This window comes from Hemiscyllium ocellatum, chromosome 12 (assembly GCF_020745735.1).
Source record: "Hemiscyllium ocellatum isolate sHemOce1 chromosome 12, sHemOce1.pat.X.cur, whole genome shotgun sequence".
Lineage (NCBI taxonomy): Eukaryota > Metazoa > Chordata > Chondrichthyes > Orectolobiformes > Hemiscylliidae > Hemiscyllium > Hemiscyllium ocellatum.
In genome coordinates this window covers 22,720,566-22,860,239 of record NC_083412.1, presented here as the reverse complement: position 1 = coordinate 22,860,239, position 139,674 = coordinate 22,720,566, and the positions used below count along the sequence as shown (strand labels likewise).

General features: G+C 41.5%; 3 protein-coding genes across 4 annotated transcripts; 1 reads left to right on the top strand and 2 right to left on the bottom strand.

The window, feature by feature from the left end:
- Positions 1 to 21,222: 21,222 nt before the first annotated feature.
- On the bottom strand, positions 21,223 to 39,515 carry LOC132820900 (putative potassium channel regulatory protein). Its single transcript, XM_060833257.1, has 2 exons — positions 38,944 to 39,515; positions 21,223 to 21,475 (listed from the first exon to the last, which is right to left on the bottom strand). Exons 1-2 carry the CDS (start codon positions 39,513 to 39,515, stop codon positions 21,223 to 21,225), a joined length of 825 nt encoding a protein of 274 aa, XP_060689240.1.
- A 15,984-nt stretch (positions 39,516 to 55,499) lies between these two features.
- Positions 55,500 to 78,565, bottom strand: trim13 (tripartite motif containing 13). 2 transcript variants are annotated; one of them, XM_060832938.1, is made up of 4 exons: positions 78,468 to 78,565; positions 77,282 to 77,378; positions 66,464 to 66,571; positions 55,500 to 57,345 (listed from the first exon to the last, which is right to left on the bottom strand). In XM_060832938.1, the coding sequence occupies exon 4, from the start codon at positions 57,337 to 57,339 to the stop codon at positions 56,182 to 56,184; it is 1,158 nt and encodes a 385-aa protein (XP_060688921.1). In that variant the 5' UTR covers positions 57,340 to 57,345; positions 66,464 to 66,571; positions 77,282 to 77,378; positions 78,468 to 78,565; the 3' UTR covers positions 55,500 to 56,181. The 2 variants fall into 2 exon arrangements, with proteins under 2 accessions (XP_060688921.1, XP_060688919.1); XM_060832936.1 differs by lacking the exon at positions 77,282 to 77,378.
- A 27,679-nt stretch (positions 78,566 to 106,244) lies between these two features.
- spryd7b (SPRY domain containing 7b) lies at positions 106,245 to 126,765 on the top strand. The gene is made up of 5 exons (XM_060832935.1): positions 106,245 to 106,386; positions 118,241 to 118,357; positions 119,833 to 119,999; positions 122,087 to 122,189; positions 123,535 to 126,765. The coding sequence occupies exons 1-5, from the start codon at positions 106,281 to 106,283 to the stop codon at positions 123,630 to 123,632; spliced, it is 591 nt and encodes a 196-aa protein (XP_060688918.1). The 5' UTR covers positions 106,245 to 106,280; the 3' UTR covers positions 123,633 to 126,765.
- Positions 126,766 to 139,674: the final 12,909 nt, after the last annotated feature.

Here is a 139,674-nt window from a genome sequence, read left to right as displayed (position 1 = left end):
TTCCATGTTCCCCTCCATCCCCCTGTTTGTGAAGTACATTTTTAAAGTCACATTTGAGAAGGTCTTTCAGATTAAAATAAAAGTATGATTGATTTTGTGCATTCAAACCTTAGGGTTGATTGTTGACACACATTTTTAGTGTAATCATGTCAGTATGTTTTCTGAAGTGCAATTTTAAAAAGTCAGGTTCAAGTAAGGTTCACTTCTGTAGGTGTTGAAAATTCAGATTCCTTCGAAAGCTGACAAAGGCTAAGCAAAATGACATTGGTGTACAGTCTTAATTTACATTGTTAGAAAAATTAACTAAGGCACAATGATCATTTGATGTGTAGCTTAAACAGGTTCTGTCATAAATTGGAGACAAAACTGCAAACACTGGTGCATCAGAGGAAGAATAATCAGGATACTTTAATCCAGGAAACAGTTATAACCTTTTGGATCAGGGTTTTTTGATTTGGTCACTGGCTAGAGAAACCAGGATGTGACGGCAAGGAGGTGCCAAGGGGGCAGGAGTCTCCTGCTTTGAAATTCTCCAACAGATCTGAGGTTCTTGCAGCTTGTTTGGATGCTCAATCAGCTCATCTGTGGCAGAAAGCCAGTGGATGCAAAAAGAAATGCTGTGGTAAAGGAAATAATATGTTGCAGTATGAGGGGGTAGTTCCAGTCATCATGGTCCATGTTAGTGTTAATGACACAGGCAAGGCAAAAACCTCCGTTCTGCATATTCAGAGTTGCTAGGCAAAATCAAAGATGACCTCTGGATTTTTCTTTTCGTTCATGGGATGTAGGTTTTGTAGACTCTCCAAGTGTTTATTGCTTATCCTGAGTTGTCCTGAAGGTAGAGATTAGGGTTACAGCCTTGAGCCACTAGCCATTGATATAATGCTATTAGGAAGGAAGTTGCAGGATATTGGCAGTGACTCTGGAGGAGCAGAAATTGCATTTCCAAATTGGAATGAGTGGCTCAGAGGGGAACTTCCTAAAAGTGTTCCCACGTATCTGTTACCCTTGGTTTGTTTTGGTAGTGATTGCAATTTGGAAGATGCTATCTGAAGAGCATTGGTAAAATTTTGTAGGTGCTTCACCATGATGTAACTATGCATTGGTGAAGGGAATGAGTGGCTCTGTATCCACAAAGTCAAGCCACTTGCATTATCCTGGTTGGTAGGTAAAAGTGAGGACTGCAGATGCTGGAAACTAGAGTTTAGAGTGGTGCTGGAAAAGCACAGCAGGGCAGGCAGCATCTGAGGAGCAGGAAAATCGACGTTTCGGTCAAAAGCCCTTCATCAGTTATCCTGATTGGTGTCAAGCTTTGTGAATTTTTTTCATTTTTCCTTTAAATTTTGTCTTTTTTTTTCTTTATCTGTTTTTTTTTACTTTACCCCCACACTACCGCCTAACTGAGGTAGTGCTTATTTTTCCCCAGTACCCATGTGTGTGCAGGTGTCAGACACCGTGAAAGACATAAGGTGTACATTCGTGAATGTTTCTTTTTAAGAGCTGCATTTAACCAGGCACGTGAGGAGTGTTCTATCATCCACTTGATTTGTGCATCGTTGATGGGAAGACCCAAGTCACATTACCCACACAGGATTTCTAGACCCTGACCTGCTCCATTATGCACATTACAACAAACTTTTAACCAGCATGTTCTGAACTAGAGCACTTGATAATAAACTGGCAAAAATTATAAACCCCATACTGTGAAGTTTCTGGCAATGTTATGTCCAATTATTATAGTTTTAATTTACTTACCTCCATTTTAAATATGCTTATTGCTCAATCAAATGGCCACACAAAATATCAACTATTGATTCAATGTATTCTCCAATACTGTAATGTTGAAATAGTCATGTTGAGGGTGCAAGCAAGAAGGATCTCTGCTGGCAATTTTTTTTTATTATTTAAGGCAAAGTTACATTTTTATTTGTGATTTACACTGAATAAAGTATATAATGCCCGTGCATTGCATATCTATTTTAGTGTGTTTTGCCATTGATTTATGTGGACCTCCTTGATGGTTTGGAACATCTGATTAACCAGATTTAAGTAGTAGTTTGCTGTGTTTATACGGCTAGCCCAACTTGGTTTCTGGTCAGCGGAAAGCCCCAGGATGTTAGTGGTAGATTCAGTGGTGTTAATGCATTGGATGTCAATTAGTACATGAGCTACAAAAATAAAAATGGCATAGGGCAAATTTGAGTAGAGAGAGACTGAGCAGCCCAAAGACAGGTGGTAGAAGTGGATTCAAGTTTGGGGCCAGCACACCCCACATCTGGTCAAAGTGGGGTTGATTAGGATGATCTCTATTTGAACCATACTGGCGCTGGTGTTCCATCAAGCTGCATAAATAGAATGTCAAGAGCATTTTAAATTGAATGTTTGGGGGTTAGTGATTAAGTTGGGAAGATGTGATAGAGGAGAGTAAAAGATAATGGTATTAATCTGGAACATGCTGTAATAGATTTGTATTTTATATGCCTTCCTATCTGGCTTCAAGGTTATTTTTTTAAAAAAACAGACACTATCTGAATGCACATACTATTCAAAACAACACAATATGAATATGCTGGCTATCTGACCAATGTTGTGGCTGTCTGAGAGAGATTGGGACCCAAATATTTAAGGACCTGTGATATTTTAGATGGAAAGGAATCTAGGAAAAACTAGAGGTTAATGGATGATGGCAAAAGCACAATCGAGAGGGAAGACCTAAATTTGCAAAGCCAGGATATTAAACCAGGTTTGGTTGAACTGCAAAATGAAGGCAAGAAGTAATTTGTAAGAGTAGCATCCTAGAACTCTTAAGATTGTTGATCAAGAATCTATCTGAAGTGGAAGGTTAATAGGGATATGTAAACTAGTCAAACCAACCATGCTCTGACATTCATAAGATCAGGCCCATTCCTTCTAATTCTTGTATGAGCTAGCTGAACACTGGATTTGAGGCAGGCTACCTGGTGAGAGTGTTGAAGGTAGTGATGTTAACAGTAGGTTATTTTGTTTTATCAGACACAAGTAATGGTGTCAGAGGATGGGGATTATATTGGTCATGAGTTCCTGAATGAGTCAGGTTTTAAAACAATTGGTTTTAATCTCTCTAGCCAGAGGTCCAATATTCGCACTGGGAGATAAATGGGAATATTACCACTCCTCAAGCATAAGAGGGCTATGCTTCTATGCTCCTGGTCAAAAACCCATTCTTCTGAGATATGCCTTGGGCCATTTGTGCCACTAATAACTCCATGTTCAGACCTTGCTGAAGAAAAATTAATATTCAATGTTGATTTTACTTGTTAGAATGCAAAGGTACGAAAGTCCTGGAGGGTGGTCTAAGCTCCATCCTGGTTAGAACTTTTCAGAATGTGATAAAATAAAAAAACTGGATGCTGAGGATCTGAAACAGAAACAGCCATTGCTGAAGAAACTCGGCAGATCTGGCAGCATCTATGGATAGAAAGCAGACTTAATGTTTTGACTCCAGTACAGAAGGTTCATGGACTCCATAGTAAATGTGCTATCTCTCCTCCGATTCTGTTGAACTTATTGAATGTCTCCAACAACTTCTGCTTGAGTGTGATGTGATTGCTAGCCTAAAATAGTCACCAATAAAGGTAATCTCAAATCTAGCATTAAAACAAGATGACCTTTCCTTTTATACATATGACACTAACAATAAACATTTTACAGAAAAGATTTACCAGGATGTTGCTGGGAATGGAGGATTTGAGTTATCAAATGGGGCTGGATAGACCTGGGACTAGACTGTAAAGATTGTGGAGTAACCTTTTTTTAAATTTAGGTTTATAAAATCATAATGTGAATGGCAGGTGTCTTTTCCCTAGGGTAAGGGATTTCAAGATTATGGGGCATATTTTTACGGTGAAAGGAGAGTGGGTTTTTTTTTTAAAAAAAGACGAGGGGCTTTTTTTTAAAGTGGTACATCTGTGGAATAAACTTTCGGAAGTGGTGAAGGTAACTGGGACAGTTAGTGTTTAAAAGACATTTGGATATGACCATTAATAAGAGCAGTTTGAAAGGATAAGGGCAGGTGGGATGAGCTTAGTTTGGGATTTATGGTCAGCATGGACTGGTTGAACTGAAGGGTCTATTTCTGTGTTGGGTAACTCTATTTACTGTAGAATACAATACAGTAAATTGAGAATATTTATTCATGTTAATTGTATTCTGGAGTGGATTTAAACTGGAGACAAATCAAACTGTTGTAATGTGTAATAGTTAGAACTTTTTTAGTTTATGCAGTTATGTTTAGTTTCTAAGGTCTTTTAAAAATTGAGAATATTATCTTTGCTATTTTAGACTGGACAACCAGTTACTGTTCATATTATATTGTAGTTCTTTTCTACTCCCAGAAGTTTGCAATAAACAGTTTAACTACAAATGTATTTCTGATCGCAACCATTCATTATTAAGATAATTAATTGTTTTGCACAACTGATTTTGGTACATTTTTCTTTCCTTGATAAAGAAGAGCTGCATAAAAGTTTGAGAAGAAAAACATTTATATATGGTGATCCTGTAGTGAACTAGCAGCACATAATGGTTTGTGAGTTGTACGGAGATGCAGGCCATATTGTGCTGCCACATGAAGACAGGAGAATAATCTGATTTCATTACAATGTCTTTTCATCTTCAAAATCAAATTGCTACCTGGTGCTTTAGTCATGCTAAACACTGAAAGCAAAACGCCACCATTCTGATGTCAGCAGTGCCTTAGCAGCACGTAAATATTGGAGTTAAGCTCCTGTGAATGTCCCCAATATTGATTGTGCTGCTGGAGCAAGGCTGACTGCTTCTGCCACTACCAGGAGTTGCACAATCATTTGTGATGAGTAAGGTAATGGTTATTTTTTGCTCTGAGAAATCTTAACATTGCTTTGTAATCTGCCACTGAGCGGATATCTTTTCGTATCTCTTTGTAACTGATCTGTAATTTGATACAATTTACAAAATGATGTAATTTTAAAATGCTCATGTTAACATATGATTCTAAGTCTCCAAACATGACACAAACTTAACCTGGATACTCATCAGTTCATCCTATAAAGCAGAGAGCAACTGATATTACTACCAATACAATTCTTGTATCCCATACTCTTGTATTAGTTTAAAAGAATCCAATTTGTGTATTATTTCTTATGGTAACTGTATTTTATCTTGTTTTAATTATGAAATAAACAATTAAAATTCAATTAACTACTGCAGCTCACAGATTTATTGTTTTTATTTTGTACAAATGTTGCCATTTATAGTTGAGTAGTGGTCAATCTTGAGTAAAAGTTGACTCCTCACTTTGCTGAGAAATCCAAACTCTACATAGAATCATAGAATCCCTACAAGGCAAGCAGAGGCCATTTAGCCCATTAAATCTGCACCAACACTCCAAAGAACATCCCATGCATGTACATGCTATTCCTGTAACCCCACATGGAGTTTTGACCATGACCAATCCACCTTGCACAACTTTTGGACTGAAAAGAAACCGGAGCACTCAGGGCTCCCACGCAGACAACTAGAAAAATGCAAACTCCACACCGTCACCCAAGACTGGAATCAAACCTGGGTCCCTAGGAATGCGAGGCAGCAATGCCATCTGCATTTACCACACATTGCTGAAGTCAAACCAGCCTTTATCCAAATGCAATTAATTGATCGGATCATGGAATAGCATGTTTAGCGAAGGCAACTGTTCAGCTCGTGTGCACAAGTTAAGGTTCCTTTTATACAAATTTGGGAGTAGGATTGGCAGGAACAGTCTCCAATCTGACAATTTGGACAGTGAGTCAATGGGAGGAAGTGGATTTCAACTCCACTATTACTTGTGTAAATATTGACCCCCTATTTTTTTGGATAAAGAAAATTAGCCTCAACCGTGTGCACAAGTCAATGTATGAGATAATCTAACTTCCTTTTTTGTAACAAGTTTATATTTTGTGAAGGTTGTCACACAATTTAAATGTAACAATCACTTTTAATAAAACATCTGTGCACAATGTTGCTCGTAATGTTTAAAAGGATGGGGGGGGAATAAAAAGAGGGGGAAAAAACATTGATCAGAGACTTGGAGATTATAACATTTACAATTGACCTCAGCAAAAACACATTCTAGTTTTACCAGTTTTTTTTTTGTATTTATCAGAACATGTTGATTAGAAAATCTGCTGTTATTGTACACCTCTGAAGCAGGTGGGACTTAAACCTGGTCTGCAGTGGGGCACTTACCCTGCCAGAGGAGGGTCACCATCTCGCCAAAAAGCACTGCTAGAGTTGCATATGGCAGTCGACAATTTATTTCTATCTGCATGTGTTGTAACCAACTAGCTGTCCTAGCAAATGATCCTATTTCCCAGAGAATGGTTGTCGAAATAACTCCATGCTTTATTTGCTGCATTTAACTGTCACACAAATGGGAATGTCATCCACCACCTTGCAGAAAAATCCTCTATGCATCAACAGTGCTCTGTTTAGAAATTTTTCTAAACTTTCCTCAACTGTGTTTGAGTTCATTGCAACTTGCAGTCCAATCGTACCCTTCTATCAAAACTTCATAGTTTTATAAATTATCTGATTTCCTCTTGCTCTTCACTGACTGCATTTCAAATAGTTCCAGTATCTCTAGTTTATCTTAACTGTACTTTTCAAATTCCTTACAACTGGGTATACACTGATTTGTGCCTTTTAATATTTTTACAATTTAACAGATCACTCAAAATTGCATTAGTGATTGCACTTATGAAGATGTGGGTGTACTGTACCTTTTTTAAGAAAGTTAAAAGCTAAGTAGAACTACATGACAGTACCAGTGTTCTCAATAAGATACAATGTAACATGTGGTCCAGCAGTTAGAGTAGCTAGTTGCTTGGTGACAAACCAATTTGAATTTTGCCAATCAGTTTAAATTATATTTAAGTTGTGAAATTATATAATAGTCTAGCTCTGTTTAAAGGTGCATTTTATCGATCAGTAATCTGTGAAGCTAAAATCCCAAAGAAGAAAAGATGATTCGAAACCTGAGTGGCTTTGAAATTTTGAATGTTTTCAGTAAATCCTAAACCCCCCCCAACCAATTATTGGCCTGTTCTCATAGAAGGGAAAGTAAAAGATAGGTTAGAGGAAAGGGTTGTAAATAGCTATTACTTAATTATTCTCTAATATACTTTAAGAAATAATGTTGTAGCTTTTACTTGAACTTGGCGCCTCAACTTTTCACAGATAACTGCATGGGATAAAGTTTGTGTTGCTGGCCTAAATTAAACAGGACGATTTACCCCATGTCATAACATTTTTCATATACTGTCTTAATGTAGCATTACTGATTTTAACACTACATAATGTTTCTTGATGTAGCCTAGAATTTGGGGTTTTTTTATTTTATTGTCCCTTCAATGATTTTGTGTTTTAACCCTTTGATTTTCTTCTGCTCATCCAGGCTGACAATGTTCCCAAACTAAACTAGTCCACCTATCTATGTTTTGGCCCATATTCCTCCAACCTTTCCTTATTGAACATTTTGTAACTGTACCTGCAACCACCAATCCCACTGGCAGTTCATTCCATAGACAAGACACTTTTTTTTTTCAAAAATAAGTTGCCCCTTGTGTCCTCTTTTAAGTCTTCTTCTCACTTGAAAAATATTCTCCTAGTTTTGAACTCGTCCATTCCAAGCACTTGCTATTCGTGTTTTACAGGCCCCTCATGGTTTTATAAACCTCCTATAAGGTAACCCCTCAAATCCTTCAGTCCAATGAAAAAAGGCCTAGCCAGTCCACTAATTTTTATAACTCAAACCCTCTTTTTTTTTTTCCCTAGCAACATCCTGGTAAATCTTTTCTGAATCCCCTCTAATTTAATAATATCCTTCCTATCAGAGTGACCAGAACTGTATACAATACTCCAGAGGAGGCTCACTGCCAATCTTTATAACTTCAGCATGATGTTCTGACTTAAATCTGAGCACTGAAGGCAAGCATTAAATGCCTTCTTACCCAGCCTACTATATGTGATATAATTTTCAAAGAATTATGTCTCTGTTCTAGAATACTATCCAAGGCCCTACTTTTAACTGTGTAAATCCTGCCCTTGTTTGTTTATCAAAATGCAATCCCTCACATTATCCGAATCAAACTTCATCTGCTACTCCTCAGCTCGTTGACCCAATTGATCAATATCTCTTTGTAATCTTAACTAACCTTCACTGTGCACTATACCACTAATTTTGGTGTCATCTGTAAACTTACTAACTACGCCTCCTATATTCTTATCCAATCGCTTATAAATGACAGACAAAAGCAGACCCAGTACCGATCCTCATGGAACACCACTGGTCACAGTCCTGCAGTCCGTCAAACAACCCTTGTCCACCTACCTCTGTCTCCTAACATCAAGCCAATCTCTTATCCAATTGGCAAGCTCATCCTAAATCCCATCTAATTTTAACTTTACTAATTCATCTTGCATGCGGCACCTCCAAAGGCTTTGGTAAAGTCCAAGTAAACAATGTCAACTGCTCTACATCCTATTTGGTTACTTATTCAAATAAGCTCCATCAAGTTTGAGACTCTTTCCTTCACGTAAAGCCATGCTGATTAATCATTCCTTGCCTCTCCAAATGCACATGAATTCATCTTTTCAGAATTACCCACCACCAATGTTGGACTTGTAGGTCTAAAGGTCCAAGATTTCTCCTTACCACCTTTCTTAAACAAAGGCACAACATTAACCATCCTCCAGTGGTTATAACGCATGGTTATAGATACAAATAGTTCTATAACCACAATTTTCTCCCTAACTTCATAACATCCTGGGATACATTTGATCAGTTCTGGGAGATTTATCTTTCTTAGACCTCATTACTTCCTGTTCTGTAATGTGAGCTGTTTTCAAAACATCAGTATTTGCTGGAGTTCTCTAAACTTCATTTTTTTTTCTCCACAGTAAAAACTGACATGACATATTCATTTAATATCTCCCCCATCTCCTGAGGTTCAACACTAAGATGACCTCATTTGATCTTTAAGAGGCCCTACTCTCTCCAGTTGTTTTTTGCTCTTAGTGAACTTGTAAAATGTCTTTGGATTATCCTTTTCTGCCAAGGCTATCTCATTTCCTTTCTCCCTTCCCCCCCCCCCCCCCCCCCCCCCCCCCCAACTTGCCTTCCTGATTTTCTTCTTAAGAATGCTCTATTTTATTCTATATGCTTCCAGAGATTAATTTGATTCCAGTTATCTCTGTTTTTATCCTTGGCTAGAACTTCAGTATCTTTTCATCCATTGTACACTCATCCTACCAGCTGTCTTTGACTCTTCAGAGGCATTGTGTTCCTGTTTCTTTAGTTTTCACACTTTTGACAGCCTCCCATTTGTCAGCCAACCCTGTACCTGCAAACAGTCAACTTTTGAAAGTTCTTGTCCCCTATCATTAAAATTTGCCTTACTCCAATTAAAATTTTAACTTTTATAGAAGGCTTATCCTTTTCAATAACAATTTTTTAAAAGAAAATTGATTACTAATCCCAAAGTAACACTTTCCCCGACTAACACTTCCGTCTCAAGAAAGGTCAAGTCTTGCTCTTTCTCTAGTAGAAGCATTTATATATTGATAAAGAAAATTTTGTTCAATGTACTTACCAAATTTCTCCCGGTCTTTGACTAGGACTGACAGTGTTAAAGTTTATGCTTGGGAAATTAAAATCCTCTACTACTACAATGCTGTTATTCTTGCATCCATCTGATATCTCTACATGTTTGCTCCTCAATTTCCCTCTGACTATATTGATGGGCCTTTAGGTACACTCTCATCAAAACAATCATCCATTTCTTCTTTTCTAATTTCAACCCATGTATTTTCACTGGATGACCCCTGATAATATCCTTTCTCATTACAGTAGCAATGTTTGTCTTTCCATTCAAATACGCACCCATTCCATGTGGCTTTTTTCCCCAAATGGATGAACTCCTTGATCAACAAGAAATTGTACCTGCCACTTGTCTGTCTTCACTTTGGCTTCCTCATTTGCAAAATAGTCAATGTCATAGTCTCTGCCACCACATCATCCCAGTTCTTGTTTGATATAAAGCCTTGGAAACTCTGGACAATTCTTCATTTTAGTATGGATGATTTTTGACAGCTATTCACTTTGGAAGATTATGGACTGTACTATTTTGTACCTGTAGAGACCAAATTGTGTGGCAGTTCCTTCAGAAGAGTAGCTTTGGCTGGATTGACCATTTCCCCTTTTCTACCACTTTTTACCTGTTGTTTTTAATTCCCCCTCCCGCAACAAGTCCTTACTGACTGCTTGTCTCCCATGCATTCCAGTCAGCAGTGAAGATTTCCCATGTATCAGATTTGTCTCAGTTAATCCTAGGTCTCACCTATAGACATTCTAAGTTTAAGTGAACTTAAGAACAGTTTGGTTAACTTTTTTTCAATTGCACATTAGCCTGGTTGTTATAAGACATTGGCCTAATTTCTGCTCCTATCAGCCCATCGAGTCTGCTCTGTCTTTCAATCGTGGATTAAGTTTCTCAACCCCATTCTCCTGTTTTCTCCCCGTAGCCCTTGTGAAAGGGATCAATCTGGCTATCCGTCTCCATCTTAAATGTACCCTGACCTGGTCTTCCGTGGCAGTGAATTCCATAGATTTACCACTCTGGCTGAAAATGTTTCCCTTATCTCTGTTCTAAAAGGCCTTGCATTTACTTTAAGGCTGTGCCCTCTGGTCCTAGTTTCTCTCAACAGTGGAAACATCTTCCCAACATCCACTGTCCAGACTGCTATTCTGTAAGAATCAATTAGATTCTTCCCTCTCCAAGTATAAACCCAGAGTCCTTGAATGTTCCTCCTTAACCTTTTCGTTCTTGGGATCATTCACGCTAACTGCCTCTGAACATGCTCAAAGGCTAATACATCCTTCCTCAGATAAGGGGCCCAAAACCATGCACAATGCTCCAAATGTGGCCTGACCAGAGCCTTAGAGATTCAGAAGTACATCCCTGCTTTTATATTCAAGTCTCTGGCATTAATTTTGCAATGTTGCATTTGCCTTCTTAACTACTGACCCAACCTGCAAGTTTACCTTGAGAATCCTGGATTAGAACTCTCAAGTCTCTGCATTTCTGACTACTTAATTTTCTCTGATTTAGAAAATAATCCATGCTGTATTCTTACCAAAGTGCATGACCTCACACTTTTTTCCCCAATGTTGTATTCCATCTGCCGCTTCTTTGCCCACTCTCCTAACCTGTCTAAATCCTTCTACAGCCTCCCTGCCGCCTCAGTACGAAGTGTCCCTCTAAATATCTTCGTATTGTCTGCAAACTTAGCCAAAATGCCCTCCGTTCCTTCATTTAGATTATTAATATATGAAGTGAAAACACTGACCCTTGTGGAACACCACTTGCTGGGTGCCATCTTGAAAAAGGTCCTTTTATTCACACACTGCTTTTTGCCAGACAGCCAAGTTTCTATCCATGCTCGCATCTTGCCTCTCACATCTTATCTTGCTTGGCAGCCTCTTGTACGTCACATTATCAAAGGCCTCCTTGTAGTCCAGGTAGGTAATATCTGTTGGCTCTTCTTAGTCTAACCTGCTCATTAGTTCCTCGAGGAATGCTAGTAGGTTTGTCAGACATGACCTCCCCTTGATGAAACCATGCTGACTTTGCCTATTTTACCATGCATTTCCAAGTATTCAGAAATCTCATCCTTCACAATGGACACCTAAATCTTACCCATGAATGAGGTTAGGCTAATCGGCCTGTAATTTTTCTTCTTTTGCCCTACTCCCTTTTTAAATAGGGGTGTCATGTTAACAATTAATTGTTTTTATTGCAAGCTGTTTAAATTATTGTAAATAATAGAATATTAACATGTTGTTATCTAATAACTCAACTTTTCAGATTGTTGATAAATAACTAACAATATTTCTAGAATCCTGATCGTGTGAAAACAGGTCTGTCAGCCCAACAAGTCCACACTGGCACTCTACAAAGAGTAATCCATTCCCCCAGCCTACATTTATCCTTGCCTAAGGTACCTAACCTACACTTCCTGAACACAAGGGCAATTTAGCACAACCAATTCATATAACCTGCATCTCTTTGGACTGTGGGAGGAAACCCATGCAGACACTGGGAGAATATGTGCAAACTCCACGTAATCACCTGAGGTTGGAATTGAACCCAGGTCCCTGGTGCTGTGAGGCAGCAGTGTTAACCATTGAGCCACCATGCTGCCCTTTTATTGTACTTGTTTCTTCAAGCTTCATTGAGTAGGAGTCTAAACTGGGCAAAGCATGTCTTCGGAGATAGTGGACACTTGGTTTCATATTAAAATAATTTCAACTATTAATTTGTTTCTTTAATGTTAAATTGTAACCGCTTCTAAATCTGCAGTTTCACCATCCCATCCATACTAAGGAACAGAGCCAATAAAATTGGAAGAAAATTGAAAAGGATTGAGAAGGTTTTATTCCTAATCCAGTAACATTATGAATGTTATTTCAATTGGAGCATAGAGTAAATTAATTTGTTTAACTTATTCATTAGCTATTTTTGAAAAACAACTCTGAAAGTTCAATATTAGATATTATTAAATATGAATTTACTTTGGGGTTTTCAAAACATTCTCTTTTAGATTTACAAGTTAGATTTACAAAGAGACAAAGGCACATAAAAATCATAAATTGTGGTAACAGTGAAAAGTATTGTGCCCACTAGAGTTTCTATGGTGATATAAGTAATGGTGTAACCCAGATAAGTTTAAACCTGCTTGCCAGATTTTCTCATTAAACTGTGACAAATGATTCCATGTAGCATGATTACTTCTAGAGTTAAACAAAATAATAACTGACCCTCAAATCTGCTGTATAACACACTGGGCTATTTTAATTAACCTTGTCATGAATGTTTATGCAGTCTATCTTCCTACAGCAAGCCATAAACTCCCTGTTTATTTAGACCCTATTATCCCTTTTCTTGCATGTACAGCTTATAATTTCTTTATTCCCTAAAAGTCAAAAGGTGACCATCCTTTATTTGAACTTTAAGGAATTGATGCCGAATTCAAAGTATTTGTTTAAGTTATTGAATCCTTATGAGGAAGTAAGAATAAGCAATTCAACCTAAGCTTTCATTTCGAAGTCCTGAATCCACACAGTTTGCTCACCTTTAGTCCATGTCCCTCCTTGCTATTCCTAAGAAGTTATTGATCTGAAGAATTTAAATTAAAATAGGATTCATTGCCTTTTCAGGAAACATTTTAGAAACTTTGACTGTTGTGTTGTATGGTTAATGCGCTTCTGGGTTTAAATACTTGCAGTCTGTTTTGTACGAAGGATTATCCCTTTGTTTTTAAATTTCCTCTTAGTTTATATAGTTCCACTTAATTACTCTTCAGTCCTCTAAATTCAAGGGAATGCAAATAAATGCCATAGATTTTTCAACAGATTTAGTAGTTCAAGACGGAGCCTTTGAGGTGCTAGTGTGTACCACCACCACCAACAGAATGGTATTCCTAATGCAAGCTATATCTCTACTGTATCTTTACTATTAAGCCTTATTCAATGAAGAGAACAGGGACTACAGTAGGACAGCACCAGGTATGCCTAAAACAGATGTTAACCTGATGAAGCTGCAACATTTAGTCAGTACTTGCTGGCCGAGCACACAATACAGCAGGTGGTAAAGGTCTAAGCAATTATACAACCAACAGGCCTGCTGTAAGTTCTGCAGTCCTTCTGATCCATACATGAATGGTGCTGGACAATTAAATGACTCACTGGCGGAAGAGACTCCACAACGATTGACAACCTCCTTCCTAGGAGAACCCAGAATATAGCTCAAAAGGTGAGGCTGAAGTATTTGTAACAATTTTCAGTCAGAAGAGCCAATGTTGCTGTTGTCTGGTTTATCTCATGAACTGTGAATTTTCACTCAAGTTTTGTGCAGTACTGTGTCAAATGCCTTCTGAAAATCTGCATATGCCACATAAGCAGTGGTTCAGCTGTGTGCAAAGATCAGTTGGTTACACCACTCTACCTCAACAAATCAGCACAGAAGTGAAGGGAAGCCCTTATGAAGTCTTCATTCTTTATTTTGCATGCACATCATCTAGTGGCTGAAACACGCAGCTACAAGGAAAGCAGCAGGAACAGCCAAAAATAACAGAGACAGCAAAGGTGGAAAAAATAGGAGAGACGCAATACCAGTGAAAGAAATTAACAAACACTGAGTACGCTGAGATCTTTCTTGGATTTTCCTGGAAAACACAGATGCATTCATTCTCAAAGCTCCACACTTTACTCCAAGAATAAAACAAGGACCTCCAAAGGTAAAAAGATACAATCATTTAATTATGGACTGGACAATCAATGATACCAACAGTGCCTGCAGTTCTACTTTCAGATCCAACAATAAATGATCCACAGATGGGTACTGAAAATCTTATTTGTGGTTGATAAGGGGCTTCACAGAATTAATATTTAAAGGATTTAAATTCTTTGATCACTGGAGTATGTTTTGTGGTAAGCATAAATTATACAAGAGAGACGGTTTGCACCTTAATAGGTTGGGGACCAGCATTCTGGCAGGCAGGTTTGTTACTGCAACACAGCTGCATTTAAACTAAGTAGTGGGGGGGGGGGGGGGGGGGGGAGAGACTGGATGTTTAAGATGGGAATTGAAGGGAAAGTTAGAACAAGGGAAGTCAAGAAAGACAACTGTATCAATGAAGCACAAAACTCAAAAAGGGATCATGCGGTAAGGTTGAGTGAAATGGGAGCTGATGGGAAGGGTGAGGGCAGTAACAAATTAAAAATGCTAGATATGAATGCACGAAGCATTAGAAATAAGATGGATGAGTTTGAGGCTGTTTTGGAAATTGGCAGATATGATATTGTGGGGATAACAGATGTGGCTTCAAGTGGACAGGACCTGGCAAATGAATATTCAAAGCTATAGATGCTATCGTAAGGACAGACTGACGGGCAGAGGGGATGGGGTGGCCATGTTGGTAAGGGATGATATTCAGTCCCTTGTGTGGTTGGGGGGGGGCTAGAATCAGGGGATGTAGAGTCAATATGAATAGAGCTGAGAAGTTCTAAAGGTAAAAAGACCCTCTTGGGAGTTATCTACAGGCCCCAAACAGAAGTCTGGATGTCGGATGTAAGTTGAATCAGGAGTTGAAATTGGCCTGTCGCAAAGATATTACTACAGTTGTTATGGGGGATTTCAAAATGCAGGTAGACTGGGAGAATCAGGATGGTATTGGACCTCCAAGGAAGAGACTTCGTGGAGTGCCTCCGAGATGGATTCTTAGAGCAGCTGGTGCTGGAGCCTACCAGGGAGAAGGCAATTCTGGATCTGGTATTGTGCAACGAACCAGAATTGATCAGGGACCTCGCAGTGAAGGAGACACTAGGAGGTAGTGACCATAATACAATAAGCTTCAATCTGCAGTTTGAGAGGGAGAGGGTACAATCGGAAGTGACAATATTTCTGTTGAATAAAAGGAACTATGGAGCTATGAGGGAGGAGCTGGCCAAAGTTCAATGGTGCAATACATTAGCAGGGATGACAGTGAAGGAACAATGGCAGATATTTCTGTGTATAGTGCAGAAGATGCAGGATCAGTTCATTCCAAAAAGGAAGAAAGATCTTAGGTGGAGGCATGGGTGGCCGTGGCTGACGAGGGAAGTTAAGAAACATATACTTTTTCTCTCTTAACTTTATAACAGAGCAAAGATAAGTGGGAAAACGGAGGACTGGGAAGCTTTTAAAATACAACAGGGGATACTAAGAAGGAAATACGCAGAGAGAAAATGAGGTACGAAGGTAAACTGGCCAAAAATATAGAGGATAGTAAAAGCTTTTTTAGGTATGTGAAAGGGCAAAAAAATGGTTAAGACTAAAATTGGGCCCTTGAAGACAGAAACAGGGGACTATATTATGGGGAACAAAGAAATGGCAGAAGAATTGAATTGATATTTCAGATCTGTGTTCGCTGGGGAAGACACCAGCAATCTCCCTGAGGTAACAGTGGCTGAAGGACCTGAACTTAAGGGAATTTATATTTGCCAGGAATTGGTGTTGGAGAGACAGTTAGGTTTGAAGGTTGATAAGTCCCGGGGCCTGATGGTCTACATCCCAGGGTACTGAAGGAGGTGGCTCGAGAAATCGTGGATGCATTGGTGATTTTTTCCAGAGTTCAATAGATTCGGGAGCAGTTCCTACGGATTGGAGGGTGGCTAATGTTGTACCACTTTTTAAGAAAGGTGGGAGAGAGAAAGCAGGAAATTATAGACCAGTTAGTCTGACCTCAGTGGTGGGAAAGATGCTGGAGTCTACTATAAAGGATGAAATTATGACACATCTGGATAGTAGTAACAGTATAGGTCAGAGTCAGCATGGATTTTTGAAAGGGAAATCATGCTTGACTAATCTTATGGAATTTTTTGAGGATGTAACTCTGAAGATGGACGAGGGAGATCCAGTAGATGTATTGTACCTGGACTTTATCAAAAGCTTTCTGAAAGTCCCACATAGGAGGTTAGTGAGCAAAATTAGGGCGCATGGTACTGGGGGCAAAGTACTGACTTGGATTGAAAGTTGGTTGGCTGACAGGAAACAAAGAGTAGTGATAAATGGCTCCATTTCGGAATGGCAGGCAGTGACCAGTGGGGTACCGCAGGGATCAGTGCTGGTACCGCAGCTTTTTACAATATATATTAATGTTTTGGAGATGGTATTAGTAATAATATTAGCAAATTTGCTGATGATACTAAGGGGGAAATGTGAGGAGGATGTTAGGAGATTACAAGGTGACCTGGACAGGTTAGGTGAGTGGTCTGATGCATATTAGATGCAGTTTAATGTGGATAAATGTATGGTTATCCACTTTGGTGGCAAGAACAGGAAGGCAGATTACTACCTAAATGGAATCAATTTAGGTAAAGGGGCAGTACAACAAGATCTGGGTGTTCTTGTACACCAGTCAATGAAGGTAAGCATGTAGGTACTGCAGGTAGTGAAGAAGGCTAATAGCATTCTGGCCTTCATAACAAGAGGGATTGAGTATAGAAACAAAGAGGTTCTTCTGCAGCTGTACAGGGCCCTGGTGAGACCACACCTCGAGTACTGTGTGCAGTTCTGGTCTCCAAATTTGAGGAAAGACATTCTGGCTATTGAGAGAGTGCAGCGTAGGTTCACAAGGTCAATTCCTGGAATGGCAGGACTACCTTGCGCTGAAAGTCTGGAGCAACTGGGCTTGTATACCCTTGAGGAGAAAGTGAGGACTGCAGATCAGAACTGAAAATGTGTTGCTGGAAAAGCACAGCAGGTCAGGCAGCATCTAAGGAGCAGGAGAATCGACGTTTCGGGCATGAGCCCTTTAGGAATGAGGAGAGTGTGCCAGCAGGCTAAGATATAAGGTAGGAAGGAGGGACTTGGGGAAGGGGTGTTGGAAATATGTTAGGTGGAAGGAGGTTAAGGTGAGGGTGATAGGCCGGAGTGGGGGTGGGGGCGGAGAGGTCAGGAAGAAGATTGCAGGTTATGAAGGTGATGCTGAGTTCGAGGGTTGGGGTTGGAGCGTTCCTAGGCGAAAGATGAGGCCTCATTCCTGAAGAAGGGCTCATGCCCGAAACGTTGATTCTCCTGCTCTTTGGATGCTGTCTGACCTGCTGCGCTTTTCCAGCAACACATTTTCAGCTTGTATACCCTTGAGTTTAGAAGATTGAGAGGGGATCTGATTGAGACATATAAGATTATTAAAGGATTGGACACGCTGGAGGCAGGAAACATGCTTCTGCTGATGGGTGTGTGCCGAACCAGAGGACACAGCTTAAAAATACGGGGTTGACCATTTAGGACAGAGATGAGGAGAAACTTCTTCACCCAGAGAATGGTGGCTGTGTGGAATGCTCTGCCCCAGAGGGCAGTGGAGGTCCAGTCTCTGGATTTATTTAAGAAAGAGTTGGATAGAGCTGTCAAGGATAGTGGAATCAAGGGTTATGGAGATAAGGCAGGAACAGGATACTGATTAAGGATGATCAGCCGTGATCATATTGAATGGTAGTGCAGGCTCGAAGGGCAGAATGGCCTACTCCTGCACCTATTGTCTATTATCTTGTCTTTCTGTGGTGGTCTTTGAGAACTGGAAGATTGTCGAGGATCAGCTCAATGTAAAAATTAGCTTCAGGAATAATAGATTCCATATTGTCATATACACGGCAAGCCTAAAAGCCAATGACCAGTTTGTCAGATGATACTGCAGCAAAGAAAATGAATGTAAATTTTCCAACATGGAACTCATAAAGAATCAATGAGATAGTTATTGACTCTACATCACTTAAAAGCTTCAGGTAGAATCTTCTGGACAAGACAAAAGGCTATTGCACTGATGTACTAATTTAAGGTGAATGCAAGTATGAAGCCATGATGGCAGGCCAACAATTATTACATCCATTAGTGCAACCAACACTATAGCCACAGTCAGCAAAGTATACCAAGCAAACAGGATCTCTAACGGATATGACTTGTCACACATAGCCAAAAACTGTGCAGTTTTTCTTCATATCAAAGGACCTTGGGCATGCACACACTGAAAATATGGTGTAAAAGGCTAATCCTGACCCCAGAACAGAATACAAGTGACCAACGGGACATTCAATCCATAACTCTCATGGCATTAAAAGTATTAAGAACACACACAAATACATTGAAGTATACAGTCCGCTGAGCAAAAGGCAAAATTCAAAAGAGGATCAAGCATTCTATATTGTTGATGATGTATTATATCTCACGATTAATGTGCAGTATAGTTTTAAGGGGCATAATTATGATATCATCAAGATGTCATAAGTATGTGACCTGAAAATATTCAAGTTTCAGACTCCATCTTAGCTGGGGCCACTCGAAACATGACACACATTCATGGAAGTATGGCAATGATTGTAAATGAATACCTTAACATTAGCTGAGACATAGATGTACCTATTACTGTATGTATGTATGTATCAAGAACTGTTCGTGTTGAATTTTTCAATAGCACATTTCTCCTGTCTGGTTCTTACATTACAAGAGCTCACATAAGCATTGTCACATCAGGTACGATAACCTGCTGGAATTAAAGCCCACATTATTGTGACACATCATGGTGAGCAACAATAGCTCTTCATAAGAAGTTCCAAGTTAACAAAGTTAGAAGTAAACAGAAAGCCATAGGCATAAATTTGGAGCTTTCCTAAACAAAGTGCAGCCTTTGAAATTCTTAAAGAGTTTTCTAATTTAACCACGCCTACCTTTGTGGTTGCACAAGTGCCATCCAGTAATAGAACGATACCATCCTCTTTCTTAAGAAAGCAATCTTAAAGTTCAGTAAAGGAGCACCAAAGTGAAACAGAAGCAGGAATGAGAAAAATAAAAGGAGAGAAGCTAAAACATATATGAAAAGTAAAATCAAAATTCAAAGCTCTTCAATGAGAAATGGAAAGTAGACATAATTGGCTGTCCAATCATAATTATACTTTCATTGAATTAAAGATATTCAAGCAATATATGTAGCTTTGCTTAACAGATCAAATAATAAATGATCATGGAAAAAGATCTCTTGAAGTCTTGCTTGCCATTGGCAAGGAGGTGCTTTGAGAATGAATGCATCTGTGTTTTCCAGGAAAATCCAGATAAGATCTCAGAGTACTCTAAAACAAGTGAAAGGTACAAATTATCTTCATGATTATTAGATTCCAACTCTTACCATATAGACAGCAACTGCAAGAGCCTATTAACTAATTTGTCAGAAAATGCCTATTTCCTATGCTTAATGCATTCAGGCAATATGGCACGAGCACCTGACCCATGGCAAGCAAATCAATAGCTTTGCTAAGCACCTCCGCTGTGGGTTCAGCATTTAGTTCTACCAAAATGAGCAGGATTTCCATGGTGTCTAGTACTTCCTCTTAAACATAATTATAAATTTTATTAAAGAGCAATGGAAAATTATCAATTACCTTACATGTTGTAAGGGTATTGTGTAAGTGGCTTGCATACCTTCAAGCCATTTAAACAATAATATGACAATAGACAATAGATGCGGGAGTAGGCCATTCAGCCCTTCGAGCCTGCACCGCCATTCAGTATAATCATGGCTGATCATTCCTAATTAGTATCCTCTTCCTGCCTTATCTCCATAACCATTGATTCCACTATCTTTGATAGCTCTATCCAACTCTTTCTTAAATGAATCCAGAGACTGGGCCTCCATTGCCCTCTGGGGCAGAGCATTCCACACAGCCACCACTCTCTGGGTGAAGAAGTTTCTCCTCATCTCTATCCTAAATGGTCTACCCCATATTTTTAAGCTGTGTTCTCTGGTTCGGCACTCACCCATCAACGGAAACATGTTTCCTGCTGCCAGAGTGTCCAATCCTTTCATAATCTTATATGTCTCAATCAGATCCCCTCTCAGTCTTCTAAACTAATATGTTTGTTTAGAATATTCTGTATTTGCGGATGAGCCAAACATCTTTTGCCTTTCCATCAAAAAACTGAATGGTCTGACAAAGTTATGATTTCTGACTGCTTTCTTAATTATTAAAATCAAGCTGTCCAAGTACTTAAAGTTGTTTGCACTGTATATGTTCTGCTTAAGGATAGGAAACATAATTGTGCTTCTTAGACTTGCAAGTGATGCTAGAGAGTTTATACCACGTAGAAGTTTGATATACCACTACACCCATTTAGATGTTCTCTGTTGAAACAACAGAGTGTGGACTGCTATAAGTCAAAATCACATTTTATCCAGATTTCTTTCTCCTCAAATTTTCCATACTTAGTGATTCAAAACATGAAAAACATTCTCAGCACAAAGTTATTTGGTATTGGGCACATTGAATCCATCATTCCATGTGTTAACTGGAGAGAAGCTAACAAAGGAGCTCCACAGTTATGATGGGGCATGTTTACATAATACAAATACAGAAGTATCTTCTACTGTTGTTGATTTTTTTCAGGAGCTTTGAATTATGTTGGTTTGACTAAGGCCGCCTAAGCTAGCCATGTCAGCAAGTTACATGTGAATCATGACCACGACGATAGATTGCTACCGGTTGTCCATATATTTTCCAACTCATTCACTCAAATTAAGTCATCCTTGGTCTCAAGGAAAAGTTGATTAAGAAGACGAGTTCTTATATTGTGGAATCTGTTACTTCCTTTTGGATTGTGATTTTTCTGCCTTGAATTGTGTTACATTTCGATTTGCTCCTTGCTCTACTGACATGTTGAGAAGTTCAGTTCTCCTGGTTCGTTCAAATGTGTAACACTCAATCTTCTCTTTGGGAGAAACTGTCCGAGTACTTACAAGACGAAACCCTTCTCTTAATAAAGTATCAACAAGTAATCCCAGTACATTGCTGCCATTGATAAGCTTTCTTTGATCAGGCTGAATGGACACATATCTGAAATAAATTATATCATGATTTATTAATTATTGTTGAAGGACTTAATAGTCAGTAATCATACATTTATCAATTGAATTCAAAACAAAACTGCTTAAGAAGATGACAAACAGGAAAAGATGGAGACATTCAGCCCTTAATGCCCATTCTGCAGTTCAACAAGATCATGACTTATCATCAACTTCAGCAAATCTTTTTACACATCCTGATAGATTTCTATATATTAAAAATATCAGTCACAATCTGAAACATTGTCAATTACTGAGTCTTCACAGCCTTCTGGGGTAGAGAAATCCAAATATTCAGCAATCTCTAAGTGTAGACATACCTCCTATTTTCAGACATAAATGGCCTGCCCCTTTCGTGAGAGTGTATGTTCCAGATCTAAACCAAGAGCGAAAGTATTCGTCTTGTACCTAACCTGTCAAGCTCTGTAAGACTATTTTATGTTTGAATGAGATCAGTTCTTAACTCTTGTAGAAAATATGGACCCAGTCTGTTTAATATTTCCTCATATGACAGCCCCTCAATCCCAGAATTTAGTTTGATGAATCTTTGTTACTCTGTCTCCACGGTAAGTGCATCTTTCTTCACAGAAACCAAAGTTGCACATAATCCTCAATATGTTTTCACTAAGGCACTGTATAATTGCATTAAAACATCTTTATTCTAATGCTGAAATTTCTTCAAATAAATGGCAGTCTTAGTAATTGCTTTCTGTACCTGCATGTTGACTTTCAGTGACTCATGAACAAGGATACCCACGTTCCTTTGAAGTTCAACTCTTCCCAGACTCCAACTTTTTAAGAAAGATTATGTGTTTCCATTTCTCTCGCTGAAATGGATAATCTCACATTTCTCCACATTGCAATCCATCTGCCAAGGTTTTTGCTTCTTCAGAGTATTGAAAGAGATGGCTGTAGGGACAGGAGGTGCATCTGTGTTCACCTTCCAAAATTGTCTTGCATTCCCACAAGAAAACCTATAAATCTGCCTGTGCTCAAGATCTCATCACAAAGATTTGCATAAGAAGGATCACTAAAAACAGTAAGTTTCATGTTCTTGGCAACTCCCAATGATGGAAATTTCAAAAAAGTATTACAATTTAAATTTTTCCTATGTTTTATTTGAATAATGTCCTCTACCTTCGAATTTTTCATAGTTGTGCTGAACTGTAATATTTCAAATGTCACATCTGGCCTTGTTTTGGTGCCCAGCCAATTCAGATGTCTAATTAGGCTTAGCAAGTCCTCTATGTCAGCTTTGGAAGCAACTGCATCTTCTTCTGACTATGACTTCGACCAACAACAATGAGACCAACCTTTTCCAAATAAGATTGCTGATGCACAATAACAATCAATTCATTCTGCCTGATTTCCAATCCACTGTATTCAAAACGCCCAGAAACCTGACTTCTGATTTGAATTCTCTTTAAGCCCGTTTCTGGCAATGTTCTAAATTTCATACTCTCATGACACAAAAAAAAATCCACATGCAGTATAATGATGCCTGAAAGCTGCCCCTTATGATGCCAGTAAAACATGGTAGGGTCAGCTTTTAACAACACAATTTTAATAAGACAAACCTTACTGAGAAGTACCAAATTATAGAGGCATCATTTAGGCCATGAACATGTTTTTTTGTAAAAAAAAAACACTGTACCCACTGTATTTGGTGCTTTTAGTGGATAAAGAAACACATCCCTCTTAATTTGATCTCCCTGCATAAATGCATCTTCAATATAAATTGGTCTACACTTGCAAGCATTTGTTGCTACCAAAGCCAAAATTAATTGTAAAATTGCTTTGTCTGCTGTCAGTTAGTCTATTCATATCATTGTCTCCCATCCCTTCTAGTCCCTATTTTTCTGGAAGCAAGTTAATGTCAAATAAAGCAGCAAGGGTCCATGGAATGGAGCTCTGGGAGAAACAGTGAGGGTGTAGTGATTGTAATGAGGTCAGCCAGGCTGGACATCACAGAATTTCAGTTCCTTAATTGCAGCTGTTAACCTGGTCCAATCAGGGAGATGTGGCTGACATAAAATGATGAATATCAGGAATATTGAGCCCTGAATACCTGACTCAGTGAAGAGGCAATGCTATTGTCAAAGTCTATTTCATTTGTAAATAAAGGGTAATTGATGATGGGATGCTGGACTGTGAAGATATATTTCAGTGGTGATGAGAGTGAAATACAATCCTAAAGAAACTCACTTGCAGCAGTTTTGAAGTTGGGAGAAAGCGTCTTCTTAATCAAGCCTCTGTTTGGGAAGCATTGACTCATTCGATCCTGCTGTCAATGCCTGAATTCAGTATATGGAAAAATGCATTCTTTTTTCTGTGCAAACAACATTTTGGCAGATGAAAAATGACAAATAATTCTGACAGCCTGTGGAGCTTCAGCTTTTTCAGTCATTGGGAGTCTTTTCATGAGGCACCAGATAATAAAATGTTTCAAGAATTAATTGACATAGTTAAGGAATATTATGACCCCAGCCTCCTTACATCCTGAGATGCTTTTACTTTTATTTGCAATTTGAGAACAGGGAATCTGTATTGGGGTTTTTGATTAGGTTAGGACGACTGGCAGAGGCCTGCAAATTTGGTTTAAACCTAAATGAGATACTTAGAAACCATCTAGTATGCAGGATTAATCATGTGACTGTGCAAAACACCTACTAGCTGAAGTTCAATTGGACTTAAAGCCAGTCGTAGTATCTGTTTTATCAGTGGAAAATGTGGCAAGTGGAATACATGAGTTGCAAGGTATTCAAATGGAAGTGAATACCTTCACCAGTCTCCCTGTGCTTGGGAAACACCGCTCGAGTGCAGGCATCAGCATAGGATGCATAGGAAATATCCTGATAAGAGTAACTCGGTTGGCCCACCGCAAACAATGGGTCAATTCACCTTTGTGGGGGTTTTAAACAAACATAAACTGTCACTGCCTTTTTTACCCCAACCTGCTCCCATAAATGGAGCAGTTTAGAACAACAGATAGGGCTACACTTCCGGCTTAGTGAGGCAGCATGCTAGTGGATATGGTACTGAGGACTAGTCCAGGCCTGAAGCCTGCCTTGTGCTGAAAGAACTGAATTTAGCTGGGGCATGGATTGAGATTAGGACAGGCTAAGGGAGAGTAGTGTCCTCCAGGTTCTCGGATCTATCTAATGTGGAGACCTTGTTTGTGCTTGTTACGGTTAATGGCAGTGTTGTGATGTAGCCACTTTGCTCTCAGCATCATCCAACATTACCCAACACTAAGGATAATGACTAGATTATCTGTTTTCAGTGATGTTCCTTGATAGATGTATTTTATCTTGGACTTCAAGAGATCTCCCCTATTTTCCTTGGAATATCCAAGAGGACAAATGCAAATTTTAACCTCTTCTGTGAAAGGTGGTATTGGAGGCCGTGCAGCCCTCCCTCAATATTGTGCTGACACTGTCAGTGCGGATGTAATTTTCAGCTCCCGGGAGTCTTGACCTATCTTGTTCATAGACAGGGGTGTTACCAATTTAGCTACAGCCGACACTTGAACAGAGGCAGCTGAGGCGTGCCATGTGTGAGAGAGTGATTTCAGAGCAGCCAATTCTGGAACTGCCCGAGGATGACAGCTGAGTGAAGCTTTGCAAGCGGACAGCAAATAGCCACCAAGTGGATGAAGTGAATTCCTCTGTGAACAGCCAGTGGTAACAAGGCTACAAATTGAGAAAGAATGAGATAAGACTTGAGAAGGTGTCAGTGGGAGTCCCAGTGGTTACTTTCAAGTGCCTTGATGTTGCTAAACAGCATTGGGCTTTTAGTTTTGTTCTGTGCACCAGCTGTTCTCTCGCATGTTAAAAGTGAAGGGCAGCTCACATTTTTCTGTACACAGGCTGGCCTCCCGCACATTAAAAGACAAGGATAGCTCACCAGGATAAGTGAGGACTGGATCGGTTACATGGAGCAGGAGCTTGTGCAGATGGTGTTTGGAGTGATCGGAGGGAGGGATTGAGGATTTATATTCCCCCTTCCCTGGATGGAACATGACCTATTGCAGCCCATGGGTCAGCTTGTGATCGCATTGATTTGGAAAGCAGCTATTGTCATGGTTTGACAAAGAGGTGGAGCAGAGTGTTGGTTGGAGGTGGAAAAGACAAGTACTTACTGTGTTTACAAAGCAGCTTTGTGTGACCTTGCTAGGTCAGCACTTTTAATTTCTGTTAATCTATGCATAAGTATGAGCTGAGCCCCTGACCCAGAGGCTGTTGCAGAGATCTTTCTTCACTCAGAGGTCATACTTCACCCCTTCTGTTTACAGAAATGCCTCAGCTTGTGTTCAGATTGCAGTCTTAGAAAGTATCTGAGAGGACTGGCGTGGTGCCCTAGTGGTTAGCACTGCTGCCTCACAGTGCCAGAGTCCTGGGTTTGATTCCAGCCTTGAGTGACTTTCTGTGTGGAATTTGCACATTCTCACCATTTCTGTGAGGGTTTTCTCCAGGTGCTCTGGTTTCCTCCCACAGTCCAATGATCTGCAAGTTAGGTGGATTAGCCATGAGAAATGCAGGGTTACAGGAATAGGGTGGAGTGCTGTTCAGAGGTTGGGTGCAGACTTGATGGGCTGAATGGCCTTTTCTCACACTGTTGGGATTGTATGATTCTATGAACCAGAGCAAAAGATTTCTGTGATGTTGACACTGTCACATTGTTTGTAGAGAGAATGACTTGCATTTGTCTTGCACCCTCTGCAATCTCAGGTCATTACATTCCATAGCAAGTGAGATACTTTCTGAAGCATAGACTCTGTTGTAAGGTAAAAAAATGCAGCAGCCCATATGGATACAGCAAATAAGTTTGAGACAGTCTCTTCTAGGTGTTTTGAGAAGTAGAAATATTCACCAGGGGAACAAGTTTGGTTTTAGAATTAGTGCCTTGGAATCTTTTCTATTACCTTGGTTTAAACTTTCATCCAAAAGCTGGCACCTCCTACAGTGCAGCATGTAGCTTGCAACTATGTTCTCATCTCTGACCTACTGCCTATTACCAAATGACAAACTGCAAGACTTCTAAGAGAGTGGTATTGATAGTCTTGTGATCCAACAATAGTGGCAAGTTGAATAGTGTTTCACCCAACTTTGTGCATTGTAGTCATTGAATACTCCAGTGCACCTGCAATGACAGACAACACATTCTGGTCTGACAGTTCGATAATTTTTTCGATGCACGTTGCTGGAAGAGAGCCTTCGATCATGGAAAAAGGGGTGGAAAATAGGGAGCTACCCCAGTCATTCTCTCCTCTAACCTAATAATAAGACCAATTGTGACTAGCGGGTAAGTGCTGCATTTTCCTTGTTTGTTTCTTTAGATTTAGTTGGTTTTTGTTTTTTTTTAAGGAAAGCTTACTTTTAGAGGGATGGCAGTGCAGAGAGGGCAATGTTCCTCTTGCAACATGTATGAGGTGAGGGAAGCCATCAGCGTCCCTGCTGAGTACACTTGCAAGAAGTGCACCCATCTCCAGCTCCTCCAAACCCGTGTTAGGGAACTGGAGCTGGAGTTGGATGAACTGCGGATCATTCGGGAGGCAGAGGAGGTCATAGATCGGAGCTATAGGCAAGTAGTTACTCCGAAAGTTCAAGATAGATGGGTGACAGTGAGGGGGAGTGGGAGGAGGAAGCCAGTGCAGGGACCCCCTGCGGTCATTCCCCTCAAGAACAAGTATACCGTTTTGGATACTTGTGGGGGGGATGACTTACCAGGGGCAAGCAACGAGGTTCAGGCCTCTGGCACGGAGCCTGGCCCCGTTGCTCAGAAGGGTAGGGTGGAGAAAGGTAGAGCAATTGTTCTTGGGGACTCGATAGTGAGGGGTACAGACAGACGGTTTTGTGGGGGCGACAGGGACTCACGTTTGGTATGTTGCCTCCCAGGTGCAAGGGTACGTGATGTCGCTGATCGTGTTTTCCGGGTCCTTAAGGGGGAGGGGGAGCAGCCCCAGATCGTGGTCCACGTTGGCACCAACGATATAGGTAGGAAGAAGGGTGAGGATGTAAGGCAGGCTTTCAGGGAGCTAGGTTGGAAGCTCAGAGTTAGAACAAACAGAGTTGTAGTCTCTGGTTTGTTACCCGTGCCACGTGATAGAGAGTCGAGGAACAGGGAGAGAGAGCAGTTAAATGCGTGGCTACAGGGATGGTGCAGGAGGGAGGGATTCCGGTTTCTGGATAACTGGGGTCCTTTCTGGGGAAGGTGGGACCTCTATAAAAAGGATGGTCTACACTTGAACCTGAGGGGCACCAGTATCCTTGGGGGGAGGTTTGCTAGTGCTCTTTGGGAGGGTTTAAACTAACTCCGCGGGGGCATGGGAACCAGGACTGTAGCTTTAGGGTACAGGACCTTGAGTGTAGGGAGGTTAGGAATAATGCAGCGATCTCTAAGGAGGGTGCCTGTAACCAGAAAGGTGGATTGAAGTGTGTATACTTCAATGCCAGAAGTATAAGGAATAAGGTAGGTGAACTTGCAGCGTGGGTTGGTACCTGGGACTTCGATGTTGTGGCCATTACAGAGACGTGGGTAGAACAGGGACAAGAATGGCTGTTGCACGTTCCAGGGTTCAAATGTTTTAGTAGGATCAGACATGGGGGTAAAAAAGGGGGAGGCGTGGCATTACTTGTCAAAGACAGTATCACAGCAGTGGAATGGACGATGGAAGAGGACTTGCCATCTGAGGTAGTTTGGGCTGAGGTTAGAAATAGGAAAGGTGAGGTCACCCTGTTAGGTGTTTTCTACAGGCCTCCTAATAGTCCTAGAGAAGTAGAGGATAATATTGCGAGGATGATTCAGGAAAAGAGTGAAGGTAGCAGGGTGGTTGTTATGGGGGACTTTAACTTCCCAGATATTGACTGGGAGAGCTATAGCTCGAGTTCATTAGATGGGTCGGTGTTTGTACAATGTGTGCAGGAGGGTTTCCTGACACAATATGTCGACAGGCCAACAAGAGGGGAGGCTATATTGGATTTGGTTCTAGGTAATGAACCAGGCCAGGTGTTAGACTTGGAGGTAGGTGAGCACTTCGGGGACAGTGACCACAACTCGGTGACTTTTACTTTAGTGATGGAGAGGGATAATCGTGTGCCGCAGGGCAAGAGCTATAGCTGGGGGCAGGGAAATTATGATGCAGTGAGGCATGACTTAGGATGTGTGGATTGGAAAAACAGGCTTCAAGAGAAGAACACTAATGAGATGTGGGGAGTGTTCAAGGAGCAGCTACTGCGTGTCCTCGATAGGTATGTACCAGTCAGGCATGGTGTAAAGGGCCTTGTGAGGCAGCCGTGGTTTAGTAAGGAATTGGAGTCCCTTGTGAAAGGGAAGAAGGCGGCATATGTAAAGATGAGGCGTGAAGGTTCAGTAGGGGCGATTGAGAGTTATAAGGTAGCCAGGAAGGAGCTAAAGAGGGAGCTAAGAGAAGCGAGAAGGGGACATGAAAAGTCTTTAGCTGGTAGGATTAGGGAAAACCCAAAGGCTTTCTATAGGTATGTCAAGAATAAAAGGATGACTAGGGTAGGTATCGGTCCAGTCAAGGATAGTAGTGGGAAGTTGTGTGTGGAGGCGGAGGAGATTGGAGAGACATTAAATCAGTACTTTTCATCAGTATTCACTCAGGAACAGGACACTGTTGCTGATGTGAATATGGAATCACAAATAATTAGAATGGATGCCCTGGAAATATGCAGGGAAGAGGTTTTGGGAATATTGGAAAGGATGAATATAGATAAGTCTCCTGGGCCTGATGGCATTTACCCCAGGATCCTATGGGAAGCTAGGGAGGAGATAGCAGAGCCATTGGCCTGGATTTTTATGTCGTCGTTGTCAACAGGAATAGTACCAGAGGACTGGAGGATAGCGAATGTGGTCCCATTGTTCAAGAAAGGGAGTAGGGATAGCCCTAGCAACTATAGGCCAGTGAGTCTGACTTCAGTGGTGGGCAAAGTCTTAGAGAGAATGGTAAGGGATAAGATTTATGAACATCTGGGTAGGAATAACGTGATCAGGGATAGCCAGCATGGTTTTGTGAAGGGCAGGTCGTGCCTCACAAACCTTATTGAGTTCTTTGAGAAGGTGACCAAGGAAGTGGATGAGGGTAAAGCAGTAGATGTTGTGTATATGGATTTTAGTAAGGCGTTCGATAAGGTTCCCCATGGTAGGCTAATGCTAAAACTTCGGAGGTATGGCATTGAGGATACATTAGAGGTTTGGATTAGGAATTGGCTGGCTGGAAGGAGACAGAGGGTAGTAGTTGATGGATTATGTTCATCTTGGAGCGCAGTTACTAGCGGTGTACCACAAGGATCTGTTTTGGGACCATTGCTTTTTGTTATCTTTATAAATGATCTAGAGGAAGGACTTGAAAGCTGGGTAAGCAAGTTTGCGGATGACACAAAAGTCGGTGGAGTTGTGGATAGTGAGGAAGGAAGTGGTAGGTTACAGCGGGATATAGATAAGTTGCAGAGCTGGGCGGAAATGTGGCAAATGGAATTCAATGTAGCTAAGTGCGAAGTCGTTCACTTTGGTAGGAATAACAAGATGATGGATTACTGGGCTAATGGTAGGCTACTTGGTAGTGTGGATGAGCAGAGGGATCTTGGTGTCCATGTACACAGATCTCTGAAAGTTGCCACCCAGGTAAATAGTGCTGTGAGGAAGGCATATGGTGTACTGGGCTTTATTGGCAGAGGAATTGAGTTCCGGAGTCCTGAGGTCATGTTGCAGTTGTATAAGACTCTGGTGCGGCCTCATCTGGAGTATTGTGTGCAGTTTTGGTCGCCATACTATAGGAAGAATGTGGAAGCTTTAGAACGAGTGCAGAGGAGGTTTACCAGGATGTTGCCTGGAATGGTAGGAAAATCTTATGAGGAAAGGCTGAGGCACTTGGGGCTGTTCTCATTGGAGAAGAGAAGGTTTAGGGGAGATCTGATAGAAGTGTATAAGATGATTAGGGGTTTAGATAGGGTAGATACTAAGAACCTTTTACCGCTAATGGAGTCAGGTGTTACTAGGGGACATAGCTTTAAATTAAGGGGTGGTAGGTATAGGACAGATGTTAGGGGTAGATTCTTCACACAGCGGGTTGTGAGTTCATGGAATGCCCTGCCCGTATCAGTGGTGAACTTTCCTTCTTTATGGTCATTTAAGCGGGCATTGGATAGGCATTTGGAAGTTATTGGGCTAGTATAGGTTAGGTAGGATTCGGTCGGCGCAACATCGAGGGCCGAAGGGCCTGTACTGCGCTGTATCCTTCTATGTTCTATGTTCTATGTTCATCAGCCAGTCAATATTCTGTCAATTTCCCGACGATAAGATGGAGAGATCGAATACAATTTTTTTAAGAAATATAATCACTTGTTAGTGGTCCTTGACAGGATGCTTTTAACAAATGTTTAAACTAATAGATTTAACTAATAAAGATAAGCAAGAATAATGCTGTAGTGCAGTACTGAGGGAGTGCTGCACTGACAGAGATAACAGGTCCTTCAGTGGGATGTTCAGCTGATACCATGTCTGCTCTTTCAAGTTGACCTGCAAAATGTGAAGCAAGAGGCTGTCTCTTAATGTCTAAAACTGAACATTCAAAGGAAAGCTGGGTTTCCCCCACTTCATCTCACAGTTGGGAAAGACACTGCTTCCAGTTTGTGGAAGGGTGAGGTGGAGCCCTCTGGAAGAAGTAAACACGGCGAGGGAGCACTTACTGAAAGACAGGACATGAAGAAGCTCAGAGGAAGAGAAGGATCATGCGATGCTTGTCCACAAATCCCTGAAGGACAGGTTAATAGGGTGGTTAGGAAAACAGATGGAGCCTTTATCAGTCAATGCGTAGATTGTATGAACAGAGAGGTCATATTTGAGCTGTGCAGAATTTTGGTTAGGCCACAGCTAGAGTATTGTGTGCAGATCTGGTCCCCACACTATAAGAAGGATTTGACTGTATGCAGTGGGTGCAAAGGAGCTTCACCAGGATGTTGCCAGAGTGGAGCCTTTCAACGATGAAGAGAGGTTGGATAAGCTCAGACTGTTTTCCTTGGAGCAGGGAAGGTTGGAGGTGAACCTGATAGATGTGGATAAGATTACAAGGAGCGGGTGAATAGAAAGCAGCTGTTCCTCTTAGTTGAAGGGTCAGCAACAAGGAGCCATGATTATAAAGTGAACAGCAGGAGGTTTAGAGGGTATTTCAGGAGAAGAAATTTCACCCAGAGGGTGGTATGAATCTGGAAGGTACTACCCAAGAGGGAAAGTGAGTACTTGGATGGGCACTTGACCAGGGGAACAACTTGGGTTTTAGAATTAGTGCCTTGGAATCTTGTATAGTAGCTTGGTTTAAAATTTCATCCAAAATCTGGCACCTCCTACAGTGCAGCACGTCAGCTTGGAGATAGCTCCCCCTAGAAGAGACTGTTTCAAGGTTATTTGCTGTATATGTATGAATGGCTGCATTTTGTACCTTACAACAGAGTCCATGCTTCAGAAAGTATCTCATTGGCAATGGAATATAACGGTCTGAGATTGCAGAGGGTGCTAGACATATGCAAGTCATTCTCTCTTCAAACAATGGGATAATATTCAAGGCTGAGGGCAATGAATGTTAATTTCGTGTAGTTTTGGAGGTATAGACTCAATGGTACAAAGGGACTCTTCTATACTGTGTAATTCTAAATGCAAAGAAATTCTCCCAGCATCACTAAGAGATTACCCCTGCCCTCTTAAAAAAATTCAAAGACTGCCTCCACTGCTTCTTGAGGAAGAGAGTTTCAAAGATTTGTAATCCCCTCCAAAAGTAATTCTCCTTGTCTCTGTCCTAATTGGACAAACTGCTGATTTTTAAATAATGATTGCTCAGTGTCCCATCAAAGAGAATGCCCTCTCCACATCTATCCCATCAAGGTAACTCTTATACTTCAAAACTCCAGCCAACATAAGCCTAAGAGCGTCAACTATTTCTCGTAAGATAGCCATCCAGCTCAGGAATTAGCCTGCTAGAGCTTTTCAGAACGGTCTCTGACATCTTCTCAAATAAGTTGACCAATCCTGAATAACTGAAGCATAACCTCCTAACTTTTACACTACTCATTGCCCCTCTGATAAACCATGTATTCCTTCAGCTTTCCCAGTTACTTACATTTCCAGCCTTTTGTGACTCATGCAGTAGGACCAAAATTGGAAGTATAGTGGACACCTTAGAGCACAACGGGATCTTGATCAGATGGGCTAATGGGTCAAGGAGTGGCAGATGGAGTTGAATTTAGATAAATGTGAGGTGCTGCATTTTGGAAAGGCCAAATCAGGGCAGGACTTGTAGACTTAATGGTAAGGTCCTAGGGAGTGTTGCTGAACAAGGAGAACTTGAAGTGCAGGTTCATAGTTCCTTTCAAGTAGAGTCATAGGTAGATAGGATAGTGAAGGAGGAGTTTGGTATGATTTCCCTTATTGATCAGTGCATTGAATATAGGAGATGGGAAGTCATGTTGAGGCTGTACAGGACATTGGTTGGGCCACTTTTGGAATACTGTGTTCAATTCTGGTCTCCTGCTATAAAACTTGAAAGTGTTCAGAAAAGATTTACAAAGACGTCGCCAGGGTTGGAGAGGCTGAATAAACTGGAGCTATTTTCCATGGAGTGTCGGAGGCTAAGGGAGGACCTTTTAGAGGTTCATAAAATCATGAGGGGCATGGATAGGGTGGTTGGCAAGGTCTTTTCCCCAGGGTAGGGGAGTCCAAAACTAGAAGGCATAGGTTTAAGGTGAGAGGGGAAAGATTTAAAAGGAACCTAAAGGAGAACTCTTTCATGCAGAGGGCGGGACAGCAAAGAAGGTTACCTCAGAGTACAAAGGGATCTTGATCAGAGGGCTAATGGGCCGAGGACTGGCAGATGGAGTTTAGTTTAGATAACTTTGGGGTGCTGCACTTTCGAAAGGCAAATCAGGGCAGGACATATACACTTAATGGTAAGGTCCTGGGGAGTGTTGCTGAACAAAGACACACTGGGATGCAGGTTCATCCACTCCTTGAAAGTGGAGTGATTGATAGGATAGTGAAGAAGGCTTTAGGTATGCTTTCCTTTGTTGGTCAGACAATTGAGTATGGGAGTTGGGAGATCATGTTATGGCTGTACAGGACATGGGTTAGGCCCTTTCTGGAATATTTTGTGCAATTCTGGTCTCCCTCCTATAGAGTTGTGAAACTTGAAAGGGTTTAGAAAAAATTTACAAGGATGTTGCTAGGATTGGAGGATTTGAGCTCTTGGGAGAGACTAAATAGGATGGGGCTATTTTCCTTGAAGTGTTGGAGAGGAGAAAGATTTTAAAGGGACCCAATGGGCAACTTTTTCATGCAGTGGGTAATGCATGTATGCAATGAACTGCCAGAGGAAATGGTAGAGGCTGGTACAATTACAACATTTAACAGACATCTGGATGGGTGTATGAATAGGAAGGGATTAGAGGGATATGGGCCAGGTGCTGGCAAATGGCATTAGATTAATGTAGGATACGAGTTGGACCGAAGGGTCTGTTTCCATGCTGTTCATCTGTATGATGCCCAGATCCTTCTGACTGTCAGAGATCTGCATTCTCTCCCCATTTGGATTATTTATTTTATTCTTTCTATTAAAATTAATAATTCTACACTTTCCGACATTACATTCCATTTGTTGCATATTTGTTCACTCACTTAATACAAGTCGGTCCTCGTATAATGCACGTTTCTTCAGTGGGAATTGGCTTAAATGTGATTGAAGAATTTCAGCTGTTATTTGTAGAATGCAAGCTTTCCTTACCTGTATTCTCTATAATGTGTTTCTGACCCCACTTGTTTAAATGGCGTGGATATAGTGCAATTTTCTTATAACTCGAGGTTGCACAAGAACGGAACAATCACATTATATCAGAACCGACTATATATCAGTATCCCTTTGTAGCCTCCTTATGTCATCACCACAGCTTACTTCCCTATCTACCTTTGCATCATAAACGGATTTACTCGCCATACTTTTGGTCTCTTCATCCAAATCATTTATATAAACTGGAAACAGTTGAGGTTCCAGCACAGACCCCCCGTGGCACACCTTTTGTTACCTCATTCCAATCAGAAGATGACCCACGCCAATATACTGCCCTTGAAATGTAAACTGTGCGATGTCTGTCTTAATTTGTGAACATTCTTTATCGCAAGTTTAGGTTTTGTTGTTTCTGAACTAGTAACTGGTAAGTTTTCTATGTGCTGAATGTGGAAATGTTTCTGCAGCCATGGTGATTTCTTGTAAATTGACTTTTGAGACCTGGCTTTAGAGTAACAGGGTTTCTATGTGTTACTAATGGACTTGTAATTATTCTTGATTGTTTTGTGGTTCGGTAAGATAAATAATGGGGTCTCAAGGTTTGTTAGTCTTCAGAAATGTCTTTCTAACCCTAAGGTATACTGCAAAGCTTAGACAGGGTAACTTTTGCACTAGAATTTTTACTTTAAGGTTTGGGCATTCTTTGAATTAGGACAGGTGTACGGAGCAGTGCTCCTGAGAAGGGAAAACTATTGAAAGACTAGATTTTCTTGTATTGAGAAGTTACTGTTAGTCCAAGACCAGAATTGTTGGGTTAACACGCTGAAAAGGTTACTTAAAGCAGATCACATTTAAGCAGATGTATAATAGCTCCAGTGAGAAGCTATCTACAGTTCTAGTCTAAAAGTTGAAGTCACAGGCGACTTAAATCTCAATAAGGTGACAGATATAACAATTCTGATGTGAGTATTGTATGAGTGGTGTTTCAGTGTACTGTACCAGGGGTGTATTTTGTGTTTTGTTTTAATTTATGAAAGAGCACTTTGAGATTAATGAGATTATACTTTTCTGCTGCAATCAAAATCTTTGCATCTGTATTATAATTAGATGGTTTGGTTTATTGTTCTTCACCTTTGTTTCTCTTGTTAAACTTCTTTTATTGTTAACAATATCTGCAGCATTACATGCTTAAGCTTCAGTGAGAGACCCACTTTGTTAAAACCAAAACAAATGAATATATGATCTGACTTGTCCAGAACTAACATTAGCTGGGATCCATCATGAGCTTTTATTATCTGTAATAACCTTTGGATGTAGCAGATTTCAGATGCGATAATACATGAAGGTCCCATCTGCCCTCTCTAGTGGATGTCATTCCCCAACTCAAAAGGGGGGCTGTTAACAGAGCAGTTTTTAATTATTCATTATAGATGAGGGCATTGCTAGTTGTGTCTGCATTTATTGCTCATCTCTAGTTGCCCTTGAAGAGGTAGTGAATAGCTGCAGTCCTTGTGCGATGGGTAGACCCACAATAATGCTACAGAAGGAGCTCCAGGATTTTGACTCAGAGACACCGCAATATGTTTGCAAGTCAGGATTGTGATTGGTTAGAGGAGAATTTAAGAGTGGTAGTGTTCCCATGTGTCTGCTGCCCTTGACCTTCTGAAGAAAAATGGTGATCTGTTGGAAAGCAGTATCTAAGAAATCTTGTGATTTTCTGTAGCGCATTTTGAAGATGGTAACATTGCTACTGTTGAGCATTATTGCAGAAGGAGTGGACATTTGTAGATGTAGTGCCAATTAAGCATGTTCGATAATATTAAGCTTCTAAAGTATTGTTGGAGCTGCATTCATCCAGGGAAATGAAAAGTATTCCCTCATACTCCTTGTGCCTCTTAGATGGCAAACAGGCTATGGGAAGTCAGAAGGTGAGTTACTGTCTGCAGGATTCCTAGACTCTGACCTGCTCCTGTAGACTCTACACTTACATGGTTAATGTCATTCCATTTCTCAACAAACTCCTGGTCCCATCCTTATGACTTTGAAACAACTAATCTCTGAATCATGGCAAGAAGACCCATCATGCCTGCACATATGGCTCAGCATCCCTCCTCAGGCTCTTCAAATAAACCATATGTCGATCTTCTGCTTTATCCCCATACGTTTGCACAGTATTTTTATCCAAATAGTCATCTAGTATCTTGTTGATTGCCTCAGTTGAACCTGCTTGCATCACACCTCCAGATAATAGGTTCTATACCCTAACTAAATTAAAAATGTTTCTTTTTCTCATGTTCCCTTCTTTAGAAAATTGCCTTAAAGCTATCCTTTTCATTTTTGTTTGGTTTACAATTGGGAACAATTTCTCCCTATCTATTCTGTACAGCCCTCCAGAGATGATTGTGAACAGGAGTATCCTTTAGTTGGAAGGAACCTTTATTATAAGGAACCGACATCATCCTCACCAGTGTGCCTGCCACAGATACATCTGACCGTGACAGAATTTGTCAAAGTGTCCGCAACACTATCCTTTCAGAGAAGAAGCTCCACCCTCATACTGAGAATATTTTACATCATGGTGTGTGGCAGTATCCATGTTGTAAAGTATCTGGTCAATGATGATCCCCAGTGATGATAATGCTATTGCATGTTAAGGGATGATGGTTAGACTCCCTCTTGTTACAGATTGCCATATGTGTGGTGTAAATGTTGGGAGACACTATGTTTATGTTGACTCTGTGCAGAGCATCCCAAACTGTACTGCAGCTAAATTATTACTTTTGAAACACTCTTGGTATGACAAGTTAACCTATAGAAGAGGAAGTCACCTCCCTGAACCTAGCAGAAGTCTATGAATTAAAACTGGTTTAACATTTTATGCCAATTAGCTTGAAGAAGCTCAAAAGACAAAGCATAAGATATCAAAACTATGAATTTTAATTTTGATGTGTACTCAAAATTAGCTTGCATAAGTTTGTACTTAACAGTTTAATTGCATTGAACTGAAATCCAGAAGAAAAATGATGTGCATTTATGTGGCACATCTCGTGTAGATAAAAACTGGATCAGTTAGCTGACACCTCATGAGATACTATATTTGATGTAGGGGATGGGCAAATTAAAAACAATGGAGAATTTCTTTGTCCATTTGTATTGTATTATCACTGATTTTGATCACGTACAAAACTAACAGAAATGGACCTAATTGCTATTGAAACCAATTGGAAGTAGATTTGAACATCCTTAAGCTTTCATTAATATAATGTGGCCTACAACAAGGTAGCTAAAGCTAATCTACACTATATACACCAAATATTATTGTCATGCATTCCTCAAAATCAAGTCTCAACCCGAACCAAAGGCACAAAAGAAATTTGCCAATGAATTGCTAACTTAGAATTCTACAACTTTAACTTCAAAAAATTCCCATACATATGCAAGAGGATACAGAAAGAGACAAGAAACAAATATTTCAGGTGGGAAGGAGCAATCAGGACAGTGCAGCACAGTTCTTGCACCACTCTGGATTACAGGCACTGATTAGTTGTTTTCTTCCAATTCCTTTGGAGTCTGATGAGGACACAAAGTTGTGCACACACTGATTCCCAATCTTTAATTTACTAAAAGTCCCTAAAGATCGTTTCCCCTTTTAATTTCAAGAAGGGAATTTGCTGAGTGGCCAGCTGTTCAGTACTTTATTGTATTTCTCCACTCATAGAAGGTGTAAAGATGGGGTTACCCTTTCACAAGCTGAATGTTTAAGTTCTGTTTTTTATTCACTAGGGTGCATGAGCGTAACTGGCTGGTCTAGCTTTTACTGCCCTCCTCTTGTTGCCCTTGAGAAGGTGGTGGTGAGTTGCCTTCTTGAACTGCTGCAGTACACGTAGGTACCCCACAATGCTGCCCTGAAGACACACTCATGGAGCCGAGGTGCCTAGCATATTCCGCCACTGCTTGAATACGGCAAGCTTGTTGACAGAGCGCAAAATCAATACCGGTAGCTATTGTTTTAAAGAAATTGTAACATCCTCTACAGTCCCTTGGTTTAAAGTCACATCTTTCCCAATTGTTCAGAGCACAGTCTAAACAATTGAAGTGGTCTTTATCAGATCATATTTGGGTAAGACCGCACTGCGTTTTGCTGGAGGTAACCCTCAAACATAACCGTCAAACATAAATTTCAAAATTAAAAATCAGATGCACAGCTGGTTTCTTAGGAACAATAACTAAATTCGTCTATGAAATGTTACACCTGCCCCGTAATGTACTACTTTAAGCATTTTTTTTTTCCGAAGTGCCCTGGCCAACATATTGAACGCTCCATCAATGTCAGCTTTCAAATTAAAGTCTTATGAGCTGGTGTGGCACAGTGGTAGTGTCCCTTCATCTGAGCTAGAAGGTCCGGGTTCAAGTTCTACCTGTTCCAGGGGTGTGCAATTACATGTCTGAACTGGTTGATTAAAAAAAAACTAGTACCATTACCACATATCTTTTCGTGACAACTTGCAGCGTAAAGAAATACTTCCTATAAACATTAATTCATTTCAAAATAACTTAATTGGGGGTAAATTGCTTTGGGATTAAATGAGGTAGTGAAAGATATGAACAGCTGTTCTTTCCCGCGTGATCCGGAATATTGGAAGGGGGTGTTTGGGGGACTGGGTCTTTACCTTGTCGAGAACTCGTCCCCAGCCGAATAGTCGGTTCCACATTGGAAGACCAGGTCGTGGTGGGAAGGTCTCTGCAATGGAATCGAAACCAAGGATCTGTGACCTGAGAAGGAGGGGTTCCAGTTCTGACTGGGCTGCTCAGCAGACACGGTAATGCGACCGGCTAATGTCTCAATGGTCCCGTTGCAAGAGCAGAAGACTCGGAAATAGGAGTAGGTTTCCTGGAGGGAGAACCTCACCTCCAGAATCTCAAGCCTCTGCTTCAGCCGATCCTGGTGGATGAGATCAATCAGGGAGGGCAGGTCGTAGAAATCCGCCTCCCTCACCAGCCTGTCATGGTCCGAGAATCCGGGAGGAAGAATGAGCTGGCGGGTCCGCAGGAAGTCCAGGATGTATCGAAATAAACTACCGTCCCTGTCTACGAAGAGATGTCCGTTGACCAATCGGAAGTCAGGGTCGCCTCCTTCCAGCACGCGTGCCAATTTCGAGTCCTGGTATCTCTTAAGCGTGGCAGCAAAGGTCGTAAACTTCATGCCACCAACGCTCAGAAAGACTACCTCTCCTTTACTCATGGTTGTGGCTTTTTGGCTATTTCAACCCTATTCCCGATGGCCCTATTTCTCCCTCCCGAGTGCACGGTTTTGACACCCCAGCACTGAAAGTCACAATCTTCGTGACTGGATTCGTTTCCAAGCAACTCGACTGTATACATATCCGGCAATGGTGCCCAGGAAATGTTACTGCGAGGTATCCCAACAAACAGGAACAATGAAGGGCGTAGGGGACTCGCTCGAAACGTTATTTCTGTTTCTCTCGCCACACCTCTTTTCATGGATCAGTGGTGCTGGAAGAGCACAGCAGTTCAGGCAGCATTCAAAGTGCAGCGAAATCGACGTTTCGGGCAAAAGCCCTTCATCAGGAATAAAGGCAGTGAGCCTGAAGCGTGGAGAGATAAGCTAGAGGAGGGTAGCGGTGGGGAGAAAGTAGCATAGAGTACAATGGGTGAGTGGGGAAGGGGATGAAGGTGATAGGTCAGGGAGGAGAGGGTGGAGTGGATAGGTGGAAAAGGAGCTAGGCAGGTAGGACAAGTCATGGGGAGAGTGCTGAGCTGGAAGTTTGGAACTGGGGTGAGGTGGGGGAAGGGGAAATGAGGAAACTGGTGAAGTCCACATTGATGCCCTGGGGTTGGAATGTTCCAAGGCGGAAGATGAGACGTTCTTCCTCCAGGCGTCTGGTGGTGACGGAGCGGCGGTGAAGGAGGCCTAGGACCTCCTTGTCCTCGGCAGAGTGGGAGGGGGAGTTGAAATGTTGGGTCACGGGGCGGTGTGGTTGATTGGTGCGGGTGTCCCGGAGATGTTCCCTAAAGCGCTCTGCTAGGAGGCGCCCAGTCTCCCCAATGTAGAGGAGACCGCATCGGGAGCAACGGATACAATAAATGATATTACACCTCTTTTCATATTGACTAATATCACCTCTCCTCGGCTTTCATGATTGATTTGTTTAAGTAAGATGTGACACACCCAACCCTTACAAAACTGTGTCCTTCAGCAATATATTTTATAGCTAGAAGAATGCAAAGATTAGGATATCAACCAGGGAAAAGTTCAATGACTGGACAACAGTTTTTTTTTCTTGTGTATTTTTGGTTAATTGAAAATCACACACCAGGTTATAGTCCAACAGGTTTATTTGAAATCACAAGCTTTCAGATCAATGTTCCTTCCTCAGTTGCAGTGAGAAAGGGCACATCAACGCATCGTTTAGAGGCAGGGAGATCAAAGCCGAGGGTGTGTTGCTGGAAAAGCACAGCAGGTCAGGCAGCATTCGAGGAGCAGGAAAATGATGTTTCATGCCAGAGCCCCTCATTCCTCATGAAGGGCTCTGGCCTGAAACGTCAATTCTCCTGCTCCTTGGATGCTGCCTGACCTGCTGTGCTTTTCCAGCGACACACTCTGACTCTGATCTGCAGACCTCACTTTCTTCCAGAGAGATCAAAGCATCATACAACTGGTGTAAGTGGAGGAAACAAACCAAAAATGGTTGATTGAGATCTCTGTTAGAAAGGATTGACTAAGATGCAAATTCAGGATCTGTTTGAAGTCACTGCCCAAGATAATTAAAGGTTTTATCAGTGTCTGCCTACCTTTCCAAACTTCAATCAGGCAGAAATACAAAAGGTGACATCTCAGGTCAGACATTAAATTGTAGGTTTGAGGCCTTGTTCAGAATCTGTCTCCAAGTTTTAAATCAGGCTGGTCTTGTTCCAAAAGCAGGAATTTATAAAATGCCACACTGACCGACTGTGACTACAAATTGTGTGTTTTTTGAACAAAATGCAATGTATCTGCAAATAAACCACATCTTAGATGAAATAATTCACCTCATAGATTTATGTATGTGTGTATGCACTTGAGAGAGAATATGTGTGAGTATGAGAGAGAGTGTGTGAGAGAGAGAATGTGAACACATGTGGGTGAGAGTATGTGAGAGAGAAGGCCTGTGTGAGTCTGTGAGTTTGTGTGAGGGTGTGTGTATGAGAGAGAGAGTCTGTGTGAGAGAAAGGGCCTTTGTGAGTCTGTGTTTGTGTGAGAGTGTGTGCATGTGTGAAAGAGTGTATGGGAGACTATGTGTTTGAGAGAGAGTGCAGTTGTGTGTGACTGTCTGTGCGTGAGAGAGGGCCTGTGTGCACCTGTGTGTGTGTGAGTTTGTGTCTGTGTGAGAGTGTGTGTGTGTGACAGAGTGTAATAAGTAACTCTAAACTGTACAAACAAACTAATGTAGATAGGTCATTTCAATTTATGAGGCTGTCAAAATAGGACAGTAACAAAAATTTTACACACAGAACAGTGTTGTGGGGACACCTGCAGTGTGACATGAACCCAGGATCATGGTTGAGGCCATCTTCATGGGTATGGAACTTGACTATCAATCTCTGCTCAGTGATTCTGTGTTGTTGTGTATCTCAAAGTCTGCCTTGGAGGGTGCTTGCCTGAAGATCAGAGGCTGAATACCTTTGACTGCTGAAGTGTTCCCCGACTGGGAGTGAACACTCTTGTCTAGAGATTGCCACCTCTCTCTCTCTCTCTCTCTCTCTCTCACACACACACACACATGTAAGATCTTGTGTTTGATTTTTACCTTTTGTGCCAAGGGGTGTTTATGGGGATTTGGAACAACATAAGTAAGTTGGTGGAATCTGTTGGGTTTTCGGATAGGTTATTCTGTATTTGCTGGAAATGCCATCAGAATCTTTAGAAATGGCTAAAATTCGATTGAAAATTAAGCAGCTTGAGTACGAGGCAAAAGACGAGGAAAGGACATCAGAAATGAAACAGTTTGAATTATGATTAAAAGCAGAAGAGAGAGAAAGGGAGAGAGGAAAGAAGAAAGAGAGGGAGTTTGAACTTCAGAAATTGGTACATACACAGGAGTTCAAAAATTCACTTCCTGAAGTAGTGAGAACTCATGTGGAAGAACAGACAGTTAACGGCAAGGTTAGCAGCTGATGATTATGAGTTGGTGCATAAATCAATGTTTGGCTTCTAAAATCAATTTCAATCCATGAGGGAAAGAGAAGTTGAAAAGCTTTGATGTATTCACTGCAATAAGGTAGGCCACATGAAATCACGGTGTTGGTGGGTTAGGAAAAGCAAGGTATAGGAAAACAGGATAATCCAGTGAATTTTGTTGAATTAATAATGGAAAGCACAGTGGAGGCTAAAAAGCTGCACCAGAATGTACAACCTGGTGAGAGGTTGGTTAAGGAGGAAGTGCCAGATCTTCTTAAGTCATATACCTGTGAAGGTAAAGTTTACTTCCACAGGTCAGGGTCAGCAGGTAAAGAGGTTACAAAATTAAGAGATATAGGATCCTCTCAATATGTGATGTTGAAAGATGTGGAGATATGTACCTCTGAAGGACTATTGCCAGAAAAAGTGCTAGCAACAGGAATTCACCATTACACCAGAAACAATCAATTATGTAAAGTGAGGTTAGAGTGTCCGGTGAAGAGTGGAAAAGTCTTGGTAGGAGTACTGAACAAACTCTCACCTCCACGAATACAAATTGTCCTTGCTAATGATATAGCTGATTCATAGGTAGGAGTGCTGTCTACTGTGGTTCAAAAGATAGTGGACCTCAGGCAACTGAACTATTGCAGGACACATATCCTGGGATTTTTCCTGACTGTGTGGTAATGAGGTCACAAAGTCTTCAGTTGAAACAGGAGACACCAAAGAGTACAGATGAGAAAGTTGAAGTGGAATTAGCAGAGACCCTGTTTGATCAGATAGTTGACACAAACCAGGAGCAGATGGATGACAAAGTAGACATCATTAGCTAAGATAAATTGACTGAGTTATAGCAGAAAGATGAACATTTAAAGCAATTGGATCAAAAGGCAAACATACAGAAAGAATCTGAACGTATCCCTGGATGTTATTATCTTAAAAATGATGACTTCATGAGGAAATGGTGACCAACACATATTCAGGAAGATGAGAAATGGGCGGAAGTTCATCAACAGCAGTGAACCTGCGCAGTTACTTCCTTTCTGTTCATATCATGTATCACTGGACACCGGAGTGCATCTGGGAAAATTAACAAACAGTGAAATACACAACTGATCATGGAGGGCCCTGTTTGTAAAAGGTCACAGAGACAGATAAGTGATTAGTTTAAATTGTGGCCTTGGGGCCTAGCTGTAAGTCTGTAGTAGTGAATAGAGTGGGTTCTGTCTTAATTATATGTTTATTGAGATATGTCTCTTGATTAAATTTAAAATATAAACCATAACTATTAAGTTAGCCTAGAGAATAAGACAGAGCTATTTTCTGGATCTGCAGATTGGAAGAAACAAAAATGGCCTTTAGTAGAGTGATATGCTCTTCTTGTCAGATGTGGGAGTTTAAGGAGAGTTTACATATTACTGAAGATTATATCTGCAACAAAAGCTGTTGGGTGTGAATCCTATCAGATCAAAGGGAATGGTTGGAGTGACAGAGGCAATGAGGAATTTACAAGAGTAAAGGGGTGTGACGGATGGCAGTTATAGAAAGGGAGAAAAGTCACAGATACAGTCACAGAGATGGGTTAACTCCAGGGAAGGTAAGAGAGGTAGGCAGGTAGTACAGGAGTCTTCTGATGGGCTGGGTGGTGGCAGATGGGACTAGATTGGGTTGGGATATCTGGATAAGTCTGTTTCCATGCTGTACATCTCAATGGCTCTATGATTCTAAGTTGTATTGTCAGTGAGTTATAGAATGGAGGTAGCAAGTAGCACATGAGCTACAACTATGGGGTCATTTAAGAACAGAGAAAATACAAAATAATTTTTACTGGCCTGGACTGCACAAGGATTTAGTTGAATTTTGCCAGACATGTCATGCATGTCAGGTAATTGGAAAACCACGGGCAGTAACAAAACCTTTAATACCTATTCCTGCATTTGAGGAACCTTTTACAAGAGTCTTAACTGATTATGTAGGCCCCTACCTAAAACAAAAAGTGGGAATTGGTATTTGTTAGCAATAATGAATGTGTCCACTAGATTTCCAGAGACATTCCATTACACAGTATCACAGCAACAAAGTTCAGAGGATTCTGAATTGGACATTCCTAAAATTAAGCTGAACAATGAGGAAGTTGTCAAAAATTGGGATAAATTATTGTGTTACCTTCCAAAGGAAAATCGAAATGACCAGAAAGAGTTATTGCTATCACATGAGGAGATTTGTGGAAATAAACTGGGAAGAATTAACCTAATTATGCATGGTCTAGGTATAGGAGATGCTGTTCCGATTAAGCAACATCCTTATAGGCATAACACTGTAAAGTTGGCACAGGTTCAAAAGGATATTGAACGCATGCTCCAAGATGACATAATTGAAGTGCTTTACAGTGACTGGAGCTCACCCATAGTAATAGTACCAAAACCAGATGGTACCCAACGGTTATGTGTGGATTAACGTAAAGTCAATACAATTACAAGGATGAATCCATATCCAATTCCACGTTTGAAAGACTGTATTGAGAAGGCGGGACTTGCTCACAGGATACTGGCAGGTACCTCTGTCAGAAACAGCGAAGGCATTTTCGGCTTTCTTAACACCGAATGGACTGTTTCAATTTAAAGGTACGAAAATGCGCCAGCTAAATTTCAGAGACTAATGAATAAGGTGATTGCTGTTGTGTATGTTGATGACCTGGTGATTTTTAGTCATACATGAAAGGAATATTTGCAAAACTTATCAGACTTTTTTGATTGACTTCAGAAATCAGTCTTGGTGATAAACCTGGCTAAAAGTGAATTTGCCAAAGCCCAAGTCATCTTCCTGGGTCATGTTATTGGACAAATGGCCCCATGGGATGGAGAAACAAAGATAATTGGGGAGTTTCCCAGACCATCGACAAAAAAAGCAGTACTACAATTCCAAGGATTGAGTGGATTTTATTGAAAATTTGTACCTAATTTTAGCAGTGTGGCTGCTCCAATCACTGAATTGCTAAAGAAAGGCAAGATGTTTCAGTGGACGTTTGACTGTCTGAAGGCATTTGACAGCCCGAAAGGTGTGTTAACCACTGCCCCAATATTAGCCGCACCTAATTATGCAAAGCTATTCAAGGTGGCTATCAATCCAAATGATGTGGGTGTCGGTGCAGTGTCTTGCAGGAAGACAACTTGAAGATAGAAAGATCTATTGGGTATTTCTCCAGGAAACTGAAAGTTCATCAGTGGAAGTATTGACAGCTGAGAAGGCGACTTTGAGCTTGGTGTTGGCGTTACAACATTTCAATGTTTATGTTACCAATAACATATCTGAGATAATCATATACACTGACCATAACCCATTGAAGTTTGTGGAAAATTTTGAGGACAAAAATGTCAGGCTGTTTAGATGGAGCTTGTTGTTACAGCCATTCAATTTGATAATTGTGCATGTGGCAGGACAATTAAACATGATTGTCAAAGCATTGTCGAGACTTGAATGAGAAACAGAGGCGTTCAGTGGCAGGAGTAAAACAGATGGAAACAAAATGTAGTCGTGCATGTTTATAGTCCATGTTATATATATATATGTGCATCGTAGAGTACTAACAGCTTAAGATTAAAGGGTTTTAAAATGAAGCCATCTTTGGATATTGGTGTTTTTTTTAAAGGGGGGACCTGTGATGATGCTGCTCCTGTAACAAGGTTATTTTGTCCTTGATTTATTTTTCAGAGAGTTCATAAAAGCAGTGATTCTGAAAGATCTGGCTTGGTTGGGTTTTAGGGCCAGTTTGATTATAGCTAACATATACTGCCTCACGCAAATGACTATCAAGTTTTTTAGGGGAAAAAAAGCTTGTACAATGAAAGGGGAGTGGCCAGTTCCTCCAGCTCAGCTTTTCTCTGGTTTTGACAGTGTGGCTATTCACTGAAAGCAGACAGATAGTTTTAAAGCTGCTGATGCAAGACACAACTACCTGGAAGAGGGTTTCCAGGATGCCATCCCTCTCTCTCCTGTAAGACCCTGTGTTTGATTTTACCTTTTCTGCCAAGGAGTGTTTATGGATTTTGTTGCAAGTATTTGGAGCAGCATCATTAAGTTGTTATAATCTATTGGGTTTTCAGATAGATTGTTATTCTCTATTCTTTTGTTTAGAACTAGAAACCCTACAGTTAGGAAACAGGCAATTTAGCATGGCCAATTCACATCTTTGAACTGTGGGAGGAAGCTGGAACACCCAGAGGAAACCCACGCAGACAAGGGGAGAATGTGCAATCTCCACACAGCCCGAGGCTGGAATTGAACCTGGGTCTCTAGTGCTGTGAGGCAGCAGTGCTAACCACTGAGCCAGTAATGTTTTTTTTAAATGGGGGGATAATCTTGGCAATAAATTCTGTTTTGGTGAAAACTAGAGTACATGGTTTGACCAGCTTCATCCCTCCTGGAATATTTGCAGTTCACCTGCTTAAAACAACTAGCAAAGTTATGATCGAACCTACATTCTTCAAATGTTTTGAGGAGGTCTGTCCTGGTCCATAACACCAAACCCATGAAGATGGCCTCATCCGTGATCTTGGATTCATGTCACACTACAAGTGACCCTACCACACTATTCTGTATCTGCAAAATCTTCTTTACTGTTCTGTATTGACAGCATCACCTTGATAAATTGTTATGACCTCTCCACCTTAGTCAGTTAATATAATTTGGGATTACACACACGCTCTTTCTCACACACACACACACACACACACACACTCGTGCAAACACACACACATGGGCCCTCTTTCACACACAGACACTTACACATACTGTCTCACTCACACATAGGCATTGGAGCGCATTGGATGAAATGATTCACCCCATAGATTTGTATATGTTTGTTTCTATGCAGATACATTGTATCTTGTTCAAATAACACAAAATTTGTAGTCAGTCAGTCAGTGTGCATTTTATAAATTCCTGCTTTCGGAACTAGACCATCCTGATTTAAAAGTCCAGATCCAGAGTGTAATGCTGCGAAAACGCAGCAGGTCAGGCAGCATCCGAGGAGCAAGAGAATTGGCGTTTCGGGCATAAGCCTTTCATCAGAAGGGCTTCTGCCCAAAACGTCGATTCTCCCGCTCTTCGGATGCTGCCTGACCTGCTGTGCTTTTCCAGCACTACACTCTCGACCTGAGCTCCAGCATCTGCAGTCCTCACTTTCTCTCAGCCTGTCAGATTCTGAAGGAGGCATATCACACCTACAATTCAGTGTCTGACCTGAGATGTCACCTTTTGTATCTCTGCCTGATTGAAGTTTGGAAATTTAAGCAGACTGATAAAACATTTAATTATCTCGGACAGTGACTTAAAACAGATTCTGAATTTGAATCTGAATCAATCGAAACTCACATCTCCTTCCTAACAGAGTTCTCCAGCGGCCATCTTTGGTATGTTCACTCCAATTACACCAGTTGTATGATGCTTTGATCTCTCTGCCTATAAACTCTGTGTCGGTGTGCCCTCTCTCACTGCACCTGAAGCACGAAAATCGCTTCGAAAGCTTGTGATTGCAAATAAATCTGTTGGAGGATAACCTGGTGTCGTGTGATTTTTGACATTGCCCACTCCTGTCTAACCTCCACATTTTAGTTAGTTGGGACATGCTCAATCAAAACGAATGGCGGTGCCAAGTACCTCAGATGCTGGAAAGGCCCAGCACATCTGGCAGCATTGTGTGGAGAAGAATCCAGTTCAAGTTTCAGAGTCGAGAGTGTTGTGCTGGAAAAGTTCAAGTTTCAGGCTTCCTTCTGTCTTTTGTCCATTTCCCGACCTGGATTTACCGACTGTTTCCCCACGCAATGCTAAATATTTCCCGCATTTTCTATCTCTGCTCCATGCCTATTTTATTCTGATCAGAAAGTACTTTAACTCTCTGTACCGTCTCACTCTCTTGCCGGTGGTAGAGTCGTAAATCAGTTCTGTGGCTGTGCCTGTTTCAATCTAATGTTTTTTCTCTCTTGAACTTCCCAGCGGTTTTGTTTCTGACGGGCGGCCGAGGCTTTTTGAATGTCATTTCCAAACGGTATCATCATTGAGAAAGCAGAATTCTGGAAAGTTGTCACCTGAATTTGGTGTAATCTTATTAAATGGATTTTCTCGAATTTCCCAGAAAGATTCCATCTGGCCGATCAAAGTGTTTCTAATCCCACAATTTCGTGCCTCTGTCGCTTCTCACATACCCATTGTGCTTTTCAAAGCAAATGTCTTTAGATTCCTGTTAGGGGAATACAGAAGTAAAACTTCCGATTGAGGATTGAACTGGATGTATTAGCAGGGAACAAATAATTATGAAAACAAATGTAAAGAAGAAAGGAGGCGGACAGTGGAGAGGAAGATTAAATTGAGTTAATTCATGAGGAATTTTGTGGGAAACTGTTGCTACAGTACAAAAAGGCAGATAATGCATTCCAGAGACAGCCTGCTCCAAGTGGTTTTCTATTAAATGTGCGTGGATAAACATAGGTCGATTAGCTGAAAGTTCGAAATTCCTAAAGTTCCGTTACATCATCAGGAATTGGGATAATCTGGTCAATTTGCCCAATTTTAATCCTGATGGCAATACCCAGTTATGAGTTTGCATTAAAAACAGTGGGTTCTTATCCCATTTCTGACAGTTCCGAGGTCCCCAATTCCAAATAAAGCAAACATTTTGGATAACATTCTATTATTGCTGTCGTTGGGAAACTGATGTCGTCAGGGTTTTAGATTACTTAGGGGAGGGAGGAGTTGCGATATGTCGGTTTTCCAAAGCGCAAATACAGATTAGATTACTTACAGTATGGAAACAGGCCCTTCGGCCCAACAAGTCCACACCGACCCGCCGAAGCGTATACCACCCAGACCCATACTCCTACATTTACCCCTTCACCTAACACTACGGGTAATTTAGCATGGCCAATTCACCTAACCTGCACATTTTTTCGGATTGTGGGAGGAAACCGGAGCACCCGGAGGAAACCCACACAGACGTGGGGAGAATGTGCACTCTCCACACAGAGAGTCGCCAGAGGCGGGAATTGAACCCAGGTCTCTGGCGCTGTGAGGCAGCAGTGCTAACCACTGTGACGCCGTGACGCCCATAAATGGGTAGGATTTTATATCTATTGTGAAGAGATGGTTGCAAGGAGGTCAAAGCTGTTAAATAAATATCCAGGAATATATGACTTTACTAAAAGACAGACAGGAATGGAAGGGCAGTGAAATTATTTTTGTTTGGTTGATTATAATGCATATGGATAAAGGTAAGAAATGACCAGGGAAGAAGACATCAGTGTGAGTTGTGAGTAGACCTCGTTACAGTAGCTGTCTTTAGAACAAAGAGATTAAACATAATGAGGGCATGTAAAAAAGGGGTACATTAATCATGAGTGACTCTAGGCTTCATATAGATTGAGAAAATCTAATTGGATAAAGGGAGGCATGAGGAAGAATTTATAGCATGTGGGACAACTTTCTAGAATAATATATGGTGGATCCAACCAGGGATCACATTATTTTGGTGGAAATTTAATAAATAATCTCAGAGTAAAAGATCCCCTAGAAACAGTGACAATTTCTTCGTAAAAATTTGCACTCATTTTAATGTTGAGAACTTAGGTTGGAAACAACTGTTCAAAACTTTTCTAAAAAGGCAATTACAGCACCAAGGATAGTTAAAGAGCAATGTTCAGAAAAGTAGTCCATGACTCAGATCAAAGATATATCTCAGTGAGGAAGCAAGATTCTGGAAAGGGAATAAACTAACCACAGTTAACCAAGGAAGTTAGGATAGTAGCAAATTGAAAGAAGAAAAAATACAATGTGGTGAATAATAGAAACAGGAACTGTAGGCCAGTTGGCTAACATGTTATTGGGAAATATTAGAATCTATTGAAAAGAATGCAGCAGTGGAGCATTTGAAAATATATGATGTAATCCAGCAGAATTAACTTTGGTTTATGAAAGGGAAATCATGACTTACAAGTTTATTAAAGTCATTTAGGCATGTAACAAGCAGGAGAGATAAAGGATAGACAAGTAGATGTAATATGTTTGATTTTCCAAAAAGGCATTCGATGGGGTACCACACATAGAGCTACCTAATAAAAGCTCATGGTATCAGTGATAGTATAGTAGTATGGATCTAGGATTGCCTAACCAACAGAAGACAGAGTTAAGGTAAATGAGGCAATTTAAGGATGACAACTTATAACTAGTGGAATGCCACAGGGACTAATGCTGGAGCCACAATTATTTACGATATACATTAATAACTTAGATGAAGGAACTCAATGTACTATCACCAAGTTTGTGGATGACACAGGACTAAGTAGGATTGATTGATTGTTTTATTTATTGTCACTTGTACCAAAGTACAGTGAAAAGCTTTGTTCAATGATCAGTACAGGCAAATCATAGTAAGCAAGAACAAAAGATTTAGACTGAGACATATACGTAACATTACACAGGAAGTACAAGAGAGATCAACATTAGCAAGATCAACATTATTCAAGGCTAGAGAGTCCATTCAATAGTCTAATAATGGGGAAGGAGCTGTTCCTGAACTTACTGGCGCATGTGTTCATCCTTCTGTATCTTCTGCCTGATGGAAGATCCTGCAGGAGATGATTACCGGGTTGCAAAGGGTCTTTGATGAAGTTGGCAGGCTTTATGTGGGAGTGAGCCATGTAAATCAAGTCCATGGATGCAAGGTTGGCTCCCTTGATGGACTGAGCTATGCACACCATCATGTGTAGTTTCCTACAATCCTGGCAGTTGCCATACCAGGCAGTTATGCACCCAGACAGTATGCTTTCAATTGTGCATCTGTAGAAATTAGTGAGGGTTTTTATGGACATACCAAATTTCCTGAGCCACTTGAGAAAAAGGTGGCATTATTGTGTCTTCTTGACTGTCATGACTACAAGGAAAGACTAGGACAGTAGCAAAGGCAAATAGTGAAGATATCACAGTTTACGGAGGGGTGCAGACAGATTAAATGAGTTGGCAAATCTTGGGAAGTAGAAATGCGGGAAAATGTGAGGCTTCTTACTTTTGCAGGAAAATGAAAGAGTAGTATATTATTTAAATAGCAAAGGACTGCAGAAAGCTGCATGAATTTAAAACAAAACATCCAAGTTCAATGGCTAATAGGCAAATAGACTGTTGTCCTTTATTGCAAAGGGAAGGGAATATAAAAAAGGAAGATCTTGCTAAACTAGACAAGTCACGAGCCAGACCACACCTGAGATACATGAACAGTTTTGGTCCCTGTATCTAAGGAAAGATATACTTGCATGGAGGCAATCCAGAGATTGACTTTGGTATCAAGGGATTTTCTTACAAACAAGTTGCAAGGACTATGTCTTTTTATTCTGTTTCTTCAAAAAAAAATCTGTGGACTGACATAAGAAAGGTTTTTTAAAAACTAGTGGTTGAAAGGTAAGCACTATGTTTTGAAAGCAAGTTGCAGGCACCCTGCAAACAAGTATTTGATCAAAGAGTAATTGAAGTTGAATTACAGATAGTAAGAAGCTGATTACTCTACGGGCTGAGAACCAGCTATTAGAGAGAGAGAAAAAAAATATCATATCAATCAGTGAAAGCATTTGAAGAAAAATAACTGAGAATAAGATGCTGGCCAGCAGGAGAGTCAAAAGGATCATCTCACAATAGAACCTGGAAACAAAGTCTCCTGAATTGTTTGCCTCATTTCCTCCCGTACATGTTTCACCCTATTTGACTGTCTATGTGTGTAAGAGGGAACTTATAAGAGATTAGAGTTTTATTTAGTAGTATTATATGCCAATGGTTTATAATGCTTTTACCTGTAGCTATACCTATACTTTAGCTGTACCTGTTCTTGTTCAATATAGAAACACAGTCTTTGCTTTTTCTCAATCTAGGTTTGAACGTCATGTGAATTGGCAAACTTTGCATACTTTCTAAACCTTTACATTTTGTGATAATATCAGAAATGTCAGGGTTCAATTTCTAGTATGCTAACCAAGTCAGTTATAAGAAAATAGATTAGAGAAGTACTGGAAAAGCACAACAGATCAGCCAGCTGATAAAGGGCTTTTGCCCGAAACATGAATTTTCCTGCTCCTCGGATGCTGCCTGATCTGCTGTGATTTCCAGCATTACTCTAATCTTGACTGATCTCCAGCATCTATAGTACCAATTTTCACCTTGTCATAAGAAAATGTTGAGTGAGTTGAATTCTACTCATTGGAGTACAGAGAGGACACTTTAATGAAACATATAAGATTCCTAGGTGACTTTAGAGGGCAGATGCAGAGAGACGGGAGAATCTAGGATCACAGGGTCAACATAAGGAATTGCCTATTTTAGACAGATTTCCCTCAGAGTGTTATGAATCTGTGAAATTCTTTACAGCAGAAGGCTGTTGAGGCTGGGTCAGTAAGTTTCTTCAACACTGAGGTAGACAGATTTTTAAATAAGTAAGAAAATCAAGAGTTATAGGAAAAAAGCAGGAAAGTGGAGTTGAGGATTACCATCTCACCCATGATCTCATTGAATGACAGAACAGACCTGAGAGCTGAATGGCCCATGTCTGCTCCTAATTCTTATGGTCTTATTATTGGGCCCATTTCCAGTGATAACCCACGTATACCTGCAACCAGTAAATTTTGTTAATGAAATATAGTCTACATTGTGGTGGTGTGGAATATGCTAGGAGAACCAAAACTTGGCAAGGTGCAACAGCAGACATTTCAGAAATGGTGGTTTTCTTGCAATAAATCCCTAGGCAACTACAAATGTAACCAAAAAGACAAATCGAAAACTTGTGTTTATTTCAGGACTTTTGTAACACAAAAAATATTGCAATTGTTCTGAACTTTGGTCAGACACCATCTTGGCAGCATGGTGGCTCACTGGTTAGACCGCTGTCTCAACACCAGAAATCTGGGTTCCATTTCAGTCTTGGACTGTCTGTGTAAAGTTTGCACATTCTCCAAGTGTCTGCATCGGTTTCCTCTTACAGTCCAAAGAGATATAGGTTAGGTGGACTGTCCAGAGATGAGCAGGCTAGGTAGGTTAGCCATAAGAAATGAAGGGTTACAGGGATGAGGTGGGTCAGGGTGAGATGCTCTTTGGAGGGTTGGTGCAGACATGATGGGCTGATTGGCCTGCTTCCACACTGTAGGGGCTTTATAAGTACTACAGTAAGTTTCAGAAACATGTCAATGGACTATTGTTAATTATATTAACAAAATCAAATGAAATCAGGGAGCATCTTTTTCCAACGGATGGTGAAGTTCTGTAGTTCTCTCTGAAAATTCTGGCTGAAGTATCATTTTTTTTAAGACTCTGATACATTTTATTTAAGGGAAACAGTATTAAGCAATACGGAAGAAAAGCAGGTAAGCATAAATATAGATCAATCATAATCTAAAGGAAAAGACTCTAAGCATAGTTGGCCTATGCATTTTGGCATTACGCAAAATATAGAACATCGATCATTGAATTCCATTGGCTGAGTTAATAGCTAGGACTTACACAGACTGAAAAAAGAACCAAAATACAAATCTTAAATATCTATAGGGATTACCTGATCCACAAAGACAGTCAGGCTCTATGAAATGTGTAAAAACATCGCCTTCTTCTGTTTTACACCATTGAGAATCTTCACATGTTGGAAATGAGAGAAAAGCATCAAAGAGAACAAAGAATCTTTTTAAAAAAATACTGCAATATTCACTACCGCCGATGACATCAATTAACTAACCATGGTCTCAGATTAAGGTCTTATGCCTTGATGATGCTTAAATTGTGTGATGCTGCTGCTCCTTTAACAGGGTTAGGTCATCCTTGGTTTTTGTTTTAAATCAGGAGGTCATAAAGAAACATGCTCCAAAATGTCTGGGGTTGATCTACTTGAGGAAGCTTTTATGTTTTAAAAGAACCACTTGTACAATGAAAGGGGAGCGGCCAGTTCATCAAGCTCAGCTTTTCTCTGGTTTGGTTTGGGTTCAGAGCTGGTCATCAGTTTTGAGGATGCTGGTCCAAGAAACAGCTACATGGAAGAAGGTGCTTCACGCTGAATCTCTCTCTCTTTCTCCTGTAAGACCTTGTCTTTTATTTTACCTTTTTTGGCCAAGGGTTGTTTATGGGGATTGTTGCAAGTAGTTGGAACAACATCATAAAGTTGGGGTAGTCTGTTGGGTTTGCGGATAGGTTAAATTATTCTGTTCTCTTTTGTTTGTGTTTCATTCCGCAATCTTGAAAATAAATTCTGTTTTGTTGAAAGCTAAGTGGTTAGGCCAGCGGCATCACTCCTGGAATATCACTTGAGACCTGCTTAAACCAACTAGCAACGTTAGGGTCCGGGCTACTTTCTTGAAATGTGTTGAGGGGGTCTAGCCTGTAACAACTGTATATTCTTAAGACAAATTCACTTGTATTGGGATACAATCTACTTTCAACTTTGTTTGTGAGAAAGACAGTGTGAAAGATGCAACAAGAGAATCCTAAATGACGGCACAAAAGCTCTACACTTGTTGCATCTTTATTAATTTTCTTGGAATACACACTAATAAACTTGTTCCTTCTTTATTTCAAGAAAACCTTGTGATTGGCTCACTGCTTACAGTAAAATAGTTAACATTTTAACTGGAGAGTTATAGTTTTGCATTAAAAAGGGTGTGGGGGTGGAGAAGGGAAGAGGGAGAAAAAAAGTGTACGAATATGACAGCTAGTTCGACCCTGTACAATGAATCCCAAACAAAATTTAAAAATCAGACGGAGCCAAATATACCACAGTTTGCATTTTAATGCCAATCATTTTCTTGATTGCTGGTGATGGAACTTTTGACTTCTTTAAAAAAGCTGAGAAAATTTATGAAGTATATTTTAACAGAACCGTAGAATGATAGATATTATGCTGAATTATGTAGAAATCACCATTTCTTTTATTGATAAACTTAAGATGTAGATGATGTACAAGGACAGTAATCTCAATCCAAGTGAGAACATATGTAAATATTACATGTTATAATAAAACTTAAGTATTCCGGAATTGATTTCTAAAACAATAGGCAGCCATAAATTATTAAAACATTTATTAATACAAATATCCAGAATCAGTTATAGTCTGCGTATACACCATACTGAGGAATGTACTTTACAATTCTATAATAATATGCACAACTGTACTCATCCATAAAAATACTCAGACCATAAAAATAACATTCTACTTGTTTCACCGAAATGAATGTAAAGAAAAGCTGCGATACTATTTTTTACAGAAATAGATATGCATCACTGTGTGCAAGCATATGCATCTGGAATATTCAATACAAGTGGTAGTTTAGAAAGTTGATAATTATTACTCACCAAAGACATTTAATTTCATTAGATCCTTTCCAGATCATCACAGCAAAGACAAAATAAATCTGATGGGGGAGACTACTATTCAGTTACAACAGCCACCAGTCATGTAGGCACAATATAAACAGCTAAAATGTGTCTATCTAATGACATTTAGAATCACAACTGTTGTAAATTCGAAAATGAATCTAAAAACTGAAAATCCTTATTCGTGAAAATACTTAAATATTGATTACATTGTGGTGTATTGTACCTTGTTAGTGAAAGATATTGGTCCCAGATATCTGATCCTACAGATCTCAGATGCAACTCCACGTTGGTCAATGATGCAACTGCAGATTCAGCAGTGATATTTCAATCTACTTACAGCATCTTATGTTTGCATAAATTCTGCTATATACTGCCACAGCTCTTCAGTAATACTTCTATACTCAAGTGAAAATACATCTGTAATCTCACTATAATACAACAAGTCAGTGAATGCGATCACTTGACTTTTCAAAGTCTCTAGGCTCTGTACTATCTCACAATGACAGAATGCCACTGTAAAAAGCAGGAGGAAAATAATAAAAACTGCAAGGACTCTACCTGACTTTTTAGTGGGTGTTTTAAATCTGAAGGTGTAAGTTTCTGTAGGTAAAGTAACCTTATCAACATCTTTCAGCCTCACTCTATCCCAATGGCTAGTATTGAAATTTTTCATTACAGGATGCACCTCTGCAGAGCAGGAAGGCAATGGGGTTTCCTTTACAATTTTAACTTTATTGCGAAACTCTTGCATCTGTTGTAGAAATAAGACTGGATCAGTGACATCCTTAAATGTCTCTGCCAAAGCAAAAGCTTTTTTCTGTTCTTCTAGAATCATCTTCAATTTATTTATTTCTGGATCATAAGCCTGCATTACCACCAGCTTCATGGTTTCAAAATCTGAAAAAATCTCATTTTTTTTCTGTTCTAGTGTGTGCTGCAACTTAGCAAAATATTCCATAATCTTTTTTGCATCCTTGCTTATTAATTGCAGGGACTTTTTCTTGTCGCTTTCTAGTTTCTCAAGACATGACTGCACATCAGCAGAACACCAGGTTTCAAGGCCTTGGAAAAGTCCATTAAAAGCTTCTCTCTCCTCTTTATAGGCATCATTGATGGCACAGAAGGAATGACCTTCATGATCTCCCATGGTAGCACAAAATCCACAGATTAATTGAAGGTCTGTTGAGCAAAAGATATTCAGTGGTTGTCCACTATGCTTCTCGCAGATTGGAACTTTAGGTATGATCTGAATCCTGTTATATTTCTCTATTATTCCCCTCAGTGAATAATTCACTTGCAAATTGCTGATTCCCATGGTGGGAGTTTCTTTGCGGCAAGTTGGACATTTAAAAGGGATTTTGCAATGCATACCTCTCCCATTTCCTTCCAAGATGCCTTCTAAACATCGCTTACAGAAATTATGTGAACAAGGGAGAACCCGTGGATCTTCAAGTAAACAACAACAGATGGGACAGGTCAATTCTTCTTCAAATAGTTCCATTGTCTTCTATTTGAGGAAAACAGAAAACAATTAACATTACAAATATACTAATATGTTCAAAATTATTACAAATAATTAGCTGGTTGGTATTGGAACCAACCTTAAGTGAATAATAGGTTTGAAGCAGAATAAATTGTTTAGAAATACCATGAATTTAACACTCCTGATGAGTATCTAATCTCAGCCAGGCCGTTAGTAATGAACGCATACAAGAGACAAAGAGAGAGCAAATAGTTCATGGACAGGTCAAACCATACCGTACTTCTAAAAATGAATTTGAGAAGAAGCAACGGAAAGCATATAACTGGCCTGGCTTTAGTTGGGATAGAATATGGCACCACTGGGGGAAAAAAAACTTAAAAATAGAACTTTATTAAAATCAATAATGCATATCATGAAAGCCATGTAGAGGTATTGGAAAGGTTACAAAAGAGAGTTATAAGGATATGCCAGTGCTGCAACATTACTAACTATCAGGAAATGATGAACAGGACGGTTAAGAAGTGACATGACAAAGAAATTTAAAATGCTGAACAACTTTATTTGAGGAGACATGGAAATCAGGGATCAGGCCTGTTTTTCTCAAACCTGCTTCCTGTGGGAAAATGATCAAGATTTTCATGGAGGTTAATCCTTAAACTGCCATAACTTTACAGGAAGCCTGTCTGTAAGAGTGGTGAATGAGCTTTTGAAGTTGAAGGTCCAATCTGACATCTTTCAGTTTTTGAAGAAGCACCACAACAAGTACAAATAATGAATTGGGGAGTCAGCTACTTTCTAAGTACATAATGCAGCCAAGCCTCCACTATGGTGAAGGAAAACCCTCTATATAACCGTATTTAAATATATCCCAAAGACATTGAACTACTGAAGTCATTCAATATAACAGTGGCTTATGATAGGCCACTCCACAGACAACAGACAGCCATGCAGGTTGTGACTCATGTCACATCTAGGCCAGATCAGGTAAGAATAGCAGATTTCCTTCCATAATGTACATTATTCTCCAAAGTGACCAGTTCTTTTCTTGATTTCCATCTGATTCATGTGGCCTGGATTCAAAATCAAAAAATCAAGGAAGGAAACTAATGCATATTTTGGATGAAGTTAAATATAAAGTTAAAAAAAAGACAACAGTAGTGCAAAAGAGAAGACTGGGTTGACCAAAGGTAAATTGTAATGGCAAGAAAATAATTTAATATTCATGTTTTTTAAAGTTTAACAATAAGAATTGTGAGGAAATGTAATATATTTGAATGCTGTGAGTTAAAGCATGAAGTAGTACCTGTCATGATAAAGACTTATTAAGACAAGACATCAACATGGAAACAGCAATAAGGCTTCACTTTTCTTTGCTCACCAGTTATTTCCTTTCATAGATTCAAAAAATTCCTACAATATAGAAAGAGGCTATTCAGCCCACTGAGTCTGCACTGACCTTTCAAACAGCATCCAACCCAGACCCACCCCATCCCCATAACTTCACATTTACCATGGCTAATCCACCTAGCCTGCACATCCCTGGACAGTACAAGGTGATTTAACATGGCCAATGCACTTAATCTACATATCTTTGGAATGTGAGAGGAAACCTGAACATTCAGCAGAAACCAATGCAGTCACAAGGAGAACCTGCACACTTCACACAGAGTCACCAAGGTTAGAAGAATTGAACACAGGTCTCTAGTGCTGTGAGACAGCAGTGCTAATCACTGTACAGACAAAAAGATTGGCAGGTAGTAATGTCATATCCAAGAAAAATAAGAATTTAAAAGTTGAAGTGAAAGTGCTGTGGTTCAAGTGAATGCAGTTTCAAGAATTTTAGCTGTTTCAAACTAAAGCATGAATCTAATCACATCATTAATCTGAAGACCAAACTTATTCTATAACAACTAAAATCAAGACGAAAGTGTGCCAGAAAATTCTATGTCAACTGCCTGCTTGAGAATATATAGGATTTTTGTAACCAACATGCCTGAAAATAAGATTGCAGCATAGTGCACTCAAAATCCAAGGAGAAAATGCAGACAGATAGAAAGAATTCCAGAGCTTTGGTCCTTAGCATCTGAAGGCACAGCTACAAAATGACAGAATGATCAAATGCAGCGATGCTCAAGAGAGCAGGTTACTGAATGTTGAAAAAAAATGCAGAGGATGGAGGGGCCAAGTGAAAGCAGGATTTGAAAGCAAGAAGGAAATCATTAAAATCTAGATATTGATTTACCAGTGAATGTAATTCAACAGGACAACATTTCTCTTAGCTGCATGGAGCAGCTTGCAGGGACGCACACGGGAGTTCCTGGGGGCCTGGCGTTCAGACCAGACCGCAATCAGAGCGCATCAATTTGGGCCCTATTTACCAGCCTCTCTGATGGGGTGTTTGCCTGGTGTTGCATGCCCCAGTGGACCAGGACTCATGGATAAGGGACAGCATGGAGCATCAGTGCTTCGATGGAGGCTCATTTGTAGTGTTGCCTGGCAATAGGGCATCTGAAAGCAGACCTGCCGGCTCAGCAAGCAAACTTACAACCAGACAAGGTCTTTTCCTGGAGTGGGGAAGTCCAGAACTAGACGGCATAGGTTTAGGAGAGGGTTAAGATTTTAAAAAGGGGCCTAAGGGCTAACATTTTCACACAGGGTGTTGCACGTATGAAATGAGCTGCCAGAGGAAGTGGTGGAGGCTAGTCCAAATACAACATTTAAAAGGCATCTGGATGCATATATATGAATAGAAAGGGTTTAGAGGGATATGGATCAAGTGCTGACAAATGAGATTAGATTATGTTAGGATACCTGGTCAGCATGGAAGAGGTCTGTTTCTGTGCTGTACACCTCCATAATCAGGAATGTGCCACATTGGCCCAAACAGTTTGCACATGAGCAATAAACCCTTTAAACACATGGTTGAACGGCATTGTTAAAGAGACACTGCAGTACAACAATGCTTCACACACAGCAAAAGGAATTCAACAGAGCTTTGGAGATGGTGAATGGGATTGGATGAGAGCTCTGCGACAGAGTTTTGCATCACTTCAATTTTATGGAAGGTAGTTTGTGGGAAACCAGCCAGGAGCATGTTGAAATAATGAAGTCTAGAGGTAACAAAAGCATGGATGAGGATTTCAGCAAATAAGTTGAAGCTGGAGCAGAATTAATGATGTCTTTAAGTTGCAAGAACAAAAGATAGACTATTTGGCCTATTGAGACTGCTCTGCCATTCAATCAGATCATGGCTGATCTGATCATCCTCAACTCCATGTTCCTGCTTTTTCCCCATAATCCGTTATTCCCTTAATGATTAGAGATTTGTTTATCTCAGCTTTGAATATACTTAACAACCCAGCCTCAACATCCTCTGCAGTACACAATTCCACAGATTCCGTATGCTCTGAGAGAAGAAATTCCTCCCCATCTGTGGTCTTAAATCTGTGACTCCTTGTTCTAAGACTGTCACCTCTGGTCCTAGCCAGTCCAAGAAGAAACAACTTTTCTGCAGCAACGCTGTCAAGTTCCTCAAGAATCTTTAATATTTCAATAAGGTCTCATTCTTCTAAACTCCAAATCAGTGCAGGTCTAACTTATTCAACCTATCCTCTTAAAGAAAACTCTCCACACCTGGGATCAATCTAGTGAATATTCTCTGGATTGCCTCCAATACCAGTACATCTTTCCTTAAACAAGGGGCTCAAAACCGTTCATAATATTCCAGTTATGGTCTGACGAGTGCCATGTTAAGTTTTAGCAAAACCTCTTTACTTTTATATCCCATTCCTTTTGAAATAAAGGGCAAAGTGGAGTGCACATTTCATGCTTGTTTGCAAACTCCACCATAAGACTTAGAGGAGAAGTAGGTTATTCAGCCCATCAAATCTGCTCTGGCATTCAATGAGCTCAAGGCTGCTGATCTGATAGTCCTCAACTCCACTGTCCTGCCTTTTCTCCAAATTCTTGATTCTCTTACTGATTACAAATCTGTCTATGTCAGCCTTGACTATACTTAATGATCCAGCCATGACAACCCTCATGATAACGAATGCCACAGGTTCATGACCATCTATGAAAATAAATTCCTCATCTGTCTTAAATAAGCAACCATGTCAGGGATGTAAAGAAATGCTCTTGGTGACAGTTCAGGTAAATGACTGAAAGCTTTGCTTGGGGTCAAACTCAAATGGATGACTGCTCCACTCCACTAGTCACTGCTCAAGATGGAAATTCACCCCATAAACTGCAGATAAATGTTAAAAAAAAAGGAAATATCCCCCTCTTCAACTAATGCTCTCCCTCTGCAATATATAATTAAGTCAGGCAGAGCAGAAACCTACTAGTGAGTCTAATACCTATTTGATACTTACTTGAATTCCAATGCTATTACATGTACCTTTTCCCATCATCTAGTGTCAGTTACATTCGTAAAACAATGAGGAATACTAGAAATGGGTTGAAAGCAAATATACAGAGAGCAGTAAATAATACTGGAGAATTGCAGGCCTGTCTCAAACCAGGAACAGGAATGGAGACAGTATTCTTGGCTATAAAGTATTTAGGAAAGATAATGAAGGGAAGAGGGATGATGTACTTCATGGGTCAAAGACAAAATCTATCTGGTTGAAATTAAGGAACAATATAGGAGCCACTAATCTTAGATGTCTATATTATAGGTTGCCAAATAAAAATGACTGAAATTTCCATTAAAATTTATTTCTGTAAGGTATAAGCAGTACAGATTAAATATTCATTCAGAAATGCTTGTTTTTAAACATTCTCTAGTTCATTTCTTAGGACAATACCTTGACCAGAGTCAAGCTGACTGGGTTAAAACTTGAACAGAGCCTGGCAATTAACTGTAAATCAATCTAACTGACACATTCTCTATGGCAACACCTGTATACTGCTCTCATATCAATACAAACAAACATTTAGGTTGTATTTCTTGCAAATTGTCCTGATGATTGCAAGAATGAAGCTTAAATAAAGTGTGTCTTTTTTTCCAGCAATACTCATGTAATGAGAGTCATTAATTACTCTAACATAGACCAAACATTAGCAGCATTAAGGGTGAAGAGAGGAAACGATTTAAGAGTAAATTCTTGGTATACAAATGGGGGAGTGATTCACTCCAACAGTCACTGCTTCAGGTGGAAATTCACTCCAGAAGGCAGTGCTGGATCTCTTTGTGGGCAATGAAATGAGATAAGTGGAAAATTCTTCAGCAGTTGGGCATTTGGAAAACAATAATCATAATATCAAGTTTAAAAAAGGGACACAGAACAATCAAACATGAAAATACTCAACTGGAAGGGTGGTTATTTCAATGAGCTGATGATCAGATAGATTAGAATCAAAAATTGGCAGATAAAACAGTGAATGAGTACTGGGACAAAAACAGAAGTTGCTGGGGAAACTTAGCAGGTCTGGCAACATGTGGGAAGAGAGCAGAGTTCATATTTTGAGTTTAGTAACTCTTCATCAGAACAGTAAATAAACAGGAAAAAGTGGTATTTAAGCTGAAGCCAAAATGGGATAGGGGTAGGAAAAAGGGAGAGGGGAGCAGATAGGTGAAGACAGAGCCGAGAGAGTGAGAGATAGTCATAGTCACAGTCATAGTCATAGTCATAGAGATGTACAGCACAGAAACAGACCCTTCGGTCTAACTCATCCATGCCGATCAGATATCCCAACCCAATCTAGTCCCATTTGCCGGCACGTGGTCCATATCCCTCTAAACCTTTCCTATTCATATACCCATTCAGATGCCTTTTAAATGTTGCAGTTGTACCAACCTCCACCACTTCCTCTGGCAGCTCCTTCCATACACGTACCACCCGCTGTGTGAAAACGTTGCCCTTTTGGTGCCTTTTATATCTTACCCCTCTCAGCTTAAACCTATACCCTCTAGATGAAAGGGATAGGTAAACAAGGAAATTATGGATAGTTAGCCAAGACAAAAGAGCTGAACAAGTGATAAGAGCCAAGAGTGAGAATATGGGTTAGCTGTGCTGAATGCAACCCATATAATGTAATAATTGGCCTAGCAGTACTTGCAAATGGGTGACAGTGCTAAAAGCAACCCATGTCATAACAGGACCGGGTGTGCAGTGGGGAATAAAATATGGAAGGATGGAATCAGGCTCTAAAGTTACCAACTCAGGTATTGAGTCCCAGAGGCTGCAAGGCCCTCAAGTGGAAAATGAGATGTTAGTCTTCAAGCTTGTGTTGAGGTTTGCAGAAAATTAGATGTGGTTCTTTGAGCTAATGCGGAGGCTGTCTGAAACACTGCAGCAGCCTGTGACAAAAATGTTGACATGGGAAATCTGTGGTGTGTTGAAGTGACAGGGGACTGGATGCTGTTAACCAGTCTGAATTCCATCTCCCCAATGTACAGGAGACCACATTATGAACAATGGATTCAGTACACAAGATTCAATGAAGTGCAGGTAACTCATTGCTTCACCTGGAAGGTATGTCAGGGGCGTTAGATGGTTACGAGGAAGGAGGTAAATGGGCAGGAGCTACATCTTTAGGATTGCCTGGGAAGGGGTCTTGAGAGTGTGAGGAAATGTTGGGGATGGAGGCATGTCCCAAAGGGAACAGTCCCTGCGGAATGCTGACAGGGGTAGGGAGGGGAATGTGTGTCTAGTCGTGGCATCTCGTTGGAGACGGAAATAATGGAAATGGACGCTTACTATATTTTTGGATGCAGAGGCTGGTGGTGCTGATAAGTTAGGATCAGAGGTATCTTCTCATTGACGTGGGAGGGAAGGACAGAAGTGCAGGAGATCGGTCAATTATGGATAAGGATCTTGTCAACCGTGGTGGCAGGTAATTCACGATTGAGGAAAAAAAGGTTAACATTTCTGAGCACTCCCCCGGGTAATTTGGCATATTCAGAACAGATACAACAGAGACAGAACATCCTGGAGAATGGAATGGAATCGACACAGGAAGCAAAGTGTGAGGGCGTGTAGTGGAGGTAACGGTGGGAGTCTGTGGGTTTGTAGTGTATATTGGTGATCAGCATATCCCCAGAAATAGAAATATAGATGTTGAGGAAGGAAAGGGAGGAGTCAGAGGTGGATCAGATGAGAGCACGGTGGAAGTTAGAAACAAAATTAATAAACTTTTCCAATTCCAAACAAGAGAAGGAAGTGTTATCAATGTACTGAAGAAGAATTGTGGGAAGGGACCTGATTAGGATCAGAACAAAGAATGTTCCAAAGACCCACAAAGACATAGGCATAACTGGGACCCATGTGGGCACGCATGGCTTCACCTTTGACTTGAAGAAAGTCTCCTCACACTCCCACAGCACTTTCCCATACAATCACAGAAGAATGTAATGCCTAGCTGTTTAACTCCTCTCTCTCTTCACCATTTAAAGCCCCAGACATACCAGCAATTCATGTGTACTTCATTCAACCTAGTTGACTGTATTCACTACAATGTGCTCTACACTGGAGAAATGAAATGCAGACTGAGTGACCACTTTACATAATACCTACCTGTCTGCAGAAATGACCCCAAGTGGTTACTTGCCACTTCAACACATCACTGTGTTCCCGTGCCAAAATTTCTGTCATAAAGACCTGCTGCAGTACTCTAGCTTGCCTCAGCACAAGCTTGAGGAACAACATCTCAATTTCTGCTTGGGACCCCTTCAGCCTCAAGGACTCGATATCAAGTTCAATAACTTTAGAGCCTGATTTCCTCCTTCTATGTTTTTTACCCACCCCACATTTTGTCCTGTTATAACATGAGTTGCTTTAACCATAGTGATCCATTCACACATTCTTCTAGGCCCATTACCACACTGTATGGGTTACATTCAGCGCAGCTAATCCACTTAGCTTACCCACTTATCATGTCTTATTCAGCTCATAGAGTCATAAGAGATGTACAGCATGGAAATCAACCCTTTGGTCCAACCAGTTTATGTCAACCAGATATCCCAACCCAATTTAGTCCCACCTGCCAGCACCCGGCCCATATCCCTCCAAACCCTTCCTATTCATATACCCATCCAAATACCTTTTAAATGTTGCAATTGTACCAGCCTCCACCACATCCTCTGGCAGCTCATTCCATACACATATCACCCTCTGCGTGAAAACGTTGCCCCAAGGTCTCTTTTATATCTTTCCCCTCTCACCCTAAACCAATGCCTTATAGTTCTGGACTCCCCGACCCCAGGGAAAAGACTTTGTCTATTTATCCTATCCATGCCCCTCATAATTTTGTAAACCTCTATAAGGTCACCCCTCAGCCTCCGACACTCCAGGGGAAACAGCTCCAGCCTGTTCAGCCTCTCCCTGTAGCTCAAACTCTCCAACCCTGGCAACATCCTTGTAAATCTTTTCTGAATCATTTCAAGTTTCACAACATCTTTCTGATAGGAAGGAGACCAGAATTGCTCTTTTTCTATTCTGGCTTGCTATCCATAATCTCCCTGTTTACCAACCCCTTTCATATCTCCCTCTCTCTATGGGGTCTGCCTCCACCTATTTGCTCATCTTCTCCCCAACATCTCCACCCTGCCTCCCAGTTTAGCTTCAATACGTATACCATGTTTTCATAGCTACTTGCAGATTTGATGAAGAATCACCAGCCTCGAAACATTGTCTCGGATCTCTATCTATCCATAGAGGCTACCAGACCTGCTGAAATTCTGCAGCAATTTTTGTTTTTATTTCAGATCTCCAGCATCCACAGTTCTTTGCTTTACTTCCACAAGTAATGGGAGCCTTTCAAGTTGGATTACAGATAAGACATTTCCACACGTAAAGCTATAGGTCTCAGGATCACAAAAGCCTTTGAGATTACAATAAAATAGAAAAAGGAGATGCGTGGTAAACGTCAGGCTCATAATACAGTAGAAAATCATGCTAGCTTCAGAGTACAAGGGGAACTAAAAATGAAATTAAGGGCAAAGAGACTACATGAAAATATATTGCAAGGTAACAGAAATGGGAACCTGAAAATAGTCAAAGGAAGGGAGGGGCTGATTAGGAATGAAAAAGCTATGGCTCAGATTCTAGTTGAGTATTTTGCAGATATAAAAGTTTGAATATGTGTACAAAGAGATTCAAAAACAGTTTCTTTGCCGTTATCAGACTCTTGAACTGACCTTTCAAATGTTAGTTTGATCACGCTCTCTGCACCTTCTCTGCAGCTGTCACACTGTATTCTGCACTCCGTTCTGTTACCTTGATGCACTTTGCATGGCGCGATCTACCTGTATAGCAAAACAACACTTTTCACTGTACATTGGTACATGTGACAACAAATGATCAAATAAAATTTTAAAAGATGAGGATGCTGTTAATGTTACAATACGCAAGGTGGCAGTACAGAAATTGGACAGGATTTTAAAACACATAAGCAGTGGTACTTAAAAGATTGGCAGACTATATGGGACGCACCCTAATTTGCTGAGGGAGGCATCAATATCTGTAACCCAATCCTGCTCAAGTGCAAGGGTTGTGCCAGAGGATTGCATATATCACAGATTATTAAGAACAGGGAGAGAAATAAATCAGGCAAATTACAGCCATTCAGTCCAATATTGATGACAGAGAGAAACAAGAATTCAAGACAAGTTTAATTCTCATTGGGAAAAATAAGGATTAATAAATCGACAGCCAACTCAGCAAATGGTTTAATTTATTAAGTTCTTTACTGATTAGTCGGGCTTAGTGAAGGCAATTCAGTTTATGTTGGATATATATATTTTCAAAAAGTGATATGGTTAAATACCACACACCTTTCATTACCTCAGGTAATTTTTATAAGCAACTTTTTTTAAAGTGTAATGCAGGAAGTGTGTTAAAATTGGGTCACTTCCTCATTAATTGGTGTAATTTCAAAGCAGCAGTGACAACACGGATATGAAAGTCACACAGACAGTAACTTGAAGGAGCAATGAACAATTTATTTAAAATGCAGGAATAATACATTGGAAACCCTAGTACAGAGGAACCTCGATTATCCAAATATCAATTATCTGAATATCAGATTATCCGAAGGAGATCTCGAGGTCAGGGTAAGAAACATTACGTCAAAGAAGTGTTCCAACCTTGATTGCATCTTTTGTTTACAGGTACAGTGATTAAAAACAAACTCGGCTCATTGAAATGCTGCCGAGAACAGTCCTAGACGGTCAAGTCACGTCTCCAAATGACTGACTTCCCGCCTTCTCTCTTCCCATACTTTCCCTGGAGTTCTACACAGGGGTGTACCCTAATCCCCTCTTCCCCATATAATCTCTCCAACATTATCCTGTACAGGGCAGAGGTGGAACTTGTCAAAAAGTTGCAGTAAAAAGTGGTGTGTCTGCGTGCGCACACGCAATTTGGAGACTTATCTCACAAAAGGCAGCAGCAGTCTTACTGTTGGTGTACAGGGTGGATGGGGGCGCGTTATGTGTGTGTTGGCAGGGGCGCAGACAAGAATTGGATGGGGGTGGGCGGGCAGACAGACAGAGTTTGGGGGTCAGAGTGGGAGCGGTTGGGGGATGGATGGGGGCAGGCGGGAGGGTAGTGGCTCGCGTGTAGTGTGCTGCTGCCTAGACTCCTGAACAGGGAGCAGACTTCTCAGAAAACTCCGAGCTCAGAGGAAATCAATCAATTAACCGAATAATCAATCAATTATCCAAATGAGATAGTGTCCATCCATCTCATTTGGATAATCGAGTGCCTCTATAGTTGACATTAGGACAACGACTCTGTGAGCAATATTAATAGATTGAACTTGGATTCCATGGCACAATTTCAAATTGTTCAGATGATATAAAATTCAGAAACCTAGTAAGCAATGAATGTTATTGTAATAGACTTCAGGAGAACACAATTCTTTGTACAGTAACAGGGAAAACAATAACCAAACAGAAAAAAAATGTTAAGAGATCATTTTTGGGCAAGAAGAATGAGGAGAAGCAAGTAAATCCAAATGTTACAATTTTAAAAGAGATGTAAAATCAGATGCCTTAGTGTGTATCGACACTAATTTGTCAAGGTGACAAACCAAGTTGGTGGGCTATTAAAGAAATATATAATGTCAAGGTCAACAATTTGTATATTTATAATTTTATAAATGTCTTTATAAACAGAATACAGCATGCAAAAGCAAGGAGCTTATGCTGATTTGTTCCCAGGCGAAGTAATGACATCCAATTCAGGTATCCTCCACCAAGTGTGTTCACAAGGCTTTAGAGAAAAGAGATAAAATGGTACTGCAGATGTAGAAAGGATGCAAGTTACATTGAGAATCAGAAAAAAAACTGGGGCTATTATCATTACAGCAGAGCACCAGGGTCCCAGGCTCAATTCTAGCCTCGGGTGACTGCCTGTGTGGAGTTTGCACATTCTCCCCGTATCTGCGTTGGTTTCCTCTGGGTGCTACTGTTTCCTCTCAGTCCAAAAATGTACGGGTTAGGTGAATTGGCCATGCTAAATTGCCCGTAGTGTTAGGTAAAGGGGTAAATGTAGGAGTTGCGTTTCGGCAGGTTGGTGTGGACTTGTTGGGCCGAAGGGCTTGTTTCCACACTGTAAGTAATGTAATCTAAGTAAATGAATGGGAAGGGTTTAAGAGGGATATGGGCCAAGTGCCAAGGTTATCTGGTCAGCATAGACGAAGAGCCTGTTTCTGCACCGTACATCTCTATGACTCTTACCTCATCTTGTCTACGTGTGGTTCCAAATCCACAGCCTATGCAGTTGACTCTTAACTGCCCTCTAAAATGACTCACTCAGCCCTTCAGTTGTATCAAACTGCTAAAAAGTTTGAAAGGAAACAAAATAGGACCACCCAACATTGACAGAGGGAATGGAAACAAAAACAGGTAACTCTGCCTTGTTGACCCTGCTTATCTAAATGACATGGTCAGAAGGATGCTGGTATTCTCAAAGTACAGGATCCAAGCAGCAACTAAAATGAGATTCCAGGAAAGGGTAAAGTAAATTGAAGAGAACGAACATGGGATTCAAAAAATTATCATGAAGGATATTTCCTAAACTAATCAAGTTATTACTTCAAACACTAGGGAACAAAAATTAAAAATGGGACGTGTTTAATATGCGTTAATTATACGAGCAGACTAAAGAAACTGGGATTGTTCTCTTTAGCGTAAAGAAATTTAAGGTAAGATTTAACCGAAGTGTTCAAAATCATGACTTTTTTGACTAAAACTAAGAACGGAAACAGTCTCCACTGGCAAGAAGGTTGGCAATCAGACTTTAAGATTTTAAAAGTAACTGGCAAAAGAATCAGAAGGAGTTGAAGGATTTTTTTTAAATGCAGAAAATATAATCATCTATCCAAAAGATTTTAAGAAGCAAACTTAAGTATCTTCAAAAGAAAAATTGGACACATACATGAAACTAAAACTCTACAGTTTTACAGGGTAAAAAAAAAGGCCAAATGGCCTCCCTTAGTACCACCTGATTCAATTATTCCAAGTCAGGTAAAATCTGGAAACAACTGTTTCATTTAAGGAACAAAAGCTTGGAAGTGAGAAATCAAGGAAGGACATTTACCCAGACAGTATTAATAGCCTCAGGCACAATTCATATAGTTCCTTGAGAAAGAGGCTTTGAAGGAAATAGTGAAATAGATCTGTGAGAGGAGATGACTTGTGAGACCCAATGGTCAGTCCACATGCTGATAAATCCAAAATCATTTGAACCTGAACAACCATAGCATTTTGCATTGTATTATTTTATGAAATTGTTGTGTTTAGCACTTCACACAGCTGTGAATTGACGTGGCATTCACTGCATACCCAAAATATCACTTTGACCTTTCAAATAAGGAACTTGTGCTAATAAGCTGAAGTTGATCATTTCCTATAAACATATTATTTCTCAGGGTGGGTTGTGTGGGTTGTTAAAACAATGGTAAGCAACTAATAGCACACAGTGCAGCACTAAAAGGAGACATGATATCAACAATTTCTATTCATAATCATTTTGCAACTATTCAGTTTAATTAAACTTGTCCCTCCAGTAAACCAACTTCCTATTGTAGCATCTAGTTGCTTTCATGATGTTTGAAATATTTCATGTCTGACAAAGTCCAATAGTTATTTCAAACATCTATATTTGGTTAAAAAGTTCATCTTAATATTGGTTTTACATTTAAAGAAATATTGCATTATGTAGCATGTTGCATTACTTAGACCATCCCAGTGTAAATTATTTTAAAAATATTTATGTGGGGAATTCTGCAGCCCATTTGCACACAACTTTTTTAAAAAATTCAATCATGGGACATGGGAGTCACTGACTGGTCAGAATTTATTGTCTATACCTAAATGTCCTTGAGAAGGCGGTGGTAAGCTGCTTTCTTGAACCACTGCATAACATGTGGTGCAGATTGACCCACAATGCTCTTATAGGGAGAGAACTGAAAGATTTTGACCCAGCAACAGTGAAGGAATAGCAATATATTTCAGTCTGGATGGGCAGTAGCTTGGAGGGAATTTGCAGGTGGTGGTGTTCCGATGTAGCTGCTGCTCTTGTCCTTCTCGATGGAAGTGGTCTTGGGTTTGGAAGGTGCTGTCTGATGATCTTTCATGAATTTCTGCAGTGCATCTTGTCGATAGTATGTACTGCTGTGATTCAGTGTCGGTGCTGGAGGGAGTGGATGCAAATGGATATGGTGTCAATCAAGCGGGCTGTTTTGTCCTGGAGAGTGTCAAGCTTCTTGACTGTTGTTGGTGCTGCATCCATCCAGCCAAGTGGGGAATACTGCATCACAATCCCCACTTGTGCCCTGTAGCAGGTGGACACGCTTTGGGGAAATCTGGAGGCGAATTACACGCCACAGTATTCCTAGCCTTTGACCTGCTCAATAGCCAATGTGTTTGTGATGAGTACAGTTGCATTTCTGGTCAATGGTAACCCTAAGGATGTTGGTATCAGGGGATTCAGTGATGGTAATACCATTGAATGTCAAAAAGGCAGTGATTAGATTGTCTGTTATCGGAGATGGTCATTGCCTGGCATTTGTATGGTGTGAATGTTACTTGCAACTTGTCAGCCAAAGCCTGGATATTTCCAGATCTTGTTGCATTTGAACATGGGTTGCTTCAGGATCTGAGGAGTGAATGGTGCTGAACATTGCACAATCATCGTCAAACATCCCCACTTCTAACCTTATGATGGAGGGAAGGTCATTGATAAAGCAGATAAAGATGGTTTTGCTTAGGATATGACTCTGAGGAACTCCTCCAGAGGTATCTGAGAGCTGAGATGACTGACCTCCAACAACTGCAACCATCTTCCAAGTGGAAGGTATGACTATAACCGTTGGAGAGCCTTCACCTTGGGGAGGGAATTGAAGGATTTTGATCCAGCAACAGTGAAGAAACAGCTATATATTTCCAAGTCAGGTTGGTAAGTGGCTTAGAGGGGAACTAGCAGGTGATTATGTTTCCATGTATCTGCTGCTCTTGTCCTTCTAGATGGAAGTGGTCTGGAAGGTGATGTCTAAGGATCTTTGGTGATAACCATCGATTCCAGTTTTGCTCAGACTCCTTGATGCCACACTCAATCAAATGTGGCCTTGATTTTATGAGCTAATCACTCTCATTTTACATCTGTAATTCAGCTCTTTTGTTCATGTTTTGACCAAAGCTCTAATGAGATCAGGAGCTGAGTAGCCCTAGCAGAACCCAAACTGGGTGTCAGCGAGTAGGTCATTGCTGAGCAGGTGCTGCTTAATAGCACTGTTGATGACACTTTTCATTGCCAATTACTGTCCCATCAATAAGGTCATGTTGGATTTGTCCTGATTTCTATGTATAGGACCTACCTGGGCAATTTTATACATTGTTGGGTAGATGCCAGTGTTGCAACTGTACTGGAAGAGCTTGGCTAAGGAAGTGGCAAGTTCTGGAGCCAGAATGTTGGCAGGGCTCACAGCCTTTGAAGTATCCAGTGCATCCAACCATTCCTTGATAATCACATGGATTGAATCAAATTGGCTGAAGATGGGCATCTGTAATCTTGGGAACCACTGGAGGAAGCCAAGATGGACTATCCACTAGGCACTCCTGGCTGAAGATTGCTGCAAATGCTGCAGCATTATCTTTTGTACTGATGTGTTGGGCTCTTTCATCATTGAAGGTGGGGATATTTGTGGAGACTCCTCCTCCAGTGAGTTAATTGTCCACCACCATTCATGACTGGATGTGGCAGGACTACAGAGCTCAGTTCTTCTCTATTGTGATGGTTGTGAGATCATTTAGCTCTGTCCATCAGTTGCTGCTTACGCTGTTTGGCACTCCTGTCTTGTCTGACATCATTTTTAGGAATGCTGGATGCTGCTCTTAGCATGCCCTCCTACGCTCTTCATTGAACCAGGGTTTATCCCCAGCTTGATGATAATAGTCGACTGGAGTATATGCCTGGCCATGAGATTGTGCTCAAGTACCATTCAGCTGCTGTTGATGGCACACAGTGTCTCACAGATGCCTAGACTTCACTTGTTAGATCTGTTCAAAATTTATCCAACTTAGCCCATATTATTGCCACACAACACAATTGGAGAGCATCCTCTCAATGGAGAGATGCATTTGCAGATTGATTAGGATGAGGTCAATTGTGTTTTTCCCTCTTCACAAACAAAATCAGATGTTGCTGGAAAAGCTCAGCATGTCTGGCAGCATCTGTGCAGAGAAATCAAATGTTTCAGGACCGGTGACCCTTCCTCAGAATGTTTTTCCCTCTTGTTGGTTCCCTCCCCACCTGCCACAGACCTAGTCTAGCAGCTACCCAACTGTGCTGCTGCCAGGCCTTCATGGGGTCAATGTTGAGGACTCCCAGGGAACTCCCTCCTGACCGTATACCACTGTCCCTCCACCACCGAAGGATCAGCCCTGCCGCTGGGACAAGACCTATCCATGGATTGTGATAGTGGTGTCTGGGACAGAGCCATATTCGTGGAATTATGTCTGACAATATTGCCTGTTGCTTGACTAGTCTGTGAGACAGCTGTCCCATTTTTGGCACTAGCCCTCAGATGTTAGTCAGGAGGACTTTGCAGGTTCTACAGGTCTGTTTTTGTCATTGCCTTTTCCAGTGCTTCAGTTATGCTAGGTGGCCTGTCTGATTTCATTCTCTTTGTTGAGAAATCATTGAGATTGGTATAATTAAATGGCTTGCTAGACCATTTCAGAGGGCAGTTGAGAGTCAATCACATTGCTATGGGTCTGGAGTCACATGTAGGCCAGACCAGGAAAGGATGGTGTATTTCTTTCCCTAAAGGACATTAATGAGCCAGATTGTTTTCAACAATCAACACTAGTGTCATGGTCATCAGTAGTTTCTTAGATCCAGATTTTTTTTTTAAATTAAAATTTCACCATTTGCCTTGGCAGGGTTTCAACCCAGGTCCCCAGAACACTAGCTGAGCTTCTGGATTAATAGTCAAGCAATAATAGCACTAGGCAATTGCCTCCCCATTCCATGGTTCCATGATGATGACCAGATAACTTTACTTCCTTAAAAAAAAGGTATTGTCACTTCTATCCCATTTTCCCATTTTACTTTTAAGCAATACTCTGGAATGACTGTGTATGCTGCAGTTAATATTGATACTTTACAGCTATTATGTTTCTATGTTTTTTCCCCCACATTGGCTGGAATTTCTCTCATCTTTCCTCTAAGCTCATTCCCTTTAAACTTGGAATCAATGTGTAGATAAACAGCATCACGCCATAACCAATCGCATTGACTTTTCAATTCAGATGCCTGTCAAAATGTCCCATAGCACCACTCAAAGAACAAGTAGTTCTCCTGGATCCCAGTCAACATTCCTCCTATAACCAAAACAGAAATAAATATAGTCTAACATAACTGATTCTCCTCACTTGTTGATCTCAGCAGAAAAACTGGCTGCCATATCTGCCTAGACTGCACTTCAAAAGCAATGGTTGTAACAAATTAAAGCTCTTCACAAAATGTGACATAGGGACAAGAGTAGGCCATCTCTTGTTTTTGGTTTTGTCAGATAACATTCTTGTGAAGTGCCTTGGGATGTTTTACATTTTTAAGGTGCTATACAAATGAAAATTATCAAAGAAAACAAACATCCGAGCATACAATGAAATCATATCTGAGAATATATCAACTCTAAAGTCTTGATATCGTTACTCAATACAAATCTATCAATCTCAAAAACAGCAATTCATTTGTACTGATGGCCTTTGAATGGATAGCGCGTCCCAGATTTCCATGCTTTTTACAAAAGTAGTATTTCCTGATTTCAATCTAGAAATACATGGCTCTCATTTATATTCCCTTTTAAAACTGTCAGTTTTTATTGATGTACCTCATTGAATCCTTTTACATCTCGATCAGATCACTTCTCAGTCTTCAGTACTCAAGGAAATTCAAGCTGTGCAGCCTAAATCATGTAACCTGTGAAAATGAACCTTCCAGCTCAGTGAGCAAACCTACATCCAGACCCTCAACCTGAGCTACAAAATCTTCTCAAAATTCGCTAACTTGTCCCCTTTAATCCTTGGTAGAATGAATACATGAGCAATGTTCTGAAGGAAATATTGCGTTCAGTTGCATTCAGATATTATTTATCCTTGTACAAAATCTTGGTCAAGAATGTTATGTCCAGTTGTGATCTCTCACGTGATGGTATATCATACTAAGGATGAAGAGAAATATTCCTAGACTACTACCCAGACAGTTATCCAGATAAACTGTAAAGTCCTAGCTCAGTCTTTATAGACATAAGATGATCTGATTGAGGCACACAAGCTGATTGAAGAATAGATTGGTTCCACTGAAATGTTAGATCTCAGGAGGTGGTTTCCTTCCCAGGAACAGTTAATCTTTGGAACTCTTGCCATTTTGTATGGTGAGTCTGCTCAATTCCTTCAAACAAGAGCTGAGTCTATTCCTGGTTGTATAGTTTACCACTCACAAAAGAGAAGCACTTCAGGGTTGCAGGAATCTCTTGAATAAACCTGGCTTTTCCAGCAAGTGAGATTAATTTTCTAGATATTCCCATTCCCCTACCCATCACCCTTCCACAAAATTGTAATTCAAAATTTGTCTGTAACCAATTAATTTGTGACACATAGCAAACCTCAGTTAGTAAATGTGACAATGGAAATCATATCTACTGTAGGTTTTGCATTTTGTCAAGTGACTCAGTAGACTAATATATCTTTTAGTGTGATCCTAGTCAGACAGAAAATCTTCTAGGTGAGATGGTCAATGCTGTGTCAGTTAATGTCAACCAAGAAAGTAGCTAGGCATTACGAAACAAAACAGAGTTTTGATGTTTGCTGTTAAGGAGAGAAAAATCAGCAAGTCATAGAGATGTACAGAATGGAAACAGATCCTTCAGTCCAATTTGTGCATGCCGACCAGATATCCCAACCCAATCAAGTCCCACCTGCCAGCACCAGCCCCATATCTGCTTCTACTCTCAATGGAAATGATCGCTGGTACATGTTATTCAAGAATATGATCAAGCTCGTTTGTTAGGGTCCCACGGTCCATCAATCTTCCAAATTGAATAACTGGATCTTTATTTTAGAAATGATCATACAATGAGCTACAGAGCTACACAACAGATGCATTGTGAGTCCAATGTAAGTTGCTCCTTTTTGAAATAGGAGGGAGAAGTAAGAATTGAAAGGAATGAAGAACAAGATACTGCACTCAGCACATTCGTATCTGGCATTGTAAACAGCTCAGAACATGTACATCAGGACATGTGATACTGCTGCCCCTTTAACAAGGCTATTTTGTCCTTGGCATTTTTCAAGAGAGGTCACAAAAGCAGAGCTGCTGAATTGTCTACTTTAACAATGGCAGGGGAGTGGCCAGTTCTCTCAGTTCAGGTTTCTTTTCCAGTTTGGATTAGTTTTTAAAACAGGTAGTCAGAAGCTGCTGCAATGAGGAAAGGTTCCATACTTCAGCAGATGATCCCTGTCTGACTTTTCTCTCTGAAATCTCTCCTGCCTGTGTTTGACTTTACCTTTTGCCAAGGGATGTGTTTATGGGATAGTAAGGGAATTGAACAGCTCCTTAGTTAAGTTGTGGTATTGAGTTGGTTGAGTTTTCAAATAGTTAAGTTATTCTAAATTCTGTCTCCTTTTGTTCATGTTTCAATTGTAATGTTTAAATAAATTCTGCTTTGCTTAAAAGATGAGTGGTTTAACCAGCTGCATCACACCTGGAACACCCACTTCACATCTGCTTTTAAAATAAGAAAAGAAATTTAGGGTCTAGGCTACCTTTTTGAAATAGTTTTGAGGACATCTGACCCATAACAGGCATTTACTTGAAATTCTTTGTTTGTTGACCACCCTTACTGTCTCAATTACTATGTATGCCCAGACAAACCTCTTGAACTGCTTTATTCCCTATTTGTGAAGATGATTAACTCAGGGACAATTTAGAAAAAAAACCCTTAATGAAAACATTTCTGTGGATGCTGGAAATCCAAAATAAAAACAAAAAAATTTGCTGGAAAAAACAATGAAATATCTGTTTTGAGAGAGAAACTGAGTTAACACTTAAGATCTGTGACCCTTCATCAGAACTGAAAAAGTTAGGGATGCACTAGGTTTTGAGCAAGGGCTGAGTGGAAGAAGGACAAAAGGTTGATCTTTGATTGGGTGGAAATCAGAAGAGGTCTGCTGAGAGTTCCTGCTTCCAGATAATGGAGAAAATGGAGACTGGGCAAGAAAAACAAACCATGATGTGCTTGCAGCAGAGGCTCTGTGGCTAAAAGCAAACATATACAGAAAACAAAATGGGGCAGAGATAACAGTATGAAATTGTTGAACTTAATAGAGTCTTAATAGAACTTATAACTTAATAAAGTTATAAAGCATCTAAACGAACTGGTCTATGACCTTGTAACATTCCAGGAAATCCTCAATTTGATTTCCATTTACACACATAACTAATACCTGTTTCTGTCAGAGGTACACTTGTGGATCAGTGGAGAGGGGCATGGTAGGCTATGGTTGACAGCTGAACGACTTGCCAAACATCCAAATCAGCACACTGCAGGTTATATAGGATACAGATGATTATCACACGGTATTTAAAGACCATGTCCCGAGCTGATCTCCCAGTCCCAATAAGATAGAATAATACAATTTTTATGAGACAAGATTTTTCAGCCAGTGTTAAAAATGAAATGCTGGGGCAGCTTTAAGGGCATAATACAGAATACATACCCTGACCTAAACAACCAAAATACAAGTAGTAAAAGGGATACATTAATATTATCACACACATCCACATCCAATTTTGCCAATGGCTAAATCACTGTTTGATATCAAAATGAGTGTTTGGTTCCAACTTACTATAAATGTGATTTATCCACCTCTAACATCACAAAATGAATCACAATATCTGTCTGAATTCAACGTGATGTTTATATCTGGAGGTATAGAAGGTGAAAACCTAGATCCGTTTCGTAGGTTAGCAAATACAATCTGCTCAGTTTTTTTGTGCCAACAATGTGGAATTAAACAGTCACTTGCAAAGCAAACTGCTAAAAGCAAATTTATTTTTCAGTTACAAGATCATCGGGAATGATAGGCATCAGATGTTTTGCAATCAGGCTTGGTTCCTCTCACCAACAAGTGCACGTTTGTCTCCAAGCGAATACCGTTGGCCTTAACAACACTTTCCCAGCCGTTACACCCGAGCTGAACCAGCCCCTGAAATGCAGACACCGAGTTAACAGTTCGTCTGCCCTTTGAATTGCCACGGTTCATATGCTTGGACAACGGGGTATTTATTTATTTTAAAAGTGTCCTAATCATAACCCATTTTCTGTTCCGAGACTGTCAGTTGTTCCTTTGCTTGCAGGGTCTAACTACTGATACCTCCCCAACAGGGAACATGGCATCGCCATGATATAATGGAGTTTCATTCTCTCGACACCATTCCCGGTTTGCCTGCAAGCTCCGGCAGGAGTCGGACACATTCCACCTACATACAGAAGGCAACGCATCCACACGCCCATATTTAGCGATTGGTTTTGAAAAAGGATAACACGTTGCAAATGAAACAGCGGAAATCAATGTTTCCTGCACTCCTGTTGAATGTATGTTTACCCAAATAAAGCATCTGTCGTCTTACCGATTGTCACCAGATCTCCATAGGTTTGCCAGGCAGCAGTGTATCGCTTTGTTGTTCACTACGAAGGCTGCACTGAGCAAGCGTCAGAGTAAAGTGTTCAAATGCACCGGAAGGACCATTTCATAATACTGTAAATGTATTCATATCCTTTGCAGGCACACTTTCCAGAAAACTAGGAATTATAAAAAGCACCAAATTGCAAAAAAAAATTTGAAAAGAAATCAAAAAGGGGGAATGTGGACCCTTTTGGGGACAGTGGAGATAATGAATGATAAGGGAAGGCAAACATGTTAAATTAGTACTAAATATGACAAATGCTGGATATTCAGTAGATCGTAGAGTTATTTTCAGCACATAACGAACTTTAACTTTCTGGTGGACATTACACAGGATCTGTAACCATCCCAGAAGATCTCCAACTTTGAGTTAAACTCTTGAGATTTTGGAGGATTCTGACCTGGATAGTTACCCAGGAAATATTACAGGATTAAAATTAGTTCTAACTCCTAGATAATTATACAACTAACACCTCAGTCATTTACGTTCGTTCTCACCATCTCCCGGCCCTCCATCCAATAATTGAACCTCCCCTCAATGCATCACTCCTGGTTCCAACAGCACCCACCATGCCCCAACCTTACCTCACTTGAGCACCCTCTCTGATTTCCTTATCTGGCCTACCCACTCACCCGACACCTAAAACTTACTGTCTCTCTACCATCTTTCAAAGACGCTTTGGACCTTAAATTTTGTTTACTTACTGGAATACACCTTCTAGTCCCGTTATAAAAGGTAGCTTTCACAGATTTCCTAATCTCTGTGCTGAGAGAATGCAATGAGATTTCTGCCAGATCCTCTGTTGGAATGTAGACTGAAATATCCTGTGCAGTATTTTTTCTGATCTGCAAGACAAATAGAAATTCAAACCTAGATTGGAAGAGTTGAGCCTTTGTCCCACAATTCAGAAGCTGTAACTTTGAATTTGAAAATTGCATCCTTAACTCTTGGGGTAATGTTTGCGGAAATGATCAGGGACAGTGTTACTGGCCACTTGAACATGTAAGGGAAATATTGTCTGAATAATTTATTAGAGTTTTGAGGAATTCTCAAACAGAGTGGATAGAGAGGAATCAGTAAACATGTTGTATTTAAACTTCCAGAAGACATTTGACAAGATACCTCACAAAAGGTTAAATCATCAGATAAGAGCCTTTGGTTTTGGAGGCAGTAGGTTAGAATGGATAGAGAATTGGATAATGAGCAGGAAACAGCGAGTGCAGATGAGGGAGTCATTTTCAGTTTGGCAACTCATGAGCACTGGTATTCCATAGAGATCAGTCCTGGGACTGCAACTGTTTACAGTATATACGTGAGACCTCGAAGAAGGAAATGAATGTACTTTAACCAAATTTGCAGACAAGACAAAAATAGATGGAAAAGCAAGTGCAACATATATTTCATAGAGAGATATTGATAGGTTAAATAAGTGGGCAAAAAGATAGCAAATTGAGTTAAATGTGAATCTGTTCATTTTGGAAGAGACAACAAAAGAACAGAGTATTAGTTAAATGGAGAAAAACTGAAGAAAGCTGCAACACAAAGGAACTTGAGAGTGCATATGCACAGAACATAGAAAGCGAACACACTGGTGCAGAAGGTACTCATGGAAGACTAGTGGAATGTTGGCCCTTATTTCAAGAGTGTTGGAGTAGAAAAACAGGGAAGTCCTTTGTACAACTGTACAAAGTGCAAGTGAGACCACACCTGGAATACTCTCTCCCCTTATTTAAAGCCACATGACACCACATTACAATCCAACAGGTTTATTTGAAATCACAAGATTCTGAAGCGCTGCCCTTTTGTCAGAGAAAGTGGGCAGGAAACAGAAAGTGGGGATAAAGAATGCTTTTTCAGATTGGTGACTCGTGACGGGGGTGGGGGGGGCGGAGTTCAGAGTGATCAGTGCTGGGACTGCAACTGTTTACATTGTATGTTAATGATCTTGAGGAAGGAAGTGAATGCGCTTAACAAAGGAACAGTTCTCTAAACGTTTGTGGTTTCAAATAAACCTGTTGGGTCTATAACCTGGTGTCATGTGACTTCTGACTTTGTCCAGCCCAGTCCAACACCGACACCTCCCCATCAGGGCTCCCCTTATTTAAGAAAAGATATCATTTCATTGGAGAAAGCTCAAAGGAAGTTCACCAGAATGATCCCTGGTATTGACTGATTGCCATATGAGCAAGAGCCAAACAGATGGTGACTCTACTCACTGCAGTTTAGAATAATGAGAGATGATCTCATTGAACATATAGGATTCTTAAGTGGCTTGACAGGGTAAATGCTAAGGATGTTTTCCCTCATGGGAAAGTCGAAGACCAGAGGGCATCGTCTTAGAATAAAAGGGTGCCAATATGAGGAATGATGAGGAATCTTTTCTCTCAGAGAGTTTTGACTCTTTGGAACTCCTTGCCACAAAAACTGTGGGGACACAGATCTTGTGTATATTTAAGGTTGACAGATAGATTCTTGATGAGTAGGGGAATCAAGAATTTCGGGGAAAATGGACATGAGCCATGATCCTATTGAATGGTAGAGTAAGCTTAAGGAGCCGAATGGCGCTGGTCTAAAGGCAAGTTGAAGTCACCAGGTGTCTGCTCTGACATATGTATTGAGAATTCTTGATGTCTAGCCTGCTTGGCATGTTTAGTAAGATAGAAAGGTGCCCATTAGTGAGGTGAGTTGTGGTGTTAATAATGTGTTTAACAAGTAATAATCCCCCTTAATTGACAACCTGCAGTTGCTGAGCGAGAAACTTACTTCACTATTTTGTAAATGGACAAACAATGCAACAAGTTGCTCCTGACTTCGAGAAAGTCTTCGCTGGGCTTCCCATGCAAGTTTGCTACAGATCCCTCTATAGCTTATATTGCTCAGGCACCGATAAGATTCTGCCCAGAGAAACTATTTCCTCTAATACAGAAATCCATTTCTGGGAAGGATATTTTAAAATTAGAACCTTTCAGGAGTTGCTTATTTTTCATGCTTTGCTCCTGTTTTGCTATTCTGCTGTAACCTTTTACATGTCCTCTCAACCTGTCATTTGTTTCTTTCCTTTGTACCATCATCCTTTTGCCACTTAAATACCTCACCCTATCATATAGCCTACATTTTGTTTTTTGTCATGTTCCCCTACTCCTTTTCCCCAGTTCTGCACTTGTTGAAAACTATTCATTTCTAACATCTTCCAATTCTGATGAGATGCCATTAATATGAGTCAGTGACTGTTTCTCCCTCCAAAGATTTTTCTGAAGCTCTGAGTATTTCAGCATATTCTGATTTCAAAATCAAACTTAGAAGCTTTGAAGCTATCGAGTGAACATTTTATTCTGTGCAGTGGTGAATAATTTTTACAGAACTGCATTCCTTATAGAAAGATACTAGTTCTGAAATTCTGTTGATTTCTCACCTTGTTTCCAATGGAGAAAGCTAAATGCCACAGTTCATGCCACCTCCCTGGAGATTCTGGCAAGAGGCTGAGAGACCCCTATGGAATTTCAAAACAATTGTGTATTGCCATTATTTTTATTCTGTTATATGTAGAAAATCCTGAACTATTAAAGATTTAGATACAAATAAGATAAGGTGTTACCAACTAGGCTACTGTATTGATCTATTACATTAAAAATAGGCAAACCTTTAAACTGGAAAAGAGAAAGATGAATAAGTTTCTTGGTAATCACTCATTGGAACATTCAGGTCTTGAAAATAGTTGTGATGTTGAGCTGCTAACCTGTTCTTTATATAAGCAAAATTGATTAAAATGAATCATATAGCAGTTGTAATTTCTCATAAATTTAAAGTTGCTGGCCAATTAATGACTACTTTCTCTTGTTTTCTTTTAAATTGTTGAATACTCATAACATGGCTGAAATAATTTCATGGAGGCCAATATCCTGTCACCAAGTCAACCTTTATTTACACATGCAATATCCTTGACTCTGGCACCGCCTTATCAGAGTTAGCACCCAGAGTGTCAGAATCTCTGGCACTTTTGTTTATTATTTAAAATTTTTTTTAGAGTGAACAGAACCCCTGTTTTTTTTTCTTTTTTTTCCTTTGACCCTCCTGTTTATCTTTTTTCCCTATTTTTGTGAGACACAGTGAAAGACACAAGATGTACAAATCTTTATTCAGTTTCCACCACCAGGAAGAAAGGAAACACCCGAGTGGCCAGTGACAAGAGTACCCTTCACATCAAAGGGCAATGCTGTGTGATCAAACAGTGAAGGGGAGGGCAGGGATTAAATCAAAATAGAGTTGGAGTGGGAAATAACACACTCCACTCCCTGTGGTGCCCACCTCTCCCTGAACAGCTCAAGGGTGTTGGTGGACACCGTGTGCTCCTTCTCTAGTGACACCCAAACGTTTGTTTATTTTTTTTTCATCCCCACACTCCCGCCTAACTGCAGTAGTGCTTATTTTTTTTTCCCCCAGCACCCATGGTGTGTGTGTGCAGGTGTGAGACACAGTGAAAGACACAAGGTGCACAAATCTTTATTCAATTCCCACCACCAGGAAGAAAAGAAACACCCAAGTGGCCAGTGACAATCAGTGCTCTTCATATCAAAGGGCAACGCGGCATGATAAAACAGTGAAGGGGAGGGCAGGGATTAAATCAAAATAGATTTGGAGGTGGAAGTAACACACTCCACTCCCTGTGGTGCCCACCTCTCCCTGAATAGCTCAAGGGTGTTGGTGGACACTGGGTGCTCTTTCTCCAGTGACACCCAAACTTTTTTTTTGACACTCCTGTTTTTATTTAAAATTTTTTTTATCTTTTAAATTACCACCACACTACCGGCTAACTGCGGTAGTACTTATTTTTTCCCCAGTCCCTGTGTGTGCAGGTGTGAGACACAGTAAAAGACACAATGTGCACGAATCTTTATTCAGTTTCCACCACCAGGAAGAAAGGAAACACCCGAGTGGCCAGTGACAAGCAGTGCCCTTCACATCAAAGGGCAATGCTGTGTGATCAAACAGTGAAGGGGAGGGCAAGGGTTAAATCAAAGGGTTAAACCTCTTCCTGAACAACTCCAGAGTGTTGGTGGACACCACGTGTTCCTTTTCCAGAGACATGAACTTTTGCTTATTCTTTTTTTCCCTCTGACACAATCAAGGAGGAGAGTCCTTGTACACACACACTCACACACATTGGTCCAGCTCCCTCAAGAGCCAGCTCTCAGAGTGAACAGATCCTCTGAAACTACTGGGTTTTTTTTAGTTTTTTTTACTTTTTTTCTTCCCCAGCACCCATGTGTGTGTGCAGGTGTGAGACACAGTGAAAGACACAAAGGGCACAAATCTTTATTCAAATTTCCAACACCAGGAAGAAAAGAAACACCCGAGTGGCCAGTGACAAGCAGTGCCCTTCACAAAAGGTGTGGTCAAACAGTGAAGGGGAGGGCAGGGGTTAAATCAAAATAGAATTGGACAGGGAAATAATACACTCCACTCCCCGTGGCGCCCACCTCTCCCTGAACAACTCCAGGGTGTTGGTGGACAACGTGTGCTCCTTTTCCAGAGACATGAACTTTATTTTTTTTGCAGGTGTGAGACACAGTGAAAGACACAAGGTGCAAGAATCTTTATTCAGTTTCCACCACCAGGAAGAAAGGAAACACCCGAGTGGCCAGTGACAAGCAGTGCCCTTCACGTCAAAGGGCAATGCTATGTGATCAAACAGTGAAGGGGAGGGCAGGGACTAAATCAAAATAGAGTTGGAGGGGGAAATAATGCATCTACTCCCTGCGGCACCCACCTCTCCCCGAATAGCTCAAGGGTGATGGTGGACACCGTGTGCTCCTTCTCCAAGGACACCCAGGCCCTGACGTAACTGCGGAAGAGGGGCAGGCAGTTGGCCCTAACGACCCCCTCCACGGCCCACTGCCTGGACCTGTTTATGGTCAGTTTGGCCAGGCCCAGGAGCAGACCCACGAGGTGGTCTTCAGACCTGCCCTCCCTCCTCCATACCGTGTGCCCGAAGATCAGGAGCGTGGGACTGAAGTGCAACCAAACGCAGAGGAGGAGGTTTTTAATAAAATCAGAAAGGGAGTGCAAACACCCAATATACACGTGGTCCATGGACTCCACAGCACCACAGAACAAGCAGTTGGGCTGAGAGTCCATGAACCACCGTAATCTGCAGTTGCAGGGGACCGCTGCATGCAGTACCCTCCATCCCCGAGAGAATAGGGGGAGGAGTCCCGTGTATAGAGCCCTCCACTGGGGATCCCCACTGCCCGGTGGCAAATGGGCAAGCCAAGGTGTGACCAGACTGTGGAGGAGGGAGAAGAGGTGGATGATGTGCAGCAGCAGTCTATACAGGGCCCTCCTTTTTACCCCCTGAAAGGAAACAAAATTAAAATTCTGGAGGCTCAGGTTGTGGGGCACAGGTTCCCGCGGGAAGTACGGGACCTTGGGGCCAACGTGAAATTCCGTCCGAGGTGGGGTGAGCGTGGACAGGATCCCACCGCACACCTGAGCGGCCTCCAACTGGTGCACTACGTCGGGTCCGAGCACCGCCGTTTTAAGGCATCAGGTGGCGGTGGCCACGTACCGGATGTCTATCACTGCCCTGCTCGCTGTGTCCTGCGGCAGCGTCCAGCCCCGGCACCCAGCACGTCCCCGACCCTGGTCGCCCTCGCCGCCACGGCCCTCCCCTCCAACAGCCACTCGAACCCGCGAGCACGGAGGTGCGGCTTCCTGAGCAACGGCTCCCTGACGACTGCCGCTACTCCTGCCGGAGGGTAGGCACGGCGCGATTCGACCATGTTCCAGACAGTGATCAGGTCCTGGTAAAAGACAGGCAGCACCTTGAGGGCGACTTCCAAACCGCCGCGGTCGACGAACAGGAGCTGCGTGTCGTAGTTGAGGTTACGCACCTGGCGGAAAAAATACGTTGCCAGGGCGCACCACCTAGGAGGAGGCTCGACATAAAGGTATCGCTGCAAGGTCTGAAGGTGGAAGGTCGCGACCTGGGTGCGGACGCACACCAGCGACTGACCGCCCTCCTTAATAGGGAGACTCAGAACCTGCGCAGCGACCCAGTGCATCTTTTTGTCCCAGAAGAAGTCGACCAACGTTCTCTGGATGTCACCGACAAAGCCAGGAGGAGGTACCAAAGTGACCAGCCGGTACCACAGCATTGCGGCCACCAGCTGGTTTATGACCAGCACTCGGCTCCTATAAGATAGCACGGAGCAGTTCTGTCCAGTGGCCTAGGCGAGCCGAGACTTTGGCCTCCAGCTCCTGCCAGTTGGCTGGCCAGGATTCCTCAGCCGGGCTGAGCTAGACCCCCAGGTAAAGGAGATGGGTGGTACTCCAGCTGAACCCCCGAAACTCCTCCGGCAGGGAGTCCACCCGCCACGGACCCACCAGTAGCCCGGAACATTTGGTCCAGTTGATCCTGGCGGAAGACACTGCCAAGTACACGGCCTGACACTCGTGCATCCTCCCCAGGTCAGCCGGGTCGGTGAAAGTGAGGAGCACGTCATTGGCGTAGGCCGAGAGGACCACCCCCGTTCCCGCGCTGCGCAGAACCAGCCCCGACAACCTCCTCCGCAAGAGGCGCAGGAAAGGCTCCACGCACAGGGACTACAGCTGGCCGGACAGGGGGCAGCCCTGACGCACTCCTCTCCCGAAGCGAAGGGGCGCCGTCAGGGACCCGTTAACTTTAACCAGACACTCTGCGGCGGCGTACAAAAGTCGGATCCGGGCGAAGAACTGCATCCCGAACCCGAATGCCCGCAGAGTCCTGATCAGGTACTCGTGATCGACCCTGTCGAACGCCTTCTCCTGGTCGAGAGACAGGAAGGCACTCGGCAGACCAGCCCGTCGACAGAAATGGATCAGGTCCCAGACCAGGTGGACGTTGTCGTGAATCCTCCGGCCCGGGACCGTGTAGGACTGGTCCGGGTGAATCATGTGGGTCAGCACGGAACCAGGCGAGAAGACAACACCCTGGCGAAGATTTTGTAGTCCGTGCTGAGGAGGGAGACCGGACGCCAGTTCTTCAAAGAACGAAGGTCCCCCTGCGCCAAGAAAGGGGCAGCTCTCCGGCATTTAGACATTCCCCCAGGACCTGTGCATAGTCGCTCCCCAGGACGTCCCAGGACGCCCTGAAGAACTCCACAGTCAGCCCGTCCAGCCCCGGGGATTTGCCCCTCGAGAGCCGGTCGAGGGCGCCGGTCAGCTCCTCTAAGGTGACGGGAGCGTCGAGCCTTCCGGCGTCCTCCGGGCTGAGCTGCGGCAGGTCCTCCCACAGAACTCTGCGAGCATCCTCGCTGGACGGATCTGGAGAGAACAGGGCCGTGTAATAGGATTGGACGTGGGCCCTGATACCCTCCGGATCCGAGACGAGGGACCCGTCGTCGGCCAGCAGCACAAGGAGCTGCTGACGGGTGCCGCGCCTTTTTTCCAGCGAGTAGAAGAAGGGGGAGCCGCGGTCCAGGTCCTGGAGGAGCTGGAGCCGCGACCTCACGTACACACCCCGAGCCCCGACGAGCTGCAGGTCCCGGAGCGCGGCCTTCTTCTCTTCGTACACCCCGCGCAGGGCCGGGTCCGCGTCGGGCTGACCGAGGCGTGACTCCAGGTCGAGCATCTCCCTCTCCAACTCCCCGATCCTGGATTTCCGCCTCTTTATCGAGCCCCTCACATACTCCTGATAGAAGACGCAGACGTGAGCCTTCCCACGTCCCACCATAGCCTCAGGGAGGGGAAGCTTCCCCGCTTCCTTCTCCAGCCGGCCCAGCAACGACGAAACGAGTCCCGGAACCGCTCGTCCTCCAGCAGCAGGTTGTTAAAGTGCCAGTACGCGGAGCCCAACCTGGCGCCGAACGGAAGGAGTTCCGCCCACACCAGGTGATGGTCCGTGCACGACACCTGCCGCATGGAGGCCTTCGGAAAGCAGGAGGCGTACGCCCGCGAAACGTACAGGCGGTCGATTCTGGACGCTCCGACCCCAGGCCTCACGAAGGTGAAGGCGATGGAGTCAGGATGGAAATCCCGCCAGACATCCACCAGGTTGAAGGACTTGACCAAGTCCCCCAACCTCCTCCCCGACACCCAACCTGTGCGGGCATCACTGTGGAACCTGTCCTCGAGGATGCAGTTAAAATCTCCCCCGAGGACGACGCACTGGTTCTCGTCGATGGAGGCAAGGTGAGCGGACACTTCTTCGAAGAAGCTCGCATGCCTCGGCCAGGCCAGGGGAGCGTAGACTTTCACCAAGTGAAGCAACGCGCCCCCCACCCGAACTGTCAGGTGAAGCAAATGGCCTGGCACTGGCTCCCTGACCCCCAAGATCTCTGGCTGAAAACGCGGGGCCAACAGGATAGCCACCCCGCCAGATCTGCGGGTGAGGTGACTCTTGTAGACCCCCCCTCGCCACTCCAGGAGCCAGCTGGCTTCATCTCCCGGGGTAGTGTGGGTTTCTTGCAGGAAGCACACCGCATACCTCCCGTCCCGAAGGACCGAGAGGGTCTGGAATCTGCGCTGTGACTCCCTGCTGCCGTTGATGTTGAGGCTGGCTATAGTTGTCTCCATGTCAGAAGCATAGTGCAACCACCACCAGTACAGTTTAAAAAACTATATACATATTTACTGGGAGGATGAGAGAGGGGCACAGAAGTCCCTCGCCCTCACCAGGCGTGCTCCCAGGAAGTTCCTGACTCGCTTTCGCTCGTTCGTGTTGAGCCCAGACGCCTGGCGCGCAGCATGCGCCGACCAGTAAACTCTTTCAAAGGAGCTCCAGCGGTCGAGCGCCAGTTGGGCTCTATCCCAGTGACTCCAAAGTTTCCTCAACAAACTCCCGGAGTTCCTCGAGGGGGAGATCGGTGGGGGGCACCTGGGACTCGAAAACGTCGCTGGAGACTGACTCCGCGTCATCCCCAGTGTCCGTCACCGATCCCGAACCCTCCTCCAGGAGGTCGCCCTCAGTAACCAACCCCTCCCCCACCAAGAGGATGGGGGCTGGTCCGGCACCGCCAACTGGCCTCAAACCTCCAGTGACCCCACCCCCAGGGTCACCGGCGGTACCTTCCTCGGCGCATCCCTTCCCGGAACGCCCCAAGTTCGGGTCGTCGGGTGGCAGAGGCTCGGGGCCCCGCTCCTCTCCCGACACTGAGACGCCCGGCTCCTCAGGGAAAAGGTCCTCCCCAAGGGCCAAGGCCCCCGGAAAAACAGTCTGGGAGGGAGGAGCGAGGATAACACCTTCCTCGACGACTCAGCAGAGAATTCACCGTCGTCGACTGCACCACAGCCCGTGCAGTCATTAAAGTTCTCCCCAGGGGCCGGAGGAGTTGAGGCAGCAGGAGGCCCTGCTGTAGCCCCTGGGGGTTTGGGCAGGTCAGGCCTTGGTGCAGGACAGTTAGGAGGCACAGTCAGCTCATCCCCTGGAGAGGGGCAGCACCACCGGCACGCTGCTGGAGTGCCTCTCTCCTCCAAGGGCCAGCACCTCTTCCCCAGACGGGCAGGGGGGAATTTATGGGCCTTCCCCTTCCCGCCCGCCTTGGTGGTCATGGGGCCTGAGGTCCCTCCCCCCAGCCTTTCCCAGAATACGATTTTCTGGGGGAAGACAGGGGGCGTGGCCAGGGTCAGCTGTGTCACTTCCTGCCTCACCCCTGGTTTATTAGATGATGACGGCTGGGGTCGCGGCCCAGGCCCCTCTCTGGGGCTCAGAGACACAGTCGCTGCAGGAGGTAGGTCAGTGCCAGGGTGTGGCTGGCTGGGGCGGGGCTCAGGGGCCTCCGGGCCAGGTGTTGCGGCACCAGGGGCAGGCGTTGAAGCCCCAGGGGTTTTTGTAATGGGGCGGGGGTTGGGTTTAGGGTCAGTGGGGCCAGGATCAGGATCAGGTACGGGTTCGGGGTCAGGGTTCCCACGCCGGGGCGACGCTGGCACAGCCGCAGGGGCATTGTCGTGCTGGGGCGGGGCAGGTCGTGGGCTAGGTGGAGGGGAAGGGGGATGGGGTGGTCTCCCCGTGGGCGGGCCTGACGCGTTGCGTCTTCCTGGGCGCCTTCCGTCCGGTCAGACACTCACCCCCCTCCCTGCCAGAGGCTGAGGCATTGGGAGCCTCCAGCTTAGCCCCCGGTGCCGGGGCTTGTGGTGTTGACTTCGGGGGAGGGGGAGTGGGTGTGGTGACACCACCCCCAGTCGTTAGTGTGGGCTAGGCAGCCTTCTGGGTGGGGCAGTTCTTCCTGATATGCCCCATCTCGCGGCACTGGTGGCACCGCAGGCCATCCAGAAGATGCGATAGGCCGCACCTTGTGGAGGATGGTGAATGAGCCCTCCGTGACCTCCTCCCGGGCCAGGGAAATGAATACCTGGCGTCGGAAGGAGTATATGTGCCGGAGGGCGGGGTCCTTAAGACCGAGCAGGAGCGGTTGGATCCCTGACCGGATCTCCCCCAAGGTATTGAGGTGGGGGAGAAGGAGCTCGCTGGCAATGAAGGGCGGGACGTTGGAGATCACGACCCTCTGGGCCGTGATCTCAAAGGGTCGACGGGCAAATGTGTCCCGCCCACAGGGAGCCCCTCTCCATGGCCAGGTGGACCGCCTGCTCGGTCTTCAGGAAAAACACGGCCTTCTCGTACATCCGGGCCGCAGCGATGATGGCCAGTGGGCTGACCACACTAGCCATGGCCTTACTGCAGGCCTCGATGGACATGTTGGGGTGGGGATAGGCCTTTACCCTCAGGCGTTTGGTCAGGTGCCTGAAGGGGGTTGCGGTTTCGGCCGGGGTTGGGGCAGCCTGGCCTAAGGCAGCGGCTACCCCGGCGTAGGTGTGGCTGGGCCCCGTGACCTTTGGGCTCGCCATACTCTGCTGGTGGAGGTGGGCCCCTGGCAGTAGCAGTGGCGGAAGTCCTGGGGACATGCCCAAGGCCAGTCACCTGAGGCGAGTCCCAGGCAGCGATGGTGGAGACCGGCCTCAGGCAACAGCAGCAGTGGAGGCAGGCTTCGGGCGAGTCCCAGGTAGGCCCTTGGTCGCGGCGGTGGGGACAGACCTGTTGGGGAGGGTCCACAAGGCAAGTCCCAGGCAGCCCCAAAATTGAGTCCCGGGCAGCAGCAGTGGAGGTGGGCCTCCAGCAGGGGCAGTGGTGGAGGTCCTGGGGAGGGGACAAGGTGAGTCCCAGGCAGCGGTGGTGGAGGCAGGCCTCAGCGTCTTAGGCAGGCCTCAGGCAAGTCCTAGGCAGGCCCAAAATTGAGTCCCGGGCAGCAGCGATGGAGGTGGGCCTCAAGTCGCAGCAGTGGTGGAGGTTGTGGGAAGGGGCCTCAGGCAAGTCCCAGGCAGCTGTGGTGGAGGCAGGCCCAGGCGTGGTCCCAGAGACCAGCAGTGGGAGTGGGCCACAGGTCAGCAGTAACACTCACTTGACCTGGGCGAGGCCCAGGCAGCAGCTCCAAAAGTAGGCCCGGGACTCAAAGCTCTCGCCTCCTTCCATCTCCTCCTTCTTCTGTCTTCCTTCTTTCTTCCTTCCTCTCTCTCTCAAGATGTGGGGCAGCTGGTTCAGGGATAGTCCCCTTCCCCTCTGACACCTTCAAGGGGAGAGTCCTTGCATGTGTGCACACGCTGACACTGATCCAGCTCAAGTAAGGGGAAAACACCTGAGTGGGCCAGTGACCAGCAGTGCCCTTCACATTAAAGGGCAATGCTGTGTGATCAAAACAGTGAAGGGGAGGGCAGGGATTGAATCAAAATAGAGTTGGAGGGGGAAATAATGCACTCCACTCCCTGCGGCGTCCACCTCTCCCTGAACAACTCCAGGGTGTTGGTGGACACCGTGTGCTCCTTTTCGAGAGACACCTGAACATTTGTTCATATGTCAGCTAGGGCTTCCTGATTGGACCAGATTAGCAGCCTCAATCAGGGAACTCTTATTCTGTGAGGTCCAGCTGGTTAACCTCATTACACTCATTATATCTCCCACCCTGTAAGACTGAGGACATGAGTTGGTCTTTTTTCTTGAAAAGCCTCCTGGGGTATTTTAGCACTGGATCTTTGCTTCCAATACGGGCAGCACATATCAAATGGCAGCTTGCCTCTTGAGTCAGGAACACCGCGGTAGAAATTCACTCTCTTCCACCGGCAGAGACATTGATGTGGCTACACCTGTCAGGTCCACCTCGGATTCAGAAGTCTCATCAACCCTTGACAGAGGGATGAACCTACAGGTTCCGGCACTCTTTCTTCCTGTTCTGAGGTGCGGGGTACATTTTGCTTGCTCATCATTTGTGACTTCACAGCTTTCATATGGTCCATATGCTTGTTCAGGACCCTTGCACCAACCTGAACTTAAATTCATCACTGGTCCTGACCTTGCATCAACCACATCTCTTACCAATGCAGGACCATTTCCATAGTTCTTACAACAGTGAGACACCTAGCTTTAGCATCCTGCAGTGCAATGGAAATACTAGATTTACGTGATTAAAATATATAAAATAGGTTTCTGTGACCTTACTCTTGATGAGTCAGAGATTACAGTATTCTAAGCAGATTCTATAATATGTGCAATTGCTGGGCCTCTTGCTGAGATATTTGTATCATCGATAGTCATTGGTGAGGTGACGGAAGACTGGAGGTTGGCAAACATGGTGCCACTGTTTAAGAAGGGCGATTAAAAACAAGCCAGGGAACTATAGACCAGTGAGCCTGATGTCAGTGGTGGGCAAGTTGTTGGAGGGAATCCTGAGGGACAGGATGTACATGTATTTGGAAAGGCAAGGACTGATTCGGGATAGTCAACATGGCTTTGTGCGTGGGAAATCATGTCTCACAAACTTGATTGAGTTTTTTGAAGAAGTAACAAAGAAAATTGATGAGGGCAGAGCAGTAGATGGGATCTATATATGGGTTTCAGTAAGGCGTTCGACAAGGTTCCCCATGGGAGACTGATTAGCAAGGTTAGATCTCATGGAATACAGGGAGAACTAGCCATTTGGATACAGAACTAGCTCAAAGGTAGAAGACAGAGGATGGTGGTGGAGGGTTGTTTCTCAGACTGGACGCCTGTGACCAGTGGAGTGCCCCAAGGATCGGTCCTCTATTTTTTGTCATTTACATAAATGATTTGGATGCGAGCATAAGAGGTACAGTTAGTAAGTTTGCAGATGACACCAAAATTTGAGCGAAGAGGGTTACCTCAGATTACAACAGGATCTGGACCAGATGGGCCAATGGGCTGAGAAGTGGCAGATGGAGTTTAATTCAGATAAATGCGAGGTGCTGCACTTCGGGAAAGCAAATCTTAGCAGGACTTGTACACTTAATGGTAAGGTCCTGGGGAGTGTTGCTGAACAAAGAGACCTTGGAGTGCAGGTTCATAGCTCCTTGAAAGTGGAGTCACAGGTAGATAGGATAGTGAAGAAGGCGTTTGGTATGCTTTCCTTTATTGGTCAGAGTATTGAGTACAGGAGTTGGGAGGTCATGTTACGGCACAACAATCAACAGACAGGAGGGTTCCCTCCCAGTTGGGGAACACTTCAGTGGTCCAGGACATTCAGCCTCGGACCTTCGGGTGACCATCCTCCAAGGTGGACTTCGGGACAGGCAGCAGAGAAAAGTGGCCGAGCAGAGGCGGCACGGTGGCACAGTGGTTAGCACTGCTGCCTCACAGCGCCTGAGACCTGGGTTCAATTCCCGACTCAGGCGACTGATTGTGTGGAGTGTGCACGTTCTCCCCATGCCTGCGTGGGTTTCCTTTGGGTGCTCCGGTTTCCTCCCACAGTCCAAAGATGTGCGGGTCAGGTGAATTGGCCATGCTAAATTGCCCGTAGTGTTAGGTAAGGGGTAAATGTAGGGGTGGGTTGCGCTTTGGCGGGTCGGTGTGGACTTGTTGGGCCAAAGGGCCTGTTTCCACACTGTAAGTAATCTAATCTAAGTTCAGGCTGATAGCTAAGTTCAGTACCCATAGGGAGGGCCTCAACCAGGACCTTGGGTTCATGTCACATTACAGGTGATCACCATTGCACTACACACACACACAGATATTCCTACACACACACACACTCTCATATACACACGGACACAGGTACACACAGACACCCGCACACACCCTTATAGAAACACACCCTCCCACACTCTCACATATACCCCCTCACAGACTTAAGACACTCTGCACTCACCACACACACACACACACACTTTCTCACACTCAAAACCCCCACCCCAGACAGACACACACACAGACAGACAAAGACCGACATGCACACATATATTTTGTGGGGTGAATTTGTACTCGCAGAGTTACATTGCACTTTGCTCAAAAACTGCATACATTCATGTAGAACTCTGAGCTCAAACACTGCATGAATTTATGTAAAACTCTTATCTCACTTTTTAGATTAGAATCAATCTAAACATCAGGTCATAGACAGAGAACACAGGGGGCTAACACCTTCAACATATTGTCTAGCTATCACCATTATTAACAGCTAACCTGAGAATGCAACTTTTAAAAAAAAGTTTTGTGATTTACACATGAAAGAAGTGAAACTATCACTGTATACTAACAGATGAAAGGCTTAACAGACAATCAATTTTTCAATGTATAATGTCAGTTACATCACACTGCAAATTTTTGCTATAAATTCTGTGTTGCGATCGAGCCCTCCACTACCACCTGATGAAGGAGCGTCGCTCCGAAAGCTAGTGTGCTTCCAATTAAACCTGTTGGACCATAACCTGGTGTTGTGTGATTTTTAACTTTGTACACCCCAGTCCAACACCATATCAAAAAAAAATTGTTATCCTTGTTGTCAAATCAATCCTTGGCCTCCCTCTTCTCTGTCTAATTCTGAATTAAAAATCACATAACACGGAGATCCAAGATGGTGGCGGTCTGAGTGGCCTGCTGTGCTGGGCTCTGTGTCATACACCCCAAGACAAAGTGGACCTTTACACCCCACTCACCAACCACCCCCAGGAGAAATATGTGCTAATTTAAACTTGCTGATCATCTGGAGCTGTTGAAATTGTGTATGATAGCTTTAAGACCAGAATGAATTTGAATAAAGGAAAGGGGCCTGAATTGGACTTAACAGGACAGCAGCATTTACTATCGCAGTTTGCCCAACTCCGAGAGAAGATTGAAGCAGCAGTTGAACCACTATCTGCCATGCTGAAAAAGGATATGCAGGAAATCCAACTACTGGACCGAAGAACGGAGGCAGTGGAGGAGAGGACCATGGCAGAGGTCTCGGGAGGAAGGATCCAAACGCTGGAAGACCAGGTTCGGGACCTTCTGGAACAAGTCGACGACCTGGAGAATAAAAATAGGAGAAAAAACTTACGGCTCATGGATCTTCCGGAACGTGCAGAAGGTGAGGACCTCGTCGGCATCCTGGAGGGGCTAGAGTTGGAGTTGGGCCTGGTGAGCATGGAGCAGGCCCACCGGATCGCAATGTGCAGGTCCAGGTCGGACCTGCGCCCCCGAACGGTCCTAGTGCAGCTCCTGCATTATAAAGAAAAACAGTTAATAGTTGAAACAGCAAGAAGACTGGGAAGAAATTCACAGGCTCTAATGTACAAAGGCTCAAACATAATATTTTTTCAGGATTTCTCAGGAGCCCTAATTAAGAAGAGAATGGTATTTGATGAAGTCAAGAAAGAATCAAGGGACCTGAACATTCAATATTTCTTAAGGTACGCGGCCGTGTTGCATTTTGCATGGGGGGTGGTATATAACTTTGACTCTGCAGAAAAGGTGAAGAACTTTGTGAATTCTTTGAATTTAAGAATTTGAGTCGGGGTCGGGGGGGGGGGGGGGGGGGCATCACTGCGGACAATGGTATAGGTTTTTTTCTGTCCCTTCTTTTCTCTACTCTCTCTCCCCTTTTTTTATGGTTATTGGCTTTATATGTACCACCTTGATGTAAAACCGGAATTATTTTATATATCAGTCAGTTGGGCGTTATCTACTGCCCCTCTTTTTTTCACTGCTGTCCTTTTGATTTTGTAATGGGGGTGGCTATATCAGTGGTTAAGATGAGTGGGGTGGGGGGGGGAGGGTAGGAATGGGCATCTATTGTTAACACTCAGAATGTAATTAACAGGTTTTTCTCATTTGTGAATTGCCTGGGATGAGGGCACGGCCTCAGCTACAGAGAGTTAAGATGGTAGCAAGAATTGGGAGGAGTGACCCCTATTGGCAAGGGGGAAGATCTCTAGTGAATTGGGGGTTATTTTGGTGTTGGCTTCAGTTAAATGTAGTTATTAGTTTTTCAGTTGTAGTTTTTATAGGAGTAGTTTTTAGATTTCATAGAGTTAATGTCTTTGTCGTTCATCACACCTCAGATAAGCTTCCTCCTCCTGGGAAACCACAGGCCCTGGATGACCATGGCTCGTGATTTGTTCAGGTGATGCAGCACCTGGAATATAAAAGGGAGCCATTCCCCTATTAAAAGAAAGGAGGTGCTCTCCAGCCTTAGGAAGGAAAGGGTGGACATCGCCCTACTGCAAGAGATACATCCAACTGATAAAGACCATCTGAAACTGCAGCAAATGGGTTATGACAGGGTATTCTTCTCCTCCTTCAGCTCTAAGAGTAGAGGAGTGGCTATACTGGTAAGAAGGAACCTCCATTTTCAGGTAACGGAGCAGATTAAAGACAAACATGGACGGTTTATCATTCTTAAAGAAGTGTATGGCATCTTGAATGTATATTGTCCCCGGCGCACCTTCTTAAATTTCTAATTGATGCAGTTGCTAAATTAATGAATCTTGAGGAGCGCCGCATGATCATAGGAAGGGATTTTAATTGCTTCATAGATCCTGAAGTTGACAGGGTGCCAAGGGGCCTGGCAGGTATGTCCGCACAATCTAAGCAGTTGGTGAACATGTGTGAGGAGTTGGGATTAGTGGATGTGTGGAGGCATCTCCACCCTAATGGAAGAGACTTTACTTTCTACTCCAACCCACACAAGTTGCACAGCACTGACGCATGGACCCATTTCTGCTAAGGGATTGTCTGCTAAATTTGTTGAATGCATCAGAAGAGAGTTCAGGGCCTTCTGGAATATCAACTCAGGTACGGCCAGTAATCCGGCAATACTTTGGGATGCAACGGAGGCATATTTACAAGGCCTGATCATTTCATATTCTGTGACTAGAAAGAGGCAGAGGGTGGAGCAACAATGGCTGATGGAAGCCCAGCTGCAGATAGCTGAGGAAACATATTATAATAGGCCTTCTTTGGTTATGTTGCAGCGGGTCACGGACCTCCGAGCGGCTTGCAACTCATTGCACACACAAATAGCTAAAAAAGAGGTCTCCTTTGCAAAACAATGACTAGTTGAATTTGGAGATAAGCTAGATATATGTCTGGCATATTTGGCTAGGAGGAAAAAAGCTTCCCAATCTATTACATCTGTTAGGGAGGAGGCTGGCACGATTACCCTTGAATTGAAGAAGATCAGTGTTAGATTTTAGGGAATACTTCACAGAGCTAGATCGGCCAGAGGGAAGCGAATACAGTGCAGCGAGAATGCAGTCCTGTTTTGAGATTATGGACCTGCCCAGTATAAACACAGAACAGGCTAAAACAGTACAGGAAGCAATAAGGCATTTCCAGGGTGGCAAAGCACCGGGGCCAGATGGATTCTATAAGGAACTCATAAATATATTGGTGGAACCACTTCTGGGGATGTTTAGCTTTTCATGTGCATAGGAATTTCTGCCGCCCTCTCTTAGGGAGGCTAATATCTCCCTCATTTTAAAGAGAAGGAAAGACCCTGAAGAATGTGCTTCGTATAGACCAATTTCACTGCTGAATGTAGAAATAAAACTTCTATCTAATATGCTGGCTCAGAGGTTGGAAAAGGTCCTACCCCATATTATAAAAGAAGATCAGACCTGTTTTGTTAAGGGCTGTAACTCCTCTAACAGTATCAGGAGGGTACTGAATATAGTGAAGGTATGCCTGCAAAGATTGATCCAGGTTTGATGGTCTCCCCTAGATGCAGAAAAGGTGCTTGATCGGATTGAATGGCCGTATCTGTTTGGAGTCCTAGAACGCTTGGGTTTGGGGGGATCCTTTGCTGGGTGGATGGCAGTATTGTATAATGATCCTAAGGCGGCAGTCATTACAAATGGTGCTAAGTCAGATAACTTTAGTATTGGGAGAGGTAGTCCTCTCTTACTGCTGTTATTCGCCTTGGCAGTTGAGCCATTAGCTGAGGCTATCAGAAGGGATCCTGAAATAATGACGCCAAGGGTGGGAATGGAGGAGCATAAGATCACCCTATATGCTGATGACGTCCTTTTTTGTTCTTGGCCAATCTGCAGAATCAAACAATTAATTTATTTGGCGATTTCTCAGGATACAGGATCAACTTTACAAAATTGGAAGCCATGCCGGTGGGGGAATTAGTAGGGGTGCCTAATCTGAAGGATGGAATGCAGTTCCCATTTAGATTGTCATGAAAAGGTTTTTTTTGTATCTGGGAACTTTTATTACCCCTTCCTTCCACTAACTGTATAAAACTAAACTATGTACAACTATTGGAGAGGATAAAACAGGATTTACAGCGGTGGGAGGGGTTACCGTTATCATGGTTGGGCCGAATAGCCCAGATTAAAATGAATGTTCTTCCTTGCCTGTTGTACCCATGAGAATGCTCCCGTTGTTGCTATCAAGACGAGTATTATGGAGACTCAATGGTTGGCTGGGGAATTTATTTGGTGCCACAGGCATCCTGTAATTAAATTTACTAAGTTGCAGCTTTCACAGGGTGAGGGAGGGATGGATCTTCCGGATTTGAAGAAATATCAAATAAGCGTCCTGTTAACATATGTTGGTGACTGGGTCTGGGAGAATTCAGAGTCAATTTGGCTTGGCGTTTAAGCCTTGCAGTTGAGATGTCCTCAAGTTAATTTATTATTTATGGATAAGATGAAATCCGTGACCGAGCACTGTAAGAATCCAATCATTTTAAATACGGTGAAAACCTGGAGGATAATGAAGCAAGACAAGGGCAATTGGTCTAAGACCTCGCCGTTTACCCTGTTGGTGGGAGCCCAAGGATTTAAACATGGGGCAAAAGACTCCGGCTTTAAGTTATGGGAGAATAAGGGAATCTCATACCTGGGAGATTTGTTCGAGGGGGACGTCTTAGTGTCATTTAGTCAGTTAAGCCAGAAGTATGGACAGTCTAGTAGGGATCTTTTCTGGTACTTTCAGATAAGGGATTATATACAGAGGAAGACCACACTCCTGCCTCATGTTAGAAGTCAGATATGGAGAAAAGAGTTCTCCGGTGTATGGGTGCTCTTTCAGTCAGTACCTTGTATCATTTACAGAAAGGTCGTGCCCTGGAGGATGTGGAAGGACTCTGTAGGACGTGGAATCGAGAGCTAGGAGAGGATATTTCATCGGAGGTATGTGAAGCTGTATGGGGAAATGTAAGGAAAATTTCAGTATGTAACAGAGCGCAGGCCATGCAATTGAAGACGGAGTGGGACCATTCGGCACAGCCACTTTGGCGCAAGCAATTTGGCGTGGCCGGTTTAGCACGACCCATTTTGGCACCGAACTGTTTTGTAGTTATTCAGTAGTTATTAAACTACTATTATTAAAGTTATTAAATTATTAAAATTATTAAAATATATTAAAATAAAATATATTTCAGCACAGACCCATTTGGTGCAGAACTGTTTTGTAGTTTTCAGTAGTAGTTATTAAACTACTATTATTAAAATTATTAAAATATATTAATATAAAACATATTAATATACAAATTATTAAAATAAAATAAAACCCGCTAAAATGCCATCAACAATTTTGTATTTGCCTTATTTCTTTCATTTTTATTTTCATTTTAACATTTTTACTGAAGAGGATAAACATTCTTTTTCTTTTTATTGCTTTCATTAATGCTTGTAAGTAAATCTGAAAAGGAATAAATAAGAGCTGCGCCAAAATGCTCGCACTGAAATGGGTCTGCGCTGAAATAGGTTGCACCAAACCGGCCGCGCCAAATCACTCGCGCCAAAATGGCTGTGCCGAATGGTTCTATACCAATTGAAGATCTTACACAGGGCTCATGTGGTGCCAGAGGGGCTAGCTAAGTTTAAGAGAGGAACGTCATCAGGGTGTAACATTAGTATAGGCACTCTTGCACACAGCTACTGGTCATGTTGTAAGATCCAGAGATACTGGAGTGCTATAGTAAGGGTAAAAAATGAGGTCTGCAGATGCTGGAGATCACAGCTGCAAATGTGTTGCTGGTCAAAGCACAGCAGGCCAGGCAGCATCTCAGGAATAGAGAATTCGACGTTTCGAGCATAAGCCCTTCATCAGGAATAAGAGAGAGAGAGCCAAGCCGGCTAAGATAAAAGGTAGGGAGGAGGGACCAGGGGGAGGGGCGATGGAGGTGGGATAGGTGGAAGGAGGTCAAGGTGAGGGTGATAGGCCGGAGTGGGGTGGGGGCGGAGAGGTCAGGAAGAGGATTGCAGGTTAGGAGGGTGGTGCTGAGTTGAGGGAACCGACTGAGACAAGGTGGGGGGAGGGGAAATGAGGAAACTGGAGAAATCTGAATTCATACCTTGTGGTTAGCTAAAGGACATCTTGGGGATTGAAATTAATGTGGATCTGGTATTTCTTCTTTTTGGGTTTGCCAAATTTGCCCTCTCTGGGGGAACACCGGAAGAGATTATGTAACATGCTTACCCACTGTGCAAGGAAGAACATTCTAGTGAATTGGACGTCAGAAAAACCACCAGTTCTTATCGGGTAGCATAGGCTGGTGATGGAGCATCTCCCCCAAGACTACCTCACAAATATGGTGCACCGCAAAATGGAGCAGTTTCACAAGACATAGGGCCCTTTTAAACTATATTGACGTAGACTTACCAGCAATATTACTTAGAGCCATGGTACAGCCGTGGGAATCAGTATGGGTGCCTGTGGGGCCCTGGGAGGGAGAGGCTGGGGGAAAAGAATACGGGTATTATAGCTGGGATGGGATCCTCAGTGGAGGTGTGATGAGTGAAATAGAATAAAGTAGTAAGGCTTAATTTAATTTAAGTTACTTGAATTTAATTTAATTTAATATTTATTTAATTTGTTTGCAGTTTAGTTTAAGTAGATACGTTTGTTCTGTTAGATTAGTAGATCGTTCAATACTAATAGTATCGCGTTATGAGTTTGTTGTACTGCCTCTACTTTTCTGGGGTTTTTTGGTGGTTTTTTTGTATGTAGATGTTTTGTAAAAGATTTAAAAAGGTCTTTAATAAAAATATTTATTTAAAAAACACACAACCCCAGGTTATAGTCCAACAGCTTTATTTGAAAGTACAGCTTTTGGAGCGCTGCTCCTTCGTCAGGTAGGGCTCTGAAAGATTGTACTTTCAAATAAACCTATTGGACTATAACTTGATGTTGTGTGATTTTTAACTTTGTCCAACCCAGTTCAATACCGGCACCTCCACATCATATCTATTTCTGTAAACATCCTCTCATCCAGACTGTCAGAAATAGCTACATTCATCTAATCCTGGTCTCATGGGCATCTCTGACTTTACTTACTCTTTTAGTGGTTATGCCTTCAGCTGCCTTGGGTCGGGAGTTTCCTGATGAAGGGCTAATTCGATGCTGCTGCTGCTCCTCGGATGCTGCGCTTTTCCAGCAACACACTCTCGACTCTGATCTCCAGCATCTGCACTCCTCACTTTCTCCTAGTTGATTTCAACTGCCTCGGCCCTAACTCTGGAAATCCCTCTCTGAATCTTCCTGCGTCACTTTCCTCAAAACTCTCCTTAAAATCTATCAATTGAACAAGATCTTAGACATCTGTTGAAATGTTGCCTTATTTGGCTCAACGTCTAATTTAAAATGCTCCTGGGAAGCACTTAATTTACAGCTTCAGTTACAATGAACAAAAGACATGATTAAAACCCAGCTTACAAACTTTCATTTCTACTTCGACTTCTTAAGGCCATTACAGTAACTCATTTGATCGGATGGTCGTATGGGATTGAGAATGAAAAGTTAGCTAACTGTGCCCCCTAATGGAATAAACAGGAAGTGATATTCACAATAATCACGGCGATACGAGCAAGCTGGACCTCCCGAACACACACGGTATCGAGGAAATTGTGGGTAAGAAGTAAACTTGAGAAAAAAAATGCAAGCATGATTTATGGATCTAAAAAATAATAAAATCCTCAAAGAGCACCTTTCGGTCTCCTGTGCTGACTCTGATGTTCGCTCAGTTAATATTCTGACTAACATTTGCAACTTCTGACCAGCACAAAATGAGTAGTTAGTGAGACCAGTCAGCTTGCTGAGATCATTAGTCAAAAGAATCAGAGGGAAGTACCATCAAATTAGGGAAGGGAATGCAAAAAATACAGCAATCTGTGCTTCAATGTAAACAAAAGTGTGAGGTGGGGCAGTCCAAAAGTAACTTGGATCCTGAAGGAGGAAACTTGCCAATTAATATATTATTCTGGATTATTCTTCATGAAACACTTTGTACATGAATGGACTGGAAAGGCCATTAATCCTGTTTCTGAGTCAGAAATCTTAGCTATGAGCTGATTATAGATTGGCCGCCTTCATAACACATTTGATTATTTTGATAAGTACCTTTATCGATTTAACTCTAAAACAAATTGAGAAAAAAAGATCAAAGATATGTTTCCTTGAGATTCCCTGGCTTTTAAGAACTACTGAAGTAAAAAGTGACTGAGATTTCTGCATTCCTCCAATTCTGATCTCTTGTAACCTCTGATTTCCCTTTCCTGCAGCTATAGCAACCAAGCCTTCAGCTGCCAAATGGGCCCTAAGTTTTGGAATTCCCTACCTAGACCTCTCTATCTTTCAACTTCCTTTTCCCTCTTTAAGACCATTACTTAACACCTACTTGGCCTGATATTGCATGTGGTTCAGTCTCAGATTAATATTTTTGTGAAGCACTTTTCCCATTCCATTTTCTTATGTTAAAGGTGCTATCTAAATTCAAGTCATCACTGTTGTGCAAAAGCTGTTCCAAACTATTGTCAAAATCCTACAAAGTCAACAATGTAAATAGAGAAGCCACAGCAGAAGGGAAAGTAGCAGCAAACTTCCTCATTTTTTTTTGCAGAGACAAACCAAGGACTGATTCCCATTTTTTTTAAACTGTCATCTAATTTATGGTCATTTCTAATTTATGGGTATGTTTGTTGTGTTTAATTTCCCTTGTATTTTGATAACTCAAGAAAAGTTGGTTAACTTGGCTGCTTTTAAAAAACAAACATTGGCACTGGGAAAGAGAAAGGATTCTTTATTTTAAGTTAACTTTGTTAATATCAAACTATGCAATGGTGGTTGAATAAAAAGGGGGAGTCAGTTCTTCCCTCCTTGCCCACATTACAGTAAACTGAGGATCCATGCCTGGTCACTGCTTGTAACTCTTTACAGACAATGACATACTTACTGAATTGAAAAAGCATATCTTTTAAAAAGTTCTAACTCTGTTACAATCATGAGTTAAAAGAGAAGAATTCATTCATTCCTTCAGACTTGACCATAACGTAATGTAGTTCAGGAACTAACCATTCACTGTATAAAACATTTGCCTTCACATCGCTTCTTTTGCCTATTAACTTGAATTGGTGCCTGTGGTCGGCTATCCTGCTGCTGATGGGAGATATTTCCCCATCTACTCTCCCAGACCCATCATCATTTTGAATATCCCACGTAGGGGATACATATTTTCTTGTCCCAAATTAGATTAGCTCATTTCTCCAATGTGTCCACATAACTGAAGTTCTTCATCCCAGTCCTCTCAACGAGGAGCAACAAAGGCAATAGTGGAAGCAGCAGCTGGGCTAATTTCTGTCCAGCTCTTCTTGCCTTCCTTTTTAATTTGGTTGCAGAGTTGATTTCAAACAGATCAGCAAAGAAAAACAGAGCATTGAGTCATTCATGGTGTGGGGTGGACAATATGAGATCCTACTTTGAAATTTCCTTTCTATCATACTTTCTGGTATGACTTTAAATGTGGCAGCAAAAGTCAAAGAATTAAGTTAAAATATGGAATGCAGTTCAGTGGGAAAACCTGATAACCTGAACCAAACGTTTTTATGAAATAGCAGTTTTTGGGTTCCTGCTACATCAAGCCATCAATAGTCACTTTCATGGAAAGTTTCATGATCTAAATGAAAACCAAAAGTCTTGTGGAACGGTGTAAGGACCCTACCTCTAAACCAGAATCTAGGTTTAAGTCCCACCTACCTCAAAGGTGTATCATGTTGGAACAGTTTGATTAATGTAACTATAAATGTGAACTAATTATGAACTATCTTGAACAGAGTTGAAGAATGGACTGATACATTGAGAATCAGTGGAGAGGGAGATCAAGTTATGCTTCATGCTTTTGAAAGTCATCAAGTTGAACTGTTAATTCTTTTTTCCTCTCCATAGCTGCTGACTGACCTACTAAATATATATTTTTATTTCAAAGTTCCAGCATCTTACAGTATTTTGGATTTGGATCAATTTGTAGAGATTGGATTAAATTTATGAAGAAACAACTAACTTGCCACTTTGCAGAGTGCAAAGAGTGTCCAATTGGTTGTCTTATGAGTTTCTTAAGTTTCTTTTTGGAGGTGTATGGAGACTTTTCCCTGAATCAGTGAAGATTGTAAACATTGACGTCATAAAAAAACTGAGTCTGACCTAAGTAAAGAGGGCCTTTTTTTGAGAGCCATATGACAACCACACTTAGTAATGAGTCAAAGTTTGACTAATTCTAAACTAAAGGGTCCCAGATACATGGAAACACCACCACCTCCAAGTTCCCCTCCAAACCACACACCAACCTGACTTAAAAATATCTGGAAGTAGTAATGTGGGTTTTGGTCAATATTTACTGAGGTGAATGTAGACATTCGATGTCTTAATGGAGAGGATTTACTGTAAGAAGTTTAGACTAAGTTCAAATCAGACACTGATGGAGGATGATGGAACTGTTTACAGGAGTTTGTAATAGGAGCCCAAAATAATAGTTTTCATTTTCCTAACATTGAACTGGAAATAACCACAAATCAAAACTGGATATTTTTAGTTTATACGTAGATACTGACACTCTAACCAACCTATGGCTGTGACTAAAATTGCTAAAGAGCAGCATTTTGACTGAAGAAATGGCGATATATTTCTATATAAGCATGGGGTGAGTTTGGAAGGTGCTGGTTAAGAAGCCTTGGAGAATTACTGCAATGCAACATGCAGACGATACACATTACAGCTACTGAGTGTTAGTGGTGGAGGGAGTGAAATCCAGAGGGGGCTTGAGTTGGTTGATATTGAAAAGATGTTTCCTCTTGTGGAAGAATCTAGAGTTAAGGGTCACTATTTAAAAATAAGGGATCATCCATTTGAGAGAATTTTTTTTTCTTCACAGAGACCAAAGAAAGAGAATCTATTCCTGGAAATGCTTTATGATTGTATAGGCAAGCTGGGCAGTTGACAAAAAGCACAAAAGAGTTACTTTTTAAATTAAAAATCAAAATATTTATTTAAAATATTTAAATTGGCATAACCTTAAACAGGTAGTTCCTTAACTTCTGGCTATCATGAGCTTTAGGATAATGCTACATTTTTGGACTTCTTTGTGATGTGACCCTAAATGGAGGAAGAACTGTCTGCCTTTTTGAACAGCATAATCCAAATGGAGAATAGGGCTGCTCTTTCAATTGAAACAACTGGTTGTGGTTTAATCTGAGGGTCACCACGTCTAAGGTGAAGGGAGAGTCCTTCATGGTAAAGTAAGCATGCGCAGGAATTGAATTTCACTGCTAGCATCACTCTGCATCAGAAACTAGTCATCTAGCCAACTAATCAAACCAACCTCCCTGCCCACCTGTACCCTATTGTTGAACATAAAATATCCAATGCCATATTCAATGAAGAAAACCCAACAGGAAGATGGGTTGCATTGGTATTAGAAATGGGCTATTAATCCAGAAACCCAGTTGACATTCTGGGGACTCAATCAAATCCTTCCATGACTGATTGTGGAATTTGAATTCAGTTTTTAAAAATCTGGAATTAAGAATGTAATGATGACTGTGAGTCCATTGTCTATTGCTGGTTCACTAATGTCATTTATGTAAGAAAACTGCCATTTTTACCTAGTCTGGATGAAATGTGACTCCTGACCCACACTAATGTGATTGACTCCTGACTGCCCTTGGGAAATTAGGGACAAGCAATCAATGCTGGGCTAGCCAGCGACCCCCTCATCCCGGGAATGAATAAATCTCCTGGCCAACCATTCCTCCCCCAATAAAATTACCAAAAGTGTACTGAGTTGTCATTACTCTGCATTTTTTTTGTGAAACTTTCAGAGAATTGTCTCGACTTTTATCATTTATTGGGGTGCAGCTACTTCTAAGAAAGCAGGCACATATTGCCCAATCCTCCTTGCCCTTGGTACAGTTGGTGGGATCTCCTTGAACTGCTGCAGTCCACAATGTGACCATGCTATCAAATTGGGATTCTCAGCAATTTTGACCCAGCCACACCCCTGCCTGTGGAACGTGTTGGAATCTGTCTAAGTGGCTGTTTTGTCATTGGAACCACTTCCAATCAGAACCAGCGCCAATTCCAAGCAGAAAGTGCATGCGCAGTAAGTGCGGTCGAACGGGCGGGTGACGTTTATGGGGGGGAGGGGGCGTGGCCCACTCGACGGCCGGCTGCGTCTCGTGCTCGTGACGTCAGCGCGCGTTCGGGGAGCCGGTGACGTCGGTGAGGTGGAGGTTGGGAAGATGGCGTCGTCCGCGTTGTGCTGCCTGAGATGGTGTGGGGATGGAGGCTCTGGGCACATTCAGCTGAAAGAAATGCCTGCTGTTCAGTTAGACACACAGCACATGGGTGAGTCAGCGAGCGGCCGGCCGGATCTAACACCTATGATTAGGATTCACCTCCGAAAGCAAATCAGCAGACTTCCTCATGCCAGTTATTTCCTCGGCGTCACCCCCCTCCCGCTGGGTACTCGCCACTTTAAGTGTTTGAAGATGAGGAGGAGGAGGAGGAGGAGGCGGCATGTTAGATGTGTACAATCTGAAATTAAACACCTCTACAGTTAATCACATACATTACTGCAGCCCACTCCTTAGACGCTGTTGTGATGCATGATTGAGCCTTCGGCTCGAGAATTGTTTTAACTTAAACTAAAGTCTACTAACTGGATATTTGTATTTATTTAACAACGATATTGTTAATTGGCGTCTCCTGCAGCTTCTAAAGATCAAGAATCGTAGGTTCCCAATTTTAGACAGGGGCGCCTAACTTGAATCATTGACTCGATAATCTCAATGTCTGTGTTAAGTAGCCCAGCATATGACCAGTTTTCTGCCTTTGGGCAATATTAGTTATTGTGACATTAGAAGGTGATGAACATTGTGATCGGAGTGTTGTTAGGTTGTGGCATCAGGGCAGTGTCATTAGGCATTTTGATACAAGGTAGTGTTGATAGGCGTGTGATACCAATGCGCCACTAGGCGTTGAGCATCGATTAATAATATTCATTTACTAAATAATTATTCATTTTAAATGTAGGAAAGATAACAGCCAAAGAAAAATAAATCTGGCAGTATCATGTTATGATTTGGAGAGGGACTTAAAATCAAAATTGCAACTTCTGTGTATTGAATGAAACGATAAGTCATGATTTCACATTTTAAATTTTAAAAGACCCTGTACAACAACTAAACAAAGTATGCACTACTAATTTAGTGCTATGTTTTGAAAACCATTATTCCTTAAACCCAAAGTCTATTTTTTTTTCCATCCAAGACTTCCCTGTATATCTCAGACTCTCAAAGATTCTGTACTTTTGGGGACCAAACCAAAGAACATCACTTCTCGTAGGTATTCACTTTGTTTCCCCCAGATCTTGGTATTCTGACTTTTGAGGTGGTGGGGGTGGGAGGGAAACGGGGAGTCTTTCCATTAGCATTCAACCAAGTGAACCTCATTGAGAACCTCAGGATTGTAGACATTGCAGCTCAAGGAAGAGTATCACTGCTTTCTTGCTCAGTGACTTCAAAATTTAAAAAAAAAATTTTCCATTAGCTCTTTACTACTGGTCTCTACTACACAAACACCACTGCTGTCAACATCTCTGCTCATGTGTGGAAAAAAAACAGACTGACCAAACACAGAGTACTTCTCTGTAACCTATCTCCATTGTAATTTACCTGACAACCCTTTGTCCCAGTTGGAGCCGCAAACTCATTAAATTTAACTTCCCAAACCTCATTTTTGATCTGACAAGTATATAGATATTTTGAGACCTTCCCTTGTTTATTGGTTGCTTTTCAATCTTTTGGTCTATGAAATGGCAAATACTTCATTTGGAAGACAGGACCATTCTTCTCAGACTTACTGTCTTCAGTTTTGCATCTAAATAGACCCATCCATTGTTTTAGTCTATCAGCGTTCTAACGTTGATTTTTTAGAATTATTGGCACGTATATGAAAATAGTGGTGTTTTTCCGCATGCAAAATGCAAAGTGTCACCTTGCTCTGGTGCTGTCTTGAAACACTGAATATAATGCAAGATTTTACTGCAGAGTTCATCATTTCCTCTTCTTGTTACCCTCTGCTACTCTCTGTTCGCTGCTTGACATCGTCCGAGTCTCCGTAATGGGCTCTGGAGTCTGAGTTATGGGCTCACCTCCATCATTGTCACCACTCCTGCAAGCACAGTGTCTGAGCTGTAGCCATGGGCCTGGTCTTGTATATCCTGCCAGAACACCCAATATGTTTATACATCATCCGTGATGTATAAATACCTTGGGTGTTGTGACACTTTGCTGAATTTGTGTTTCAGTTACTTCAGTTACTTGGGCGGCACGGTGGCACAGTGGTTAGCACTGCTGCCTCACAGCGCCAGGGACCTGGGTTCAATTCCCGCCTCAGGCGACTGACTGTGTGGAGTTTGCACGTTCTCCCCGTGTCTGCGTGGGTTTTCTCCGGGTGCTCCGGTTTCCTCCCACAGTCCAAAGATGTGCGGGTTAGGTGAATTGGCCATGCTAAATTGCCCGTAGTGTTAGGTAAGGGGTATATGTAGGGGAATGGGTGGGTTGCGCTTCGGCGGGTCGGTGTGGACTTGTTGGGCCGAAGGGCCTGTTTCCACACTGTAAGTAATCTAATCTAATATCTAAAAAAATGAATTTTCCTCAAAAGAAAACATATTCCTACAACATATGAATCATGAAATTAGATGTTTTCACAATATATGGTTAATCATTATGACATCATGGATGATGTATGTCCGCCATGTTATTAAGAGATGCCAGTCATGGGAGCACACTTGTTTAATCATAGAATTCAATTTAAAAATACATAGAGGCTTTAGGAAAAAAGGTGTTATGGCCTTAGGCCTAGCCTGCTCTCTCTTTTCATGTGATTAGATAGTTACAGTCACATTTATTCATCATGTTATAATCTCTTGTACCCTTTTTCTTTAGAATCTATATCAACAGATTGAATAGATGTTGTCAGAAACAATCCCTGAAAGTGAGTTTCACAGCCTCAACTTAGTGGAGAGGTTCTCCTGCCGCCTCCTGTTTACTGTGAAATTGTAATGTTTCAATTTCCTTGATCTTACTGTACAATTACTGCTTATTCTAAATAAGTACCTTTCTTTGTTACATTATGTGCATTTTTAAGCCAAAATAAGTTCTTCTAGTTTTCGATCCTTCACCTTTCCTCATCTCAGGCACATCCTAATTAATGTTGAAAAAGCACAGCAGGTTAGACAGTATCTGAGGAGCAGGAGAGTCAACATTTTGGGCATGAAACTTTCATCAGGAATGTATAGGGGGAAGGGGGCTGAGATACTGATGGTAGGGTGGGGTTGGTGCTGGACAGAAGGTAGCTGGGAAGGTAGATGCAGGTGGAGGGTTCATTTTGATAGGTCAGTGGGGAGGGTGGAGCAGACAGGTGGGATAGGTCAAGAGGGCGGTGCCGTGTTAGTTCTGGGATCAGGTGTGAGGAGGGGAGATTTGCAAACTAGTGAAGTCAATGTTGATGCTGTGATTGAAGAGTCCCAAGGTGGAAGATGAGGCATTCTTCCTCTAGTCATCGGATGGCTAGGATTTGGCAGTGGAGGTGGCCCAGGACTTGCATGTCCTTAGTGGGATGGGAGGGGGAATTAAAGTAGTCAACCACATGTCGGTGGGGCTGTTGGATGCGTGTGTCCCAGAGAAGTACCCTGACATGTTCCATGAGTTGGCGTTCTGTCTCCTCTATGTAGAGAAAATAAGAGCAACAGACACAGCAGGTGAGGTTGGTGAATGTGCAGGAAAATTTCTGCAAGATGTGAGAAGATCCTTTGGGGCCTTGGATGGAGATATGAGCGCTTCTTGTAGCGGCAACAACAGAAGGTGTGCAGGGTGTGGATCTAGGGAGTCACAGAGGGAATGGTCTCTGTGGAATGCAGATAAGGGTGGGAGGGAAATATGTCTCTAGTCGTTGGAATGGTGGAGGATAATGTGCTGTATCCAAATATTAATGGGGCAGAAGGTGAGGACCGGGGGACTCTATCCTTGTTGCAGTTGGAGGGGTGAAGCTCAAGGGGCAGAAAGTGCCCCCCGCCCCCACCCCCCACCCCTCCACCAACCCACCCCCCACCCCCACCAACCCACCCCCCACCAACCCACCCCCCACACCGGCACCTTCCCTTGCTACAAGAGGTGTAAAATCTGCGCCCACACCTTTCCTCTCACCTCTGTCCAAGGCCCCAAAGGAACTTCAGATCCGGCAGAGATTTTCCTGCACTTCCACCCACCTCGTCTACTGTGTCCATTACTCTTTCTGGTCCCCTCTACAGCAGGGAGACGACACCAACCCACGGAGCATTTCAGAGAACATGTCTGGGACACACACACCCAACAATCCCACCGCCCTATGGCCAACCACTTCAACTCCCTATCCCACTCCATCTACAACATGCAAGTCCTGCTCCTCCTCCACAGCTAAATCTTAGCAGCCCACCAACTGAAGGAAGAATGCCTCATCTTCAGCTTTGGGACCCATGAACCACACAACATCAACATCGACTGCACTCATTTCCAAATCTTCCCTCCCCTCACCTCATCCCAGATCCAATGCCCTGTTGACCTGTCCTACCTGTCCATCTTCCTCCCCACCTATCTGCCCCACCCTCCTACCAACCTATCACAATCACCCCCATCTGCATCCACCTATTACATGCCTTCCCAGCTACCTTCCCTCCCCCCCCCCCCCCCAACTTTCCTACCCTCCTAATTATCTCTTCCTCCCCCCGTCACCACCCCCCAACATTCCTAATGAAGGACTTATGCCCGAAATGTCAACCTCCCGCTCCTTGAATGCTACCCGATCTGCTGTGCTTTTCCAGCGCCATACTTTGATTCTGACTCTTCAGCATCTGTAGTCCTTACTTTTCCCCACATGCTAATTAGTCCAAGGCTTAAATGCATGTGGAAACATATTATTACAATTTACATTTGATATTTCAAGCAATTGTAACTGATTTGTCACATATAATTGAGCATTCCTACCCACCCTGGATGAAGAGTATTCATGTTTTACAACTCAATTGTACAATGCTAAGGAATCATTGTATTGAAAGGGAGCATTTTTGCTGTGGCTCAGTTTGTGATTAAACCCTGATGTACCACTTGAGATAAAATTAGAACAAAAGATTAAAGGAAAATGTTAAACCTATTAGCTGCTGATATTACATAAAATTAATATTATGTAATAGATGAATCACTAAAAGCTGGAATACAAGTTCAGCAGGTAATAGGTAAGGCAATGGAGAATTAAATTAGGGTGGTTTCACTAAACATATACAAGGTTTTAGTCAGACCATAGTTGGAAAACCGTGAGAAGTTTTGGCTTCCTTTCTATGGAAAGATAATGGCATTGGAGATGGTGCAGAGAAGTTTCACTAGGCTGATATTAAATATGGAAGGACCCTCTTTTGAGGAGACAGAGCAGATTGGGCCTGTAATCATTAAAATCATTAAGGATGACCTTATTGAAACATACAGGCTTCTTTCGGGATTTGACAGAGTAGATGCAGAAAGATGATTTTGCCTTGTTGGAAAGCCTAGGACCAGAAAGCATAATCTCAGAATAAAGGGTCAGACACTTAAGACAGATGAGGAGGAATTTTTTCTGAGGGTAGTGAATTGGTGGAAAACTTTACCACAAAAGGCTGGGTCATTAAGTACATACAGGGTTGGGTTTGGCAGCTTTTTAATCAATAAGGAAATCAAGGGTTATACTGAAAAGGTTGGAAAGTGAGTTGAGGATTATTCAATCAGCCATGATAGTCATGATGGAGCAGGCGTTGTAAACTGATTGGCCTACTCCTGCTCTTATATCTTGTGATGAAAGCTTATGAGAGCTGATGAAATATTGGGTTTTTTTTAAACACCAGATGGACTTTATCAGTGCAGTCATGCTATTTGGAATGAAAAATGTACCAATGTTCCTATAATTAATCAGTAAAGTAACTAGGGGACTTTGACATTGTGCTGTTTCCATCAGTTACATTGTTTATAGTCAAACCTGGGAGGAGTATTTGCACCTTTTTGGCTGAACTGTTTTGATCAGCTATAAAATGCTTTAACTTTGGCCACAAAGTGAACTTAGAAAGGCCAAGGTGACTTACCCATGGGAAAAAGTGAATTCACACCTAGAGAGGCAAACAGGTTACTTTGGATTTTCCTGGATCTAAGATAAGATGTGAAATTTTACATTATGTTGGCATAGGTGGACTCTATCATGTTTTTTGTGAACATTATCACTCGTTGCATCCTCACCAGGTTTGTTGAATAAAGACTGAAAGAATGAATTAAAGTTATCGATGAAAATTTGAACATTCTACTGCCAACTTTATTTTCAACCATGCTGAATTATGCAAAGCTCTTCAAGCTGGCTGTTGAAGGCAGAGACATTGTTTAGGGACTATTTTGCTGCAAGTTAATGATATGGGGATAGAACAGTTAACCATTTAATTTGCAAAACAAAACTACATGTCATCAAAAAATTAACCATTGGTAAAGAGATATTGAGTCTTTACTGGCTGGACATAACTTTGAAATACACATCTGCAACAACATGGAAGAAGAAACTTATTCACATGGGCCACAATCCTTTGACTTTCTTAGAAAAATTTCAGGACAAGTATTTATGATTATTTCAGTGGAGCTTAATTCTCTAGCCACACAGTTTGAAAACTGTTTACAAGCCTGCAAAATAAATTGTAATCACAGATGCTTTGAGAGCGTACATTACCAGATACTGTGTGGTGAGTGAAAAAAATTGTGTTCTTTGTATATTAAATGTTAACGTAATTATTCTAAGTATTATATAGAACTTGTAAAATGACCATTATTCACCAATGAAAATGTCTCAGATACATTTTCACTGATCTTTGGTGATTTCTTTAAAACAAGTTTTGAAGCTTAGCTTTAGAATTTGTTGTATGAAGTGCTTTGGTTATACAACTGGAACAAAACAAACCAGCTACAATTTAGAAGGTCAGAGTTTTTAAGTTCAAGAAAAACACCCAACACTTGAAAGATTTTTTTTAGTTTTATTCCTGGTTTTAAGCAGACATGTGAAGTGTTTTTATTTATTCATTTTGTGGGATGTGGACATTGCTGGCTGGCCAGCAGTTTTTGCCCATCCCTAGTTGCCCTTGAAAAGGTGGTGGTGAGCTGCTGCCTTAAACCGTTGCAAGTCCACATGCTGCAGGTTGTCCCAAAATGCCATCAGTTGGGAAATTCCAGGATTTTGACCCAACAGCAGTGAAGGAAAGGTGATCTATTTCCATGTCAGGATGGTTAGTAGCCTGGAGGGGAATTTGAAGGTCGTGGTGTTCCCAAAAATCTGCTGATCTTTGTCCTCAATGGAAGTGGTCAAGCGTTTGGAAGGTGCTGTCTCACGATCTTAGAGTTCATCTTGTGGATAGTACACACTGCTGCTACTTAAGGTCAGTGGTGGACGGAGTGGATGTTTGTGTGTTTGGTGCCAATCAAGTGGGCTGCTTTATCGTGGATGGTGTCAAGCTTCTTGAGTACTGTTGGGGCTGCACTCATCCAGGCACGTGGGGAGTATTCCATCACACTCCTGACTTGTGCCTTGTAAATGGTGGACAGGCTTTGGGGAATAAGGTGCTGAGTTCTCATTGTAGTATTCCTAGCCTCTGACCTGCTCTTGTAGCCACTGTGTTTATGTGGTGAGTCCAGATGAGGTTCTGGGCAATGATAACCCCCAGAATGTTGACAGTGGGGGAAATTCGGTGATGGTGACACCATTGTGTGTCAGGGAGCAGTCGTTATAAACTGTCTCTTATTGGTGATGATCATAGCCTGGCCTTTGTGTGGCAGGAATGTTGCTTGGTTGCTTGTCAGCCCAAGCCTGGATACTGTCCAGATCTTGTTGCTTCATTATGAGGAGTCACAAACAGTGCTGAACATTGTGCAATCATCAGCCAGTTTCCCCACTTCTGACCTTATGATGGAGGGAAGCTCAATAATGAAGCAGCTGAAGATGATGGGACCTATGACACTACCCTGAGGAACTCTGCAGAGATGTCATGGAGCTGAGATGACTGACCTCCCACAACCATGATCATCATCGTGTGTGTCAGGCATGACTCTAACCACCAGAGAGTTTGCCCCCATTTTCCTATTGATTCCAGTTTTTCTAGGGCTCCTTGATGCCACATTTGGTCGAATACAGCCATGATGTCAGGACAGTAACACTCACCCCTGGAATTCAGCTCTTTTGTCCATGTTTGAACCAAGGCTGTCAGGAGCTGAGTGGTCCTGGCAGAACCCAAGTTGGGTGTCATGGAGTATGTGCTGCTTTGTAGCACTGTTGACAAATACCTTCCAAGATTTTTTTGTTAAACTGATGATTGACAATATGATGGGATTGTAATTGGCCAGTCCTGCTTTTATGTACAGGAAACAATTGGACAATTTTCCAACTTGTCAGATATATGACATTGTTGTAGCTGTACTGGAACAGCTTGGCTAGGGAATGGCAATGTCTGGAGCACAATTCTTCGGTACTATTGCTGGAATGTTGTCAGGATCTGTAGCCTTTGCAGTATTTAGTGTCTCCAACCATTTTTTGATATCACATGGAGTGAATTAAATTGGCTGAAGACTGGTTATGTAATGCTGTGGACTTCTGGACAAGGCTGAAATGAATCATGCACTCAGCACTTCTGGCTGAAGGTTACTGCGAAAGCATCAGCCTCATCTTTTGCACTGATGTGCTGTGCTCTTCAATTGAGGATGGGATATTTGTGGAGCCACATCCTCCAATGAGTTGTTTAGTCACTCACCACTGTTCATGACTGGATGTGACAGGACTGCAGAGCATAGATTTGATCCGTTGGTTGTGAGATCACTTAGCTCTATATATCACTTGCTTCTTCTGTTGCTTTGCATCCGAGTAGTCCTGTTGGGTGGCTTCACCATGTTGACACTTTATCTTCAGGCATGCTTGGTGTTGCTTCCTGGCATGTTCTTCTGAACTCCCCTTTGTACCAAAGTTGAACTCCTGGCTTGATGATGGTTGTGTGGAGATATGCCAGGCTATGAGGTTGCAGATTGTGTTTGAGTACAGTTCTTCTAATGGCCCACAGTATCACATGGATGCCCAGGCTTGAGCTGCTATACCTGTTTGAAGTCTCCCATTTGGCACGATGATAGTGCCACACAACAGGGAGGTTATTCTGTGTGAAGGTAGGACTTTGTCTCCGCAAGGACTATGCGGTAGTTACTCTTACTAATATTGTCTTGGACAGATGCATTTGCAAATGGCAGATGAACAATATGTTGGTTCCCTCACCACCTGTTGCAGACCCAGAGTTTTTAAACTATGTCCTTTAGGATCCGACCAGCTTGATCGGTAGTACTGATGCTGAGTCACTGTTGGTGATAGACATTTAAGTGTGCCTTTGCCACCCTCCATGCTTCCTCCAAGTGTTGTTCAACATGGGGAAGTACCAGAGGTTTCCTTGCCCATGTTTAATTTGAAGCCATGAGACCTCATGGGGTCCGGACCCCATGTTGAGGATTCCCAGGGCAACTCCCTCCCAACACCCCTGCTGACTCGGTCCTGCCAGTAGGACAAACATATCCAAGGATGGTGTTGGTGTCTGGGATATAGTCATACTTACGGAATCATACCTTACGATATCAGGCTGTTGCTTGACTAGTCTATGAGACAGCTTTCTTAATTTTGGCATTGTTTCCTGTCCGCTGTCTAGGTCACTGTCAGGTGATCTGTCCGGCTTCTTTTCATTTGAAACTTTGTAGTGTTTGGCTTGCTCGGCCATTTCAGAGGGCAACTAAGAGTCAACCACATTGCTGTTGGCCTGGAGTCACGCAGACCAGTCTAGATGGGTTTTTCTGACAACTGATGATGATTTCATGGTCAGTGGATTCTTAATTCCACATTTTTAAAAATCTTATTGAATTCAAATTCTACCATTTGCTATGGTGGGATTTGAACGTGGGCCCCCAGATTAATAACTAGTGGTAATACCACTAAGTCATTGCTTGAATGAAGATAGTGCTCCTGAGAAAGAACAGAGTGAAACTAAATCACTTTAGAGTAAAGAGTTAGTGTCAGTCCTAGACCTGAAGAGGTTACTTAAAGCTTGAGTTAATTTAAGATCAGGTGGATACTAACTTCCAGAAGCCATCTGTAGTTCCAGCCTACTGTTAAAAGCTGTATTTGTTGACACCACCATGTGCATGCTATGTATCACTTAATTCCCCTCTCCCCGAATATGCATGCATTTGTGTCCTCACTGTCTGCCCCTTCCCCCGAATGCACATCTTAACTCCACACCGCTGACTCCATTTCAAAATCTCGCTTCCCTTGTGCATACGCAGTGCAGCATTTGCATATAACATCTAACATTTACACAATGATTTAGAGACGTTTATAAGTGAGAATGCATATTTCAGGATTAACACCCATGCACAGTTCTCCATAATTCGCATGTCATTAGGCATGTTTTAACCAATTTAAGTGTTAGAGACAGGGAGTCTGTTGTGTAGATTGTATGACTAGTGTTGGATACGGTATAGGGATGGTTTTTAGGTATTTTACAAAAGCTGTTTTGTTTCACTTCAATTTATGAAAGGACGTTATAGGATTATAAGTTTACTGTTTTAAAATCTGCATTTTTGTTAGAATAAACCAAAGTATCTACTATGTATATTATTTCTTCTGTTATGAAACTTACTGTTAAGTCAAAATCTGTCACATTATGTGCTTATGTTTCAGCTGCTAATTTTTAACCTTCATTCAACAATGCAGTGAATACTGTATTTCTGATAAACTTCATGAGTAGTGCTTGGCAGTACACAAGTACAAGATTTTGTCTTTGAACAAAGATCAAGATTTGCTAAAGCCATGAACTTAATTGAAAACTGAGAGACCACCTGTTGAATAATAACATCAGCTGGAATTACAACACAATAGGTTTGGGGTTAATATTGACCTGAAACAGAATTGGACTAGCCATATAAATACTGCCAAAGCAGTTGAGAGGCTAGGAGGCCTGCAGCAAGTAACTCCCCTTCTGACTCCTCAGTGTACACCATCTACAAGGCACAAGTCAGGAATGTGATATAACATTCTCCATTTCCTTAGGTGAATGCAGCTCCAACAACACATGAAAAGCTTAACTTTGTTCAAGCTAAAGAAGCCCACCTGATCGATTGTGGATGTGGTGCCAGTCTCTCCATGATTGACACTCTATCATCTAGAAAATGCACTTTGGAAATTCACCAATGTTTCTTATATAGCACTTTCTAAACACATGACCACCACTATCCAGAAGGACTGGGGTAGCAGATATACAGGAACATCACCATTTGCAAGTTCCCCGTCAAGCCATTCATCCTCCTTGTTTGAAACTAAAATATTGGGAAAAGTCCTTTCCAAAAAGTACTGTGGGTCTATCTACACCAAATGGACTGCAGCAATTCAAGAAGGCAACCTTCTTCAGGGTAACTAGGGCTGGGCAAAAATTCCTGGGCCACCCAGTGACATTCCCAATAACTGATTTTAAAAAATAGGTTAAGTAAGTTGGCAAAAAAAATGTGGTTGTTCACCTTGGCAGTAAGAGTGGAAAAAATGTACTTTTAAATGGTGAGAAACTATTATATGTTGCTATTCAGAAGGATTTGGATATTGGAAAGAGTCGATTGAAAAGGACTTTGGTGAGGTCACCCTGAATTACTGTGCACAATTTTGATCCACATACGTGAGGAAGGATATGTTTGCCTTAACAGGTATGCAACAGAAATTGATAGATTGTTGGGGTGAGTCTATGATACCTATGAATAGTATGGGAAAAACTTTCTAGTAAAATGAACTTTGAGGTCAAACTTTGAGGATCAGCTATTATCTTAATGGCAGTGGAGGTTTGAGGAGCAAAATGACCTAACCTGCTTGCATTTCATGAGTTCTAATTTGCTGCCAATATTTAGCCTTCATTCAACAATGTAATGAATACTGCATTTCTAATTAACTTCATGAGTAGCGCTTGGCAGTACACAAGTACAAAATTTTGTCTTTGAGAAAAGATCAAGAATTGCTAAAGCCACAAACTTACTTTGAAAAATCTGTTCATATTTTCTTATTGCTAATTTTGTTCAGATTAACAGATTTGTCTATTTCATAGGAACTGATGTGGTAATTGTGAAAAACGGCAGAAGAATATGTGGTACAGGAGGCTGCTTGGCCAACGCACCTTTGCATCAGAACAAAAGTTACTTTGAATTCAAAGTCCAGTCAACAGGTGAGTAAGATGCTAGAGCAATGGTGGCCCTACTGTATTATTTTAATGGGAATTTTTGTGTTACTTTTGATCTAATCTTATTTTCCCACTACCAAGTGTCATCATTCCCTTTTAAGCATCTCAACAGAATTCTGCTATTCCAGCTTTACTGGGCATAGGTCTTTTCTGAGTTGGAACCAGAATATAATCTTATTTCAAAGTGAACAATAAACATTCAACTAGAATATCAGGTGACATTTAGTATGGTAATATTTCAGTTTTAGAAGAAACTGCTACTATTTTGACTCTAGCATCTGGTGCATTTCTTCCGTATGGTTTATACCCGACCATCATCCTTTAACTGTATTAGCCATCTGATTGCACTGCCAAACTTGTTTTTTTTAATATATTTTTCCCCTTCTTTAAGAACCCATTTTGATCACCTCTCCCAATATCTCCTCCTTTGGCTGAATATTTTTGTCCATTTTCAGTGAAGCATCTTGGGATTTATTTCTGTGCAAAAGGTTGCTTTATAAATGTAAGCAAGTTCAGGAAGGAAATTCCATGTTTGTGTTGTTTCACAAAAAGGTAACCTTGAAGTAAACTTTCACATAACCATTCACCTTTGCTTGTCTGGTTTTAAGTTTTCTCCAGTGTATGTTTTATTCCATTTTATGAAGCCTTTCCTTAGTGTCACTTTTGTGTTACATATAAACAGGACAGAACTGGGTTGACCCAGATCCATTGCTTAGACCGTGCTGTTGTAAAGTCCATCCACAAAGCAAGCAAGCAGTCCAGACTGCTGACTTTATTTCCCTCTATATATACTAATATATATATATATATATATATCAGATGAAACAATGAACCAAATAGTGTCGGCAATTCAAAATGTCAGCCCACTCCTAACCTTCTGGCACAATGTCTTAGATCTTCCAAAAGATCCTTGTTACAAGTAGAATAGCAATTATTATATTTCTTAAATTATTTGGTGTTTAGCTTCAAACGCAAGGGAATTTTGGATTGTGATGTTAAAGGAGGCTAAATTTTTCAAGGTGGTTTTTCAATCACACCATGCTTTATAGATATTTATAAAATCATGAGGGACATGGGTAGGGCGAATAGTCAAGGTCTTTTCCCCAGCAGGGGCTAGAAGGCATAGGTTTAAGGTGAGGAGGAAAGATTCAATAAGGGACCTAAGGGGCAACTTTTCCACACAGAGCGTGGTACATGTGTTGAATGAGCTGCCAGAGGAAGTGGTGGAGGCTGGTACAATTATAGCATTTAAAAAGGCATCTGGATGGGTATATGGGCCAAGTGCTGGCAAATGGATCTAGATTAATTTAGTATATCTCGTCGGCATGGACGCGTTGGACCAAAGGATCTGTTTCCTTGCTGTATGACTCTGACTCTAAATTGAAGCATATTGAGCTGAAGCTTAGACTTGAGGACATAGATATGCATTGTAACCATATTGTACTCTTACTCTGTTTCAGGAGTCTGGGGAATTGGGGTTGCTACCCAAAAAGCTAACCTTAATCAGATTCCATTTGGGCGGGATGCACAAAGTTTGGTGCTTCGACACGATGGAGCCATTTATCACAATAATGAAGAACGAAACAGACTTCCAGCTAACAGTATTCCTCAGGAAGGAGATGTTGTGGTACATAAGAAATTTAAGATATGGAGATTCTATCTACGGCTTTTGGTTTTCAATAGTTTCCTCAATGCATTATGTTTAATGTATGTGTTTTGGATAATTCCCCCTGATATCTCTACAGCTGTGGCTGCTGCAACTGAATGAAGTATTGCTTTTTGCATGTACACTGTTTCTAGAGAAGTGATAATGAACTTGCATCCCCTTCTATATAGAAAGACTTCACCTCTCCTTGTAACTTCAACCTTCAATCTAAATGTAGACATTGCTTTTGGTGAATTGGGTACCAAAGCTATATGGCCTCTAATCTCCGAATTCTCTTTACTAAATACCCACTATCCTTTTAAGGTGTTTCTTAAAATCTACCCCAATTTAAATTTGTGGGGCATTGTCACACTTCCTGATTAATGCTGCCATGGAGCACCCTTGGAAATTTGATTTATTTTAGATGCATAATACAAATATAGGTTATTGGTTGTATTAAAACAATCTTAATTCACGCATCTGATCCATGGTTGAAATCATTTCCTACTGAACAGCACTGTGGGTTTACTTACCCATATGAATTGCAAAGATTCAAGAAAGCATTTCGTATTATCTACTGAAGAGCAGATAAGTTTGGGCAATACATGTCAGTCTCTCCTGCAACACCAACATTCCATGAATAATTTCTTTTTTAAAAAGTGGTCAGTCAGCCATCATAGTAGTGGCTTCCAGTAAATAAAAAGCAATGATCACGTACAATTACAAATTGAAGACAAATTAGTGTTAATTTCAGGCAGTTATCTGGAAAGTTCTTTTAAGTTGGAAATTCCTAGTGATGGTGATTTGATTTTCTCTTGTTTGACAAAAATGTTTATTCTGTCATTGTAGCTAATATCACAGTAGCATTGTATCAGGCTATGCTGAGTCACCCAACTAATATTAACTGCTGTCTACCAAAACAAAATGACGACAATATAAATGTCTGTTGCTGTTGGCTCTTTAAAACTTGCAAAACTTTTTTTACTTTTATAAGTACAATATACCGTGATATTGAATTGACAGCTACGCCAGGTATTCACACTTTTACCCTAGCTGGTTCAAAGTGAAAGGGTAATGTATTTTGCTTCATGCTATCTTAACGTGAGTAAAACAAGATGTTCTGCTTAGATAACCTATTTCAGAGACCAATAGCAGTTGAGAGAACAGGCATAAAGGATGAAGAGAGTTTAAGAGGAGCAGCCTTTCAAGCCAGCTCCACCATTCAGTAAAATAATGATTGCTCTAATTTTAATGTCCACCCTATTTTGCTTCATCCCTGATAATCTTCCATGCCCTTTGTAATCAGGAATCCCCCTCCCTATCTTTCTACTTTGTACCAGTTTAACAGAGCTGAGACACTTGCTAGACCATTTGAGGTAGTTAAGTTAGTGCTGTGAAGTTAGAGTCACATGTAGGTCAGACCAAGATTTCTTTGAATGACAATTAGTTATGGTTACATGGTTGTCAGTAGGCTAGCCTTTAATTCCAGATTTTATCAAATTCAAATTTCACCATCTGTCATGGTGGATTTCAAACCCATGTCCCCAGAACATTACTACTAGGTCACCACTTCTCTAGATGTGCTGGACTGACCCTCACAATTCTTGAACGTCCTGCAGGAAAAACATTAGTATAAGTTTGACGTGCCTGATAGTTGTCCAGTGTATCCTTGCTTGCCCCTATAAAGATACCAGGAATTTACCATAGAATGAATTATTGATGTAGAACCAGATTCTGCTGCACAGAATCAAACTCTTTTGGAAAGACGTTTTAAATCATTCAGATTTTCAAGAAATAAACTTACACACCCTTTAAGTTCTCTTGTTTCAACCAAGAACTGGCTGCAGGTGTGTATTGTTATCAAGCTGTCATTTGACCCCATTTTTCAGTATCAAATTTGTTATTCCATGAGTGACAGGTGTGGTAGTGAATTAATTTTGAAGGGACGCAAAATTAAGGATACAAAATTGAGGTTTTTTTCATTGAATTGTTCTCTATGTATAGTTTATTACAGTTGCATGTAGCTTCAGAATTATACAATAATACAAGTCCCTTTTTTTTTGAAAAAGGGACTCACTTATGATCATGTGGAACTAAACATTTATTTGAATGGAAAAAATATGCATTGTCCAGCATCTGGAATTAGGGGCACAGTATATCCGGTTGTGTACGGTAAGTCAGTTTATGCACTAAGATTCTTGTACTACTTTTGTCTTCATGAGATACTCACATGGATGTAGCCTCAGGGACTACAAAAGTGTTAAAATTTGTTTTCAATTCCATGTATTTGGCAGTGCAGAATTGATGTTCCAATTTATATCTAACAAGAATGAACAGCAAGTATATATATATAAACAATAATATTGAATGGCTTCTTTTTTTGAGGCTCAAATTTTCAGGTTCTAAGAGTTGGGGATTTTGATATTCCTGCAAACTATTGCAAAGATTCCGAGCCTATAGTTATGTGCCCTCTTCGACTGTCTTATAGGAAAGAGACTATAGTTCAAGGCAACCTATGGTGGTGTCATCCTCTCGTATGATTTTGCACACTTAGAAGGCAAACTACAGATGATCTTAAATTTTCTTGACCCCTCTGCATTGATTAAAATGCACTTTTTAAATATATTTCCCCCCCCCCCATTTCAAAATACTGCTTCCTCCTTCCCCTGCTATGATAAAGGCAAGTAATGTTAGTGCTACTTGAGTACCAGGCAATGACCGTCTCCAACAAGAGTCCAGTGTGGAAGCAGTGTGTACTTCTACAACAACTCACCCAGGCTTCTTAGACAGCACCTTTCCAAACTTTTTACCACCTGGAAGGACGATGGCAGCAGCTGCAGAGGAACACCATGCTGATTTGGAACTATTTTACAGTTACTGCAGCAAAACCCTGGCACTCTATCCCCATTAACACTCATTAGGGTCAGCATTTTCGCACTGTTGTACCTACTCGGGTAGACTGTAGTGGTTCAAGATGACAATTCTCCATCACCACCTCAGTGCAATTATGGATGGGTATTTAAATGCTAACTTAGTAATGCCCACATGCCCTGAAAATAAATTTAAGGCAGGCAACCTGCTCCCTAACTGCTTCTGCTATTACCAGCTACTGGTTAAAATTGAAGTGATTGTGGCTCAAAGCAACTATGTCGTGTGTGTGCACGTATATAGAGGGAACATTGGTTCAAAGTGAATTACTGTATAGTTTTTTTTCTCTAAATACATTAGAAATGATGTACATTTGCCTCAAAACAGAATATGCCGCTTTTTACATGACCCCTGGCTAAGCTTTTAATAATCTGATCTAATGTCTCTGTAGCTCAGTACCATATTACCTTTTAATATTTCTGTAAAGCACCTTGAATTTATTAATGATGAGTATCAAATGTTAATCTGTACAAATTGGATTCAGCAGTAAGTGACCAAATTAAATTACCTTTACATTTCATATTTTTAAAAATTCCAGTCAAGAGTACCTGCAAGTAGTTGTCTGATAGTTTATTGTCTTCTTTTCCAGTTGATGACAGTGCAATTTTGGATTGCCAGTTCAGTGAATTTTACAGCCCTCCACCTCCTGGATTTGAAAAGATTTTGTTTGAACAGCAGATCTTCTGATTTTCGCTGCGTAAACATATACGCACTCCTGCACTCTCACCTCGCCAGGTCCTGCCTAGATATGTTGTAATGTGATTTTTTTTTTTGGTTTGCAGTTTTGAATGTTAGCTGTTTGAGTTAGTCAGTACCATAATTGGCAACACAGAATTCCGGTTTATCGTGCATTTGTCTTTGTGTTGTTTATTAATGGGAACAGCACTTTTAAAAAGTGAGCAATGATGTATAAACATGTGCAGTAAATATTAGCTCTTACGCATGTGGTTTTCAGTGGAAGATAAAGAAAATTAGTTATTTCTCCCAGTGATATACAGCACCACAATTGCTGTACCTTCAAAGACCAAAAGAGATTACAGTACCAACATAGCTGAAAATTATTGTGCTCTTAATTTGGTATATTTTAATCCTATGGCTCGATTTTTGGTCTTTAATGCTTTCCTTTCATCACAGCACGTTTTCTCCTTAAATACATTCTTTTCTACAATTGATTTATTTTCCCAGTGCAATTCTCACTTATGATTGTCAGCTTTACAGACTTTGTTTATCTTTCACCTTGCTCTCTTCCTTGATTCTGTTTTGCTTCTTTGAATCTTTAATTGAACAAGTACACCATTGCACATAACATTTACAAAGTCACAACCATAGTTCAGAATTTGAAGCCTTTGTTGTTTTGACACAAAAGTAACCTGAAACTTATGATCAGACTGTCAGTTGTTCAGGTGATTATCATCTAAACAAGAATTGCAGAGTCCAAAAGCTTGGTCACGTTTGGACTGGTTTCCCTCTTAGAAAGTATAACTGCTTTTTTAAAAGCAAAATACAATAATGCTGAATTACAAAATACTAGAAACATTAAGCAGAGCAGACAGTTCTGTGGAAGATAAACAATCCTTTATCACAACTGGATGATATGGATAAATCTCCAGCAAATACAAAACTGGGGGGGAGAAAGAGAGAAAAGAAACAAATAGAAGAGGTTTTTCTGTTTTAGAGTCGAGGGCAGGAATGATAATATTTATTTAATTGGCCCATTGGTGCCTTATTAGCAGGAATTGTGCTGTATGGATGGATCTACAATGTGTCATTAGAACATGAGTGTAACTGACAAAGGAGATTATCACAGTCACTTTTGACTTCAGATTAAAAGGTGCCTGTGCCAAGATTAAGCAACAAAAGGAAAATTAGAAAAATAAAATATTCCCCATAATTTAACCTTAACAAAAAAAAGCCTTTGTTGACTGTGATGGGGAAAATGGCTATGTCAAGTCACTTTCAAAAGAAATTCAAGTTCAGCTTTATTGAATGATTAAAATCATGCAAAATCTTCATTCCTGGCACAGTGTACACCCTAGGACTGAATGTGAATTGCGTCCATTATGCAGTGTTTCTGTGAAATCATGTGCTTTTTAAGAAAAAAATCTAAAATAGCATGAATTGCACTGTCAAGGTGAATGATCTTCATAAAAGGATATTCTTTAATGTCTTTTCATAAAAAATCATTGTATAGGTCAAAGTATTCACGTATGTCATTTGTACTATCTATCTTTGTCACTAGTTGTATAAAACAGTTAATATTGTACAGTGGAAATATTGTGGTTATATAAGCAAACCTTAGGCCATGTGCATAATATATTTGAGAGTTCAGTTTTCTGAAAAATTTTAGACACTTGTGAGGGGTTTATGGCACTTGAATAATCTAGAAACTGTAATCAGAATGTAGAGTTATGAACCTAGAGGGTCAATATTTATTTACTAAATCATTGAACAATGTTCCCAAAGTTCAGGCAAATTAAGGTTGCTTTTACAGTGATTAATGAGAATAAACACTTACTTGGAGAACCATATCTTTGGTACTTCACAGACACGAAGGACTGTACATTAGATGTTAGTGGAACTGTGTAATGAACATTTTGATGGTTTAGCTCATTTCAGAGGCCTTTGTTATCATCTCAGCTACCATTGTAAAGAAATATCGATTTCTATCCAAATATCAGAAACATACCATTGAAACCGGTTGAATGCGAGTGATAATCATTTTTCTGTTGTCTGTGTTTTTAAAGAGAAATTAAAGCATTGAGAAGAAGTGTAGAATGATGCACTATTTGCATCAGTAACAATTTCAGCCTCCAGATAGCTTCCTTCAAGCCCATGGTGCAATAACACCCTCCCTTACTAGATTTAAATTGTTTTCACTAGTTTACTCTGAATTGCTATCCCAGCACAGTTTACCTAGTCGAGTTTATCATCTAGTATTCTTCTGAACTATCTGCTCGCTGAACTATAGAGATTGAGTTTTTATTCTACATGTCTAGAATGAAGATATTTCCCTTGCTCTTCCCTACTTAATCCAATATTTTTATGTATCTTTGTAAAGTAGTTTACAGACCCTGACAAAGTACTCCAAAAACATGATGATTACATTATACAAACCTTAGTATAGCTCCAGTTGGTTAGTTTGATTATATTCCCATGACCCATTTTATAACTACAAATTTTCCACATTAAATACACACTGCGAGGCTTCATAATGTGGGGTCTGTTTTACATGTAGGGCTGCCTGCTGACTTCTGCCTTAAATAAAATTCAGATGCTTTGTGAAGGACAATAGCTTGGACAGTCAGTTAACACTTTGCCAAGACTTTGGTTCTGTGTTCAGTCACTTATCCAAGAGATAGGTTTTAAGCAAAATCTTGAAATGGGGTAAGAAATGCAGGTAGCTTCATTTAAAGTTTGGAAAAGAAATTTCATGGGCATTAGTGAACAGGAATAGTTTTTCTTTAACATTGAAACGGAATTCTATTTCTTTTTCAATTGCTATCAACCATTGGTGAAGTAGTGTACTGTTAAACTCAGAGCCAAAAGGGCAAGTGAGTTTACTGTTTGTGTATTTCATTTTGTTTGCTTTATATTGCTCATGCAAAGTGGCAAAACTGGTTTGTGCCAAGGATATGAAATATGTCAAGTGAGTGTGGTTAACTCTTAAATAACAATACTAAACTTTAAGATAAATGTACATTTAACTAAAATGGTTGTTTGAAATATATATTAATTTGTGACCACTGGCATGTAACAAACATTGACATATTTTGCCTGTCAATTATTAAAATTAGATTTTGGGAAGTAAGTTGAATGTTATTTTGTAAAAATAAATATTGGTTTTCCACTCTGAATTGTAACAAATTCTTTTGAGGTCAAACAGGCTGTTTACAGGGATTTGGTCTTTAAATTATTACAACTTTTGTTGAAGCGTTATCTGCAGCTTTTACTCACCTTAGCATACGCAAGGTGCTGCAACCAGGAATGGTCTTGTATGACCTTTGTTTTAAGAGAAGCATTCTAGCTGCAAGTGAATCTGGGATTGATATGACAGGAATAGTGCAAAAATATTACTTTTAGATTATTTGGTTTCTTCTGAGTTCTCCAATTCCTGAAGCACTGAGATACTATAAGAACTAATTAATCCTGAGAAATAAATACTACCAAATATCAAATTCATTTGGTAAAATTTATTCACCAGTACATAATTTAAATATTAAAAATTTCAGTACTAGTTATAATGCACTAGTTACATTTTTTTGTCAATAAGTGTGCTACAGAATTCTAATGTTGTTTCTGTTAAAATGCCCGAAGACCTTGGATAATGCTGTAAATAAAAAAAAACATTTTGATGTAGAGCATTAGCAAAGGTGACCAAAAAACTTGATCGAAAATATGGGTTATAAAGGAACATTTTAAAAGTGGAAATAGGTAGAGAGGTTTGAGGGGAGAATTCCAGAGCTTGGGATTAAGGCAACGAATCTTGGCCATCATTAGTGAAGTGATAAAAATCCAGATTGTGCAAGAAACAGAATTGAAGGAGCCCATTGCACTCAAAGGCCATGAAGGGGTGAAACATATTACGAAGACAGAGCTTTTAATAAACACAAGTTTATGCAGGATGAAAAACTGGTCAACCAGGCAAGTTTTGGAATAATCGAGATTAGGGAGTAATAAATGCATGGTAAAGAGTTTCAGTGTAAGATGATCTGTGAAGGGTTCGAATATAGCAATATTACAAAGTTGGAAGTAGGTGGCTCTTGGTGATGGTGTGCATATGTTGTTGGAAACTCAAATTTAGGTCAAACACAACCCTAGTTGCAAATTGTCAACTTATGGTACTTGGCAGGATTGGAAACAGACTGCAAGAGGTTGTAGTCAGAACCAAAGGTAGTAGTTTAATCCTCATAGAATCATACAATATAAAAGAGGTCCTTTCGCTCATTGAGTTTGTCTGACAAAAATGTTCTACTGCCTACAGTAGTCCCACAGCTTTGAACATTATGACACTTCAAGTTCTAATCCAAGTACTTCTTAAAAGTTGAGGTTGCCTGAGTCAACTTCCCTCCCAAGTACTGCATTCTAAGTCTTCATCGGTGGTGGGTAAGTTGTTGGAGGTGATTCTGAAAGATAGGATTTAATGCATTAGAGAGACAAGGACTGATTAAGAAACATCTTTGTGCGAGAGAAATAGTGTCTCTCAATCATAGTGTTTCGATGCGGTAACCAAAAGGATTGAGGGCTAAGCAATAGATATTATTTACATGTACTTTACTAAAGCCTTTCATGAGGTTTGACACGATGATCTAACTTTACTAAGTAGTCTATGTAGGATTCGGAGAGCGCTTGCCAATTGCATACAAAATTGGCTTGATGAGAGGAAATAGAGGGGATTGGTGGAGCATTTTTTTCAGACTAGAGCCTGTGACCAGTGGTCTTCCACAGGGTTTGGTATTGGATCTACTTCTGTCAAAAGACTTGGATTAAAACATAGAAGGCAGGGTTAGCAAGTTTGCGGATGACACCAAAATTGGTGGCACAGTGGACAGCGAAGAAGGTTTCCTAAGATTACAAAGGAATCTTGATCAAATGGGTCAGTGTGCTTAAAAATGGCAGGTGGAGTTCAATCTGGGATTGCATTTTGGTAGAAAAGCATGGGTATAATTATACAAATAATGGTAGGGCAATGTTGTAGAACAGAAAGACCTAGGGGTGCAGGTACATAATTGTTTGAAGTTTGCATCACATGTAGAATGAATAGGAAAGGTTCAGAGGGATGTGGGCCTGGATTGGTTGGATTGAAGGGTCTGTTTCTGTGCAGTATGACTATGATTTGGGTGAGAATTTAGGAGACGTGGTTACGAACTTTGTGGATAAAATTAGTGGTATATAGAACATGAAGAAGGTTATTTAAGATTACAAAGAGATCTTGATCAATTGAGTCAACAGGCAGATGGAGTTTAATTTGGATAAATGCAAGGTATGGCATTATACAATTACTGGTAGGGCTGTAGCTGTTGCAAAGTGATTTTGATTAGCTTTCACATGCATCCTAAAACCATCTGGTTTCAGATTCTGGCCCTGGACTGAGTTTTCATTTCAAACATTAATGTAATCATTGTATAAATGTAATTCTCTCATTAGAAAATTCCCATGGACCTCATCAGGGTTCTGGAGTGTACAACATGGCCTTGCAACAGTCTTGCTTAAAGAAAGAAAATTGTTTAAATCAGACATAACCACACTGTATTTCTGTTTGAGATACTGAAACCAGATGGTCTTAGGATGCAAGTGAAATCTAATCAAAATCACTTTGCAACAGCTACAGCCAATCATTAAATCAAGAATGAAATCAAAAATGGCTCTATGAGGCTGTTACGGTTCAGTGGTAGTGGCCCGACCTCAAGCCAGGAGGCTGGGGTTCAAACCCACCTGCTCCAAAGGTGTCATAACATCTCTGAACATATTGATTAGAAAAAATGTGTCGGCTTCTTTAACATGATGTGATAATCATACAAGAGTTTAAAAAGAAGATTTCCTAAATTCTATTGCTAACCAGATTTCTCTAGAAGACTCTAGAGTACAAGCCATGTTCAATTTTCACAGATAGGATCACAATCAGCGACCACAGAAGATAAACGTGATCTGCACTTCAACAGTCTGCACAACTGACTGAAGATATAATTTTCCAAATTATACAAATTGTAAGTATACTTTTTCCATAGTAAACTTTCTAAATTTGCTACCCAAAGAGTCCTGTGTTGCCATAACTGATTATATCTTATTCAAACAAAATTAAATTTATTAAGTCACCTACAATTGGCTAAAATTAATAGGTTAAGATACAGTGCCACAAACTGACTGATCTAAAAAAACTGCAATTTAATTCCATGCCGAGCTTGTCATTTAGTAGTTTATCCTGTATACAACAGAGGTTAGTGCTGAAAAACATGTAATCCACAATTCATTAAATATCATAAAATTAGGGAAGTGTTGCAGTGCAGGGAGGTCACAGTCTATTGAGTTTATGCTGGACTCTGCTCCCACCACTGTTTGATTGCAAATTCCATATTCTCAAGGTTTATTTTTAAAAATCTCAAATGTTTTCATTCCTGACAATATCTAATTTCAGCTCCCTAGTTACCAACTCAATATTCTATGCCTTTCCTTAAATAATGTTGCCAGAAAATGCCAAGGAAGCAATGGAATCAGATTTGTTCAGAGAATATTGCTAAATTAACAGATATGATTATCCCTTCAATGGTAAATGCAAACTGTACAAACAGATAACTCAAGTCCAGTTATAGAGTCCATGAACAAATTAATATCACATATATGTTGCATTGGGTTTTCAACTATGGTTGACATTACTCACCAATAGCCACAGCATTGTTGTTGACATCTTATCCCTATCTATAGAATGATTGAAATAATGCCAAATTTCATGAAGTAATAGTGCATCATGTGAAATTAGTATGAATGTGTTTATCTCTGTTGCTTTGACTTGGTTAGTATGTATCTTCTAAGAAGGCCCTACATTATTAAAAAAAAGCTTTACATAACTGTGATTTAGGATAACGGGAATCTGAAACCTGAGGGGAACAGGGAAGTGGGTCAGGACATTACATTCTTGTTTGTGAAATGTTTACTTCCAGCATGCATTGTTAAGAAAATAAAATAAACAACTGCAGTTCATTGAAGCATTAACTTGGAATTGTATATCAGTAGAACTAAAGTTAGAAATTATATGCAAGTTTAAATAATATGGCACTTTCAGAGCTGTGGAAATTAACATGGTGACTTACTCGCAATTACAGGAATACCAGTTCTTGTTAAGTGATTTATCATCATGCCAGTCTTTGTGAACTTACTTGAAACAACTCAGCAGGCCATCCAATAACTACACAAATGTTCCAGCAGTAGTACAGATTTGTAAATGAGAAAGGGAACTTCCAGTCATTTTGTCACTCCCCAGATTTGAGGAAGGAGCAAAAAGGAGCATGTCCAGAGAGATTAGATAAATTGACGTATAGCATAAATCAATTGTGACATTTTTAATCTCTGAACCTTCAATGAAGGTTTTTAATTCACTTGTGAGTGCTGCCAGTACTTTCAATTTTGATAATTTAGAAAATATTCAACCTTACTCGAATGCAAATCTTCCCCTGCAGTATAAATGCATCATTAAGAATTTAAATACCTTAATAAGGCATTAGAATGATCATGTTTCTAAACTTTAGATATTGTTCCCTTTTATTTATTTGCCAATAATAGTTCTTTGGCTGATAAACTAGAGTTTATAACACAGTCCTTTACACCTGACCTAATTTATAACTCAGTGAAATGCAGTCAAAATTTGTTTCAGTTGTCATCAAATCCTCTCATATTTTGGAATTAGTTGCAGATCTGTTCAATGGAAGTCTCTGTTGACAAATCATGTGAATTGTGATCTGAATGCTTTTAAAAGATTCAGATGATTCTGAACTGACCTTATCCTGTTTCTCCCAGCCAAGTATACTTGCATATACAAGGATTGTTTAATTGGTTTAAATTTCTACCCATAACAAGAGGAACTATAAACCAGAGGCTCAAGGTGAGTATATTTCCCTTCATTGTTCAGCTTGCTCAAGAGCAGAAGGATGTCCATTTTAGTATACAGCTGCTAAATTACTGATAGAATTGCTACAAAACCAAATGTCTGCAAAACAAGCAGGTCAGGGTACTTGATCATTATGTTCCAATTCTGTTGGAAATATGCACTTGTATAAATAGTCCACTTGCCAACTAATTTGCACTCCCCTCATTCAGTATAAATGTTGGTGTCTCCCCGAAATGAGTATCTTGTGAATTGTCCTGTTGAGTGCAAGACAAACTACTTTGACATCAGCGATACTGGTGATGAAAGGAAAAGTTCAAGGTATGATTCAAATCCTGGGGGGATCCAAGATGGCGGCAACCCAGCAAGACTGGGTCCACAGTGCTCTACCCAAAACTTGGGAAAAGTGGGCTATCCACCCCCACCACACTCACTAAACCATTTATAATAGTTGTTAACCTTAAATAGTTACCTATTAGTACATTTAAATAGTCTAATACTAGCTGGAAAATGAGTAAAGGGAAGGGAACAGGCGGCTCTAAGAAAGCAGGGACCCCTCCCCCACCCTCTCCCTCTTCATCTGCAACAAAGGTGTCTTCAGCTACTTCAGGAGATTTACCAATGAAGATGAGCTTTGAGGAGATGTTTGCCAGGTGGGAGGCGAAGATTGATGCTTTTATCGATGAGTCTCGGCAGAGCAGAGAAGCACTATCAGCCGAGCTGCAGAAGCAGGGCAGAGACATTCAGGAATTGGAGTGCCGAGTCAGAGAGGTGGAATCGAAGGCCGCAGCCTCAGAGACTGGGATAAAATCAACAGCCGACCACATCCGTTTTCTCGAGAATCGAGTCCAGAACCTAGAAAACCACATTGATGACCTCGAAAATCGATGTCGTAGAAAAAATATTCGGTTGTTGGGCCTGCCCGAACAGGAAGAGGGAGGTCAGCTAACAGTATTCTTAAAGCATTGGCTGCCACAACTTTTAAATCTGCATAATGGATCAGGCCAGGTAAGGGTAGAATGGGCCTACCGGGTCACAGTACGTGGGCCCGGCTCAACCCAGCGCCCACGCCCGGTCCTGTTCCAGCTGCAGAGCTATAGGGAGAGGCAGATGCTCCTGGAAGCCTCAAGAAATCTGGGAAAAGATCCCCAAGCTATGACCCACAAAGGATCCAGGATCATGCTGTTCCAGGACTTCTCCCCAGCTTTGGTCCGAAAGAGGAAGGCATTCGATGAGGCGAAGAAGCGTTTAAGGGACTTAAATATCCAGTACTCCTTACGATATCCAGCGACGCTACGCCTTAGCCACGAAGGATCCATATATAACTTCGGATCACCAGAGAAGGCTAAGGAATTCTTGGACTCTCTTAAATAAACTGTAAGAGATTGTGGACGCTGGTCTGCCTTTCCCATTATTTTGGTTTACATCCCTTCATCTTTTCTTATCTTTCCCCCTATGTGTGTATGTATATATATATATATATGTTGGGGCATTTGGTTAATGTTGATGGGGAGAGGTGGTTACCTTATTCTATTTTACTTCTGTTTTTAGGAGCGGGGTTGTTTTTCTTTCCCCTGTTATTTTGTGGTATTATATTTAAGTATTACATGTTGAGATTGTAATCTTATAGTTATATATGGTATTAATATTCCCAAATATATTTAGATGTGGGTGTGGGTGGGGGTGGGGTGTTCACTGTTAACTCTAGCTTTATATTATATTTGAATTCTCCTCATTTTATTGAGGAACACCTGGGTCAAGGGTGGGGCACTGGTTGGAAGAGGGTAAGATGGACTGTGGGAGAGGAAGTGACGCTCCCTGGGAACAAGGGAGAAAATCTCCAATTCGGAATGTTTTATATTTTTTATACTTAGAAAGAGTTTTTTGTTGTATTGTTTTGAGTGTATCAGAGAATCTTTACTTTTGTAAATCTTGTATGCTCCATGCTCGGGATGTTCTAGATAGGGTTTCCCCTCCCGAGGGGTCTCGGATCTGTCCAGATGATTATGGCTGAACAGTCGGTTAAGTGGTGCACCTGGAATGTCAGGGGGAGTAATTCGCCAGTTAAAAGGAAGAAAATATTATCAAATCTTAAGAAGGAGAGAGTTGATATAGCTCTCCTACAGGAGACACACCTGTCGGATAAAGAACACTTAAAATTACGACAGGGCGGATTTGATCAGGCCTTTTTTTCCTCTTTTAATTCAAAAAGCAGGGGAGTCGTTATCCTTGTCCGGAAGAACTTCCCTTTGAAAATTCTAAATCAGATAAAAGACGAATCTGGACGATATATTTTGATTAAAGCCCTCATAAATGGAGAGGAATATGGGATCTTAAATGTATACTGCCCCCCGGCACACCCCTTTAAATTCATAACGGAAGCTTTTTCAAAACTGATGGCCTTTGGTGCCCGTCATACAATTATAGGGGGAGACTTTAATTGTATTATGGATCCGGAAATAGACAGGATTCCCAAGAGTGCCGCTGGAATATCTCCCAGATCTAGACAACTGGCGGACCTGAATAAAGAATTAGGATTGGTAGATGTATGGAGATGTCTCCATCCACAGGGTAGAGATTTTTCTTTCTACTCTAATCCACATAAATGTCACACAAGAATTGATATGTTTTTTGCCCCATCGATTTTTCTAAACTCTTATAGCAACCTGTAAAATAGGTACTATAGCAATCTCTGACCATGCCGCTGTATACATGGAAACTAAGGTAAAGAACAATGGGACATCTGCTCGGCATTGGCGTATGGACCCCTTCCTGATAAAAGATAGCAAATTTTTAAAGTACTTCTCCCAAGAACTTAAAACCTTTTTAGAAATTAATACTGGTACGGCTAGCAATCCGTCAATGATGTGGGAGACCATCAAAGCTTATGCACGAGGTTTGATCATCTCCTATTCAGCGACCCAGAGGAAAATGAAGGGAGAGCAACAGCGTCTGCTCGAAGCTCGCCTAAAAGCAGCCGAAACAGCATACGCTGATAGACCTTCTATCACAAAATTGCAGAGGATTACAGCTCTTAGGACAGCTTTAAACACCGCGCTTACTCAAACGGCTAAAAGGGAAATATTATTTGCGAAACAAAGATTATATGAATATGGCGACAAACTGGGTAGATACTTAGCATTTCTTGCAAAGAAAAAGAAAGCCCCTCAAACTATTCCGACCATCAAGGAAAGTACAGGTACCCTGACTCATGATCATAAAAAGATCAATGCGACCTTTAAAGAATTTTATTCTGAACTATATAGATCGCAGGATTGTGAAGATAGGATTAGGAGGATGCAGTAATTTTTAAAAAATTTGACCTTCCCGGGCCTGACTCCGGAACAGGTGTCGGCCCTAAATACCCCTTTAACAGTCCAAGAAATACTTGAGGCAATTAGGCAACTTCAGAGCGGAAAAGCACCGGGCCCAGATGGTTTTCAAGCTGAATTCTATAAAGAATTTACAGGAATATTGGTTGACCCACTTATGGATATGTATAATTTTGCGCATAGTCAGGTCTGTCTCCCGCCCACGCTGAAAGAAGCAAATATTTCTCTTATCCTCAAAAAAGGAAAAGACCCAGAAGATTGTGCATCTTACAGACCAATATCCTTACTAAATGTAGACTTTAAAATTCTCTCAAAAATGTTAGCACTAAGACTAGAAAGGGTACTGCCATATATTATAAAGGAGGACCAGACGGGATTTATTAAGGGCCGCAGATCATCCAATAATATCAGAAGGGTCTTGAATATGATCCAAGCCTGTCATCAGGGAAAGATACCAGGAGTAGTAATTTCATTGGATGCGGAAAAGGCATTTGATAGGGTTGAATGGTCATATTTATTTTACACATTGGAAAGGTTTGGCGTTGGACAGGTGTTTACCAAATGGGTTTCAACATTGTATAATGACCCCAAAGCAGCAGTTATTACTAATGGGTTAAGATCGGATGGCTTCAGTGTGGGTAGGGGCTGCTGTCAAGGATGTCCTCTCTCACCATTGTTGTTTACACTGATAATCGAACCATTAGCAGAAGCCATCCGGACTGATCCTAATATAACGGCCCCGAGGATTGGTACAGGTAAACACAAAATTACCCTCTATGCAGATGACGTTCTCTTATTCCTCAGTAATCCTTTAATGTCAGTGCCTCGTCTAATTCAAGTTATTAATACATTTAGTGCATTCTCAGGCTATAAAATTAATTTTTCAAAATCGGAAGCCATGCCAATGGGTGGTCTGGCTATGATACCCCACTTAATGGACGGATCCCCTTTTCCCTTCCGTTGGTCCCTGGAGGGCTTCTTATATTTAGGTATTTTTATCACGCCAGTATTTGATCAGCTGTATAGGGCTAATTTTGTACAATTAATGGAAAGGATAAGGCAGGACCTCCAGCGATGGAGAGACCTTCCGATTTCCTGGCTAGGGAGAATAGCATTAATTAAAATGAATGTTCTGCCCCGTCTCTTATATCCTATGAGAATGCTCCCGCTGATGCTGCCAAGGCTAGCCCTACGTAAATTATATGGCTGGTTGGGCTCCTTTATTTGGAACCATAGACGGCCCCTTATTAAGCTGAAGAAGCTACAGCTTCCACAGGCAAGGGGAGGACTGGACTTCCCAGACTTTAGGAAATATCAGTTAAGCTCCCTACTAAGTTACATAGCTGATTGATTGTGGATCAGATGAAACCCAATTTGGCTGGATATCGAAGCCTCCCAAGTAAAATACCCACTTATTAACCTTTTATTTTCAGATAAGAGGAAAATCATTAGACCACTGTAAAAATCCCATAATATTAAACACAATTAAGGCCTGGAATATAATGCGGCAAAATGAGGGTAACTCACATAAAACATCCCCCCATGCACCAATAGTAGGCGCATGGGGATTCCAACCGGGGATTACAGATGCCACCTTTAAACTCTGGAGATCCAGGGGCATCTCATGCTTAGGGGACCTATTTAAAGATGGGATCCTGATGTCCTTTGAGCAGCTGCGTCTGAAATTCGGAATACCTAATGGGGATCTCTTTCGATACTTCCAAGTTCGAGATTATATACAGAGGAAGACTACATTAATAGATAGTCTTTATAAATCAGACAGAGAACGTAATGTCTTACGACCAGCGGGGGCATCCTCCGTTAGTACTATATACCATTTGCTACATGATGGAGTCTCAGGAGACATGGATGACCTGCTTAAAACATGGGAGCAGGACTTGGGGCTAGAAATCTCTGAGGATATGTGGAATGACATTTGGGAAAATGCTAGAAGAATTGCTATCTGTAACAGAACTCAGGCTATCCAACTAAAGATACTTCATAGGGCCCATATAGCTCCGGCTCGACTGGCAAAATTTAAGGCAGGAGCATCTCTAATGTGTCCTAAATGCAAAATAGAGGTGGGTACTCTTGTACATTGTTTGTGGACTTGTCAGAAAATCCGCAGATACTGGACTAAAGTGGCAAATACCCTGACAGAAATTTTAGGAACGGAAATTAGGGTGGACCCTGTATCTCTCCTTTTGGGCTTTTCGAACCTCTCATCTCTGGATATGCATGGGAAGAGACTATTTTCAATTCTCTCTTTCTGTGCAAGGAAAAATATTTTGGTGAACTGGGTGGCTGAGGGCCCCCCTGGACTTTCAAATTGGCACAGATTAATTATGGAATATATCCCCCTTGACTTCCTCACAAATATGGTGCACCGAAAGACTGAATTATTTTATAAAATATGGCAGCCCTTTTTGAATTATATAAATGCAGATATTTCGGCTATCCTAACAAGGGCTTTTATTTAGTGAAGAATTCAGACCGGGCTGCTCCGGGGCCCCTTGGGAGAGGAATCCTGCGCGAATACGGGTTTTATTATATTTGATGTTTATACATTCTGAGCATGTAAGAGACTTAGGTATACACTTTGGTTAGTTATAGGTTAGATTAGTAGAAAGTTGAGTTTTTTTTTCTTTCTTTTCTCGTTTATTTTTTTTTCTTTTTTTGTTTTCTTTCTTTCTCTTTTCTTTGTTAAATTATGACTTTTGTATATATGATTTAATTGTACATCAATGTTTGTATTTGAGAGTTTTGTTTATTTTTGTAAATTTGCAAAAATGTTAAATTTCAATAAAAATATCTACAAAAAAAAATGATTCAAATCCTAACTTGCTCATGATTCAAATATCTGGGGCACAAGGTCGTTTTTATTCTTTCATAGGAGATGGGCATTGTTGAGCATTTATTGCCCATCTCTAACTGCCCACAAGAGGGTGATAGTGAGCCACCTTTTGAACAGCCACTGTCTATGTGGTGCACTAACAATATTTTTAGGGAGTTCCAAAATTTTGATCCCAAGGAATGGTGTAGGATGCACCTTATGAGTTTTTTTAAAAACTGAATAGTTACAGCACCAGGACCATTCAGCCCATTGTTTATACACTACCCCTTTGCTACAGCAACCCAATACTACATACCTTGCTCTCCAGCAAAATGTTTATTGTTCCCTTGAAAGATCCAACATCTTAGCCATAATTACTCCTTGCAGCGAAGCATACAGTGTCCCATTATACCGCAAATAAGGTACTTTTGATCTCTCCGTCACCATGAAAATTTGTTATCACTGATCCCTCATCATTGGTTTGCCAACCAGAGGGAATAGCCTTTTATCATTAAAAACAATTTTGTAACTTTTAAAAGATTTCTATTATGTTTTCTTGGCCATTGGAAATTGATCAAAGTGAAGTTGTTTTCTCCTCAAAACAGCTTTCCATCTCTGATATTTTCTGGTTATGCTACAGTACGCTATATGGACTTTGATGCACATGGTGGTCAATCTTTCATTTTCTTATAACAATCTTAAATTGATATATTTCTATTTATAAAACCTATCAGTTTTCATATATCTGGACACCCAAGGAAACTATGCAAATTTATTGGGGTGTCTGTTACTTCATATTTAAATACCTTATCATTAAGCATTCACTCCAACTTCTTTGTCCCAAATTACATCTGCCACTGACTACCCACTTCAGTAACATGTCAATATCTTCCTGAAGTCTTCACAGTCCTCCCCATTTGCCAAAATGGTCATCAGCACATTTCAAAACATATCCAATTATATAAAAGACAAAATGGAACACCGAAGTCTACCCAATCTACCTAACACCCATTGGTCTATCCACTACCAAATTGCCTGAATTTTTACTGAATGCCCTTTAATTGAATGTAGCTACTGCATTTTCTTTACTAAATAATTTCCTTAGAAAACTGTTTAACTACTTACCCATTTAGGGTCTTGCAGGGCTCTATTCTGGGCTCTCAACATTTTACAATATCAATAACTTAAATGAGACCACTGAAGGTATGGTGGCTAAATTTGCAGAAGGCACTAAGGTTTGCAAAATAGTGTGAAGATGACATAACAGGATGCAGACCAGTAAGGTAGGATATCTTAGTGGGCAAAAAAAATCTGACAGACTTTGGAACTCCACCTCAGAAAGCAGTGGAAACGTAGTTATTGAATATTTTTTAAGATGGACTTTTGTCAAGGGAATCAAACATTATTGGGTATAGGTGGGAATTTAGAATACAGTCAGATTAGATTAGATTCCCTACCGTGTGGAAACAGGCCCTTCGGCCCAACAAATCCACACCAACCCTTTGAAGAGCAACCCACCCACATCCATTCCCCTACATTCACCCCTGACTAATGCACCTAACACTACAGGCAATTTAGCATGACCAATTCACCTAACCTGGACTGTGGGAGGAAACCGGAGCACCTGGAGGAAACCCACGCAGACACAGGGAGAATATGCAAACTCCACACAGACAATTGCCCGAGGTGGGAATTGAACGTGGGTCCCTGCCACTTTGAGGCAGCAGTGCAACCACTGTGCCACCATAAGGTTGTACTGCAGCTACAATCTTATTTAGTAGGCTTAAAGAGCACACTGCCAGCTCTGCCTAATCCGTATGTTCATAATCCAATTTGCTGTTCTTTTATTCTATCCATTCTTCGCTCACTCATTATGCATTTTTTCCAACTTTGTTCATAGTTGATGTTAAATTAGCCATGCTCACAGCTGGTGTTAAATTAGCCAGTAATTAGTTATCCCAGTTTTTC

Bases quoted from the DNA above. Each gene is read 5' to 3' on its own strand.
- LOC132820900 (XM_060833257.1), bottom strand. From the start codon at position 39,515: ATGAGTAAAGGAGAGGTAGTCTTTCTGAGCGTTGGTGGCATGAAGTTT. The intron at 21,476-38,943 runs GTAAAGACCCAG...AATTTATTTCAG, and splicing joins GGGGACGAGTTCTCGACAAG to ATATGTGTCCATTCAGCCTG.
- trim13 (XM_060832938.1), bottom strand. From the start codon at position 57,339: ATGGAACTATTTGAAGAAGAATTGACCTGTCCCATCTGTTGTTGTTTA.
- spryd7b (XM_060832935.1), top strand. From the start codon at position 106,281: ATGGCGTCGTCCGCGTTGTGCTGCCTGAGATGGTGTGGGGATGGAGGC. The intron at 106,387-118,240 runs GTGAGTCAGCGA...TCTATTTCATAG, and splicing joins GTTAGACACACAGCACATGG to GAACTGATGTGGTAATTGTG. The intron at 120,000-122,086 runs GTACATAAGAAA...TTTTTGAAAAAG, and splicing joins CTCAGGAAGGAGATGTTGTG to GGACTCACTTATGATCATGT.